General features: G+C 48.1%; 1 protein-coding gene across 2 annotated transcripts; it reads right to left on the reverse strand.

Annotated features, from left to right (window-relative positions):
- Positions 1-15,888: 15,888 nt before the first annotated feature.
- PRKX (protein kinase X-linked) lies at positions 15,889-75,396 on the reverse strand. 2 transcript variants are annotated; one of them, XM_027533630.1, is made up of 9 exons: positions 75,150-75,396; positions 53,195-53,363; positions 41,224-41,487; positions 33,054-33,173; positions 27,896-27,991; positions 26,041-26,098; positions 24,104-24,181; positions 22,107-22,255; positions 15,889-21,103 (listed from the first exon to the last, which is right to left on the reverse strand). In XM_027533630.1, exons 1-8 carry the CDS (start codon positions 75,280-75,282, stop codon positions 22,130-22,132), a joined length of 1,044 nt encoding a protein of 347 aa, XP_027389431.1. In that variant the 5' UTR covers positions 75,283-75,396; the 3' UTR covers positions 15,889-21,103; positions 22,107-22,129. The 2 variants fall into 2 exon arrangements, with proteins under 2 accessions (XP_027389431.1, XP_027389430.1); XM_027533629.1 differs by having other exon boundaries at positions 15,889-21,107.
- Positions 75,397-144,179: the final 68,783 nt, after the last annotated feature.

The raw sequence follows: 144,179 nt of genomic DNA on the forward strand, positions 1-144,179 counted from the left end.
CAGGAGGAGAAGGGGACGACAGAGGATGAGATGGCTGGATGGCATCACTGACTCGATGGACTTGAGTCTCAGTGAACTCCAGGAGTTGGTGATGGACAGGGAGGCCTGGCGTGCTTCGATTCATGGAGTCGCAAAGAGTCGGACACGACTGAGAGACTGATCTGATGCCTGGAAAGCCACTACATGGTTTTCTAAATGTGATCAGGATGTGGCAGATGGTGGGGACTGTGGAAAAATAAATGAGGAACGAAACTCGCAGAAGCCTTCCAGGAAACACTCTTGAGTTTGTTGAAAGCTTCGGAAACCAAACCAGAAGACCCAAGACCTTCCCTGTAAATTTAGCAGGCAGCTGCCTCCCATGGGCAGCTTTCAGGTCAACAGAAAACAGAAGAGTCAACTCGAGAACAGGAATAGTCTCAATATAGAACAGAATACACTGTGAGCTCCATTGTTCGGAACAATCGGCAGGAACAACGATACCATGTCTGAAAACATCTGCTAGCCGACCTTCACACGTTATAGAAATATCTTAGACCTACGTCTGCTCACGTGTATTCAAACGCTGCTCATGGACTGTAAAAAGCTTAAAGTGGGTGCTAGTAATAAAAAAAAATAATAAAATTAATACAAGTTTTATGTGGCATTAATAACCTAAAATAACAAGAAAGCCCCTTTCCATGGGATTATTTGCCAAGTTCAGAAGTTGAAGAAACAGGGAAAGGTGACTTTTAATGATTTCTGTAAAACATTTTTTGCCCCAACGGAGAAGGAAATGGCAACCCACTCCAGGATTCTTGCCTGTAGAATTCCATGGACAGAGGGACCTGGTGGGCTACACTCCATGGGATGGCAAATGATTGAACATGACTGAGGCACTTGCAGTTTCATTCATTAAACTGGTTTTACTATACTGACTTTCTTTTATGAATAACAGACTATCTCATGCTGCTGCTAAGTCGCTTCAGTCGTGTCCGACTCTGTGCGACCCCATAGACCGAAGCCCACCAGGCTCCCCCGTCCCTGGGATTCTCCAGGCAAGAACACTGGAGTGGGTTGCCATTTCTATCTCCAATGCAGGAAAGTGAAAAGTGAAAGTGAAGTCGCTCAGTTGTGTCTGACTCTTAAGTGACCCCATGGACTGCAGCCCACCAGGCTTCTCCGTCCATGGGATTTTCCAGGCAAGAGTACTGGAGTGGAGTGCCATTGCCTTCTCCATTACTATACTGACTTTCTTTTATCAATTACAGACTATCTCATCAGATCAGATCAGATGAGATCAGTTGCTCAGTCGTGTCCGACTCTTTGCGACCCCATGGACGACAGCACCCTAGGCCTCCCTGTCCATCACCAACTCTCAGAGTTCACTCAGACTCACGTCCATCGAGTCGGTGATGCCATCCAGCCATCTCATCCTCTGTCGTCCCCTTCTCCTCCTGCCCCCAATCCCTCCCAGCATCAGAGTCTTTTCCAATGAGTCAACTCTTCGCATGAGGTGGCCAAAGTACTGGTGTACCCTAAATTGGTCAATACACATTTTCTTTCCCCTTAAGGGAAAAAAAAAAAAGACATATACTTATATTCAACCATATGAAAACACGGTTTTGTGTGTGAAATGTAGGCTATCTTTAAACTGACAGCAACCTATGAATCTTATGTTGAATAAACTTAAATGTAATTTAAAAAAAAAATTTGCTTCAAAACAGGACTCCATTTGAGTGAAGAGAAATGAACTCTCAGATGTGTTAAGGGTACAGACTACAGACAGACTCATGGAAGCAAATACAGAGACTTAAATACTTTGGGAAGCTATAATGTGGAAAAAGTTGGTTCCTTACAACAAGGAAAAGATGCATTATTTAGTAAGTGGATTGGGAAAATCCATCCATCATAAAAAAAAAAAATCCCTACCATACTTCACCTATCAATGAATGACAAAGGCTTTAGCATTTTGATGTAAAAATAAATAAAACCAGAAAGCATGTTGAGCATAAAATAATTTGGATGAAACCCTAAGCAACGCCTGAGTGTGAGAAAAGATAAATTTGATGAAGTTAAATTTTTTAGAATTATATATGTTGTTACATGCATGCAGAGATACATAAAGATACATAAATATTTTGAGAAAAAGTATGTATATATATGTCATTGTTCAGTGGCTCAGTCGTGTCTGACTCTTTGAGATCCCATCAACTGTAGCCCGCCAGGTTCCTCTGTCCATGGGATTCTCCAGGCAAGAACACTGCAGTGGGTTGCCATGTCCTCCTCCAGGGGATCTTCCCCACCCAGGGATCGAACCCGCGACCCATGCATTGGCAGGTGGATTCTCTATCGCTTAGTACCACCTGAAGACAGAGAAGGCAATGGCACCCCACTCCAGTACTCTTGCCTGGAAAATCCCATGGACGGAGGACCCTGGTGGGCTGCAGTCCATGGGGTTGCAAAGAGTCAGACATGACTGAGCGACTTCACTTTCACTTTTCACTTTCACGCATTGGAGAAGGAAATGGCAACCCACTCCAGTGTTCTTGCCTGGAGAATCCCACGGATGGAGGAGCCTGGTGGGCTGCCGTCCATGGGGTCGCACAGAGTCGGACACGACTGAAGCGACTTAGCAGCAGCAGCAGCACCTGAAGAAGTGAAGTGAAAGTCGCTCAGTCATGTCCGACTCTTTGCAAGACTGTGGGCTATACAGCCCATGGAATTCTCCAGGCCAGAATACCGGAGTGGGTGGCCTTTCCCTTCTCCAGGGGACCTTCCTAACTCACAGATTGAACCCAGGTCTCCCTGCATTGCAGGCGGATTCTTTACCAGCTGAGCCACCAAGGAAGCCCAAGAAGACTGGAATGGGTAGCCTATCCCTTCTCCAGCGGATCTTCCCGACCCAGGAATCGAACCAGGGTCTCCTGCATTGCAGGCCGATTCTTTATGAACCGAGCTATCAGGGAAGCCTCGTACCACCTACTATGTATAAAATAAGTAAGTAATGAGAACCTACTGTTTAGCACAGAGAACTTGACTCAATGCTCTGTGATGACCTAAATGGGAAGGGAATCCAAAAAAAGAGAGGGAACATATGAATATGTACAGCTGACTTGCTCTGCCGCAGAGCAGACACTAACAAAGCGTCGTAAAGCCACTATATACTCCAGTAAAAATTAATTAAAAAAAAAAAAGAAAAGAGAACCCTCCCAGGCATGCAGCACTCCAAGGTCTGCACAGATCTTCAGTGAGAGCTGGAGACCTCTCCTGGAGGGGCTGGCTGCCCCTTGGCTGTCCCCGGCCGCCAAGAGCTGACAAAGACCTTCCACCACCGTAAGGAAGGCAAATCCATCCAACCAGTATCCCAGAGCGGGTCGTAAAACATTAACGGCCGCAGGCTGCGGCCCTGGCAATTTTGACCCAACGGTTGTAAAAGAAGGAAAAAAAAAAAAAACCAGAACTAACTCCCCCCACCAAAAAAAAGAAAAGAAAACCAACCCTGGACCAACTTTTGGTCAAAGTACAAATGTTGAGAGATTGTGAATACAGGCTGGAGAAAACCATGACTCCCCACAAAGACAGCGCGGTCATAAACATGCTCTAAAATGCACAGATGACTGGTGCGTGTCACGGTGAAGAATGGGAATGAAGAGAAGAAAAGGATCACGTTTTTAATGCACAGATGTGCTGGAAAAGAGACCCACGGTTGCCTTATGCACGCGTGCTAAGCTGCCAAAATCGTGTCTGACTCTTCAGCAGCTCCATGAACTGTAGCCCGCCAGGCTCCTCCATCCGTGGGACTCTCCAGGCAAGAAATACTGGAGTGGGTTGCCATGCCCTCCTCCAGGGGATGTTCCTGACCCAGGGATCGAACCCGCGTCTCCTGTACTGGCAGGCGGGGTCTTGACCACCAGTGCCACCCAGGAAGCCCGCAGCGTTCTTCGAGCCCCTCCCAACCATTCAGTCCCTGGTGAAGCTGGAAACTCAGAGCTTGGACTTTATGTGGGAAGAGAAAAAGATTTGGGGCAGTCACGTAGAGCGTTGCCACAACCGGCGGTTCTGCCAAATGTGCCAAAGCGGTCTTTCACCGGGACCACAGTGAGAGGTCTGGAAAGCACGAATTACGGGTTCTCTGATAAAGGGGACGACGGAAAGAGGACATGGTTGGATGGCATCACCGACTCGACGGACATGAGTCTGAGCAAGCTCCAGGAGTTGGTCATGGACAGGGAAGCCTGGTGTGCTGCAGTCCATGGGGTCACAAAGAGTCGGACACGACTGAGCGACTGAACTAACAGAGCCCTGATTCTCTTTAAAATGACATTCTGAAAAACAGCCTAAAAGTCTCACTATTAGGATACCAGAGGCCCCCGTCCTTCGGGGTAGCAGGAAAAGACAAGAAATTCCAAGGAAAAAAAAAAAAAGCCAAGGAGCTAAACATCTGGCCACTGGGAAGTGCAGAGCTCTTGGGTATCAGAATGTACTCTGCAAGAAGTGAATCCTACCCTCCTACCTTTCAGGCATCTGGGCCGAGATTCTCCACGTGGACAAAAATAAGCACAGTGCACAAGAAGTGCCAGAATTCAGAACTCATTGGGCCAAATTATTCTTTGTTCCTCCCTCACTTACTGGAATGACATCATTTAAAAAGCGCTGCCTTTTCTGGATTTCTTCCCCAACCCCCCACCCCCCCACACCTTCCTCTAAGACACTGGTGTTTTAACAGCCTGCACACAGACTCTGATTCATGAGGAAGAATGATTGTTCAGCCAGTGGCTTTCCAAGACACGGCCCTCCCGCCCCCCACCCCCACCCCAGGGGAACCGTAAATGCTGAATTTGCAGCCGGCTCCAAGCCAGACCTTTGTAACCCAGATACCAAAAGCTGGAGTCTATTCTCCACGATGTTCTTGAGAACTGAAAAAGGTTTCTGGGGAAATGTGAAACCCGGCCCCAGTGGTGGCTGCCAGGGTCAGCGGGTAGAGAGGAAAGGGGGGGGCGGGGGGGGGGAACCGGTCACTCATATAAGGTTTCAGTTCTGAGTACAATGGATCCTCAAGAGCTGCTGGCCAACACACCGGTCTATGTAACAGGGAAGAGGCAAATCTGATTCCATATTAAATCTGTTCTTTTTTAACTTTTGTGTTTCCTCTGCTTTCTCGGGCTGTCTCTGCACCATCTGTAAAAGAATTCTGTCTCTAGCCTGAAATATACATAGTAGCACATCCTCAAGGCTCTTGACTTTCAGAGTGTAACAGTGTTCCACTCCTAAAGAGATAAAACGTTGCAGAACAGACCATAACATTTGTCCCATTGGAGGTTTACAGGAACACGGGGCCCTGACCCACTGTGGACAGCCCCAAGAACAAAGGATTCCAACACCAAGACTTTTGCAACAAGTAAGCACACTCTCCCTTCCTCCTGCCTTTAAAACTGCTTTGCTGACACCATTCCAGGAGTTAGGGGGATTTTTTTGACCACAAGCTACTGGTCTTCTTGCTCAGCGCCACAATAAAACCCTTCTCAGCTCCAAAGTCTGACATTTTTTAGTTTGTTTCGCCTCACTACTTGTCGGGCACATAAACTTGTGTTCAGTAACATCTATACTTAATAACTGTCCATCGTAAAGGAAACCAAACCCTGAATACCCACTGGAAGGACTGATGCTGAAGCTCCAATACTTCGGCCACGTGATGTGAAGACCCAACTTGTTAGAAAACACCAAGATGGACACTGGGAAAGACTGAGGGCAGGAGAAGCAGCAGGTAACAGAGGATGAGATGCTTGGAAGGTATCACCAACTCAGCGGACGTGAGTTGAGTAAGCACCAGGAGATAGTGAAGGGCAGGGAAGCCTGGCTTGCTGCAGTCCATGGGGTCGCAAAGAGATGGTCACAAGCTACTGGCTGAACAACAAAATACGTAACACTCAACACTTTATTGAGGGTAGATCTCATGTGATGTGTTCCTTACTGATTCTTTCCTAAAATCGTAGGAACACTTCAGGTAATTTTAACTAGAAATAAGCAAAAATAAAAAACGAGGACATATTCAGACAGAGAAAGAGAAATATTGTAAACACTATGTGGAGTCTAAAAAGAAATTATACAAATGAACTTATTTACAAAACAGGAACAGACTCACAGACTTAGAGAAGAACTTATGCTTATCCGGGGGAAGAGACAGGGAGTCTGGGATGGACATGGACATACTGCTCTATTTAACATGAAGAACCAGCAAGGACCTGCTGGACAGCACAGGGGACTCTGCTCAGTGTCAGGTGGCAGCCTGGATGGGAGGGGAGTTTGGGGGAGCATGGATACATGTGTATGTCTGGCTGAGTCCCTTTGCTGTCCACTTAAACTATCATAATATACTTAATTGGCTACACCCCAATTCCAGTTGAGCTATTTCAAATCCTGGAAGATGATGCTGTGCAAGTGCTGCACTCAATATGCCAGCAAACTTGGAAAACTCAGCTGTGGCCACAGGACTGGAGAAGGGCAGTTTTCATGCCAATCCCAAACAAAGGTGATGCCAAAGAATGCTTAAACTACCACACAATTGCACTCATCTCACATGTTAGTAAAGTAATGCTCAAAATTCTCCAAACCAGGCTTCAGCAATGCATGAACCGTGAACTTCCAGATGTTCAAGCTGGTTCTATAAAAGGCAAAGGAACCAGAGATCAAATTGCCAACATCCTCTGGATCATCAGAAAAGCAAGAAAATTACAGAAAATCATCTATTTCTGCTGTATTGACTACGCCAAAGCCTTTGACTGTGTGGGAAATTCTAAAAGAGATGGGAATACCAGACCACCTGACCTGCCTCCTGAGAAACCTGTATGCAGGTCACGAAGCAACAGTTAGAACTGGACATGGAACAACAGACTGGTTCCAAATAGGCAAAGGAGTACGTCAAGGCTGTATATTGTCACCCTGCTTATTTAACTTCTATGCAGAGTACATCATGAGAAACGCTGGACTGGATGAAGCACAACCTGGAATCAAGATTGCTGGGAGAAATATCAATAACCTCAGATATGCAGATGACACCACCCTTATGGCAGAAAGTGAAGAGGAACTAAAGAGCCTCTTGATGAAGTGAAAGAGGAGAGTGAAAAAGTTGGCTTAAAGCTCAACATTCAGAAAACTAAGATCATGGCATCTGGTCCCATCACTTCATGGGAAATAGATGGGGAAACATTGACTTTATTTTTCTGGGCTCCAAAATCACTGCAGATGGTGACTGCAGCCATGAACTTAAAAGACGCTTATTATTTGGAAGCAAAGTTATGACCAACCTAGACAGCATATTAAAAAACAGAGACATTACTTTGTCAGCAAAGGTGCGTCTAGTCAGGGCTATGGTTTTTCCAGTGGTCATGTATGGATGTGAGAGTTGGACCCCAAAGAAAGCTTGAGAGGCAAAGAATTCATGCTTTTGAACTGTGGTGTTGGAGAAGACTCCTGAGAGTCCCTTGAACTGCAAGGAGATCCAACCAGTCCATTCTGAAGGAGATCAGCCCTGGGATTTCTTTGGAAGGAATGAGGCTAAAGCTGGAAACTCCAGTACTTTGGCCACCTCATGCCAAGAGCTGACTCACTGGAAAAGACCCTGATGCTGGGAGGGATTGGGGGCAGGAGGAGAAGGGGACGACAGAGGATGAGATGGCTGGATGGCATCACTGACTCGATGGACCTGAGTCTGAGTGAACTCCGGGAGTTGGTGATGGACAGGAAGGCCTGGCGTGCTGCGATTCATGGGGTTGTAAAGAGTCGGACACGACTGAGCGACTGAACTGAACAACATAAAAGAAGAAGCTTAATTTAAAAAGTTTAATCATATACACGTTACTGTACATAAAACAGGCAATCCGAGTCTACTGTATAGGCCAGGGAACTGTACTCAGTACTCTGTAATGGAAAAATAATTTTAAACAGTGGATATATGTTGAACAAAACATAAATCCTAAAGTGTGGCCTGATGGAAAAATTGTGGGTGGAACACAAAACCCTGTTTCTGTCCTTACCTCGCTCAATGACCCTCTTATTTTCACATCAAAAGCAGTATCCATTAAAGGCTGAAGTGTTAGGGAAGGGTTAAAACCATCATTGAAAATTTAAAGGAACAGGGGCTATTAATTCCCTCCAACAGTCCCTACAACACTCCTATTTGGGGTGTAAAAAAGTCAATTGATAAATGGAGACTTATTCAAGATTTACGAATAAGTAGGGTCTAATCTTTATACTTTATTGTCTGAAATTCCTGAACGAGCCAAATATTTTTCATTCGTTGATATGAAGCTTGCTTTCTAGAGTTGAACCTATACTAAATTACCCTGTACCTATGACTTTTAAGACAATTGAGAGGTTTCTTGGGCATTATAGGCTATTGCTTCAATCCCCATGGAAAAGAAATGTCAAAAAGCAAAATGGCTGTCTGGGGAGGCCTTACAAATAGCTGTGAAAAGAAGAGAAGTGAAAAGCAAAGGAGAAAAGGGAAGATATTCCCATTTGAATGCAGAGTTCCAAAGAATAGCAAGAAGAGATAAGCCTTCCTCAGCGAACAATGCAAAGAAATAGAGGAAAATAACAGAATGGGAAAGACTAGGGATCTCTTCAAGAAAATCAGAGATACCAAGGGAACATTTCATGCAAAGATGGGCTCGATAAAGGACAGAAATGGTATGGACCTAACAGAAGCAGAAGATATTAAGAAGAGGTGGCAAGAATACACAGAAGAACTATACAAAAAGATCTTCACGACCCAGATAATCACCATGGTGTGACCACTCACCTAGAGCCAGACATCCTGGAATGTGAAGTCAAGTGGGCCTTAGAAAGCATCACTACGAACAAAGCTAGTGGAGGTGACAGAATTGCAGTTGAGCTATTTCAAATCCTGCAAGATGATGCTGTGAAAGTGCTGCACTCAATATACCAGTAAATTTGGAAAACTCAGCAGTGGCCATAGGACTGGAAAAGGTCAGTTTTCTTTTTTATTTTTTTTAATTTAATTTTATTTTTTAACTTTACAATATTGTATTGGTTTTGCCATATATCGAAATGAATCCGCCACAGGTATACCTGTGTTCCCCATCCTGAACCCTCCTCCCTCCCCATACCATCCCTCTGGGTCGTCCCAGTGCACCAGCCCCAAGCATCCAGTATCGTGCATCGAACCTGGACTGGCAACTCGTTTCATATAATATACATATTTCAATGCCATTCTCCCAAATCATCCCACCCTCTCCCTCTCCCACAGAGTCCAAAAGACTGTTCTATACATCAGTGTCTCTTTTGCTGTCTTGTATACAGGGTTATTGTTACCATCTTTCTAAATTCCATATATATGTGTTAGTATACTGTATTGGTGTTTTTCTTTCTGGCTTACTTCACTCTGTATAATAGGCTCCAGTTTCATCCACCTCATTAGAACTGATTCATATGTATCCTTTTTAATAGCTGAGTAATATTCCATTGTGTATATATACCATAGCTTTCTTATCCATTCATCTGCTGATGGACATCTAGGTTGCTTCCATGTCCTGGCTATTATAAACAGTGCTGCGATGAACACTGGGGTACACGTGTCTCTTTCCCTTCTGGTTTCCTCAGTGTGTATGCCCAGCAGTGGGATTGCTGGATCATAAGGCAGTTCTATTTCCAGTTTTTTAAGGAATCTCCACACTGTTCTCCATAGTGGCTGTACTAGTTTGCATTCCCACCAACAGTGTAAGAGGGTTCCCTTGTCTCCACACCCTCTCCAGCATTTATTGCTTGTAGACTTTTGGATTGCAGCCATTCTGACTGGCATGAAATGGTACCTCATAGTGGTTTTGATTTGCATTTCTCTAATAGTGAGTGATGTTGAGCATCTTTTCATGTGTTTGTTAGCCATCTGTATGTCTTCTTTGGAGAAATGTCTGTTTAGTTCTTTGGCCCATTTTTTGATTGGGTCATTTATTTTTCTGGAATTGAGCTGTAGGAGTTGCTTGTATATTTTTGAGATTAGTTGTTTGTCAATTGCTTCATTTGCTATTATTTCCTCCTTTTCTGAAGGCTGTCTTTTCACCTTGCTAATAGTTTCCTTTGATGTGCAGAGGCTTTTAACGTTAATTAGGTCCCATTTGTTTATTTTTGCTTTTATTTCCAATACTCTGGGAGGTGGGTCATAGAGGATCCTGCTGTGATGTATGTCAGAGAGTGGTTTGCCTATGTTCTCCTCTAGGAGTTTTATAGTTTCTGGTCTTACGTTGAGATCTTTAATCCATTTTGAGTTTATTTTTGTGTATGGTGTTAGAAAGTGTTCTAGTTTCATTCTTTTACAAGTTGTTGACCAGTTTTCCCAGCATCACTTGTTAAAGAGATTGTCTTTAATCCATTGTATATTCTTGCCTCCTTTGTCAAAGATAAGGTGTCCATATGTGCGTGGACTTATCTCTGGGCTTTCTATTTTGTTCCATTGATCTATATTTCTGTCTTTGTGCCAGTACCATACTGTCTTGATGACTGTGGCTTTGTAGTAGAGCCTGAAGTCAGGCAGGTTGATTCCTCCAGTTCCATTCTTCTTTCTCAAGATAGCTTTGGCTATTCGAGGTTTCTTGTATTTTCATACAAATTGTGAAATTATTTGTTCTAGCTCTGTGAAGAATACCGTTGGTAGCTTGATAGGGATTGCATTGAATCTATAAGTTGCTTTGGGTAGTATACTCATTCTCACTATATTGATTCTTCCAATCCATGAACATGGTATATTTCCCCATCTATTAGTGTCCTCTTTGATTTCTTTCACCAGAAAAAGGTCAGTTTTCATTGCAATCCCAAACAGAGGCAATGCCGAAGAATGCTCAAACTACCGCACAATTGCACTCATCTCACACGCTAGCAAAGTAATGGTCAAAATTCTCCAAGCCAGGCTTCAGCAATATGTGAACTGTGAACTTCCAGTCATTCAAGCTGGTTTTAGAAAAGGCAGAGGAACCAGAGACCAAATTGCCAACATCCGGTGGATCATCGAAAAAACAAGAGTTCCAGAAAAATATCTATTTCTGCTTTATTGACTCTACCAAAGCCTTTGACTGTGTGGATCACAATAAATTGTGGGAAATTCTGAAAGAGATGGGAATACCAGACCACCTGACCTGCCTCTTGAGAAATCTGTATGCAGCTCAGGAAGCAACAGTTAGAACTGGACATGGAACAACAGACTGATTCCAAATAGGAAAAGGAATACGTCAAGGCTGTATATTGTCACCCTGCTTATTTAACTTATATGCAGAGTACATCATGAGAAATGCTGGGCTGGAAAAAGCACAAGCTGGAATCAAGATTGCCCAGAGAAATATCAATAACCTCAGATATGCAGATGACACCACCCTTATGGCAGAAAGTGAAGAGGAACTAAAAAGCGTCTTGATGAAGGTGAAAGAGGAGAATGAAAAAGTTGGCTTAAAATTCAATATTCAGAAAACGAAGATCATGGCATCCTGTCCCATCACTTCATGGGAAATAGATGGGGAAACAGTGGAAACAGTGTCAGACTTTATTTTTCTGGGCTCCAAAATCACTGCAGATGGTGACTGCAGCCATGAACTTAAAAGTCACTTACTCCTTGGAAGGAAAGTTATGACCAACCTAGACAGCATATTAAAAAGCAGAGATATTACTTTGTCAACAAAGGTCCATCTAGTCAGGGCTATGGTTCTTCCAGTGGTCATGTATGGATGTGAGAGTTGGACTATAAAGAAAGCTGAGCGCTGAAGAATTGATGCTTTTGAACTGTGGTGTTGGAGAAGACTCTTGAGAGTCCCTTGGACTGCAAGGAGATCCAACCAATCCATCCTAAAGGAGATCAGTCCTGGGTGTTCATTGGAAGGACTGATGTTGAAGCTGCAACTCCAATACTTTGGCCACCTGATGCAAGTAACTGACTCATGTCAAAAGACCCTGATGCTGGGAAAGATTGAGGGCAGGAGGAGAAGGGGACAACAGAGGATGAGATGGTTGGATGGCATCACCGACTCAATGGACATGGGTTTGGGTGGATGCCAGGAGTTGGTGATGGACGGGGAAGCCTGGCGTGCTGCGGTTCACGAGGTCACAAAGAGTCAGATACGACTGAGTAACTGAACTGAACTGAAAGTTCCTAAGTTTACTAATGGGCAAAATCTTACCATACTGACTTCTCAAGATGGAAGTGGGATCTTCAACTCTCAAGTTCAGAGCAACAATGTTCCACCGTTAAAGCTACTGTAACTCAAGGGGTGTGAAAACCTCTAGGAATAGAATATCATTTACACTGTTCCTGGAGACCCCAATCTTCAGGAAAAGCTAAAAAGGCTGATTACATGATTAAGAGGCATCTGCGTAAGCTAACTCGGGATACACAAGAAAGTTGCTTTCAAGTTTCACCAGTAGTTGTAATGAGGGCTCAAACTGTTCCTAAGAAGGGACTGTCTCTATGACACAACGCTTTCGTGAGCAGATATTGTCACAGATCCTGACGCCTTAAAATTAACTATGTGACTCAGCTTTCAGCTTTTCAACTGACCCATCAATTGAAGGCTTCCCATGGTGGGTTTCTGCACCTCAAGTAAAGGACTTTCCTCAACTCCAAGATGACATCTAACAATCCTAAGATATTGTACGTTAACTATGGATATAATGTAACTTTTCATTTTGATTATGTTTTAACTTGGCTTAATGACTACTTTGCCTTACATCTGTAACTGTATAATGTGGTTTGTTTGTAACTGAAAGCTTTGAAGTCACAAGTGCTTGTCCAGGCTCCTTTGAGTGCCACAACCTCCTTCAACTTATCATCTTGGGGTCCCTGGCTCAGAGACCCTCAACATGAGGGTCAGGAGAATATGTTGCCTCAACAATTTAGGGATGATGCCCCTCAACAGCAGGAAGCAGTTATGGAATGAAAACGACACCCGTTTCCCTTGGCAACATAATTCTCTTAAAAGAAAAGGGGGGATTGAGCGAGTCAATTCCTAGGCAGATTGATAAGTCTGGGGTCCCCAAGGAGGAGAAAGGTGTCAGGGGTCCCCAAGAAGGAGATGGGTCTGGGGCTTTCAAAGAGGAGACAGGGGGGGGCGGGGAAAAAAAAAAAAAAAGAGGAGACAGGGGTCTGGAATTCTCAGGGAGGAGGAAAGGACAAACGCCTTTTTTTTTTTTTTCCTACATTCCTTTGTCTTAGTCACATAAAACTAAGCTGGGAATTAATGGTTACACAACAAACAACTCAGTTTAATTCTGCTCTAAGGATTATATAAACCAGTGCATCCTGCTTGAGGACAGTTTCTCCTTCCTGAAAACCTTCTGACTAATCCTGATATCTCAGAATGTGTATGATGGGAGTGGGTCTGGTAAGATCTTCCTATTGATAAGTTCCAATCCTCCCATCTTAAAAGGTAAAGTGTGGGAGTGGGTCTGGTACAATTTTTTTACAACCTTGAGACATTCTTTTGCTTTATTGTAATAACCAATTAAAAAAGTGTATAACTCCCTTGCTAACAGGAGCAAGGGCGGGGGGCAACTCTCCATCCCCCTACTGATGTCTATGTCAGAAGCTTTCTCAGCTGCTTTTCATACTTTAATAAAACTCTGCTACGAACACACACAGAGAGTGGATACATGTATAACTGATTCAGTTCTCTGGAACTACTGCAACATTGTAACTCAACTATCAGATCAGATCAGATCAGATCAGTCGCTCAGTCCTGTCCGACTCTTTGCGACCCCATGAATCGCAGCACGCCAGGCCTCCCTGTCCATCACCAACTCCCGGAGTTCACTCAGACTCACACTATACTCCAATTAAAAAAATTTTTTTTTTTCTAAGTTTCTCTGAACTTGTAGCTTTACCAGGTTCTAAAACAGCCTCTGGTCTATATTTTTGGAAGGTAATTTGCCGGTAATAAATGTGACCTGGGTTGACGGACCCGGGTTCCAGCAGCTCAGGGCTTTCTGCCTTAAGGCAAACCAAAGCGTGCAATTCTCCGTATCAGTACAGTGACTGGGGGTCTTCGGCGTCCAATGCCGAATACTGAGAACCTACTTTCTCCTTTCTTCATGTAGTATTTTTATTACTGAGATGTCGTGCGGTACAATGGAATGAGTGCGGATCGGATGGGAGTTTGAATCTCAGCTCCAAGATCTATTAACTACGAGACTCTGCGTGACTAACTTAAGTCTTTCTCAGCCTCCATTTCACTACCTTTAAAGGAGACAGGGGGAGGAGAAAATAAGCATTTGTTAAATGTTAAATCATAGCGTCCGCCCAGGAGTGGAATTGCTGGATCTCATGGTAGTTCTTGATTCCCCTGGAGAAGGAAATGCCAATCCACTCCAGTGTTCTTGCCTGGAGACTCCCGGGGACAGAGGAGCCCAGCAGGCTACGGTCGGTGGGGTCACAGAGAGTCGGACGTGACTGCACACATCAACGATACTTCTACTTTTAATGTTTGAGGCCCCTCCGTGCCGTTTTGCACCGCTCTACATTCCCACCCATGGCGCACGAGAGCTCCCTCTCCTCCACACGGTCACCATCATTTGTCACGTCTCGTCTTGGTGATAAAAGCCATTCTGATGGGTGTGAGTTAACACCTCACAGTGGGTTTGAGTTCCATTTGGAAAGAGAGATCTGGAGCCATGTGTTCATGGCAGCATGACTCACGACAGCCAAGAGACGGAAACAATCTCAGTGTCTGTACACAGATGCATGGATGAAGAAGCGGTAGATACATGCCACGGAATATTACTCGGCCATAAAAAGGAAATCCTGCCATTTTTCCACTGTGGAAATGGACCTGGAGGGTATTATTAACTGAAGTAAATTAGACAGACAGACAAACACTGTATGATCTCATTTATACGTGCAATCTAAAAAGGCTAATTAAAAAAAAAAAGACTGAAATGGTGGTTATCAAGGGTTCTGTGCCTACTGAGTGCCTCAGTCACGTCCGACTCTTTGTGACCCCACGGACTGTAGCCCCACCAGACACCTCTGTCCATGGGCTTCTCCAGGCAAGAATACTAGAGTGGCATGCCATTCCCTTCTCCCAAAAGAGATAAAACCCAAGTTTCCTGCATCCCAGGCAGATTCTTTATGGTCTGAGCCATCAGAGAATCCCTGTGAAGTCTGATACTCAGCTGCAACAATGTGATTCAAGTGTTATAAATCACACACGGGTTTGACTTACAGTGAAAAAGGCAGGATTTTTTTTTTTTTTTTTCAAACCAAACTGCAAAGGTGACTTGGACAGCTGGGTGTCAAGCCACGCTATGTGAGTGAGTGAGGAGAAGGAAATTTTAAAATACTTTTGTAATTTTTGTAATTTTGTAAATTTTGTAAACGATGAAGGAACACTTTGAACAAGCTGCAAAGGTGACTTAGTAAAGACACCACAGGCCACCAGATGAGAGGCTGGCAAACCCGGCCCCCCAGCCTCCGTTTATAAATAAAACTTTATTTCAACACAGCCACACCCCTTCATTTTACACACTGCCTGAGGCTGGTTTTGCACACTGCACAGGGAATGCCAAAATTACTGGCCATCTGGCCCTCTGCAGAAGAAAATACAGTGCTGTATCATACCTACAGCTTGTTTTAAAGCAGTAGAAGGTGAACGATCTCAGCACAAGAAAAACATTTTGTAACTGTGTAAGGGGATGGATGCTACCAAGATGTACTAGAATCTTTTTTGTTTCTCTGTTTTGCTTTATATACACATGTAGAATGACGTATGTTGTAAACCAGAAACAAAGATAATTTTGTGGTCACTTACATCTCAGCAAAACATAAAAATTTTAAAAGAAAGATTGCCACTGGGGGCTAGATGAAAGCAGAGAAGCTATAGCTTTTCCCATGACCAAAGAAACAAACCAGAGTCAGACTTTTATCTGAAAAGATACAAAGTTTTATTAAACAAACCTGGAATCAATGGTATCATTCCATAAATTAGACAGCAGTAAAATCTTCCCAGGGTGTGTGTGTGTGTGTATATATACACACACATACATACACAAATCACAGTGATTTTTCATTGTGCAAGGAATGGAGAGGTGTAGAAACAGGCTTTTTTATTTTTCTTTCTTTTTTAAACCACGAGAAGCTGAGACGATCAGGGCGGGGCTCCCAGTATGACTCGAGCAGGAAGGTGGCACACCAGCCCTGGATGCTTCATCCCTTGAGAAAGAAGGAATTTCCGACCGCCCTGTAGAGCCGGAGAAAGCATCTCAGGGAGCCAGGAAAGGCAGCTGGTGAGCAGAAACGCTTCTGATCCCAGTTGCACAACAACACACGTGCCGTGAGTTTTATTTAAATAACACAGGAGTCCACCATGGAACAGCAAAGAGAATATCAACACAGAAGGTCTCCAGACACAATAACTTAGAGGGAACGGTTCCAGAATATTTCCTTTTTGATTATCAAGGATTGCATGTGTGGTGGTGACCACACGGGGTCAGCAGGAACAAGCTCGGTATGAAAACATGATGCTTGGTGGAAGCATCGGCCCACCACTCGACCTCCACCAAGACACAGACACACACACACACACAGACTCAAATATATTAATTAAGACAATCGTACACGTGCTTTTTCTCTTTGTTCTTGGTGAGTCAGCAATGCCCACGCGAGTTAAACCGATTAGTCAGAAACAGATAAGAAAGGGTACAGCGTACAAGATGTTTCAGGAGGTTTAGAACACACGCCAGGCAGATGGACCACCGGAAAAAAAAAGAACACGGGCACCTCACTTCAAATCTCCACTGGGAGCGATCAAGAGACTTGCATGATGCTGTCAATTTGTGATGCAAAATCAGAGGACTGGGGACAAAAAGAAAAATTTCCAATCTTTCCAGCACCTGAAGCTACAGCGAGGATTCTGTTGTTACGATGGGGAGCGAGTGCAGTCTGCAGGGTTCACCCAGGTGGGGTGGCCCTCAGTGCCTGCAGAGCACAGTGTCGGGGTCCTGCATGAACAGGATGGAGCCAAATCTCACAGCTAACAGTGGTTTCCCATCGAGAGGCAACGTGGGTCGTAGGCAGAAACAGCGAACGCAAGTCGAATGACTCAACTGCGTGGGGCTGCCGGTGACTCGGATGGGTGGCAGGCTGGTCCTCAAATGCAGATGCAGAGAAGGAAACCAAACGTCGCCGGAGATGGTGAAAAACAGGTGATGTCAGACCTGCCCGAGGAGCAAGAATGGGAGGAGTTTTAAAGTATCATGATGGTGTGACGTGCGTGCCGGTTATCGGGGTTTTTTCCTTTGCGTATTTTGACAAATCGACAGCAGAAATCATGGGTTTTTTTTTTTTTTTCTTCCCATTGCTGGCCAATGATACAGGTCTGCTGAGCAGGATATCCCAACGGCCACGACCATAAACAATATGCCGTTATGACCAGCTAGCATTTTATCTCCTTGAGAGTTTTACAGATGGCTCTCAAACCAGGCTGGCTTTATTCTTCCCTGAGGAAAACAAGACCCACCCCGATCCACCTCTTGAAATCAATGCATTTCCTAAAGACTTTACAAGATATTTTGGGGGGGAGGGTGGGTGGAATAAGGACCATTTTTAAAGTCTTTACTGAATTTGTGACATTGCTTCTGTTTCGTATTTTTGGCTTTCTGACAGTAAGGTTTGTGGCATCTCAGCTCCGCCAACCAGGGGTTAAACTCACATCACCTCCCCACCAACTCTTGAAGGTGAAGTCTTAACCACTAGGCCACCAGGGCGGGGGGTGGTGGGGGAGTCCCGAGACTTTTTAGAGTATTGTCACTTAAGGAGATATTGCCGACTTGTCAAACGGCAGCAAACAAAAAACAGATCTCTCCTTTTCCGGTTCGGAATGTTGTCACGGCGGCCGTGAACTGTCTTCTAAACCTTGCACACTCTGATTACTTTGGATCCGAGACTCGAACAACACAGAATGCCTCCAGGCAGTGAACGCTTTTCTGGTTGCATGCGGTGAGCCATCCATGTGTTCAAGACTCATTTTGATCGCGCCCAGCACTGCATGACGTCAGACCATTTAATCTACGGCCCAGCCACCAGCACATAATGCGTTCAATAACTAAATGGGTGGCAGGGGTGTGAAAGGTGAGGTAAAGCCCGCCTGGCAGTGTTGGAATTCCTCTTCCTTCACAATGTGCTTTGCATGGCGGATGGTCAACGACCATGCTTTTATAAAGAAGCGAGCCATCCGTGGTATTTGAACCTTTGTTTTCCCTGCATACGTCTTCAAAATTAAGGCAACACATGTGCGTCCTTGTGCTGTTTTCATCTCATAAATTACTAGAGAGGAAGAACGAAGCCAAAAAAATATGCATCAGGATCAACATGTGTATTTACAATTTTTTGTATTGTGTTCAAGAAAGGTGTTTCATTTATTTCGTGTTTTCTCAAGCATAAGGCTCCAAAGAATACTCATTTATTTTTATAGTCAGAGGACACAGGACTGAATGCGTTTCCCCGTGGAGGCTGTATCTCTGCGCAGGTTCGCGCTGCTCATTTAACCTTCTAACATTCAGTGATGTAACAGTTCAGAAACGGCATGATAAAACTTTAGTCCCAGTTGGCTCACCGTTTAATCCAAAGAGCATGTGGTGATTGAAAAGTTACAGACTCAAAATAACAGTTCTCTGGGAACGTTTATCCAAGTGCACCCTTTGAAAGTAAATTTTTAATGAGCTGCCCATTGTAAGGTCCGTTTTAGTTAATCCTGGACTCACTCTCACCTACGGAATGGACCGCTCTTTGAAGATGAGGTCATTTATGAGAAGGGGGTGATTTAGTGCCTTCAGCTCGAAGCTTTTATAGGTGTCATTTTTCTTCACATCTCCTTCAAGCACACACAGCCCTTGTCTTCTGATCCAGGAGTTGCTGTTGTTGTTCAGCTGCTCAGTTGTGTCTTTCTGTGACCCACAGACTGCAGCACGCCAGGCCTCCCTGTCCATCACCAACTCTCAGAGCTTGCTCAAACTCATATCCATTGAGTCGGTGATGCCATCCAACCATTTCATCCTCTGTCGTCCCCTTCTCCTCCCGCCTTCAATCTTTCCCAGCATCAGGGTCTTTTCCAATGAGTCCGCTCTTCACATCAGGTGGCCAAAGGATTGGAGCTTCACTTTCAGCATCAGTCCTTCCAATGAACACCTAGGAAATCCTTTAGATTGGACTGGTTGGATCTCCTTTAGAATGGACTGGTTGGATCTCCTTTAGAATGGACTGGTTGGATCTCCTTGCAGTCCAAGGGACTCTCAAGAGTCTTCTCCAACACCACAGTTCAAAAGTACCCATTCTTCAGGGTGCAAATGGTCAAATGTGATAAATACATGTATGTCCTTTGACATTTGTGCTACGTTTAAAGAAAAAAAAAACGGATACTTTTCCCAAACATCAGCTCTCCACACCCCTAGATGTGCCTGCAGAAGCGGGGGAAGCAAAAGCTGGGAAAGACACACTTTTCTGGCCCAGCACAGGAAGGAAACAGTGTCGGCAGCAAAGAACTCACCAGGTGACCCAAGAATACCTGAGTTGCAGAGACCTGAGAAGAGTTGAAAGCTGAGGGCGCACCCAAGCCTTTCTAGCAACATATCCCGAGGACACACTGCCTGGAGCCCTGAGGTCCAAGGAGCTGAACCTTTCTGGGCTGGAAAAGGGACGATGAAGGGCTTGGGGGGAGGGAGGGGCCTGGGAGGTCTACTGACTGATCCCCCGCAGCCACGGAAGGCTCTAGAACCGACTGCTTAAATGCACAGACCTGCGCCGGGAAAGGGCATGGCTGGACCCTACGACTGGATTTTACACAACGGGTTTGAGCCACTCTGGCCTTTCCAGCTGAGTCCCGTTTAGCTTTTTTCCCACAGCAAAGGTTAGAATCAGAAAGCAGAAGGGAAAGAGGGTAAAGAAGGCAGTGAAGGAGGATGCCCAGCACCTCTGACCACGTCCTGCTTCTGGGAAGATGCAAACTTCAACAGCAACACTTGCGCACGGCCACACGCTTGACACCTGGCTTTCGTGATCGACAGGGTTCACGGTCCTCACCCAACCCTCGGACCCAAAGGGAAAGCAAAGCTCAGCCCAGGCTTGTCCGGCACAGGCCTGGCAGGTCTGTGAAACCAGAAGCATAGCGAACACTGCTGAAGAGAAATAAAACCAAGCAGAAACAAGCAGGGTTCAAACGGTTCCATCGTGCCCCTTCCGTTCCTTGCTTTTCCCAAAACCAAAGGGGAAAAGAAAATCATGTGCGTTAAGTTCCTCGAGCCAATGCTGAAAAAAGACTCTTCTGTATTGGGAGATGCAATTTTGGTCTAGGGATTGAACCTGGAATATGAATAGCTAGCCATCTCCCTACAGAGTCTGAAATTTTTTTTAATGCCACAGACAAAATACCTTGAGAAAAGCATTTGCGGTCAGCGGCTAGTCTTGGACTAAAATTCAAACTCACATCTCCTTCCTTTGCCTTCTGGTTTCAAGACCTCAGGCTAGCAGACACAAAGCATTAAAAATCCTGCATACAGACTGTCGTAGGATATACCCATAAAATGCATAGAAGATGATAAAAAATGCATATATCATAACTTTTAAAATGTTGTCCAGCAAGAGAACAGATTCATAAAAAAAAAAAAGAAAAGAAAAATCTGAAACATAAATATAATCTCTGGAAAGTAGGAACATGTACATCACAATTTCTGTGCTCCAAGCATACCGCCTTTTTTTATACACAGACGCGAGCAAACGTACAGACACACACACCATTTGTGGTTATATCTGAACAAGTTGAGATTAAACTTAAAAAGTCAAGTCTATGAGGGAAGGAAAAAAAAAAACAACGAAACCCAAGATATTCCAGCAGGAACACACAAGGCTAGAAAGAAGAAAACCTGCAACCAAACGAATGTTCAAAGTGTCCTACTGTGCAGCCGATTTCCAGTAGGTTAAATAATTCCAGGGCCACGAAGGTCAACAGCTCTGCAGTCTCTTTACACACACCCAGGCGTATACACACGCGGAAGCATCCTTACTCCAAGAAGAAGACAGTTGCCTCCTCGGGTCGGCGTGGGGGCCACCGTGTATCCCAGGCAGGCTCAGATCACCCTGTGTCTGGCTTGAAATAAAACAGAGGATTCGGTTACTTTTCTAAATGTTTATTCTTTTTTATCTTTTGCTTGCACTGTGTGGCACACGAGATCTTAGTTCCCCAAGCAAGGATTGAACCTGCGTCATTGGAAGCATGGACTCTTACCCGCGGGACTGCAGGGAAGTCTGGGTTTTGTTAAGTTTTCAAAACACCTGGGCACCATTTGTCATCTTAACAGTAACAACAACAACCGCAGCAAAAAAGAAGCCCAAGATTCCTTTCACACTCTTATTGCAAAGACCCACAAGCCTGAATTCTGTGGAGCGAGAATGCCGCATAAAGTACATTGAAAGATTCATTTAAAAGGTGGTGGGTTCTCCATGTTCCACAGAACTAGCCCAACCTCGTCCACAATTTGAAAAGAGATTTAGCCCAGAAGCAAGAGTGGGTCCCCGTTTCCTTGTACTCTGCCATAGGACCTCACCATCAGACAAAACATTTTACGATGAAGAAAAAACTGCAGGGTCCAGACCCGCAATCTAACTCTGCTTCTGTTTGGTAAATCAGTTCAATCCACAAGGACCCACCGTATAGCACAGGGAACTCTGCTCACTACTCTCATAACCGATATGGGAAAAGAATTTGAAAAAGAAGAAATACACGTATATGAAAAAATATATATACATACAAGAAATTTAAAAATAAACAGAATTCAACTGATACAGGGCTTGCCAGGTGACTCAGATGGTAAGGAACCCGCCTGCCAATGCAGGAGGCCCGGGTTCCATTCCCTGGGTTGGGAAGGTTCCCCTGGGGAAGGGCAGGGCAACCCACTCCAGTAGTCTCGCCTGGAGAATCCCACGGACAGAGGAGCCTGGAGGGCTACAGTCCACGGGGTCACACAGAGTCAGACACGACGCAGCGACTAACACTTTCACTTTCGTATACTTTCAAGTGATATCATGAATGCATGAAATAAAGGGTGCCTTGATATGTCAAAAATCAATACATAAAATAAAGATATACCTTCCAGGCGGGGAGTCCCGAGCTCAGAAATTCTTGAAGACATCCAGCTCTTTCTGTGACACCGGCGGGGCAGAAGTCCAGTCGTTCTCAGGATAGGCTTCGAAGTTGGAGGTATCGTCCTCACTGCACAGCTTGGGGATAATTGGGGGCTGAGGAACCAGCAGAGATACAGCGCCGTGGTTACAGAGGAACAGTGTTCACCAGTAATCTTACCTTCAGCCACGCTTCAGCTTTCCCGCAATTTGCAGATACTGTGTTTTTTTAATAAATCAAAGCTTTGCAGAAACCTTGCCAGTCTGCACCAGGAAGTTGTTACATTCAGGCAAGCCCAGTTTTATCACACTTTTAACACTGTATTTGTTCTCTTTTTTTTTTTAAATCAAAGCTTTGCAGAAACCTTGGATGGAGCAAGTCTGTATCAGGAAGTTATTACATTCAGGTACGCCTAGTTTTGTTACACTATTCAGATAACTATGTTTTGTTTTGTTTTGTTGATAAATCAAAGCTTTGCAGAAACGTTGCAGGGAGCAAGTCTGCACCAGGAAATTGTTACATTCAGGCACGCCTAGTTTTATTGCAGTTTATAGCTCAGTTGGTAAAGAATCCACCTGCAATCCAGTTCCATTCCTGGGTTGGGAAGAACCCGTGGAGAAAGCATAGGTTATCCACTCTAGTGTTCTTGGGATTCCCTGGTGGCTCACACTGTAAAGAATCTGCCTGCAATGCAGGAGACCTGGGTTCCATCCCTAGGTTGGGAAGATCCCCTGGAGGAGAGCATGGCAACTCACCCCAGTATTCTCGCGTGGAGAATCCCCATGGACAGAGGAGCCTGGTGGGCTGCATCCATGGGACTGCAAAGAGTTGGACACGAAGACTCCGTGACTTAAGCGCACACACCGTACATACCCTTTTTTTTGTTGTTTTTTATGTAATCAAAGTTTTGCAGAAACCCTGCACGGAGCAAGTCTGACCCAGGAAGTCGTTCCATTTAGGCATGCCTCAACCAGTCCATTCTGAAGGAGATCAGCCCTGGGATTTCTTTGGAAGGAATGATGCTGAAGCGGAAACTCCAGTACTTTGGCCACCTCATGCAAAGAGTTGACTCATTGGAAAAGACCCTGAAGCTGGGAGGGATTGGGGCAGGAGGAAAAGGGGAGGACAGAGGATGAGATGGCTGGATGGCATCACCAACTCGATGGATGTGCGTCTGAGTGAACTCCAGGAGTTGGTGATGGACAGGGAGGCCTGGCGTGCTGCGATTCATGGGGTCGCGAAGAGTCGGACACGACTGAGCGACTGAACTGAACTGAACATTTAATTACACTTTGTACATACGGTGTTGTTTGCAAGCTGAAGCTTTGCAGAAACTGTACATTGAGCAAATCTATCTGCGTCCTGCCTCCAACGACACCGCCAGACTTCTTGCTCTGTGTCACCTTCTGATAATTCTCACATTTCAAACTTTATGATTATACTTGTTGGGTTGATCTGGGACCACTGATCTTTGATGTAACCACTGACATTGGTATGTTTTGTTTTGTAATTTTTCAATTAAGGTATAGATGTTCTTGAAGACTCTTTGCCACACCATGGACTGCAGCATGCCAGGCTCCTCTGTCCATGGGATTCTCCAGGCGAGAATACTGGAGTGGTTAACCAGTCCCTTCTCCAGGGGAATCTTCCTGACCCAGGGATCGAACCGGGGTGCCTGTATCGCAGGTCTCTTTACCAGCTGAGCCACCGGGGAAGCCCGACTCTTCAGCTCAGGTCTTCCCTCTCAACACTGTGAACTTCACTTATTCACGATCTGAACCACTTCATTAGGTACTCATCCTAAGGAACCGAGCCACAGACTCAGAGCCCGCGTCTATGTCTGAATCACTTCATTAGGTACTCATCCTAAGGAACCGAGCCACAGACTCAGAGCCCGCGTCTGTGTTCAGGACAGCTTGCGGCTGCCCCGGGTGCGAGCCGCCAGACTGGACGAACGGCCGTACCTTCAGCTTCCTTTCCGGGACCGCGCCCCAGTCCACGACCCGGAACCATCGGTGCTGTTTGACGTCCTCGGCTCCGTTCTGCAAAAAGGAACAGCCGTCGTCAGCGCAGAGAAGGCCGGCAGGACAGGAAAGTGCGTAGCCCAGAGAAGCTCTGGATGATTCCACACAGAGAGAAACAGTGATTCGCTCTGACTCGAGCCTTTGTCCCTGGACAAACCACCAAGGAAGGCATGGGAGCGGCATTATATGCTTTTGCTCATTATAGGAAGAAATGCAGTCGTGGTGTTCAGGCTTCCCTGGTGGCTCAGGGGTAAAAGAACCTGCCTGCCCAGGCAGGACACGTGGGTTCCATCCCTGGGTCGGGGAAGATCCCCTGCAGGAGGGCATGGCAACCCACTCCAGGGTTCCTGCCTGGAGAATCCCATGGACAGAGGAGCCTGGTGGCCTATACTCCATGGGGTTGCAGAGGGTCGGACACGACTCAGTGCCTAAATACCAAAAGCCTGCTGTTGATGTGTATACTGCTCTGCACCACAAAGACCAAAGGGTGATTATGGTTCAGGCCCTCCCCACATACAGTGGTATTTTCACCTCGACAATTTCCTGCAGCTGAAGCTTTCCTCATTGTGTGTGTGTGTGAGTGTGTTAGTCGCTCAGTCATGCCCAACTCTTTGCGACCCTATGCACTGTAGCCCCGCCAGGCTCTTCTGTCCATGGGGATTGTCCAGGCAAGAATACTGCAATGGGTTGCCATTTCCTTCTCCAGGGGGTCTGCCCGACCTAGGGATAGAACCCGGATCTCCTGCATTGCGGGCAGGAAGCTTTACCACCTGAGCCACTTTTACAAACGCATAGAAGGAGGTTCACAAAATGATGTCATTTGCTCACTGTGGGCCAGAGATTAAGTCACGTGACTACGATGCAACTCGAGGATGTCACACTTGAGACGTGGGTTTTGCTTTTTTTTAAAGACTTGGCAGCGAGTGGGATTTTAATTCCCCAAGCCGGGGTAAGAACCGAGTCGCCTGCAGTGGAAGCCTGGCCTCTTAAGCACTGGGCCACCAGGGAAGTCGGAAACTTCAGAGAAGTGGTAGCTACAGGTTACTGGTTCTTTTGGAAGGAACGAACCTGTTATTTAAAACTGTGGTGACGAGTTCATCATTTTGCAAACATATCGCAAGCCATCGACTGTCGGATTCAAAGGAGTAAACTGCATGGCGTGTGAATGACGAGAGGGAGGTTCAGGGGGAGGGGACATGGGTATCCCTATGGTGGATTCGGGCTGATTCATGGCAGAAACCAACATAATATCGTAAAGCAATTATCCATCAATGAAAATCTTAAAAAATATTCAGAAACAAAAAAAAATATGTAAGTAAATAAAGAAAGCGACGATTAGTTAACTTATAGATCGCTGCTGAGTCACTGACTTCTTTGGAGAGACGAGGAGACTCGACTCTGGGTGAATCAAATCTGAAGTTTGGCCAATGAAACGGTAAGACTGTTCTGCCATTGTTGACACGTCTGAAGTCAGATGAGAGGCATTTAAAGTGAGTACAACTTAATGCGTGCCGAGACACTCAGCCGTACCCGACTCTGCAACCCCTGTGGACTGTAGCCCTCCAGGCTCCTCTGTCCAGGGGGATTCTCCAGGCAAGAACACTGGAGTGGGTTGCCTTTCCCTTCTCCAGGGGATCTTCCCAACCCAGCGACTGAATTGAGGTCTCCCACATTGCAGGCGGATTCTTTACCAGCTGAGCCACCAGGGAAGCCCAAGAACACTGGATAGGGTTGCCATGCCCTCCTGCAGGGGATCTTCCCGACCCAGGGATCGAACTCCAGTCTCTTATGTCCCCTGCACTGGCGGGCGGGCTTTTTACCACGAACCTCACGTGGGAAGCCGCTACCGTTCCACACACAGGGATACAAACACTCACCTTCATATTTCCCAGTCTCCTTGTTCTGTCGGTAACAAGCAGTTTCCTGATGAGGTCTCTGTTTGGGCCGGGGGTGGGGCAAGGAGACAGAAACCAGACATGTTGATATGGACCCACGCAAACACAGCAGGTCAACAGCAATAAAACCCACACCACGCGACAAGGACACCCGCCCCGTGGTTCAGTCTTCACGATGACTGAGCGTCTTCTAGCCTTTCTCACCACTTTTGAGTGCTAAGTCACTCCAGTCCTGTCTGACTCTCTTCGACCCCATGGACTGCAGCCCGCCGGGCTCCTCCATCCATAGGATTCTCCAGGCAAGAATACTGGAGTGGGTTGCCCTCCTCCAGGGGAATCTTCCCCGACCCAAAGATGGAACCTGAGTGTCTTATGTCTCCTGAATTGACAGGCGGGTTCTTCACAACTAGCTTCACCTGGGAAGGCCCTTTCTCACCATTATCTGTTCCTATATAACCTAAACAATTTACGCGATGCAGAGTTGCAACCCAGCTAAGGCACAGAGGTTGGTCAGATCATCGTAGAGATGAACAGCCTTTGAACATCAACAGGAGAAACCCTGTCTGCCCTGGGGATGTCTGACCTTCATTTCAAATACACCAGCCAGGCCAACCCCAGCCAACTACACTATGTGTGATTCTATCAAAATCAGTCATCACACTTGGCACGGTGGGTCTGCTTATCTGTGGGATTCTTGTCTGGACTCCTTGCCTTCCCGGAAGCAAGGCAAGTATTTTTGTGTGTGCTGGGTCACTGAGATTTCCCTTCTAAATAGCAGACGGTATCAGAATACTGACTCACTGAACATCAACCCTGAATATTCATCAGAAGGACGGATGCTGAAGCTCCAAGACTTTGACCACCTGATGCAAAGAACTGACTCATTAGAAAAGACCCCGATGCTGGGAAAGATTGAAGGTGGGAGGAGAAGGGGACGACAGAGGATGAGATGGTTGGATGGCATCACTGACTCGATGCACATGAGTTTGAGTAAGCTCTGGGAGATAGTGATGGACAGGGAAGCCTGGCGTGCTGCAGTCCAGGGGGTCGCAAAGAGTCAGACATGACTGAGCGACTGAACAACAATAAAAAAATCACAACACAGAAAGAGAGAGAAGTCTGCGTTCACACAGCAGAGGAGGACTCGACACAATTACGTCAAAGCGTGTTTCAAGAAATCATTTCCTTTTATTTCCCACTTAAAAATTTTATTTAAGTAACATAATCGCTCACAGTACTTACAGATTATACAAGGGCTTCCCCGGTGGCTCAGCAGTATAGAATCTGCTTGCCAACGCAGGAGATGAAGGAGACCCTGGTTTGATCCCTGGGTCGGGAAGACCCCCTGGAGGAGGGCATGGCAACCCACTCCAGTATTCTCGCCTGGAGAATCCCACGGACTGAGGAGCCTGGCGGGCTACAGTCCATGGGGTCGCCGAGAGTCAGACACAATCGCAGTGACTTAGCATGCAAAGTCATCGATGCCCACACCACCCACCAAACTAGCAAGAACAAGGGCCTTCTTCTCGAATAACAAAGCTGCTTCCTTATTCAATATGATCACAAACAGCCTTTATTCGCTAATGATAAATACACAACTATATCAAAAGATGTAAAATACGGCTGCAAGTCACCAAGAGGTGAAGTGTCATCCCAGCCGAGTCATGAAAAGCTTTCCCCTTTTTGAGGGGAAAAGATGACCCAGCCAAAGAGCGTCAGTTCAGCTCAGAGGAACAAACCAGGATGGGACCTAGCTGGGCAGGACGCCTGCACTGGGGGTTTGTCACAGGCTTTAGAAATACACACCTCCGATGACCAGAGAAGACAGCTGACTTACTTGACACTGAACTCCAAGTGTCTGGGGAAGTCTATCTTGCCAGCAAGAATCTTCTGATAGATGCCAAAGGCGTTGTCATCGAAAAACGGAGGAAACCTGTTAGAAAGATAAACACGTCTATTTTTAGTGGCCAGTGTAGGGGAAAAAAAAAAACCACCCCCAGGCTTTATAAGGATGGCTTCCTTCCGCCTGCCATGGGCAGAAGAGAATTTTATTTTGCGGAGTGCGCTTTCTCCTCTCACCCTGGAGTCACGGATGACTCAGGACCAGCTATGGAAGCACGGTTCCAAGAAGCCAAGCATCAAGCACTTTGTCCCAACTACAGAGGACGGGCAAGTCTAGAAAAGGCCATGACCACGAGGCTATGTGACTAGCTAGACAACACACAGCCACTTGTGTGTTGTCTAGTCTGAGTCGTGCCCCACCCCCAGTCTCTGAGTCTTTGTGACCCCATGGACTGTAGCCCCACCAGGCTCCTCTGTCCATGGGATCCTCCAAGACCCGAATACCGGAGTGGGTTGCCATTTCCTCCTCCAGGGGAATCTTTCCAAACCCCGGGATCCAACCTGCGTCTCCTATCTTGGCTGGCAAGTTCTTTACCCCTGAGAGCACCTGAGAAGCCCATTACCGTCTCAGAACTACAACTAACCCGGCCAGCTGAACTTCTAGAGTAACCAGCTTCCATGGATCGTGAACCTGCCGCGGCCAAGAGACGCCCAGCCGTCGGCGAGTGTGAACGCCTTGGAGTGAATAAACCCCGAGTCGGCCCTCCGCCCCTGAGCCAGAAGCCAGTTCCAACAGCAGCCGGGGGTTCGTATCCCTGCCTTGGGCGGTGGCTGTGAATGAGGTTACGCGCGGGACGGTTTCCATTCAGAAACGGGCCCGGGAGAAAACGCATCATACATTCCTCCACGGGCTCCCGGAGAACACGGCATACGGAGCCCCGAGGAAGCTGGCGTGAGACGCCGCCGTCACGGGAAAGGTATGCCAGCAGTGGCTTTAACGAGCGGAAAAAAGTCATCACGAGGCAGCGCTCACAGATGGAGCCCGAGAGAAAAACCAGACGGAGCGCGCATCCGAGACGTCGGAGTGCGGAAAGCGGCCAAAGACGGCGCCCGGATCTCACGTCTGTGTTAGCCGCTCAGTCGTGTCCGACTCTTTGCCACCCCATGGACTATATATACAGTCCGCTATATATACAGTCCACGGGATTCCCCAGGCCAAGAATACTGGCGTGGGCAGCCTTTCCCTTCTCTAGGGGAATCTTCCCAACCCAGGCATCAAACCCAGGTCTCCCTCATTGCAGGTGGATTCTTTACCAACTGACCAATAGGGAAGCCCGCCCAGATTTGAAAGTTATCTTCAAGTGTCTATCTTTAATTCAATGGAAACCTTTGAATAATTTATTTATTGGCTGCATGGAACAGGATATGGGGTATTCCTTCCCTGACCAGGGACAAAAGGCACACTGCTCTCAGTGGAAGCTCAGAGTCTTAACCACTGGACTTCCAGGGAAGCCTCCCTCCTTCTAAGCCTTTTTTTTTTTTCTTTATTTGACTAATTTAACTGAAGGATGACCAACCTAGACAGCATGTTAAAAAGCAGAGGCATTACTTTGCCAACAAAGGTCCATCTAGTCAACGCTATGGTTTTTCCAGTAGTCATGTATGGATGTGAGAGTTGGACTATAAAGAAAGCTGAGCGCTGAAGAATTGATGCTTTTGAACTGTGGTGTTGGAGAAGACTCTTGAGAGTCCCTTGGACTGCAAGGAGATCCAACCAGTCCATCCTAAAGGAAATCAGTCCTGAATAACTGGAAGGACTGATGCTGAAGCTGAAACTCCAATCCTTTGGCCACCTGATGCGAAGAACTGACTCACTGGAACAGACCCTGATGCTGGGAAAGATTGAGGGCAGGAGGAGAAGGGGATGACAGAGGATTAGATGGTTGGATGGCATCACCAACTTGATGGGCATGAGTTTGAGCAAGCTCCAGGAGTCAGTGATGGACAGGGAAGCCTGGTGTGCTGCAGTCCACGGGGTCACAAAGTGTCGGATACCACTGAGCATCTGAACTGGAGGATAATTACTTGACAATATGGCGACGGTCTTAATAAAACAGGTAGTGAGTGCCATTCACGCATGTGGGCACGACTTGCATCTTGACATCAGCCGTGGTGAGCTGTAGACAGAAGGGATCACCTGTACTGCCCCACGAAGGCCAGCTCAAGAATGTCATCTTAGAAAATGCATGGCCGGGAACTTTTATGGTGGTCCAGTGGTTGAGAATCCGCCTTACAACACGGACGGCGCCAGTTCCATCTCTGGTCGAGGAACTAAGGCCCTGGAGCAAGTGAGCCCAATGTGCTGGATCCACGGAGTCCAAGCTACATAACCAGACTGTCTGCAGGCCGCCGTGAAAGAGCTGGCAGGCTACAACCGACAACCAACCCCCAACTCAGCCAAAGAAGTGTTCTTTTTAAAAAATGCACATCAGGGCCTCCCCCGGTGGGTCAGTGGTAGACAATCCGCCTGCCAATGCAGGAGACACGGGTTCAGTCCCTGACCCGGGAAGATCCCACATGCCTCAGAGTATCTAACCCGTGCCCACCCGCCACAAAATACATATATATGCCAATTTTGCAATTTTTTTTTCCCCCCATCACCTATCCGTGATCTTTTTTTTATAGACATCTTTGACCTACCTCAATGTTCCTGGTGGCTAAGAAGGTAAAGAATCTGCCTGTCAATGCAGAAGACCCGGGTTTGAACCCTGGGTCAGGAAGATCCCCTGCAGAAGGGCATGGCAACCCACTCCAGAATTCTTGCCTGGAGAATCCTGTGGACAGAGGAGACTTGCAGGCTGCGGTCCATGGGGTCGCAGACTCAGACACGACTGAAGGTATAACAGATAGCACACATCCTATTACGATACTCCCAGGATCAGTTCAGTTCAGTTGCTCAGTCGTGTCCGACCACTGGGATACAGTGTATTAAAATAATAGACTTCTAATAATCATCTTTACATAATAACTGCAATAATCATTCTAATATATCCTATATTGTATTCTAATTCTACTCTCTTGTATTTTAATAATTTCTATTGTAGTATATTTGAATACACTATAGAATATGTAGGTTCCCACAGTAAAAGAACATAGCTGCTCAGTCGTGTCCTTCGCTTTCTAACCCGGTGGACTGCAACCTGCCAGGCTGCTCTGTCCATGGGATTCTCCAGGCAAGAACACTGGAGTGGGTCGGCATGCCTTCCTCCGGGGGATCTTCCCGACCCAGGGATCCAACCCAGGTCTCCTGCATTGCAAGCGGATTCTTTACTGTCTGAGCCACCAGGGAAGCCCCATATGTCCTAATAATATGCCATTATCTTCCAACGACATATCTTCCAATCGTATACTATATTGCAGCGTTATCTCTGCTACATTATTCCATATTCTTGTATTCCGTGAAATTACATTTTTTCCCCCCGTAATAATACAGACAAAAAAAAAAAAACAGAAGACACAGGAAGTCCATTCTAGCAAAACGTCTTACGGGCAGCGGGATTCAATTCTCGGGCAATGCTACCCTCTGCTGGTCAGAAACGCTCAGGAAGGAACACAGCCACCCGTGGCTGGGACATGTTTGGAGCACTGATCAAACACAGGTGCAGAAACATGCACACTTCTTGCATTTCTTTTTACATCTTGCATTTCTGATACCGTAGGGAATGCATTTCAGTCTTGTGTTTCTGACCGGGAGTTCCTGGGCTGGGATGCACGGGAAGGGATTTTTTTTTTTTTTTTTGGTCTATGGGATTGACTACAGAGGGCAAAGAGACAGAGAGAACAGAAGAAGGGCAAGGGGACGGGGGAGGGGCAGGTGGGGGTGGGGAGGAGTCCTGGGCGGACACCGCTACCCCTCCCCTGCCTGCCGGCCAAGCACAGCACCCAACAGAAGAGCCCTGTGAGCACAGGACGGCCAGGAAGCAGCGGGTCCACGGACGGCTACGGGGAGGACGCTTGCTGTCTGCCCAGTGTGGGGAAACCTGGTGTGCGTGCGTGCTCAGTCATATCCGACTCTTTTGCGACCCTGTGGACTGTAGCCCACCAGGCTCCCCTGTCCGTGGGATTCTCCAGGCGAGGACACTGGAGTGGGCTGCCATTCCCCTTCTTCAGGGGAATCTTCCCGACCCAGGGACCGAACCCGCCTCTTTCCGCTCCTGCATTGCAGACAGATTCTTTACCGCCGCACGGAATTCCTAGCAACACCTCACGAAAATGCCAGACTTGAGTAGTTAATCATGCTGATACAGGGTGCATCTCTCTGGAATCTGGACCGGGGAGGTAAATGGAATTCCAAACATTCCCAGGCACGTCTGGGGTTTTCAGGAAAGAACGCACTCTTTCATTTCTGTAGCGCTGTTCCTTCCAAATGTCCAAAAGAGCATTTCTTTATCCAACATGCCCGCTACCCAGCTTGGGGTTCCCTGGTGGCTCAGATGGCAAAGAATTTGCCTGCAATGCAGGAGACTGGGTTCCACCCCTGGGTCGGGAAAATCCCCTAGGGGAGGGCATGGCAACCCACTCCAGTATTCTTGTCTGGGACAACTCCACGGACACAGAAGCCTGGTAGGCTACAGTCCACGGGGTCGCAAAGAGTTGGACACGTCTCAATCACTAACATATACACCCAGCTCTGGGAATCAGTCCGGAGTGATCGGTGTGTGATGAATCGTATATTCTTGGCAGACAGGGACACTCAGAGACAAAAGATCTCAAGAGACACACCCTGCTGGTCCTCCAAGCTTCTGCTGTTTCTTCTTTTGAAAGCAAGCCGAATGGTCAGTTCATACCATCATCACCCACAGTGGGAAACTTTCGAAGACTCCACTCCAAGTATGTCCATCCCCTGACAATCCCTGCACCAAATCCTGGGGGCTGCGCACCCTGGGGAACTGTGGGAGACCCCACTCCAAGCATGTCCATCCCGACCCCCCGCACCAAATCCTGGGGGCTGCGCACCCTGAGAACTGTGGGAGACCCCACTCCAAGCGTGTGCATCCCTGACCCCCTGCACCAAATCCTAGGGGCTGAGCACCCCAGAGCAAGCGAACAGGACAGGGAGCTGCAGGCATCTTCCTCACAGAAGCGGTACTCACCCTGAGAGCATCTCGAATATCAGGATGCCAAGTGCCCACCAGTCCACCGCTCGGCCGTGGCCCTTGCTCTGAATGACCTCAGGGGCCAGGTACTCGGGGGTCCCGCAGAGGGTCCACGTCCTGTGGGAAGAAAAGAAGGAGGTGGGGTCCACAGAACTCAGCTGTCATTGGCCGATGCATGCGCCTCAGGAGCGGGGAGGCTACATCACTGAATTAATCTACGTGGAGCCTTAGACCCCAACCCCATAGATAAACACGGCGATGCTGTCCTCTGTGATGCTGCTCCTTTTATAGACACTTTTTTTTCAATTTAAGGTTTTTAACTTTTACTCCGTATTAGCATATAGCCGACGAACGATGTTATGATGGTTTCAGGAGGACACCGAAGGACTCAGCCACGCATACACATGTACCCATTCTCCTTAACCCTAACCCTCCACCCAGGCTGCCACGCGACACTGAGCAGAGTTCCCTGTGCTGTCCAGCAGGTCCTTGCTGGTTCTCCATGTTAAATACAGCAGTGTGTCCATGTCCAGCCCAAACTCCCAAACTATCCCTTCCCCCATGCTTCCCCCTGGGAAACATAAGCTTATTACAGAGTACTGAGCAGAGTTCCCTGTGCTGGACAGCTGGTCCTTGTCTTTATCCTACCCCATACATAAAGACAATAACCTTGTCTCCCCTGAGTTTCTTCCTTTTATGACCATGACGAAATGATGAAAGTCACTCAGTCACGTCCAATTCTTTGCAACCCCATGGACTGTGGCCCACCAGGCTCCTCTGGGATTCTCCGAGTAAGGATTCTTGGAGTAATTCTTCTCCAAGTAAGATTCTCTAAGTAAGAATACCAGAGCGGGTTGCCATTTCCTCCTCCAGGGGATCTTCCTGACCCAGGGATCGAACCTGAGTCTCCTGCATGGCAGCTAGATTCTTTACAGTCTGAGCCACCAGGGAAGCCCTGCTGCCTTTTATAAACACCAATTAAGCAAAACAGACTCGAAGTAACAGTCCCGTTACCACGGCTGTGTGTTGTTCTTGGTGTTTCTCTTCGCTGCTCAGAAGCAAAACCCCCACAGTCCTGTTTTCCAATAAAACATTATGAAAACAGATTCAAGCCACTGACTCGTGAAGCCCGCTGTACCTGGGAGCGACTATCAGGAACCCATATGTCTGCTTTATAAATAAATGAACTGGTTCTCTTCTCCCAGAGGAAAAGCAAAACATCAGTGAAACATCTTTTCTGCCGTCTCTGCAAAAGGTCTGAAGTGTGTGCTGAGCTTTTGTGGGTTCACTGACACGTTAGTGTCAGCAGCGGCATTTAGACTCTTGAGGTTGAGGGGCTCTGGGATGTCTGGGGTAGAAACAGGGCTGAGAACTTTGGAACGGATTTTCTCCCCCAGATGAGCTGAGACCTGCAAAAAGTTAGCTTTTGGCCCCACCTAGAGGACAGCCAGGAAAAGACCCTGATGCTGGCAAAGACTGAAGGCAGGAGAAGGGGGCGACAGAGGATGAGATGCTTGGACGGCATCACCGACTCGATGGACATGACTTTGAGCAAGCTCTGGGGGTTGGTGATGGACAGGGAGGCCTGGCGTGCTGCAGTCCATGGGGTCGCAAAGAGTCGAACGTGACTGAGCGAGTGAACGACAACAGCACATCAGGCTGAAAGCCGGAGATCCAACCAGCAAAGACGGACCCAGCAGAGAAACTGTCTCCCCTTAAGTCTGCTGCAGCAGCAGGCAATTAAAAAAAAAAACCACTATCACCACCTCATTGCTTTGGCTCACGAAATTCTTTAGTTCTGCTGGCCGATCCCGTCAGAGGTGGGTTTCCAGCCTGGGGGCACATCCAAGGTTGCCTGAATACGGCTGGAAGCCTGGGCCTCAGCTGTGAGGTCCAGACCAGCTGGAGGCGGTAGCAGGTAACTATACCCTTTGCCAGGGGTGGTTTCTCCGCTTACGCGTGGAAAGTTGAGTCTGTCTGGCTGCAACCTCAGGTGAGGGGCCCACACATCAAAGGCTGTATGACTTAGCAGTTTTCCAAGAAGACTCAGGTAGCCTGACACCTTTTTCTTTTTTTAGCTCTACCAGTTTATTGCTACCAACCCATCTCCCTCCAACCTCAGGCACACGTGCTCAGTCATGTAACCCCACGGACTGCAGGCCACCAGGCTCCTCTGTCCATGGGTCTTTCCAGGCAAGAACAATGGAGTGGGTTGCCATGTCCTTCTCCATATCTTTTGAAGCAAAAGCTTTTTCCAAAAAGACTCCACGCTTCTTGGGAGCTAGAGAGGCATGAATTGCTAGAAAGAGCTTCAGAATAGAGCAAACCTTCTTAAAACTTTACTTCTCAAAGCGGAATTGCAGTTCCGTGAAATGTTGCAACAGAATTTCCATAAGCCCCGGAAATGTCAGTCCTCACTTAATATCCCCAAAGAAAACTGAAAGCTGGGAGCTGAACAGACTTGTGTACACCCCCGTTCATAGCAGACAGTTACTGAAAAGCGGGAACAGTTGTCTTCTTCTTTTAAGAGAATTCTCTTTATACTTAAAAAATTTTCCTAATCCTCTTGGGCACAGAGGCATACATTGTTAGAAACAAGCTTCTGATTGCAGGAACTATGGAAAGACACAGACAGACAGCTATCGATGCTGGTGGGAAAGTGCTGGTCCTGGCTGTGAATTATCAGTGCTCTGGTGTTCTCTTTTTCACTCACTCAGCTCATGGAGAGAAGGCAAGGGGATATCCACCGGTGTTACTTTTCTCAGTGTTATTATTTCCACTAAGACATGGGGCTTCCTGGGTGGCTCAGACAGTAAAGAATCCGCCTGCAGTGCGGAAGACCCGGGTTCAATCCCTGGGTCAGGAAGATCCCCTGGAGGAGGGCATGGCAACCCACTCCAGTATTCCTGCCTGGAGAATCCCCATGAACAGAGGAGCCTGGCGGGGCTACAGTCCTTTGGGTTGCAAAGAGTCGGACACGACTGAGCGACTAAGACTTTCAGCGGGTAGGAGAGAGAAGTTGGTCTGTAAAACAGACGTCCAGCTGGTGGTACATTCATGTTCCCAAGTGCCCACCATGGCATCCATATTGGGTTCAGCTGGGTTCCACCCAAAAGTCCTAACAAAAGGCTGAATGTGATCTTTCTTGGAACAGGGTCTTGCAAGATGTAATCAAGAGAAGACTGGGACTAACCCAGTGACTCGTGTCCCTGTAAGAAGAGGGAGGCGGGCAGAGATTTCTCTTTACCATAGGAGGACATGGTGAAAATGAGCCGGGAAGACACGGTCATCAGGAACTCAGGTCAGCCAGGAGGCTGATTGTGGACTTACAGAACCGGGGAGGGTAATAAACGGCTCACAGGGTCACACGTCCTGTAGTTCTAAGACCGCACTGCCATGACGTCACCTGACCTTAATTTCCCTTGCAACAAGACTATCTCCAAACAAAGTCACAACTGGGGGTAGAGCTTTAAGACATGGATTCTGGAGGAACATAAATGCAGTCCACAGCAAAGGAGGGTGATCACGATGCTGGTGATGATGGTGGTGGTGATGTTAATGGTGGTGGTGATAATGATATGGTGATGGTGGTGATGTTAATGTTGGTGGCGATGTTATGGTGATGGTGATGTTAACAATGGTGGTGATGTTGATGGTAATAATGATATGATGGTGGTGATACTGAAATGATTGTGATGTTGATGATGGTGGTGGTGTTCATGGTGATAACGATATAGGGATGGGGGTGACGTTAATGATGGTGGTGACGATAATGACGGCCGTGATGTTGATGGTGATGATGGTGCTGATGCCGATGACGCTGAAGTGGTGATGAAAGCGAAGGTGACCATTGTGGAGACGACGTTGGTGCCGTGAGAGTGGACGGGATAAACTCAGAAGCACTGACTCTCTACTCGAAATTCACTACCTGATCAGACTGTTTTTAGGAAACATTTTCCAATGAGCAGATCCAGCCATCCTTACCTGTCACCCCACAGGGTAGGAACAGCTCTCATTTCACAGATGAGATGAGCAACGCAAGGAACACAGGAGTGACCACAGCCTACGACACACTCAACCCGACCCTCTAGAAACGGGCAAACACACGAGTCCTACGCAGACAAGCAGTCCCCACAGCAAGCCTTCACTCCTCAGGCCCCTCCGAGGCGCTTCCACCAACAGAGCCTCTTGGTAAGGGAAATAAACTTAACCTGAAACTCATAAAGCACTCTCACTTGGCAACCGTGGGAACACGGGCAGACCGTCTCACCTCTTAGAACCACAGATTTCTCAGCTGAGAACTGGTGCTGGTCGGGCAAACTAATCACCCAGCGAATCTGTGAAGCATTTTACTGACCGTTTGTTGCAATCAGGCTTCCAAACAAAATGACTTTGGGAAAAAAAAAAAGAGGACTTTCATGTCAACACAATACTGGAGAGCCATTATCCTTCAACTAAAAATAAATAAATTTAAAACAATGAAATTCTGTAAAGCAATTATCCTTCAGTTAAAAAATAAATCATGGAGAAGGAAATGGCCACCCACTCCAGTATTCTTAGCTGGACAAGTCCATGGACAGAGGAGCCTGGCGGGCTGCAGCCCATGGGGTTACATGACTGAGCACGCATGCATGAGGGTTCAGGGAGATGGGTGGGGAAAAATAGACTGGTATAAGCAAAAATAAATAAATAAATACATTGTTACAAAATTAATTAACTAATTAAAAAACAAAAAGCTGGCCTCCCCTGGAAGTTCAGAGATTGGGACTCCACCGCTGGGGTGGTCACAGGTTCTCATCACCCCTGCTTCCTTGCTTTGTCCCCTGGGTCCCATCCCTGGTCCAGGAAGACTGCACATTACACAGGGCAGTGAAAAGCCCCCGTGCCCCCGTGAGTGAGCCTGCTCTAGAGCCCGTCCTCCGCAACAGGAGAAGCTACTGCAGTGAGAAGCCCGCGGATCACAGCCGGAGAGGGGCCCCCTGCTCGCCACAACTAGAGAAAAGCCTGTGTGCTCTGCTCAGTCGCTCAGTCGTCTCTGACTCTTTGTGACCCCATGGACGATAGCCTGCCAGGCTCCTCTGTCCATGGCGATTCTCCAGGAAAGAACACTGGAGTGGGTTTCCATGCCCTCCTCCAGGGGACCCACCTGATCCAGACATGGAACCCAGGTCTCCCAAATCGCAGGCAGATTCTTTACCATCTGAGCCACCAGGGAAGCCCAACAACACTGGACTGGGTAGCCTCTCCCTTCTCCAGGGGAAGTTCCTGACCCAGGAATTGAACCGGGGTCTCCTCCATTGCAGGCAGATTCTTTACCAGCTGAGCCACCTAAGTACAGCAATGAAGACCCAGTACAGCTTAGAACAATTTTTTTTTTTTTTTTTAAAAAGGGTGGACTTTATACCCAACACTGCCAATAGGTGGCAGCACCGCTATCATCGACTAAAACCGAGGTTTAAAGCTACCTGTACTCTTTGGGACAGCGGAGCCTGGTGGGCTGCCGGCTATGGGGTCGCACAGAGTCAGACACGACTGAAGCGACTTAGCAGCAGCAGCAGCAGCAGCAGTCTTTCTACATAAACTGAAAGTCACTCAGTTGTGTCCAACACTTTGTGACCCCACAGACTATACGGTCCATGCAATGCTCCAGGCCAGAATACTGGAGTGGGGAGCCTTTCCCTTCTCCAGGGAATCTTCCCAACCCAGGGATAGAACCCAGGTCTCCTGCACTCAGGCAGATTCTTTTCCAGCTAAGATACAAAGTACCCCATTTTATTCTTAGCCATGTAAGTGATGAAATTCTACAGGGGAAAAGGATACTGACTTTAACCGCATCAGAGAACGTAATCCCAGGATGGCCCCTGTCTAAAAGCCATCAGACATGAACTATTTAATGTTAAGTCAGTTCAGTTCAGCTGCTCAGTCGTGTCCGACTCTTTGCGACCCCATGAATCGCAGCACGCCAGGCCTCCCTTGTCCATCGATAACTCCCGGAGTTCACTCAGACTCATGTCCATTGAGTCGGTGATGCCATCCAACCATCTCATCCTCTGTCGTCCCCTTCTCCTCCTGCCCCCAATCCTTCCCAGCATCAGAGTCTTTTCCAATGAGTCAGCTCTTTGCATTAGGTGGCCAAAGGATTGGAGTTTCAGCTTTAGCATCAGTCCTTCCAATGAATACCCGGGACTGATTTCCAATGACTATTCAGGATTGATTTCCTCGAGGACTGACTTCCTTGAATGTAAAGCTGCTCCCCAATTGTTTGCCACAAACAGATGTTTCTGCAGCGTGAGGAACAGGACCCACGTGAACAAACCCCAGCTCGCCACAGGAATGGACACCATGGGCATGTGTTCCAGATCTAGCTTCTGATACGGGAGTCATCAGTTGCCCTTTCACTGCACAGAGTGAAATTCTAACCCGTTTTAATTTGAATTTAAATGTAACAACCCACACTCAATGCACGGACTGAAAAATGCACGTGAATCTGCTTTCTCTCCAACTGTTTCAAGCGTCACGGCCAATATACACACATTTAGTGTTTCATATGGGAAATCAGTTCCCTCCTTAAAGACTCAACAAAAGAGAAATGGTGTTTGGAATTTTAAAACCTGAGTACCAAAGATTCACGGAGGACTTCCCTGGAGGTCCAGTGGTTCAGACTCCACACTTCCAAAGCAAGGGAGCATGCAGGTTCCATCCTTGACTGGAGAACTAACATCCCACACGCCGTGTGGTGTGGACAAAAAGTATTCACGGAGAGTCTGTCAACGCCGATATGGACACTATGTTGAAATGGTCCCATCTGGGACATCCTAAATTAAATCAAGTTCTGAATGCAATCATTTATGCCTGGTTTGACTTTTTGAAACGAGGCTTGTTAAAAACGTGAAATAATACAGATCTGTGCTGAATTTGTTTTGGACAGCAATGCTCTCGAGAGCAACGTTAGGAAGTTAAATTAGTAAAATCGTGCAGAGGAAGGGAACACACATCTTTGTCCTGGGAAATATGGTACTGTATGCTCCTCTGTGTGCTAAGGTGGGACCGACTCTTCGTGACCCCAGGCGGTGTCAGAAGGACTGGGCCCTGGGGCTGTCTGTAAGATTGTACTGGGCTTGTGGGGGCAAAATCACACACCTGTACCTCTTAAAAGTTCATCATCCTTATTACAGACAATAGCCAAGGCATGGAGACAACCTCACTGTCCACCAGCAGAGGAAAGGATAAAGGAGATGGAGTACAGATGAGATGGAATATTACTCAGCCATGAAAAAGAATGAAGGCATGCCATTTGCAGCAACATGGATGCCCCTACAGACGGGCACATGACGTGAAGTCCGTCAGACAGAGACAAAAGCTACACAATGTCAGTTATAAGGGAGAGTGTTAGTTGCTCAGTCACGGCTAACTCTCTGCCATGAATTGTAGTCTGCCAGGCTACTCTGTCCATGGGATTCTCCAGGCAAGCATAGTGGAGTAGGTTGCCATTCCATTCTCCAGGGGATCTTCCCGACTCATGGATCGACCCTGTGTCTCCTGCTTGGCAGGCAGAATCTCTACCACGGAGCCACCATGGAAACCCCGTGTATATCTACATGTATATTGCTGTGTGTGCGTGCTCAGTCGTGTGCAACTCTTTGTGACCCCGTGGACTATAGCCCTCCAGGCTCCCCTGTCCATGGAATTCACCAGGCAAGAACACTGGAGTAGGTAGCATTTCCCTTCTCCAGGGGATCTTGCGGACCCAGGTCTCCCGCATTGGAGACAGATTTTTATTGTCTGAGCCACCAGGGAAGCCCAAGAATACTGGAGTGGGCAGCCTTTCCTTTCTCCATGGGGTCTTCCTGATACAGGGATCGAACCCAGGTCTCCCACATTGCAGGTGGATTCTTTACTATCTGAGCCACTAGGAAAGCACAAGAATACTAGAGTGGGTAGCCTTTCCCTTCTCCAGCGGATCTTCCTGACCCAGGGATCGAACCGAGGTCTCCCACATTATAGGCAGATTCTTTACTGTCTCAGCCACCAGGGAAGCCACCCATCACTTCTTCTGAGATGTGGAATCGCAACAGAAAGGAACTCCCAGCACAGAAGATGGAGTGGAGGCTGCCAGAGGCAGAGGGAGAGGAAAAGGAGAAACACGGGGAGAGCAATGGTCACTCACTTGTCCACCAGCTTCTTGGCGAACCCGAAGTCGGTGAGCTTGACATGGCCGTCTCTGTCCAGCAGGATGTTCTCTGGCTTCAGGTCCCTATAGACGATGTCCCGGGAGTGCAGGTACTCGATGGCACAGACGATCTCGGCCGCGTAGAACAGCCCGGTGTTGCTAGAGAAGCGGCCACGGTTCCGCAGGTAGCTGAAGAGCTCACCGCCCGGCACGAACTCCATCAGCATGTACAGGAAGCGGTCGTCATGGCCCGTCCAGAACCTGCACCAGGGAAGGGGGGTGGATCACAGAGAGACTGAGCGCTGTGCCTCGGCCGGACAGACAGAGGCTGAGGTGGGGAGAGGACTGAGTTCATGGTACACGAACAGGTCATGTGAAGAAACATCTATAGGGGCGGGCTAGCAGTCACGTGTGGATGTGAGAGCTGGACCAGACAGAAGGCTAAGAGTCTGAGAATTGATGCTTTCCAACTGTGGTGTTGGAGAAGACTCTTGAGAGTACCTTGGACTGCAAGGAAACCCAACCAGTCCATCCTAAAGGAGATCAGTCCTGAATATTCTTTGGAAGGACTGATGCTGAAGCTGAAGCTCCAATACTCTGGCCACCTGATGCGAAGAGCTGACTCAATGGAAAAAGACCCTGATGCTGTGAAAGATTGAGGGCGGGAGGAGAAGGGGTGACAGAGGATGAGATGGTCAGATGGCATCACGGACTCAATGGACATTGAGTTTGAGTAAGCTCCGGGAGTTGCTGAAGGACAGGGAAGCCTGGCGTGCTGCAGTCCATGGGGTCGCAAAGAGTCGGACACGACTGAGCAACTGAACAACTTCCTTGGTTCTGCAAGTGCTGTCTTCATTACATAGGAGGGTGACAGACTCTAAGCAGAGGTGAGAAAGGCGTTGGAGAAAGAGAGAGAAGAAAAGAACACACTGGTAGATTCAACAGCCAGCACAAGGCCCTCAGTCATGAGAAAACCAGGGACTGCAGTCCCTGGGTGCACAAAGCACTGGACACAACTGACCAGCTGAACGACACACACGGTCAGAGACAGGTATGTGTGTCTACATACACACGTCATGAAAAGTGAAGCCGCTCAGATGTGTCTGACTCTTTGCAACCCCATGGACTGTAGCCTGCCAGGCTCCTCCGTCCATGGGATTTTCCAGGCAATAGTACTGGAGTGGTTTGCCATTCCCTTCTCCATCTATTGGAATAAACACAATTGTATAAAATACGGCCCTGGAAAAGATACCCATAAGAAAGAGATGGTCATACTAAGTGAAGCCAGACAGAATCACAGAAATACTGTATGATGTTACTTATACGCAGAATCTAAAAAAGAATGACAAAGTCCCCTAAACAAAACTTTCATACGCACTGGGAAACCAAAAGCCTCTTGTGACTTGCTTTATGACACTCTATGCTTTACTGAGGTGCTCCGCCGCTGAATCCGCTCTCTCTGAGGTCTGCCTATATAGCAAACTGTTACCAATATATACACGAAGCACTGGAGGAGATCGCGTGCAATGACCCAAAACGTAACTGGAAGGGAAATCAGAAAGAAGAATTCAAGTGCAGTGGTCTGGAAAGTACATGTGCTTAGTCGCTCAATCGTGTCTGACTCTTTGTGACCCCGTGGACTGCAGCCCGCCAGGCTCCTCTGTCCATGGGATTCTCCAGGCAAGAATACTGGAGTGGGTTGCCATGCCCTCCTCCAGGAGATCTTCCCAGCCCAGGGATCAAACACAGGTCTCGCACTGCAAGCAGATTCTTTATCATGTGAGCAACAGGGAAGTTCCCAGGGAAGTATAACTTTATGCAATAAAAAAAGATGAGGGAATTCCCTGGTAGTCCAGCGGTGAGGGCACTGCGCTTTCAGTTGCTGAGGGCGTGGGTTTGATGCCTGCTGTGAGAACTAAGATCCCACAAGCTGCACAAGGTGGCCAAATTAAAAAAAGAAAAAAGACGGGCTGCAGAGACGAAAAACTTTTCTATGTCCAAGGAAAGCCTTTCAAAAAGAAAAAACAACATACTGTTCTGATGTTCAAATGAATGTCTGTTTCACTCATCACTGCGGTTATCAGTTAGAGAAAAGTATGGGTCCTGCATACAAGAGGCTTTCTCTAAGTGTGCATTTAAATGTGAAGACTCTCCGAGGCTAGCCTCAGACGCATACTTAGTCACTCACTCCTGTCTTACTCTTGGCAACCCTATGACTGTAGCCCTCTAGCTCCTCTCTCTCCATGGGACTTCCCAGGCAAGGAGACTGGACTGCATTGCAATTCCCTTCTGCAAGTGGATCTTCCCAATCCAGGGATTGAACCTGTGTATCCTGCATCAGCAAGCAGCATTCCTTACCGTCTGGGCCACCTGGGGAGCCCGCTACGCTCAGACAGAGCTGCTGTTACCATAAACGCAAGCCCATCTGCCTGACATCCAGTGAGACCAACAATACTAGAATACTGGAATTTGGAACACAGAAAAGTTTGTTACAGGGACACACAAGGAGATGGGTGCATCAAGCCTTAAGAAACCCAAAGTTACTGGAAGCTTTCAGCAAAACCCTTTTGTACTGAAGGTGAGGGATGGGCGTGGTTAGCTGCTGACAACTTCTTGGCTTTCCAGGTGGCTCAGGGGTGAAGAATCCCCCTACAATGCAGGAGACCTGGGTTCGATCCCCAGGTTGGGAAGATACCCTGGAGAAGGAAACGGCAACCGACTCCAGTGTTCTCACCTGAAGAATCCCACGGACAGAGGAGCCTGGCAGGGTTACAGTCCACGGGGCCGCCAAGAGTCAGACACGACTGAGCACATTCACACGCACACACATCCTTTGCTCTTGAGGTCCCGTCACGGTCAGTGGACAAGGTTGCGCTAAATCTCTACCAGACACGTGTTATATTTTCTGTTCTGAAAACAAAGGGCCAGGTCACCAGGCACAGGTTTCACCCTTCAGGGTCCCAGGCCTGGCTCAGAAGGGACAGAGCTCAGCGGGCAGCTCCCTGAGGGCCAGGTCCCCAGACCCCGCCCAGCTGTCATCACTGAACTGACCCTCGGGCTTCTTAGGGTGCCCAGGTCAGGGGAGACGGGGTCCCTTAGGGATCCCTGACTGCATGGTAGCTAAGACAGACGCCCACTGTAGTTAGATCGCAGACCCAAGGATGGGGGAGACCCCCAGGCTTCTCAGTGTGTCCAGACGGGGGAGACGAGGTCCCATGGGGGTCCCTGACGGCAGGGTAGCCAGGACAGACGCCCGCTCTAGTTAGATCACAGAACCCAGGACGGGGGGAGACGGTCACCGTGGCCTGAAGCCCCGGGTCCAGACAGTGGGTGGCCCTGGCAAGCACCCTGGAGCCCCCCAAGCCATAATCCCGAGCTTGTTCCCGGGGCCCTCCGGGCTCTCCCACTGGACCAAGGCTGGGTGAGCTGGAGGGCCCCTGGGGGTAAGGCCAGGGCACGTATCTGGACTCTGCGTCCACCTGATGACCATCAGTTCACACACCTTTGGATGAAAGCCCTAAGGGGCATTGAATGACAGCTGCTGGCCTGTGGGCGGGGCCCGCTGCAGTGCCGTCCAATGGCTGAGCAGCATCACTAAGCGCTGTTCATTGACGCTTCCTTGCCAGTGGGTGGGGCCCACTCGGTGCCGTCCAATGGCTGAGCAGAACCACTAAGGGTCGCTCATTGGCAGTTGGCTGCTTGTGGGCGGTGTCCACTGCAGAGCCGACCAATGGCTGAGTGGAGACACGAAAGGTTGTTCACTGACAGTAGCTTGTGGGTGGGGCCCACTGAGGTGCTATCCAATGGCTGAGCAGGACCACTAAGGGTCGCTCATTGGAAGTTTGCTTCTGGGCGGGTCCCATTGCAGAGATGACCAATGGTTGAGTGGCACCAAGAATGTTACTCATTGACAGTTGGTCCCACTGTGGCACTGCCCAACGGCTGAGCAGGACCATCACCAGGACTTCACTGGGAGTTGGTTGCTTGTGGGCGGGGCCCACTGAGGTGCTGGCCACTGGGTGAGCAGGACCACTAAGCGTCGCTCACTGGCAGTTGGTTGCTTGTGGGCGGGGCCTTCTGAGGTGCCAACCAATGGAGGTGCGGTACCACTTAGGGTCTCTCATTCATAGTTGTTTGCCAGTGGGCGGAGCTCACTGAGGCATCAACCAATGGCTAGGCACGACCACTAAGGGTCACTTATTGACGACTGTTTCTGGGCTGGTCCTTCTGCAGCACTGACCAATGGCTGAGTGGGACCACTCATGGGCGCTCATTCATAGTTGGTTGCGGGTGGGCTGAGCCCACTGAGGCCTCAACCCATGCCTGAGCAGGACCACTCAGGGTCTCTTACGACAGTTGGTTGCTTGTAGGCGGGACCCGCTGCAGAGCTGACCAATGGCTGAGCAGGACCTGTTGCCTAGTAACGGTGCAGGGTAATGATGTACATTGAGGGCTGCATGCTAAGTGATGTATTCTCCTCACTTTGTTACACTCCTATAAATGCCTTTCTTTCTGCATTGCTAGATTTCTGCCTCTTGCGGCCAGAGCTGCCCAGGGACCCCATCTTTAGGAGGCACAGTGGCAGCCTCTTCTAGGGGTTTCTCTTTCCCCAGTTCCCATTCCCAGTCTCAAGGCTCGAGATCTGCAGTGTTGAGATGTGACAGAAGATAGGAGGCAGGAAGAGGGCTTGGGGTGAGGTGGGGGTGGTTTGTGGCTGTTGTTACTGGAAAAGGAACAAAACCTGCCCTCCCCCAGTATCTCTCTGGCATGCAGATTATCTCCAGCTGAAATCAAACAAGGTCCAGCAGACGCAAGGGAAAACTTGGACCGTCTCCCTGAACTGCCTAAAAGAACATAGAGGAGCTGCTCCTGGACTCCCTAGTTTCAGCAGAGATGTCTGCATAGGATATGGGCCCCTCTGTGGTGGGGCAAACAAAGCCTGGAGACCAGAGTTCACAGAGTCTATCTGTCTCCTGGACCAGCAAACATTTATTTATAAAACTTTTGTTTTTTCTCCGTCTCTATGTCAACTGCCCTTCCTCCTCTTTGTTATCTCAAACCACTACCCCCAACATCCTGTTTTTGTCTTCAGCTGGAGACGGTATTTAAGGGGAGTGTTAGGGCCATTTGGGGAGTCCCAGTTGGCTCAGGGGTAAAGAGTTCGCCTGCCGAAGCAGGAGACGCAGGAGTTCTATCCCTGGGTTGGGGAGATCCCCTGGAGGAGGACATGGCAATCCATTCCAGTATTCTGGCCTGGAGAATCCCATGGATAGAGGAGCCTGGCAGGGCTACAGTCCATGGGGGTCATGAAGAGCTGGGACACAAGTGAGCATGCAGGCTACACATTGGGCCATTTTCAGGAGTGACTCCATTTTTGTAGCTCTCTCCCATGTATACGTGAGATTAAATTTTTGTGTGCTTTTTCTTCTGGTTCATCTGTCTCAGGTCCATTTCATTCTTAGACCAGCCAGAAGAGCCTGGAAGGATCAGGAACATGTCTTCCTCCCCGGCATCACTGTCTAGAGAAACCAGGTGACCAGACGCCCGTCTTTTTTCCATCATTTATAATCGAGACAAGTCTCTTTCTCTGGGCTGCACGCACTCCTTCTCTGGGTCACATCATGACATGTCTGGGTCTAGCTAGCCTGTTTCTTGCCGTGATGCTCAAAGAGAAGCACACAGAATCCCAAAGGTATGACAGCCTCACTGTTCTTTCTTGGGAGAGCTTAGCACCCAGTGACCGCTTTTCTGATGGGGAAATTTCTTCTAGGGTCCCAATGACACCTGACTGATGACCCTTCACAATGAACCTCTACAGAAACTCATGAGAAATGGAATCATTTCCAGCCATATCAGTAAACCAAGGATGTCACAGTCATGAGTGATTGCAACCACGATGGAGTGAGTCCATTAGCCCTGAAGGAACTCAGGAAACAACACTTGCCTTCTAGCAGCCACTCCCCATGGTGAGCCCTGAGGAAACTCACAAGGTGAACACACGGGACGCTGGCCCCAGGTAGCTGAGATGCAGAATAAAGGAATGACTTCAGTGAGTCCAGATTCTTGCATCTTCCTATACATCAGTTCAGTTCAGTTGCTCAGTCGTGTCCAACTCTGCAACCCCATGGACTGCAGCATGCCAGGCCTCCCTTTCCATCACCAACTCTTGGAGCTTGTTCAGACTCATGTCCATAGAGTCAGTGATGCCATCCAACCATCTCATCCTCTGTTGTCCCCTTCTCCTCCCACCCTCAATCTTTCCCAGCATCAGGCTCTTTTCCAATGTGTCAGCTCTTCGCATGAGGTGCCCAAAGTATTGGGAGTTTCAGCTTCAACATCAGTCCCTCCAATGAACACCCAGGACCGATTTCCTTTAGAATGGACTGGTTGGATCTCCTTGCAGTCCAAGGGACTCTCAAGGGTCTTCTCCAACACCACAGTTCAAAAGCATCAACTCTTCAGCACTCAGCTTTCTTTATGGTTCAACACTCACATCCATACATAGAAAAGCACTAAATTCCTTATATTCGGATATCTGATTTCCTTCATTAACAATCATCTTCTGATGTTCACACTACCTGCTCTCTGTTGCAAAACGTCTGTATAACTTGGCTCCCTGCACCCCATCCTGCTTCCTCAGAGCAATTCTCAGGGTTAATAGAGATGCTGCCTCCTGGGCTTAAGTCCTAAAAATGTCAGCGGTGCTGAGAACACCTGTCATGGTGCCACTCTCAAAAGAACAGATAAGTGTTAGCCACTCAGCCGTGTCTGACTCTTTGTGACCCCATGGACTGTAGCCCACCAGGCTCCTCTGACTATTGGGATTCTCCAGGCAAGGATACTGCAGTGGGTTGCCATTCCCTTCTCCAGGTCCCACTCTTGCTGCTGCTGCTGCTAAGTCACTTCAGTCGTGTCCGACTCTGTGTGACCCCATAGACGGCAGCCCACCACGCTTCCCCACCCTTGGGATTCTCCAGGCAAAAACACTGGAGTGGGTTGCCATTTCCTTCTCCAATGCAGGAAAGTGAAAAGTGAAAGTGAAGCCCCTCAGCCGTGTCTGACTCTTTGCGACCCCATGGACTGTAGCCCACCAGGCTCCTCTGACCATGGGATTCTCCAGGCAAGGATTCTGGAATGGGTTGCCATTCCCTTCTCCAATGCATGGAAGTGAAAGTGAAGTCGCTCAGTCATGTCCAACTCTTCGCAACCCCATGGACTGCAGCCTTCCAGGCTCCTCCGTCCATGGGATTTTCCAGGCAAGAGTACTGGAGTGGGGTGCCACCGCCTTCTCTGGGTCCCACTCTTAGATGCCAGCAATTTCTATACAGCAGAAAGGACAGGGAGCAGACACTGGGTAGCCTTCTTCAGACAGGACCGAAGCCATCCTCCCCTGGGAAATCTTGACTGTGTCACAATCCTTCAACACCCTGGACGCTGAGTTACTCAGCTCTTCTAAAATTATCTCTCCGCTGGCTGCACTGACCTTCGGAATGGCTTTATTGCAGAACAGAAAAGTTCTGTCCTCTATCTATGTAGTGAACCTCCTGGCTGGCTTTCAGAAAAATGCAACCAGTAGCACTTCAAATCCCGAACTTGCTGATAACACCCTGGGCGAACGTGCCAAACCCGTTCAAGCAGAAGTTCAGACTGGAGTCTTCCTTCGGCATGATCTTCCGTGCTCCACACAGCTTCATGTAAATACAAGGAAAACCCACTCGGGGTTTCTGGACAGTGTTTCAAAAGGCAGATATTAGGAGAAGTGACTCACTTCCAAGAGAAAACTGCACAGCTGGGAGGATTCAACAGCTGCTCACCTCCTGGTTTTCTTCCCACTCAACTGCATGCTTCACCCCGTGGCCGCGGGCGTCCCCTGCCGTCTGTTCCCAGGGCTGGTCACACAGATCCCTCTCCCCACTGCTCTTTGTATGGGGACACATCCAAAGCCTGCTGGCCCTGGATCAACGCAATCCCAGTTTTCAAACACAACCTGGTCTCTGAAGTGATAATGCACGGAAAAACATCCCAAACCTCAAGGACCTTATAATAACACCCTCATGGGCTCAAAGACCTGCACTGAGCAAATTAGTAAGTAGGTATTCTGGGCTGGATGGTCAAAGTGTCAGTGACTCGGTCATGTCCTGAGCTTTGTGAGCCCACGGACCATAGCCCGCTGGGCTCCTCTGTCCATGGGATTCTCCAGGCAAGAATACTGGGCTGGGTTGCCATTTCCTCCTCCAGGGGATCTTTCCGACCCAGGGACTAAACCCGTGTCTCCTGCCATTTCAGGCAGATTTATATATATATATACCATCTGCATCACCCCAAATCCATAAATTGAACTGCTAACCCCCCAGGACCTAGGAATATGACTGTATTAGGAGATGGATCTTCAAAGAGAGGATAAAGGTGAAATGACGTCACTAGGGCAGGTCCTGATCCCAAAGGACTGGGGTCCATACAGAAAGAGGAGGTCAGGAGACAGCACACAGAGAGGCACAGCTGTGTAGACTAAATTACAAGGGAAAACCCCCATCTCCTTCTCCTGGGATTCTTCCCAACCTAGGCCTCTTGGTATAAGGCCACCCACCAAATCGGATGACCAACACATTTCTACCTCAACAACTTAATTCTACCTGCAATGCCCCAATTTCCAAACAAGGTCACTTTCACAGGTACTTATGGTATATTTCTGGGCTTGGATGCTAGTTGCTCAGTCATGTGTGACTGACTCTTTGCGACCCCATGGACTGTAGCCTACCAGGCTCCTGTGTCCATGAGGTTCTCCAGGCAAGAACATTGGAGTGGGTTGCTATTTCCTTCTCCAGGGGATCTTCCCGTCCCAGGGATCGAACCCAGGTCTTCTGCATTGCAGACAGATTCTTTACCGTCTGAGCCACCAGGGAAGACCCATCTTTTGGGGAGGCAAACACAATTAAACCCAGAACGAGGTGGGATATCCAGAGCTGGAAGCCCCCGCAGCGCAAGACTCACAAGAGCATCACCCCAATGTTTCCTGAGTCCAGAGCACAAGCAACGAGGTCAACTCAGCATCTCCACTCTGCCACTCCCAGCCCTGAAAAGAGCTTCTCCCACCGGCTTCTTGCCTCTTTTCCAAACTCTTGTCTTCTCAGCAACAACATCTCGGACTTTTCCTATTCACCATCAAGTCTATCTGCTTCTCTTCCATGTGTTAGTCACTCAGTCGTATCCAACTCTTTGCGACCACACAGACCATAGCCCACCGGGCTCCTCTGTCCATGGGATTGTCCAGGCAAGAACACTGGAGTGGGCTGCCTTTCCTTCTCTTGCTCCCAGCCCAGGGACTGAACCCGAGTCTCCTGCATTGCAGGCAGATTCTCTAACCATCACATAAGCTAGCACAGCAGCTCAACAGACCACGAGGTCTCCAGAACAAACAGGAATCCGGCCACCAGGAGGCCTGTCTTCCTGGGAAAACTGGGCCACGAAGCACCCTCGGGGACACACCCTGGGGTTCTGGTTTGAGGACTTCCTGTATTTGGTTTAAAAGAAAAAAAAAAAGGCTCAAGCCAGTTCTCCTAAATCACGTGAGAATGCCTTGGCCACAGACAGAGCAGTCCACATCTCCTTTATAAAAGATTCATCGAAAACCGCTGGGCAACAGGAGTGCCTTCCCAGAATCTCTGAGTTCACAGGAGAGACACCGTTAAGAAGCAGCTTTGTTTTGTTGCAGAGGAAGACACACACGCATTCCATTGTCTACAAGTCTTCCCGTCAGCCACCTGGAGGCTCAGACTTGACTGGGGTCAGGGGGTTGACTCCGATGCACCAATGACTTCTGTTCTGATGACTCAAAAGCACGAGGCTCTAGTGACCTGTCCACACGGGCCCCACACTGCCCTTCGGCTCCGTAAAAAGAAAGTCAGACACACGCACAAAAAAGCCAGCTGCTCCCTTCTGTCCCCCATCAAACATGCCTCTACTCGTCTGGAGACATTGCTCCGGTGGTTTTGAGTTTACGGGTGTTTTCGTCTGTGCGTGGGGGCGGAGGGGGGGACACGCAAGATGCTCCGAGACCATAGTAAACGGTCCTGTGTCTGCTTGCCTGGGCGAGTGGATCGCAGAAGGCAGGTGTGGATGGCTGAGTTGGGAGGTGGTGAGGGGCAGGGCAAGGCAGAGGAGGCGAGCATCGCAGTGGAGGCGTGATCCTGGGCTGACCACGTGGCTGGCACCCCCACCTTCCACTGCGGTCACTGTGCTGGGATGATGGAGGGAAGGGCATCTCAAAAGGGTCACCGTGCCCGCGTGCTCAGTCGCTTCTGTCGTGTCCGACTCTCTGCAACCCCGTGGACTGTAGCCGCCCGCAGGCTCCTCTGTCCGTGGGGATTCTCCAGGCAACAACACCGGAGCGGGTTGCCATGCCCTCCTCCAGGGGATCTCTGCAGAGCCGGGGATGGAACCCACGTCTCCTACACTGGCGGCTGGGTTGTTTACCCACTGAGCCAGGTGTTAAGCCCGAAAAACAGTCAAAGCCAGGGACAAAGCCAGAGCCCGTGACCAGCCGTCTCGAGGACACCACTAAATAAAGCCCCTGGGATCATTCTCTCCGGACCTGCAAACACAGACGCAGATGGCTGGCGAGGCGCGGCGTGGGGTGGGTGGACCCCGATGACTGCAGGGAAGCGAAGGGTGCCTTGTAAGCAGTCAGGTCAGGGAAGCCAGAACAGCTGTTAACTCCGAGCACAGGCTGGGCTGGGGGACAAGGGGGATTGAGAGGAATACAGTGGAGGCAGGAGCTGGGAGCCAGGAAAGAAGCTTCCCCCCCACCTCCCCCCAGGGATGGGGACAGACAGCCTGCTGTGGACGCCTACACGTCTGGGCCATGGGCCAGGGTCGTACCTTTCAGTAGCAAAGGGCGTAGGAGAGCCACTTTCCTGGTGGCTCAGTGGGAAAGACTCCACCAGCCCGTGCAGGGCAGTGAGTGAAAGTCACTCCATCGTGTCCGACTCTTTGCGACCCCGTGGACTGTAAACCATCCAGGCTCCTCTGTCCGTGGGATTCTCCAGGCAAGAATACTGGAGTGGGTCACCATGCCCTTCTCCAGGGGACCGTCCCAACCCAGGGACTGAATCCGGGTCTCCCGCATTGCAGGCAGATTCGGTACCCAATGAGCCACCAGGGAAACCCCAGAATACCGGAGTGGATTGCCATTTCCTTCTCCCTGGACTGTAGCCCACCAGGCTCCTCTGTCCATGGGATTCTCCAGGCAAGAATACTGGAGTGGGTTGCCATGCACTTCTCCAGGGGACCTTCCCAACCCAGGAATTGGACCCGGGACTCCTGCACTGCAGGCAGATTCTGTACCCTATGAGCCAACAGGGAAACCCAAGAACACTGGAGTGGGTTGCCATGCCCTCCTCAAGGGGATCTTCCCCACCCAGAGATCGAACCCATGTCTCTCGGATCTCCTGCATTGGCAGGTGGGTTCTTCACCACCAGCAACACCTGGGTAGCCCAATAATCATGCACCTCAGCCCCCAAATCATAAATCAACCAATAAAGCAAACTTCAAAGAGTGTGGAAGACAGAGGCATGTATGCGCTGCATGCCGGGCACCATCAACTGGACAACGCCAGGATACATCCATGTGACGATACTCGAGACTCCACGAGACACCCCAGAGAGGATGGGAGTGGGCAGAGGGGAGCGGGTGACTGAGGTCCCAGGAAAACCCAGGAGATGAGAGCTCTGGCGATGGGAGGCGGGGAGCCCACGTGGATGTCTTGCTGGGGCGGACAGGCACCCCTTCTCCCCACCGACCCTGGGCAGGCACTCGGTGGGAACAGCATCCTCTCTTGTGTTAAGATGGGGAGCCTGAGATGTGTCAGGACCCAGCGGGAACACGCTCCGTCCCCAGCACACATAGGAGACTCCCACGTTGGGGGGTGCGGGCGAGCAGGCAGGCAGGGACCCAGAGCCAAGGACTTACAGTTTGACCAGGAAAGGGTGGTTGACTTCCTTCAGCACCGACTTCTCATTGTGGACGTGCTGCTCCTGCTTCAGGCGGATGATGTCGGGGATGGTCATCACCTTCAGGGCGAAGAAATGCTTGCTTGTCTTCTCCTGGACGAGCTGCACGCGGCCGAACGTCCCTGTACCTGCATGCGGAGGGCAGAGTGGGGGAGAGGCGTGCTCAGTGACCATGGCTCCCCCCACCAGCAATGTCAGACAACCTGGCAGGTCAGACGACTCCATTCCCTACGAGACACCAGGCGACAGACACTCCTCTGCAACAGTCAAGTTAAATTCGTGCACACACAGCATCACTTGACTACGACGAAGCTACCAAGAGTCACAGCTGTGGTTCTCCCAGGAGCGACGCACAGACGTGCGAGCTGCACCATAAGGAAGGCTGAGTGCACTTAAGCATTGATGCTTTTGAACTGTGGGGCTGGAAAACACTTGAGAGTCCCTTGCAAGGAGATCCAACCACTCCATCCTAAAGGATCAGCCCTGGGTGTTCATTGGAAGGACTGATGCTGAAGCTGAAACTCCAATCCTTTGGCCATCTAATGGGAAGAGCTGACTCATTGGAAAAGACCCTGCTGCTGGGAAAGATCGAAGGCAGGAGGAGAAGAGGACAACAGAGGATTAGACGGTTGGATGGCATCACTGACTCGATGGACATGAGTTTGGATAAAGTCTGGCAGTCGCTGATGAACAGGGAGGCCTGGCGAGCTGCAGTCCATGGGGTCGCAGAGAGATGGACACGAATCAGCAGCTGAAGGACAAGAAGCGTAACTTGCCCCTGAATTGTCCTTTGATGAGAGTGACTGACTATCGTTTCTGGAAATGAGTCATCCCAGAGAAAACACACACGTAGGTAAAGGCAGAATGGGAAAGCACACCAAATACATTCCTTTGACGTGTCTTTTTCTTGACACTTTTCTAAATCAGGACGAGACACAGAAAACAAACTTACGGCAACTGAAGGGGAAAGGGTTGGGGGAGCGTTAAATGCGGAGTTTGGGATGAACAGACACACACGACTACGTGGAAAACGGACAAGCAAGAAGCTCCTACTGGACAGCACAGGGAATTCTCCTCCACATCTCGTATGACCGTGTATGGAAAGAGAATGTAAAAAAAGCACAGATACGTAACTGACTCACTGTGCTGTACACCTGAAACGAACCCAACACTGTAATTAACTCTCGCTGCCGAACTGACTCTTTGCAACCACGTGGACTGTGACCCGCCAGGCTCCTCTGTTCATGGGGATACTCCAGGCAAGAACACTGGAGTGGGTTGCCATGCCCTCCTCCAGGGAACTTTCCCGACTCAGGGACTGAACCCCGGTCTCCTGCATTGCAGGCAGACTCTTTACTGTCTGAGTCACCAGGGGTGGTCGTAAACCCAAGGACAGGGTCCTCATAAGACACAGGACAGGAGAGACAGACCCAGAGGAGAAGCCACATGGAGACGGAGGCATAGACGGGAGGGAGGCGGCCACCAGCCCAGGGACGGACGCCTGGAGACCCCAGAAGCTGGAAGAGGTGGGAAGGACCCTCCCCTGGAGCCTCTGCAGGGAGCTCAGCCCTGGGACACCCTGACCTCAGACGTCTGGTCCCCAGGGTTCAGAGAAGATGAATGTCTACAGTTTCAAGCTTCCCAGTTTGGTGGAAATTTGTTATGGCCGCACCAGGCGGTATGAATTCAACCAAACAATGCTCAGGAATTGTCCGAGCATCCTTGTTGTTTAATCACTTAATACCACACGTTCATGTCTTTGCGGATAGAACCTAACACAACTTTAATCTTCCTCCTGTTTGAGAACAGGTCTGGACATGGAAATGTACATGTTTCAAGTGCCCCAACGGAGCTCCGCTCAGGTCTCTGGATACGCTGACGTGGTCTGGGAAAATCTGGGGAAATTAAAGGCCAGTGGTGAGGACACCACACTCAATTGTCTTTGTCCAGATTAACGCTGATGAGGACAAATTTGCAAGAAAGACAATGAGAAATCATAAAAAGAGAAGCCAGCCTGTTCTGGAAAAGTGATGAAGTTTGCAAAAGCTTATCAAAAGAAGTATGCACAAACAGTGTGTCTGCTTCTGGCTAATAATAACATTTTCTTGGCAAAGGAAACGCTGCTGAGTTTCTGCTACCCGTGGGGTAAGCCCCTGGGCAGTCCTTACTGGGAACACACCCTGGCTAGAAAGGGGAATTACTCTCAGACTTCCTAAAAGAAGTTTCTCCCAAAAGACTGCTACAGTCCACGTTCCTTTTTATGAACTTCACTTGCACTGTACATTTTAATTAGTGGAAGGGAAAGGATTCCTCATGTTATAAGAAAATGTTTCTAACTGTACCTATGCATGGTATCTCATGCAGAAAATGGACACAGTAACACTTCTCTTAAGACATAAAGTCTTGCTTCCCAATAACTGTATTTTTTATCCTTGAGACTGCAGGAATCAAATATGTGATGACACTGTATCTTTCTTTTATTTTTAGATACCTCTGACACAATTTGGAAGAAATCGCATTGGTTTTAATGGTTCACATCATGGAGACCACCAGTAGCATTTTCTTACATATTTCTCTCTTGTGTTTATGAACGAAAAGACCCCGTCCTGAAGGACATATTCACTCTTTCATGATCAAAGTATAATGAGACTAATGGAAGTGTTACTCGATCAGTCGTGTCCAGGTCTTTACCACCCCCACGGACCGTAGCTCACCAGGCTCCTCTGTCCATGGGATTCTCCAGGCAAGAATTGTGGAGTGGGCTGTCATGACCTTGATGATGAAAAGATTAGAAACAAACCATCTGAAGACACATTTAAAAAGAAACATTATTTCACACATAAAGGAAAAGACGTGGTCAAACAACAGGATGATGGTAACAACCGGTGAATTGAGAGTCCACATGGAAATCCCACCAAGGCAGAGGTTTACCAAAGCCTGGCTAAACGTACAAGAAGATCCTACATGGATGAATTTAATCTCCTGTGTTCTGCTGAAAAACAGGGAACTGGACTATGTCTTTCGCCTGATGAGAAATTACCTTTTCTTCCTGTTTCAGACATTCATAAGCACTGGGTGGACCAGAAAGTTCATCCTGTTTTGAGTAAAAGTGAAAAACATTTTTCATTTTCACCAAGAATTTTATAGAACAATCGGTTTGCTAGGCAAACGAACTTTTTTTGGCCAACCCCGATAGCCCTGGTTCCTTGAAAATGCCCTAGTTTGTGCTTTAAACGGGCTTCTCTGGTGGTTCAGAGAGTCAAGAATGTGTCTTCAATGCTGGAGACCCAGGTTTGATCCCCAAGTTGGGAAGATCCCCCTGGAGAAGGAAATGGCACCCCACTCCAGTCTTCTTGGCTGGAGAATCCCATGGACAGAGGAGCCTGGTGGGCTACAGTCCATGGGGTCGCAAAGAGTCAGACAGGACTGAATGACGGAGCACGCCCACACACCCACACACACACCCACACACACACACACACACGATGCAGAAAACAGATAATGAACAAGGCTGTACTATATAGCGCAGGGAACTCTATTCAATACTCTGTACTGACCTATATGTGAAAGAATCTTTAAAAATAGAGGAGATATATGTATAACTGACTCACTTTGCTATATACCTGAAGCTAGCACACCACTGCATGTCAACAGGAGAAAAATGAACATAACAAAACAGAGACGCACGAGACTTAGAAAACAAACTCATGATTGCCAGGGGGAAGAGATAAGTTAGGGAGTGTGGGATGGACATGGACACACTGCTGTGTTTAACATGGAGAACCAGCAAGGACCTGCTGGACAGCACAGGGAACTGTGCTCAGTGTCACGTGGCGGCCTGGATGGAGGGGAGTTGGGGGAGAACGGGTACATGTGTGTGGATGGCTGAGTCCCTTTGCTGTCCACCTGAAGCCATCACAACATTGTTAATCGGCTATACTCCAGCATAAAATAAAAAAGATTAAGAAACACAGAATAAAAGTTGGCTTTTGGAAATTATGGCTGCAAACCAGTACCAACTCCTGTTTCACTGGGGGCGGGGGAACCTTCAGGAGTTCTGTAAAGAATGTGTGCTAACTTTGATTAAACTTAAAACCATGGAACTGGACCCTTCCAACAGGTGAATTTTATTGATTTGGGAATTCTCTCTTAATAAGCAAAATCTACCCTCAAAAAAATGTGTGCTTTGGATAAAGTCATGAAGGTTTTTTGTGTTTTTTTTTTAAGCTTGGAATCTTCAGCTTCAAAGATCAGCTGAATAAGCTGGACACAGTTCAGCTGGGCGCTGGGTGGGGCAGACCGCCCTTGTGAGTCCACTCGTCTAGACAGGCTTTCAAAAACAAAAACCAGTCATTCCCTCAAAATGCTGCGGAGTCAAGCCGCATTCCATTGCACAGTCACCTCCTTCATTCTGTAAGATACTTATTTTTAAAAGATAAAAATAGAACAGATACTTCACAGCACCCTCCCAATTCTTCTAGTCACGGGCTATTTAAGTTACGCTGTCTCCTATCAAAGATACAAAGTGTGCAATCACAAAAGAAAACCAGGAACAAGGGAAGTTGCCAGCCCAACTCCCACTGCTAACAAATGTTACACAAGGAGATGCCTTGAATTCCTGCTCTTGCACTGGGCTCCCTGAGAGAAGATATGAGCTGCTCTGAACCTCGCCTGGTAACTCTTGACCCAGAGGCAAAGGTTGGTCTCTGTAATTTGATAACACGAGCTGGCCACTTTAAAAGTCGAAGCTGCATCCAGGGTGGGACGTGACAATGTCACGTGGTCCGTGCTTTGTCGTGTCCGACTCTTTACAACCCCATGGACTGCAGCCCACCAGGCTCCTCTGTCCATGGGATTCTCCAGCCAAGAAGACTGGAGTCAGTTGCCATTTCCTCCTCCAGAGGAGCTCCCCGACCCAGGGATCAAACCCAGGTCTCTCGCATTGCAGGCGGATTCTTTATCGACTGAGTCACCAGGGAAGCCCTCTCGGAGGCTAGACTTACATTTGGCTGTACTGTGCCTCAGTTTGAACACACAGTATATTTAGTCATGGCGTGTGGGATGTAGTTAGCTGACCAGGGATGGAACCTGTGTCCCCCTGCACTGGGAGCGTGGAGTCTTTAACACTGAACCACCCGGGAACTCCCAAGACACTGTCTTTGGAGGAAGCCAATCCTAAAGGAAATGAGTCCTGAATATTCATTGGAAGGGCTGACGCTGAAACTCCAATCCTTTGGCTGCCTGATGCAAAGAACGGACTCATTAGAAAAGACCCTGATGCCGGGAAAGATTGAAGGCGGGAGGAGAAGGGGACGAGATGGCTGGATGGCATCACCGACTAGATGGACATGAGTAAACTCCGGGAGCTGATGATGGACAGGGAGGCCTGGTATTCTGCAGTCCATGGGGTCGCAAAGAGTCGGACACAACTGAGCAACTGAAGTTTGCAGTGGAAACTGGGGAGGAGGGAGGAGACTGGAGCTTGCGGTCTAGTTGAAATGAGCGTTGGTGACAGCCACAGACAAGAGCTGAGATTCAAGGGGGCGGAGGAAACGCGGGCAGAGAAGGGCCGGCCTTTCGAAAGCCTTCCACCAAGTTCTTTGGGAGAGGCAGTTCCAGGAAGTCACGGGGCAGACACAGGGGAAGTGGCCTGGCTGATCTGAGCTCTAGTGTGTTTTCTGTTTGTTTCAGAGATTTCCCTGTGGCCACAGAAGGCAGCGAGAAGAACCGAAAAAGAGGAGCTTGCAAACTCAAAGAGAAAATGCTGCTTGGGAATCGGCGGGGATGGGGCTGGCAGAGGGAGCCAGGGCAGGGAGGACGACAGGGGGTGGGTAAAGCATCTGAGAAGGTCCTGATGGTCCCCTCGCAGATAGGGGAACCCTGGTGGGTGTCCAGAGGGGTCTGCGGAGTTGCTTTGTTTTGGGGAGAAGCTGGCGACAAGTTCCATGCTGGAGCCTCCGGACAAGCGGAAGGTGTGGGATATGGTGGCTGGAAGGTTGTCTGGGCCCGAAACAAGATTCCCGTCTGCCTGCAACACCCCCCTTTTTTTAAAAAATATTTATTTATTTTAATTTGGCTCAGCTGGTAAAGAATCCGCCTGCCATGCGGGAGACCCAGGTTCAGTCCCTGGGTGGGGAAGATCCCCTGGAGGAGGGAAGGGCAACCCACTCCAGTATTCTAGCCTGGAGACTCCCATGGACAGAGGAGCCTGGTCGGGCTACAGCCCATGCGATCCAGAGAGTCGGACGTGATTGAGCGACTAACACACACTCTTTTAATTTACTTGGCTGAAACTTGGTCACAGCTGCTGCATGTGGCAACTACTTCCCTGACCATGGATCAAACCTAGGCCCCCGGCGCTGGGAGCACGGAGTCTTAGCCACTGGACCTCCAGGAAGTTTCCCCCCTCCCCCGCCGCCAAACTTTAGAATGGGGAGTTACTTGGAAAGAAGGTATTTGCAGACATGATGGAGTGAAGGGTCTGAGATGAGGTTCCTCTTGGATGGGGGTGGCCCTAAACCCAAGAACAGGCTCCTTATAAGACAGAAGAGGAGAGACACGGACACAGGAGAAGCCACATGGACACAGAGGCGGAGACGGGAGGGAGGCGGCCACCGGCCCAGGGACAGACACCCGGAGCCCCCAGAAGACAGAAGAGGCGGGAAGGACTCTCCCCTGGAGCCTCTGCAGGGAGCCCAGCCCTGGGACACCCTGACCTCAGACGTCTGGTCCCCAGGACTCAGGGTTTCTGGTCCCCGGGACTCAGGGTACAGGGGGGATGGATGTCTGTAGTTTCAAACCCCAGGTTTCATCTGTTACTATAGACTATGGAAGGTCACGAAGGTTGCAACAGCCCCAGGGACAGACGCCTGGAGCCCCCAGAAGCTGGAAGAGGCGGGAAGGACCCTCCCCTGGAGACTCTGCAGGGAGCTCAGTTCTGGGACACCTTGACCTCGGACATCTGGTCTCCAGGGCTGGGGGAGGATGGATGGGTGTGGTTTTAAGCCACCTGGTTACTAATGGTTTGTAACAACAGCTCCAGGAAGCCAACACAAGGGGACCCCTGGATGTTCACGGAGAGAGACGGACCCCCAGCAAGCACCGCCTTGCGGATACCCCCCCAAGCCCACAAGAGAAAGCTGTAGATGAAAGCGGTGCCTTTGGGAGCCCCCAGCTCCAGAACGAGAACAAAATTCACCATAATGAGTAAGACCCTCCTCCTTTGTCATGTCCATCCAGCCTGCCAAAAACTGACTGTGGCTTACTGCCACCTCCTGCTTTTGTTCAACATAGTATCTTGTCAAACTGCTCTGAAAATGGGACTCAAAGTGAGACTTGTTAAAAAAAAAAAAATTCCTCTCAGGTTCCCCTCTTGGTTTTTATCGTCTCTTAGGTTCCCTGAATTCTTCGTCTGTTCTGGGATCCCAAGCCTTCTGCTATCTTGATGTCTCGGACAGTTGTCAACGTACCGATCACAGTTAGGTTGCTTGTCTTCTCCTTTTAAGGAGGCAAGAAAAAGGACTTCCCTGGTGTTTCAGTGGTTGAGATATCGCCTTCTAACACGCAGGTTTGATCCCTGGTCAGGGAACTAAGAGTGAAAAAGCTGGCTTAAAAGCCAACATTCAAAAAACTAAGATCACGGATTCCGGTCCCTTCACTTCATGGCAAATAGATGGGGAAACAATGCAAATAGCAGCTGATTTTATTTTCCTGAGGCCTGAAACCACTGTGGACGCTGACTGCACCCATGAAATTGAAAGACGCTTGCTCCTTGGAAGAAGAGCTAGGACCAACCTAGACAGCGTATGAAAAAGCAGAGACATTATTTTGCCAACAAAGGTCTGTCTAGTCAGAGCTGTGGTTTTTTCAGTGGTCATGTATGGATGTGAGAGCTGGACTATAAAGAAGGCTGAGAACCAAAGAATTGACGCTTCTGAACTGTGGTGTTGGAGAAGACTCTTGAGATTCCCGTGGACTGCAATGAGATCCAACCAGTCCATCCTAAAGGAAATCAGTCCTGGGTGTTCATTGGAAGGACTGACGCTGAAGCTGAAACTCCAATGCTTTGGCCACCTCATGCGAAGAGTTGACTAACTGGAAAACACCCTGATGCTGGGAGGGATTGAGGGCAGGAGGAGAAGGGGATAACAGAGGACAAAATGGTTGGGTGGCATCACCGACTCAATGGACACAAGTTTGAGCAAACTCTGGGAGATGCTGATGGACAGGGAAGCCTGGCGTGCTGCAGTCCATGGGGTCGCAAAGTGTCAGACACTGGTTAGCAACTAAAACAAGAACAGCAGAGAACCAGATGCCACGTGACTAGGAGCTCGCATGCCAGAGGTAAGACCTGGTGCAGTCAGATAAATACATAAATGAGTAATTTTTTTTTAAAGATGCTGAAGCACATTAAACAAAAAAGTCCCCCATGACCCCGGATAGGGTAAGCACCCAGCCTTCATTTTTGCCCGACGCATGCTAACCGTGTTCTGGGCAAGCCCATGGGATCCGTACATCTATGAGGCAAAACAAACAGCAATGTGTCTCCAAACGCCCCTGGCCGGAGCCAAAGAGCGCAGTCATCACCAGGACACACACACTGTTCTGCAAGCCCAGGCACGGCGTTGGTGCAGAGTCTGGACACGCCAGAGGTCTGTTTTCAAAGGGCGATGCCACGCCAAGCCACTTGGGAAAGTTAAGTTCAACACCGGCAACTAATAAAAAGCCACTGAAAGACGACATCTCCATTCCTCAAGTTTACCGAAAATGTGTGCTGGTTTGCTCAGTCGTGTCTGACTCTCTGCGACCCTGTGGACTGTAGCCCACCAGGCTCCTCTGTCCGTGGTATTCTCCAAGCAAGAATCCTGGAGTGGGTTGCCATGCCCTTCTCCAGGGGATCTTCCGAACCCAGGGATTGAGCCCAGGTCTCCTGCGTGGCAGGTTGGATATGTTACCCCTAGAACCACCCCAGTCATTCCTCAAGAGTCCTAATAAAACCTGGTCACTCCATCTTCAAAGCCCGCCTGTCAATCTGCCTTCCTATAAGAATCCACCTGCTCTCAGTGTGGCTGGGTGGTTCGTGGGCTGGGCTGACATCCTGCCACTGCCGCTAAGTCGCTTCAGTTGTGTCCGACTCTGTGCGACCCCATAGACGGCAGCCCACCAGGCTCCCCCGTCCCTGGGATTCTCCAGGCAAGAACACCGGAGTGGGTTGCCATTTCCTTCTGCAATACATGAAAGAGAAAAGTCAAAGTGAAGTCGCTCAGTCTTGTCCGACTCTTAGCGACCCCATGGACTGCAGCCTACCGGGCTCCTCTGTCCAGGGATTTTCCAGGCAAGAGTACTGGACTGGGGTGCCATCGCCTTCTCCGGGGCTGATATCCTAATTTTACACTAATGCAGTCTTCTGTTCTCATATCACTGCGAGATGTTTGAAACCATTCACTGGCGTCTTTTCTGGGCTGCGAACGCATTTGAAACCATTCACTGGCGTCTTTTCTGGGCTGCGAACGCAGAAGCCTGGAACCCCGACTCTCAGAGGTCACACTGCTTCCAAACTAAGACGTTCTAAAGAGACAAATAACAACCCACCTTCCGGGGCAGGTTTGGGACTGTCTACCTGGGAACTTGCCTGGTGGCTTAGGTGGTAAAGAATTCGCCTGCAATACGGGAGACCTGGATTTGATCCCTGGGTTGGAAAGATCCCCCTGGAGAAGGGAAAGGCTACCCACTCCAGTATTATGGCCTGGAGAATTCCATGGACTGTACAGTCCATGGGGCTGCAAAGAGTCAGACATGACGGGGTGACTTTCACATACACACACACAAACACACCTGGGAACTACCTGCCCAGGTAGGAACTACCTTCGAGCTGACTCAACAGTCAAGCCAGGCACTGAGTCCCAGAGCAGAGGATGGGTTTCCCATCCTAAGAGGCAGCGGGCTTCAGGTTTCGTCCAGAGTTATTTGTCAACATGCAAAGAACCGTTAGGGAAGTTGGGGACTGTTCTGCACGCCACCCCCACCCCACCTTGGCCAGAAACCTTCCTACGTATACGGGTGTGTGCTCCAACTCGTGTGGGCAGAAAGAAAAGCCCACGAAATCGCTGGACAATGAAAAGCAGCCGCTTTCTTCCTGCACAAAGGCAGACCTTACCCAGGAGGTCGAGAGCCAAGTCCACCCGACCACACAGCCAGCCGTGAACAGCATCCCAGGTGCCAGACGGCGATCCTAAGGGTCGTCGAAAGCAGTCGTCCCGGGCAGTTTTACTTTTGCTTTTAAAGGAAGCCGTGCCAACTGTCCCGAAATGGACACCTCTTAGAAACAGGCTTCTGGGAGAACACTAAGAAGAGCCCTTAAAAAAAAAAAAAACTAGGAATACAACGAGTCAACACAACAAATACCCCAAAATCTGTTACCCAAAAAAAAAAGCTAACTAATCTTTTTGAGGATCAAGTAAATGAACGTCTTTGTGACTAAAATCACATCCCAACAGTAACTATTTACATTCAAGCATCCACGTAATCCTCTGACTCCTTGGTGGTTTGTTTTTTTTTTTAATAACAAACGGTAAATTTGCTTTTTTTTTTATGAAGGTGTTAAGGATAAATGGAAACTGTCACTCAAGTAGACTTTCCAAAAAATGAAACCGCAGTTTCCCATGTTAAACACAGCAGTGTGTCCATGTCCATCCCAGACTCCCTGACTATCCCTTCCCCCATCCTTCCCCCCGGGAACCATAAGGTTATTACAGAGTATTGAGCAGAGTTCCCTGAGGTGTCCAGAAGGTCCTTGCTGGTTCTCCACGTTAAATATAGCAGTGTGTCCATGTCCATCCCAAACTCCCTAACTATCCCTTCCCCCATCCTTCCCCCTGGCAACCATAAGGTTATTACACAGTATTGAGCAGAGTTCCCTGTGTTATACAATAGGTCCTGAGGCAAAGAGCTGACTCACTGGAAAACACCCTGATGCTGGGAAAGATTGAGGGCAGGAGGAGAAGGGGACGACAGAGGATGAGATGGCTGGATAGCATCACCGACTCGATGCACATGAGTTTAAGCAAGCTGCAGGAGTTGGTGAAGGACACGGAGGCCTGGCGTGCTGCAGTCCATAGGGCTGCACAGAGTTGGACACGACTAAGCGAGTAACACTTTAGTTTACTTTAGACTCCAAGCTTGAGTTTTCAACCTGAACTAAATAATTTTGTTTTTTTGAGACGGGGGAAGGAATTGCTCCCAAACATAAGCCAGTTCCCTGTCCACCTCTTCCCTGCTTCCTGCAAGCCTCAGGGCTAAGCATGCGCGCGCGCGCACACACACACACACACACACACACACACACACACACACCGCTCAGGAACACAGAGCCCTGCTTCCATCTGTCCCTCCACACTCAGACTCCGGGCGCCCTCACCACTACAAAGGCCGGCTTTCTCTGCAGCCGGAGACCCACTGGCCACACCCAGCCTCAGATGCGCTGGCTCCTTTGTTCTGCGAAGAGGCTCCCCAGAGAAGGAACCAGCAGGGTGAAGCCATCCGTTCAAGTCATCGTCCGCCTTTTCACAGGAACCCCAGGGAGGCTTCCCTCCAAACTCCTCCCCTTCGATGAACTGCTTCATCAAGCAAGTGTCCACATGAACCATAAGGAGAGAATTCAGAGACCAGCAGAAACCCAACTACATTCAGCAACACGGAACTGAACCCCATTTCTCATACAAGGTTAAAAAGCACACTGTATTTCCTTCCTGACCACATGCCCAGTCCCCGGCTCTTGGAAAGAGACACGCTTGAACTGAATTATTTCATCTGATGGATGACTCACAATTATGACTTTATTGCTACTTCTCTCTCGGGTATTCCTTCAGAAAAGGGGTGTCGACTCACGTATTCTAATGTATTGTTTACAGATTGTAAGATAAAGTCAAGCATAGTGTACCTGCTGATCATTCCTCACCTCATACTTAGAAATGTCTCCTCAGTTCAGTTCACTCACTCAAGTCGTGTCGGACTCTGCGACCCCACGGACTGCAGCACGCCAGGCCTCCCTGTCCATCACCAACTCCCGCAGCTTACTCAAAGTCATGTCCATCGAGTCAGTGATGCCATCCAACCATCTCATCCTCTGTCTTCCCCTTCTCCTCCAGCCTTCAATTTTTCTCAGCATCAGGGTCTTTTCCAATGAGTCAGCTCTTCACATCAGGTGGCTCAAGTGTTGGCACTTCAGCCTCAGGAATTTAGCAAAAGATGCCGCATTCTGTCCACCCAATCCACCATAGCATCGGAGATCCCAGCCCTGAAATGTGGGGAAGACTATTTCTGCAATTAAGAGTAGCTTACAAGCATTCATTAATCTCCCTTGTGGCTCAGACCATAAAGAATCCGCCTGCAAAGGCAGGAGACTGGGGTTCGATCCTTGGGTCGGGAAGATCCCCTGGAGAAGGGAATGCCTGGAGAATCTCATGGACAGGGGAGCCTGGTGGGATACACTCCATGAGGTCGCAAAGAGTGAAACACGACTGAGCCACTGACACAGAAGCACAAGAGTATCTGTAGTGTTGGTTTGGTTATTCTTCAAAGGGTAGCCTCAGAAAAATAAAAACAGCCTGAGTTTGCCGATGGACATGAGTTTAAGTAAACTCGAGGAGACAGTCAAGGACCGGGAAGCCTGGAGTGCTTCAGTCCACGGGGTAATAAAGAGTCAGACAGGACTTCCCGACTGAACAAAGCTTACCAAAAAAAAAAGGGAAGTAAATGGACTCGTGATGTTCAATCAAGCGACACTCTAAAGGCTCCTTGCGAACAAGCCTCCCCTCCATCAGCCGCGTCTCTGCCGCCCGGCTGATACGGATACGAGCGTGGTTTCCGGGATTCCACGCAGCAGCCTGCCCAACGTCCCCACTCCAAGACCCATGGCTCAGAGCTGCGTGTCTAAAGGCGCATCCCAGAGCCAGAAGCTCCTCCTCAAAGGGAAGGTTTTGCGTCTCGTCCAGGAGCAGTCCTGGGGCTGGGGCCCTCCTGTAACATTCAGAACTGGTTCTATTTGTCCAGCACCAGCGAGGGGCCTTACTGGTGGAGGTGGCAGTTAGTGGACAGTCCAGTACAGCCCGACAGCCTCAAGTGGTCATGAATACCGTCCCCACTGCGCACACACGCACACCTCCAGCCCCATCTTTTGGTCATCGTGTTTCCCATTTGTCGTAAGGAAGAGCTTTTTTTTTTTTAAGTATTTATTTATTTAGCTGCGACGGGTCTTAAATTGTCCCAAGGCTTTCCCCGGTGGCTCAGATGGTAAAAAAATCTGCCTGCAATGCAGGAGACTCAGGTTCCATTTCTGGGTCAGGGAGATCCCCTGGAGGAGGGCATGGCAACCCACTCTGGGATTCTTGCCTGGAGAATCCCACGGACAGAGGAGCCTGGTGGGCTACAGTCCCTGGGGTCGCAAGAGAGTTGGACACGACTCATCATCCTGGTGGGATGGTAAACGGAGATGAAATCTCTAAGGAGTAAGGATGTCCTTAGGGTGGAGCCCTAATCCAGGAGGGCCCGTCTACATGTCCTCAGAAGAGGAGACCCCAGAGATGACACTTCCTTCTCTCTGTAGACACAGCACGAACACAACTGTCTGCCAAACCAGGAGCCACATGCTCTCATCGCAAACCCCAATCAGCTCACATCCTGAGCGTCTGGGGAGGACACCCCGAAACGCCCTGGTCGCCTCCCTTTCCTCCCAGAGACTCCCATGAAAATCCAGGGAGATGCCTGTGGCCTTCCCTGGGACCGGAGCTCTCAAAGAGTGAACCTTGCTTTTTCCCGGTATTGACTGGTTCTTCCCGGCAAGAAAAAGCACTTGCAGTTTCAGCGAAAAGAGGACAAAGGGAAACATTTTCGAATGCTCTGAGGGTGGTGACATGTGGGTGTCTAAAAAAAAAAAAAACTTGGGGAAAATACCAGGAAAGCCCCACAGCGCGATGCCCAAAGCGAATGAGGAAGGTTTCCTGAGAATTGTGAATGCGGCTGTTTTTTTTCTGTTCTCTCCCCAACAGGAAGGACAAGGTGGTTACAAGGCTCAAGTGACCCAGGGAGGGGATGGTCACGCCTGTGCCACATACTCTTCTGGCCCTTTCCTTAGAGACAGACGCGACCTCCTTGGTGGTACCCATCCCAGGAGCAAGGCTGACATCAGCATCACCCACCGTGTCCTGATGTACCGGATGACCCGGGAGGGCGTCAAGGAGGCTTTGTCCCCAGCCCCAGGGGGACAGGTGTTCTCCTGGGAGGATTCTAGGATGTGGCAACATGAAGGTGCTGCTAGAGACAGCCACCTGTAGCCCCAAAGGCAGGTCAACCTTCGACCTCAAGGGAAGGTAGGTCAACATGCCAGGAGACGTCAACCCCGGTCTTATGGACTGAATGTGCATGTCCGCTCAAGATGCTCAGGTGGAAGTCCAAACACCACCCACACACACACCCACACACCCACGGACACGTGATGGTGTCTTGAAGTGGCTCTCTGGGAGGGGATGAGGCTGACAAGAATTTACGAGGATGGGACTACCATCCTTAGAAGAGCTTCCTGCTACCCAGCACCCTTGAGGACGCTGCTGGAAGCCAACCCAGGAGACATCTCAGAGCAAAATCCAACCACCCTGACTTTGAACTCCCAGCCCCCAGAACCGTGAGAAGCTGATCTGTGTTGCTGATAAGATACCCCATGGATGGTGTTCCTGGTGGGCCCATGCCCCACCAAGACACCAAGGTCGGCACGGATTCAAGATGGTACCCGTGGGCCTGACCACACAGGAAGCTGGTGGAGACTCTGCCCCATGGAGCTCTGCCAAACAGTGAATGAGGGACGCCTCATCCTCTGAAGGGGCTTCCCCAGGTGGCACTAGTAGTAAAGAATCCACCTGCCCATGCAGGAGACGTCCGGGACGCGGGTTCCACCCCTGGGTCGGGAGATCCCCCTGGAGAAGGAAACAGCAACCCACTCCAGTGTTCTGGCCATGCAAAGAGGTCACCTGGCGGGCTACGGTCCACGGGGTCCCAAAGAGTCGGACATGACTAAGTGACTGAGCATGCACGCACAGTCCTCTGAAATGAACACGTGGCTTTCTGGCTTCAGACACCTTCTGCGTGGGATAAGAATAACCTTGGAAAACACTCGTCTGACATGGAACCGGGGGTCCTCGACCTCCAAGGATTTAGCCTAACCCATTTTTCACGGACCGAGCTCCAAAGTCACGTAGAAAGCTACTCTGCAGTCCTTTCCGGTAGTTGTATGAGCTTCCTGGAGCTCCTACAACGTGGGGGCTTAGCAACCACACACATCCACCCAGCCCCAGCCCTGGGGACCAGACGTCTGAGGTCAAGGGGTCCCAGGGCTGAGTTCCCTGCAGAGGCTGCAGGGGAGGGTCCTCCCCGCCTCTTCCAGCTTCTGGGGGCTCCGAGTGTCCATCCCTGGGCTGGTGGCCGCTTCCCTCCCGTCTCTGCCTCCGTCTCCATGTGGCTTCTCCTCTGCGTCCGTGTCTCTCCTCTTGTGTGTCTTATAAGAATCCTGTCACTGGGGTTTAGGGCCACCCCCATCCAGGAGGACCTCATCTCAGACCCTTCACTCCACCACGTCTGCAGAGACCCTGTTTCAAAGTAAGGTCCCACTGTGAGGGGACATGATTTGTGTGTGTGTCCGTGGCCGAGGGTCCAGACTACCCAGGAGCACAGGCTTTGTGTGGACATACCTGTGGGTTGTTAATTCATTCCTGTCCCCCTCTTTCCCCGAGTGAGAACGAGAATGCAACTGTTTTTCATTGCACATTTCTACTCCTGGATGGTCCTCCCACCCCGGTATTTTTGTTTCCTCGGGCTAGTGTTCCTTTTCTTTCTCCCAAACAGGGAACCATCGCCTCTGCACCTCCCAAGCTTCTCTTGAAGCAAAGTGTCAGTCGCTCAGTCATGTCTGACTCTCGGCAATCCCATGGACCGTAGCCCACTGGGCTCCTCCATCCATGGGATTCTCCAGGCAGGAATACTGGAGTGGGTTGCCATTTCCTTCTCCAGGGGAATCTTCCCGACCCAGGGGTCGAACCCGGGTCTCCTGCATCGGCAGGTGGCTTCTTTATCCGCTGACCTACAACCCTTGGAGATGAAAAGTTTACAAAGGCCCCGCCCCGCAGACATGGAACCTGACGAAACAGAGTCTGTGTGAAGATGACAACACGCAACAGGCAAAACCATGGAGACAGACAGCAGACAGGGGGTTCTCAGCGGCTGGAAGAGCAAGAAATGGCTGGGGTGCGGGGCGGGGATGACTGGGAGAGAGTCTCCTCTGCGGGGGACAAAAATGTTCTGCAACCTCACAGAGGCGAGGGCCACGCACTCTGAATATGCAAAAGGCCAGTGGACAGTTCTCTTGAAAACAGTTCCTTTTATGTCACATCAATGTCACTGCAGTCTTTAAAAAAAATGAGAAGAAACAGAGACTTCCCTGGTGGTCTAGGGGTCAAAACGCCATGCTTCCGACACAGGGGGTACAGGTTCGATCCCTGGTCAGGGAACTAAGATCCCACAAGCCACACAGCATGGCCAAAGGGTAAAAAAAAATTAATAAATCAACTTTTTTTTTTTAATGAGGACAAAGAGCCTGCAGGACTTCTGTAAGAAGCAATATTTTTTTTCTGGTCTGTTACCTAGCTTGCGAAGTTGCCGTGATGCTCTCAGGATGAAACTATCATCCGCACCCACGCAAGGTGAGTTAAGATTAAAAGGGGCACACGAACATTATCGTGGGACAAGAAACCACAATCCCTCCTAATGGCAGCTCCTGTCAACACCTCCCGGACAAGGAGTCATTCACCAGCATGGGAGATCTCGCCCGGCAGGATTCCACCGGCCACGGAGGTTATGTTTGTGTTGTGGTTTGGGAGCAGGAGCTCGTCCATGTGGGAGGGAGAAAGAGTACGGTTGATTCTGGGGAACCAAGAGGCGTAGCAGTTGAGAGGAAAACAATCGTAAGAGAGAAGAGTACGGGTTTAATTATTCACTACGGAAGGACTCCCAGATCGTAAGAACACACGGCTTTCTGACAGTGTGATGCTACGCTAAAACGAAAAAAATAAAAAAAAAGTCAGGTGTGAGCACACTCCTGTGGTCAGGGAATGAGTTTTGTGCCTTGATCTCGATCTCAGACATGTGAGGGGGCTGCCCAGACGGACGCACAGGATAAAACTGCAGAGAACTACACACACACACACGCACACACACACCCTCCTCACACACTCAAAAGAGCTTCCATGAAAAGTGGGCACAGTGATTGGGGCTATGCTCTCTCAACACAATATGGAACCCATTCCAACATCCTGGTTCATTTTCTAAAAAAAATAAAAGATAAAAAGCTTTATATTTTAAACTGGAATATAGCTGATCAACAACATAGACAGCAAAGGGACTCAGGCATACATATACAAGCATCCATTCTCCCCCAAACTCCCCTCCCATCCAGGCTGCCACATGACATTGAGCAGAGAGTTCCCTGTGCTGGACAGCAGGCCCTTGTTGCTTATCTACTTTAAATATAGCCGTATGTACAGCCAACATCCTGGTTTTAATATCGTATGATAGCTAAAGAAGATGCCACAGGAGGCAAAGCTTTGTGATTGATACACGAGCCTAGGTGTGGGTTTTGGGAATCCCCTGCGCACCTGCTGTTATTCCAAAACACTTCTTTTTAATAGAACCACTGTTTGTGCTCATGGCAAGAAATCAAGCGTGGCTGCAAACCATTCCTGCTGTACCTGAGCCTGAGTTTCCCAATCCAGGAAATCAGTTTAGCCAAGATGGTACCCCACCCCCACCACTCCAAGCCCTTTAAAAAATGCCCTTCATGGACTTCCGTGGTGGTCCAGTGGGTAAGACACCACACTCCCAATGCAGGGGGCCCAGGTTCACTCCTCGGTCGGGGGACTAGATCCCACGAGCCACAGCTAAAACCTGGTACCGCCAAATAAACATTTTTAAAATAAATAAAGAAAAATGCCCTTCGTGAGATTTTTCACCAATACAAGCTGAGCTTTCTTCCAAGCTGTTTGAATTCGTGGAGAACTCGTCAACAATTCTGGACAGTTTCCCAGAGAGGGTTTATCCAGGAGCCCAGAACAAGAGCATCTGATCACTGACTGTCCTCCTTAGTCAAGCTCTCCAAGATGTTGTGGACTCCCCAAGAACTGGGCCGTCTGCTGCCAGCTGGCTTCTGAGGTCACGGTCCCTCCGCCCAACACCGGGGAGGCTGGGGGGTCAAGGAGGGTGTCCCACCATCTGAGAAGCCCTGGCCCCCCCCTTTTTTTTTTTGCTAAATCAGGATGAAGCACACCTGTGCCCACCTGCCATGTTCCACCTGCGCTGAGAGATCAAACGTCAGCACAACCATCCTTGGGGGATGGTGAGTCAGAAATTCAGTCCCACAGGTCACTCCCCCGGGGCTCAGCCCACAGGCGAAACGAAAAGATGGAAAAAAAAAAAGTGTGTTGGTAAGAAAACAGAAGAGCTGACCCACTGGAGTGGACACGAGACCAGTTGAAAATGCCTCCCTATGCGAAGCCTGGGCGCTAATACACCCTTCAGGGTGGTGGCTCAGTTGGTAACGAATGTGCCTGCCAATGCAGGAGAGCCGGGTTCAACCCCTGGGTCGGGAAGATCCCCCTGAAGAAGGGAGTGGCAACTCACTGCAGTATCCTTGCCTGGAGAATCCCCCTGGACAGAGGAGCCGGGTGGGCTACAGTCCAGGAGCTTGCAGAGAGTCGGACACAACACAGCGAGCGACACATTCAGGCTGGGGAACAGGTCTGGCCACCCTGACTCATTCTGGAAGTTTCCGAGGGGGTGGGGCCCGTGATAAAGGCTGAGACGCTTGTGGGAGCGGTTAGTTTGTGTTTTGTGTGTGGGTTCCTTTCATGGCATGCAGAAAGGCCTTCCTCAGCTGGAAGAGTGCGCACAGACAGTTCATAGACACCAGGGGAGCCAGTTTGTGATGGGGGCTGGTGAGGCATGGGTCCGTGACCACTGAAAAGGGAAACTGTACTTTCCCCAAGTGGAAACTTGGGATGAAGAGACAGCAGGCTAGTCTGGGCTGCATTCTAACAGCAGGCAGCCTCTCACTTTTGTCCCAGACACCGTATGATATCAAGTTACTGGAAACTGTGACACCTCCGGAGGATTTAGGACTTTTTCAAGCTCATTCTGACTTTCTTAGCATCTCAGACAGTGCGTCTGCCTGACTTTTCTTTAATGTTAAAAGATTCTCAAAAAAAAAAAAGATTCTCTCACACGAATCTTTTTTAACATTAAAGAAAAAGGTCTTGGCAAAAGGTGATTTCAAAACAAAAAGTCAGCAATATACCAATAATGGCTGATTCAAGTTGAGGTTTGACAGAAAACAACAAAATTCTGTCAAGCAATTATCCTTCAATAAAAAAATAAATTAAAAAAAAGTCAGCAAAGCTCCAAAGCGACACACACACACACACACACACACACCCTGGTTCCACACCTGAGCTAGTCCAACATCCTGAATATGGATGACCTGGCTCTCCCTTCATACCCTTGGAGCCCACAGGAAGTTATCCTTGAAGCATAAGCATCTTCTTCATTAAGAAAGGCAAAGAGAGCTCGTCTTACCCTACCTGGCCCCACTCCGTCCCCAGAAGCGGTGGCGCTCTATTTTGAAGGACCAGATGACTCACCGGGGCTCCCCATGCCCACCAGGCAAGCGCCAGAGTGTCCCCAGGGGGCTGCAGACACCAGGCTACGTCACGGCCCGCAGTCCACCCACCTGCCCGCAGGGGGCCCCGCCGGACGCCCTGGCATCTTTCACGAGAGACTGGCTTCAGTGCCCCAAACAGATCCAATTGCCAGAGCTGTGTGCCAAGGGGCCGGCGGGGCCTCCACTAACTTTCCATTGCTGGTGTGTGTTTTAGCTAGAGGGGGCGGCGGGGGTGGGGGGATGGCTGCCCCTTGATCTGGGGTTTCTCACCTCCTCTGCTGCCTGCAAAAAAAAAAAATAACATGGGCAGCTTCTTAAATCAGCCCAGTGGAGTGCCCCAGAGAGAGGAAGAGAGAGAGAGAGAAGACAGAGAAGGTGAGAGACACAGAGAGTGAAAACGGGAGAGAGATGAAATTGAGGAGGGACAGAGACAGGAAAGGGAAGAGACAGATGGAGACAGAGAAGAAGGAAGGAGCAAGAGAAGAACCGGGCAGACAGGGAGAGGAGGTGAACGGCAGGACAGACGGAGGGTGCCATCGATTCACTCTATCCCAAACCAGGCTTCCTGGGGACCCTTTCCTCACTGCTGACTACACATGGCCAAGAGGTTTCAGATAAAAGGGGAAGTTTCAAGGCCACTCTGGCTGTGCCCTTTGGTCTTATGAAGCCTCAAGCGTGACCCTGAACTCAGTGCTTCCTCCCTTGAAAATGAGGGTGGAGATAGTGGTGGGTGTCGAGTTGCTAAGTCATGTCTGACTCTTTGGGGGTGACCCCATGGACTGCAGCACACCAGGCTCCCCTGTCCTTCACTGGCCAACCACTCCACTATTCTTGTCTCTCCACAACGCCACAACAATATGAAAAAAAGGCAAAAGAGGGACAGGTTGGCACAAGGCCCTTAGCAACAAAGAGTTGTCAAGAAGTCACAGGCTGGCTTGAGCCCCCGGGGCTGAATGAAGCACCCTTGTGGGGTTGGGACATTCTAACCACTCGGGGGCGGACTCCAGAAACCAACATGTCTGGGGACCGAGGCGCAACCTATTCAGTTGCGTGGGAGTGGTCAGGTACAGAGGTGGAGGTGGAAAGTTAGTGTTGCATTTAAAAAAAAAAAAAAAGAAATGCCAAGTTTCAAAGGTACACAGGAAAAGTACCACGGCTGTCATCTACTTCCAGTGCCGTCCAATGCCCCCCCAACTTCACGGGCCACCCCAGATGTTCAAATGCACACAGGAAAAGAACTGCGATGTAAAGAACTTCCCCCCAGAACGCCAGGGAGGCACCCCAGAATTCTAAAGTCCAAGCGGGAGCATCCTGCTGCTGGACAGGGGAAGAGGAGACTAACCAAAGTGAGGTCGGCAGGTGTCTCCACAGAAGCTGCCTGTGTGCCCAAGAGTCCCGACCCGGGTGGGCGGCGGGGTGGGGAGGGCCCGCGCGAGACCACCAGTGTGAACTGATCCCCGGCAGGCTTTGTGACGTCGGGATGGGGGGGCGGGTGAGAGCGGCCAGACAAGGAGATGGTTGCTGGGGGGGCACCGCGCGGTGCTGGGGCGGGGGTGGGGGTGGGGTGCCGGAAATCTCAATAAAGAGACTTTGAAAGATCGAGAGAGTGCGCCCGCAGGTGGGGAGACGAGATCTCAAGGGGCGGGGTTGGGGGGGAGCCTTCTAAATCTATGAGTGCTGGGGAGACAGTCCAGAGAAAGGAATGGTTGCTGGGGAGGTTGGGGGGACGGGTGTACCGGGCGGGAAATCGCAATAAAGAGACTTTGAAAGATCCTGAGAGAGTGCCCGCAGGTGGAGTGGCTCTTAAGGGCCAAGGTGGGTAGGTCTTCTAAACAGAGGAGCGCTCGGGAGGTAGGGGGGCAGTCCAGACAGCGGCAAGGCTGCTGGGAGGTGGGGGGCTCTGGGGGGTGGGGAGAGATGTAAATAAAGAGAGTTTGGACGATCGGGAGAGAGGGAAGGCTCTCCAGGACCGGGGGGTAGGGGGGGCGGGGAGAAGCTCTCCAAGTGTAGGGGCGCTCGGGGACCCCCACGTAGGCAGACGGGGAGGGACCGCGCCAGAAGGGCGCGCCCGGGGAGGCGGCGCTAGAGGGGCGAGCGCACGCGACCCTTTTGTGTGCCGGCCCGAGTCCCCCCGGGGGCGGCGGCGGCGCACAGAACTCACCCACGGTAGCCCGCATGTGGAAGTCGTCCGGCCGGTAGGCGAGCGGCTCGGGCTCCGGCGCGCCCGCGGTGGGCTCCGCGGGTCCTTCTCGGGGGCCGGCGGCGTCCGCCTCGGCCAGCGCGCGCGCCTCCATGTGGGGCGCGCAGAGATCCCGGGGGTCGCGGGGCGCGGGGAGGGGTCCGCGCGGGGCCGGGCTCCTGCGGACGCAGCCTCGGAGGGCGGCGCGGAGGCGGCGGCATCAGCCGGGCCCCCCCATGCGCGTCCCGGGGGGCGGCCGAGCGCGCCGGGGACAAAGGCGCGGCGCGGCGCGGCGCTCAGTGCAGGGGCGGCTGGAGGGAGCAGCCCCCGGCCTCCAGGGGCGGCGGGGGCGCGGCCGGGGCGCGCGGCGGCGGCGGCGGCGGCGGCGGCGGCGAGGCGGGGTCCCGGAGGCCTCGGGAGCCGGGCTGCGAGTGCATTCCTCGGGGCACGCGAGCGCCGCCCCTAACGCCGGCCGCTGCGAGCGCGCTACTCGGAGGGAGGGAAGAGCCGGCGGAAGAGGGCTGGGCGGGGCCGCGACCGCGCTCCCTGAGCCCGCCCCGGGCGCCGGCCCCGACCCTGCTCGCGCGGCTCGGGCGTAGGCCCGCCTCGGCTGGCCGCGCCTCCGTTAGCCACGCCCCTTCCTACCCTATGTTGGCCTGTGGCCCGGCTCCGCCACGCCCCGACTCCGCTAAGCCACACCCCTTCCTACTCTACGTTCGCCTATGGCCCGCCTCCGCTGGTCCCGCCTCCGGTGACAACGCCTCCGCTAGTCCCACCTCCCCTGGCAACGCCCTGCTAAGCCCCGCCCCCTCTGCGCTCGGTTTCGGCCGGTCTCTGCTAGCCCTGTCTCCGACGGCCACGCCTCCGCTGGCCACGCCTCCTATAAGCCCCGCCCCTTCGTACTGTACGCTCGGCTATGGCCCGCCTCCTGTAGCACCGACTCCACGGGCTCCACCTCCGCTAAGCCACGCCTCTGCTAAATTACGGCCCCTCTGCCTACGGCTACGCCCCGTCACCCTCCCCCCGACTACGTCGATCCGACCCTGCGCGCGCGGCTCGGGCGTAGCCCGCCTCCGCTAGCCACGCCCCTTCCTACTGTACGTTCGACTACGGCTCGCCTCCGCCCCGCCCCACCGCCGCTGGCCACGCCTCTGCTAGCCACGCCCTCCAGCGCCGCCCTCCTCTGCGCTCGGTTACGGCCTGTCTCTGCTAGCCACGCCTCCGCTAGCCTCGTCCCGTCCTATTCTACGTTCGTCTGTAGCCTGCCTCCGCCCCGTCCCACCTCGGCTAGCCCCGCCTTCGCTAGCCCCTGTCCCCTGTCTGCGCTCGCCTATGGCCCGTCTCCGCCACGCCTCCGCTAAGCCACGCCTCTGCCTCGCTATGTCCCCCCCCTCTGCGCTCTGCTATGCTCCGCCTCGACCACGCCACGCCCCCGACAGGCCCCGCCTCCGCTAAGCCCCGCCTCCCCTGCGCATCCACGACTCTCCGCCACCGACAAGTCTCCCCTAAACCCCGCCTCCGCCTCGCCCCTCTTCCTCCACGCCGGGTCCCCGGCGCTCTGCTAAGCCCCGCCTCCGCCGCTGCTCGCCTCAACTAAGCCCCGCCTCTTCTACACCCCGCCTCCGCCCCGCCCAGACGCTGGATACCACTCCCTCCCCCGCTGCCCAGGCGACCCTCCACAGCAGTGGAAAGGCCGCTTACGTCCATGTACCTATGTTAGTCTCTCAGTCATGTCCGACTCTTTGCGACCCCGTGGACTGCAGCCAGGCCTCACCAACTCCAGCAGTTTGCTCAAACTCATGTCCATCGAGTTGGTGATGCCATCCAAGCATCTCATCCTCTGTCGCCCCCTTCTCCTCCCGCATTCAGTCTTTCCCAGCATCAGGGTCTTTTCCAGTGATTCAGTTCTTCACATCAGGTGGCCAAAGCATTGGAGTTTCAGCTTCAGCATCAGTCCTTCCAATGTATATTCAGGACTGATTTCCTTTAGGATGGACTGGTTGTATGTCCTTGCAGTCCAAGGGACTCTCAGGAGTCTTCTCCAGCACCACAACTCCAAAGCATGAATTGTTTGGTGCTCAGCCCTTTTTTATCGTCCAGCTCTCGCATCTGTACATGACTATTGGAAACACCATAGCTTTGACTGTACGGACCTTTCCAGACAAAGTAATGTCTCTGCTTTTGTCTACAAGTCTGTTTTGTCATTGCTTTCTTTCCAAGGAGCAAGCGAGAGCAGGTGTTCATAGGGGGAGGTGTGTACTTGGCCTCCACATCCCGGGGGACCCCAAGGGTGGAGTCCCTGCCAAGCTCCTCTGGGAGACTCGTGGGCGTGAGAGGTGTCACCGGCCCAGGAGTCTGAGGGTGTGGTTCAAAGTTTAAAAAAAATAACTTTTTTGAAGAGCTTTCCTGGTGGCTCCCTTGGCGTTCCCTTATAGCTCAGTTGGTAAAGAATCTGTCTGCAAGGCAGGAGACAATGGGTTTGATTCCTGCATGGAAAAGATCCCCTGGAGAAGGGAATAGCAACCCACTCCAGTATTCTTGCCTGGAGAAGTCCATGGACACAGAAGCCTAGTGGGCTACAGTCCACAGGTTCGAAAAGAGTTGGACACGACTGAGCGACTATCACTTTACACTAAAAAATAAAACTGGAGTTGACTGAGTGCTCAGCTGACTACGCCATGCCCATTAGTCCACAACAGGCAGTAGACAGATCCAGCGAGTAATCAGCGGGACTGGGGTGAGTTCAGCCCAGCCTTGCCAGACAAAAGTGATGTTATAAAGATGTGCACAGTGGGGGAAGAGCGGAGCTGCACAGGGACCTCTCTTGAGGGTTTCTTGGCAGCTTCAGATAAATCTTTGTTTTTTTTAAATTTATTAGGCTGCTCCAGGTCCTTGTTGCAGCATATGGGATCTAGTTTCCTGACCAGGGGTCAAACCCTGGTCCCCTGCATTGGGAGCACAGCGTCTTAACCACTGGACCACCAGGGAAATCCCTGATAAATCTTTAATTATTTCAAAAGAACTATTTTTAAAAATACTAAGAGGCAGATAATAGAACAAGCAAGAGCAGTGCATGGGAGCTGATGGGCTGCTGGTTTAAACACACCTGAGATGATTTGGGGAAAGACATGCAAGATGATCAGATACATTAAAATTTCAGACACACAAGGATAGTTTTTGTTCTCTTTTCTTTTTCCCTAGTGGAAGTCTGTCTCAGGCCATCTGTGATTATAGCTATACCACTTGCACCAGCCAGCCAGTTTCTCTGGTTGTTATTCAGTCGCTCAGTCCTGTCCAACTCTTTGCAATCCCGTGGAGTGCAGCACACCAGGCCTCCCTGTCCATCACCAACTCCTGGAGTTTACTCAAACTCAAGTCCGTTGAGTCAGTGATACTATCTAACCACCTCACTTCGCCCTCTGCCGTCCCCTTCTCCTCCCACCTTCAATCTCTCCCAGCATCAGGGTCTTTTCCGATAAGTCAGCTCTTCGTGTCAGGTGGCCAAAGGATTGGAGTTTCAGCTTCAGCATCAGTCCTTCCAATGAACATCCAGGACTGATTTCCTTTAGGATGGACTGGTTGGATCTCCTTGCAGTCCAAGGGACTCTGAGGAGTCTTCTCCAGCTGCAGCTCGGCTGGCCCAACTAGAAACGCCTCGAATGAACCTTTCTGAGCCGTCCCCGCCGCACCCTCACCCCCAGGCTTCCGCCAACCCGGCTCAGCCGGCCGCAAATCCGCGGCCCACAATCTGAGCACCGTGCCAGTGTATAGTTTGGCGCAGTTCCAGCCCTTCCGCCCTAGGAAGGGAGTGTCCTGCCCCTGCGTCCTGGGGGTTGGGGTGGGGACCGCCTATCGCAGGGGTCGGGATGGGGACCGCCCATCGCCGCGGCAAGAACTTCAGAAAGGAGGCGTGGGCCCGCTGGGAGCGCGAGGCAGGAAATCAGAACAGACTCTGGGTGTGGCTTTTCTGCCGGCCTCACCTCAGCCCTGTTGTTCCTTTTGTGGGTGGCTTTTACCTCCGGGCGTGACTCTGGTCAGGTTGCCAGACCTTGGGCTGTAATGCAAAGAATGCGCTCCGGGAGCGGGCGGGGCGAGGGGAAGGGCTGCTCGCCCCCGCGGCTGGTTTAGACAAAAGCCGGTGCCCCGGAGCTCAGACCACCCGCCAGGTTCTGTCCCGCAGAGGGATCGCCTGGGGGTCTGACTGGCTGATGAAGGTCGGTGGTCAAGGCTGGGGTTTTACACCCAGGGAAAGGCACGCCTTCCCCTTCTGAGTCCAAGCTTTCTCTGCTTAACGGCTGCTGCTGCCAAGTCGCTTCAGTCGTGTCGGACTCTATTCGACCCCATAGAAGGCAGCCCGCCAGGTTCCTCTGTCCCTGGGATTCTCCAGGCAAGAATACTGGAGTGGGTTGCCATCTCCTTCTCCAGCTCAACGGCAGGACAGGCCAGTGAATCCGAGCGAGGAGGTGTTGAGGCAAGAAGCGACTTTAAATCTGGGAGCCGGGAGATCGAGAGGAGGGCAGGCTAGCGCCTCCAAATAAGCATCTTATTGGGGTCTGGATGCCAGGTTCTTTTATAGATCCGAGAGAAGAAAGCAATCAGGAGCTAAAGTAAGAAGGCAGCGTGGAGGGAGAGGCACTGGGGAAGTCAAGAGAAAGGGTCTTCAGTCTTGCAAAAACATCTCCAAGGGAGGGGTGTGTTCATCTCATCTATTGAGAGAGTCCCCGGGACTGTGAGGAGATCCAACCAGTCCATCCTAAAGGAAATCAGTCCTGAATATTCTCTGGAAGGACTGATGCTGAAGCTGAAACTCCAATCCTTTGGCCACCTGATGTGAACAACTGACTCCTTGGAAAAGACCCTAATGCTGGGAAAGACTGAAGGCGGGAGGAGAAGGAGATGACAGAGGATGCAATGGTTGGATGCCATCACTGACTCAATGGACATGAGTTTGAGTGAACTCCGGGAGTTGGTGATGGACAGGGAGGCCTTGGCGTGCTGCAGTTCATGGGATCACAAAGAGTCAGACACGACTGAGTGACTGAACTGACCTGAACTGAATCTCATGTATTCACAGGTGGGCAGAGACAAACCATGTCTCGCTGAGCTGAACAAAAGCACTTTACTTTCCAGTCCAGCAGAGGGGCAGGGTCCTCCAGGCAAGCTCCTGGGTATGATTATAATAATTAAAGCAAGTTAGACAAACAGGTTTCCAACCTGGAGTCAGAGTTGGCTTTCTCCCTGCAGCAGTGATATCCCAGGAGGAAAACTGTTAACAGAGACACTTTGAGGATTAAAGTCTGGGTTGCGGGTTGGATCTGACCCTTGCTCTCCGGTCCAGGGGAGTGATCACGGACCTACCTGTTGCTATAAATATCCTGGGCGGGTCTCATCACACCCTGAAAACAAAGCAGCTTTCATCTGCACGGTTCATAAAAATTCAGCAACCACAGCAAAAAGAGAGGGGGTAGGGGGGAAGCCTTTTAAGCAAGGCATTATACAGTCATAACCACCTTTGTGATGAGCTTGAGGTTGTGATCAGGGACAAGGAGTTACTGAGCTTTGTAATCAAGAAGGAATGACAGCCACCTCTAGCAAGGATGAGGTGTCAATTCAACACCATAACAGGTGTAGGCAGTGTTGAAGAGAGGAGAGAGACAACGGGTGGTCTGGGAGTGCAGCTGGACACTTCTCTCAGGATGGCCTGCATGCTAAGTTGCTCAGTCTTGTCTGACACTTGGCAGCCCCATGAACTGCAGCCCTGAGACTGAGTGAGCTTCCCCGATGGCTCAAATGGTAAAGAATCTGCCTGCAGTGACCTGGGTTCGATCCCTGCCTTGGAAAGACCCCCTAGAGGAGGCAATGGCAACCCCGTCCAGTAGTCTTGCCTCGAGAATCCCATGGACAGAGGAGCCTGGTCCATGGGGTCACAAAGAGTCGGATACGACTGAAGCAACTTGGCAAGGACTGCAGCCCACCTGGCTCCTCTGTCTGTGGGATTCTCCAGGCAAGAATACTGGCATGGGTTCCCATTGCCTTCTCCGGGAGATCTTCCCAACCCAGGGATTGAACCCAGGTCTCCCACATTGCAGGCAGATTCTTTACTGTCTGAGCCACCAGGGAAGCTCATGAAGTATTATAGTCATCCACATTTTCTAACAGACTCTGATCTTCATTGTATAACAAGAAGACTCACCCACCCAAAAAGTAGGAAAATATCCAAAAAGTTTTATCTGGATTAGAAAAACCTTTACAGTAAATTTTCTATTGTGCAGATTATCTGATTCTGAGGACACAGGTTTTGGAATACACAAGATTTCACAGGAGATACAGATGGAAAACGCTTGGAAACCTGCTTTTTTATATATTTTTTTAAATAGTGATGGATTAGAGTTATCTTCAGGTCTTTTTCAGAAACTGTGGTTCTGTAGTTTATCTTAACTTCCAGGAGGGACATCAAGAACATTTATTAATCCTTATCTGAGAAAGATTGTTGTCACTGGTCATCAGTATTTAATGGGTACAAAGAGGAAACTTGAAAACTCCTAAAGGATGTGAGGAAGATATGACTAAGTAGAAACAGTCCCCAGACCTTGGAGGAAGGCATCTGTGGCTAGAATTCTCCCTTCATGCATGATTCAGGCCAATGCCACAGACCACCACAGTAATTCCCTCAGAGGTTTGGTGGTTAAATGAAAATGAAGAGTCAGTTACTCATTCGTGTCCAACTCTTGCAGACCCTGTGGACTGTAGCCCACCAGGCTCCTCAGTCCATGGGATTCTCCCGGCAAGAAGGCTGGAGTGGGTTGCCATTCTCTCTTCTCCAGGGGATCTTCCTGACCCAGGGATCAAACCCAGATCTCCTGCATTGCAGGCAGATTCTTCCCCAAATGAGTCACCGGGGAAGTCCATGAAATGAAACTATTTCTTGCTGTATTGGTGAGCAAGAAAGCTCACAGCCATGAGTGATTCCTGGCCTCCAAACATGAATGAGGGCTCCCAAAACGCTACACAATGCCTTCGACCAAACGAATGCTGTCCCCTAGCCCTGCCCTCCCCAAAGTGATTGCTGATGACCAGGGGGCAGGAGGGAGGGTAAGATGGAAGAAGCAGTCATCTGCCATCTCTGCCACTCCTTCAGGTGAACTAGAGGCTTCCTACTTGGTGCTAGTGGTAAAGAACCTGCCCGCCAATGCAGGAGACATAAGAGACTCCGGTTTCATCCCTGGGTTGGGAACATCCCCTGGAGCAGGAAATGGCAACCCACTCCAGTATTCTTGCCTGGAGAATCCCATGGACAGAGGAGCTTCGCAGGCTGCGGTCCATGGGGTCACAAAAAATCAAACATGACTGAGGTGACTGAACACACATAACATATATAAAATATACAACTGATGCCTAGACATATTATATGTTATACATACATTGCACGTGTATAACTGAATCACAGATTCAGAAATACAACATTCTAAATCAATACACTTCAATTTAAAAAATAAAATATGAAGAAAGTTTTCATATTTCATATTTGAAATATAATATGTTCAAATTGCAGAGAAGGCAATGGCACCCCACTCCAGTACTCTTGCCTGGAAAATCCCATGGACAGAGGAGCCTGGTGGGCTGCAGTCCATGGGTCGAGAAGAGTCGGACACGACTGAGCGACTTCACTTTCACTTTTCACTTTCATGCATTGGAGAAGGAAATGGCAACCCAGTCCGGCGTTCTTGCCTGGACAATCCCAGGGACGGGAGAGCCTGGTGGGCTGCCGTCTATGGGGTCACACAGAGTTGGCCAAGACTGACGAGACTCAGCAGCAGCAGCAGCATGTTCAAATCGTGGTGCTGGAGAAGACTCTTGAGAGTCCCTTGGACTGCAAGGAGATCAATCCAGTCCATCCTAATGGAAATCAGTCCTGAAGAATTGATGCTGAAGCTGAAGCTCCAAGACTTTGGCCACCTGATGGGAAGAACTGACTCACTGGAAAAGACCCAGATGCTGGGAAAGATTGAAGGCAGGAGGAGAAGGGGACGACAGAGGATGAGATGGTTGGATGGCATCACCGACTCAATGGACATGAGTTTGAGCAAACTCTGGGTGATGGTGAAGGACAGGGAAGCCTGGCGTGCTGCTGTCCATGGGGTCACAAAGAGCTGAACAGGACTTAGCGACTGAAGAAGAACAAGAAAACTACACCCAGACCCATAATTAGGACAATTTGTGTTGTTCCTATGATTTGGTCTGTATGTATGAATTAGATGGAGGCAAAAAAAAAAAAACACCTGAAATAAAGACAGGGTATAAAACCACCTAGTCCATACTGGATGCATTTAATGATCTTGTGGCTCTAATTTTGTATTTTTTATGATTTCTCCTGTATAATTTGGCCAACCCACTTGAGACCCAAAATGATGGGCTATAAAAAATCATGCCACTAATTGCTGTTTATTTATTTTTTTAATTTATAAGCACAGCACATAAGATGCCTTGAGATGGAGGATGGGAGAGAAGACACTCACAGAGAAATACATAAACTGGGGGCTCTTCATGTCTTTCTAAGGAATATATGTGGCTGGTTTTTAAGGTAATACCCAGCTCTGCACTTGGGAAAGAGAGTCAAGAACTGAACCCTTTGTGCCATTTCTGGAATGTGGAACTGAACCAAGAAGATATGGGAAACTTTTGAAAGTATCCAACGGTTGTTCCATTAGAACAGGACTTTGCTGATTTCTGGAAGCTGCCAGATAAGAGATGTGTGTGTTAGTCACTCAGTCGTGTCCAGCTCTTTTCGACCCCCTGGACTGTAGCCCCCCAGGCTGCTCTGTCCATGGGATTCTCCAGGCAAGAAGACTGGAGTGGGTTGCCATTTCCTTCCCCAAGGCATCTTCCCTACTCAGGGATCGAACCTGGGTCTCCTGCATTGTAGACAGATTCTTTCCCTTCTGAGCCACCAGGGAAGCCAGATAAGAGACAGGAATGGGATTCTGGAACTCTCTGTGAAAGGAGAAGTCTTGGCTTTTGTTTCTGGTTGGTTGGTGGTTTTTTGGCCGCACTGCAAACAAAGCACATGGGATCTTAGTTCTCAGACCAGGAATTGAACCCATGTACTCTGCATTGCAATGGTAAGTCAGTAAGTCACGTCTGACTCTTTGCGACCCCATGGACTGTAGCCCGCCAGGCTCCTCTGTCCATGGGATTCTCCAGGCAAGAATACCAGAGTGAGTTGCCATGCCCTCCTCCAGGGGAATCTTCCCGACTCAGGGATCGAACCGAGGTCTCCCGCACTGCATGTGGATTCTTTACCATCTGACCCACCAGAGAAGCCCAGAAAATGTGCATACACTTGAATAAAAACAGGTAATGTACTCCAAAAGAAACATTCAGACATCATATCCCATAATGCGGAGGAACAGAGTCTTCGATCAGTTCAGTTCAGTCACTCAGTCCTGTCTGACTCTATGTCACCCCATGGCCTGCAGCACGCCAGGCTTCCCTGTCCATTACCAACTCCTGGAGCTTGCTCCAACTCATGTCCACTGAGTCAGTGGTGCCATCCAACCATCTCATCCTCTGTTGTCCCCTTCTCCTCCTGCCTTCGATCTTTTCCAGCATCAGGGCGTTTTGCAATGAGTCAGCTCATCGCATCAGGTGGCCAAAGGATTGGAGCTTCAGCTTCAGCATCAGTCCTTCCAATGAATAATCAGGACTGATTCTACATGTCTCCAGAAATCAAGAATGCCAGCAACACCTGATGCCTGGAGTTAACATGAAAGATCTGTGCGCAGGATAAAAGACACCCCAGGTCATATCCATCACGCACAGATGGGGTCTGTCTGGGGCCACCGTCCCCAGCACAACCACTTCACGACAAAGTGTATAATGAACCATGGAACTTTATGACAAAACAACAGTTTGTTTTCCAGTGTTTAGAATTTTGCTCAATTGATGGCTGCCCTCTCAGAGAAGACTCTTGGATAGCAAGGAGAAAAAACCAGTCCATCCTAAAGGAAATCAGTCCTGAATATTCATTGCAAGGATGGATGCTGAAGCTGATGCGAAGAGCTGCCTCATTTGAAAAGACCCCGATGCTGGGAAAAATTGAAGGCGGGAGGAGAAGGGGACGACAGAGGAGGAGATGGTTGGATGGCATCACCGACTCAATGGACATGAGTTTGAATAAATGGACAGGGAGGCCTGGCTTGCTGTGCTCATGGGAAGGACTGAGGCTGAAGCTGAAGCTCCAATACTCTGGCCACCTGATGCAAAGAGTCGACTCATTGGAAAAAAACCCTGATGCTGGGAAAGATTGAAGGCAGGAGGAGAAGGGGACGACAGAGGAGGAGATGCTTGGATGGCATCACCCACTGCATGGACATGAGTTTGAGCAAGCTCCGGGACTTGGTGAAGAACAGGGAAGCCTGACATGCTGCGGTCAATGGGGTTGCAAAGAGTCGGACACGACTGAGCGACTGAACCTGAACTCTCAGTGGACCACAGAGATGATGCAAATGTGGCTGATAAGCCTGAGGGTAAATACAGAGAGAAAACGACCTTCGTGGGATAGGGACCTCGAGTGGTGTGGAAGCTTTGAGAGACACAGAACCGACAACAAGTTAGAAATGAATCTGATGTGCTGTGTTGACTTAGGCTGACCTGGAGTTCACTGAATTTCAGACATAGCGCTTTAGTTTTATATATATATATATATATATATTTATATATATATATATTAGTTTAAGGATAATCACTTTGCAGAATTTTGCTGTTTTCTGTCAAACATCAACATGCATCAGCCATGGGTATACATATGTCCCCTCCGTCTTGAATCTCCCTCCCTTTTGAACCTCCTTCCCAAGCTCTTTAAGTTTTAAAAGTGAGGACTAGATGTGTGGGCTTGTCCAGAGGTGGAGCAAAGAGTTTCACATTTCCAAAAGAAACTATATCCTATGGCCTGGGATAAGCCGTAACCAGAAAGAACACATATATACATTCTGGGCTATACATATGTGTATATAGGCCTTCCCTGGTGGCTCACATGGTAAAGCATCCATCTGCAATGCTGGGGACCTGGGTTTGATCCCTGGGTCGGGAAGACCCCCTGGAGGAGGGCATGGCAACCCACTCTCGTATCCTTGCCTGGAGAATCCCATGGACAGAGGAAACCTGTGGGCTATAGTCCACGGGGTCGCAAGGAGTTGGACACCACTGAGCGACTAAGCGTTTCACTTTTTTCTTGGAGGCGTGGGGAGATAAAAACAGGAGCACAGGAGGTGTCGGGTCACCTCTGGAGCACGCAACCCACTGCAGACCTCAATCATGGGTGTTTCTCAGGGACCGTGGAGAAAGATGAGGTCGTCCGTTGGAAGGAGTCCACTGAGATGCATCGTGTCGACCAGGACATACCAGGGAAGCCACGGCGGGCATCTGATACTCTTTGCTTCTTCATAGCGACATCCTCACCTGTCAGACCACTCGGACCACCCACACCCAGCCCCGCCCCTGACATTCCCTGCTTTGGTTTGCAATCAAAAGCTATCGGGATGTGTTTCTAAATCTGGATGTGTCAACAGTGTGTGCTCTGAAGTTGGAGGGGTTCGGGGAGGGGCTTTTGAAAAAAAATGTTTTGTTGCCATTAAAAAAAAAAGGAAGAGCAACATTTTGCCATTTGCAACAATAGGGACAGACCTGGAGGGGATGAGGCTGAGAGAAAGAGACCAGAGAAAGACCGAGGGTATCCCTCAGGGGATACTTGAGGGTATCCCCTACATGTGGAATCTAAAAAAATACCGCAAACTAGTGACCACAAGAAAAGAAGCTGAGTCACAGGGGATGTTCCCGACCCCGGGATCAAACCTGGGTCTCCTGCATGGTAGGGAGATTCTTTACCACTGAGCCGCCAGGGAAGCCCAAGAAACGAAGAACAAAGTAGTGGAGACCAGTGGGGAGAGGGGAGGCGGAAGAGGCCCCTGTGGGAGGGGAGGAAGACGTACAAAGTGTTATCTTTGTAACAAATAAGCTACAAGGATGTGTGGTGCGGCACAGGAAGTATAGCCAATATTTTATAGTAACTATAAATGGAGTATCAGTTTTAAAAACCTGTGAATCACCATGTTGTACAGCTGAAACTAATGCAGTATTGTACAGCAGCTATACCTCAATTTTGGTGTTGTTGTTCAGTTGCTCTTTGCATGTCTGACTCTTTGCGACCCCGTGGACTGCAGCACGCCAGGCCTCCCTGTCCATCACCATCTCCAGGAGCTTGCTCAAACTCATGCCCATTGAGTCGGTGATGTCATCCAACCATCTCACCCTCTGTCGCCCCCTTCTCCTCCCGCCTTCAATCTTTCCCAGCATCTGGGTCTTTTCCAGTGACTCAGTGCTTCCCATCAGGTGGCCAGAGTATTGGAGTTTCAGCTTCAGCATCAGTCCTTCCAGTGAATATTCAGGACTGATTTTCTTTAGGATGGACTGGTTGGATCTCCTTGCAGTCCAAGGGACTCTCAAGAGTCTTCTCCAACGCCACAGTTCAAAAGTATCAATTCTTCGGCACTCAGCTTTCTTTGTGGTCTAATTCTCACATCCATATGTGACTAGTGGAAAAACCACAGATTTAACTGTACGGACCTTTGTTGGCAAAGTGATAGCTTTTTAATACACTATCTAGGTTTGTCACAGCTTTCCCTCCAAGGAGCAAGTATTTTTTGTATGTTTTTTGTAGTTTCTGTATGTGCCCGTGTTAAATAGGCTTTGACAGATAGGTAGATTGATAGGTGAATAGATAGATGATAGATGGAAGGTTCTTGCGTGTGCTAAGTCCCTTCAGTCGTGTCCAACTCTTTGCGACCCCATGGACTGTAGCCGGCCAGGCTCCTCTGTCCATGAGACTCTCCAGGCAAGAATACTGGAGTGGGTTACCATGCCCTCCTCCAGGGGATCTTCCAGCCCCAGGGATCAAATCCACATCTCCTGCATTGGCAGGTGGGTTCTTTACACTAGCACGATCTGGGAAGGTGGATAGATAGAAATTATGTTCAGACATTTATTGTATAATAATAAGACAAATTAGATAGGTAGATAGATGGAGTGACGGGGGGAGGGTGGGTGGGGAGCCCAAAGTTGTCTTTTTAAATTTGGCTGCAGTGTTCTCTCTGTTAATTTTTTTTTTTTTTTTTAATTTATTTCCTGGGTTTCACCTGCTCTTTGTTGTGGTTTCGGGACCTAATTCCCCGACCAGGGCTCAAAACCAGGCCCCCTGCATTGGAAGCATGGAGTCTTAACCACTGGACCTCCAGGGAAGTGCCTTGCAATTGGCATTTTGGGGGAAAAAAAAAACTGTAAAATTTATTTGTCTCCATTTATTCTTAAATAATGATTCTACTGACTTAGCTTGTAGCCCCGTGTCTGCCCTCAGACAATAAAAACTCAATGAAATATTTTATTCAGGGTGTTTTAGGCAGGCGGGCAGACTTCTCATGCTCTGAGAGACTCTCCAGTTTGAAAGAGGCTCCATGTAGGGAAGCTGAAATATTTCCATAGAAGACAGTACAGCTAGAAATCCAGTCGGAAATCACAGTGACCAAAACCAACAAACACAAGCACTTAATCCATCCATTTTTTTCCTCTTTATGGTGGGATACCAAGGGTTCGATCCCTGTGTTGGGAAGATCCCCTGGAGAAGGAAATGGCAACCCACTCCGGTATTCCTGCCTGGAGAATCCCATGGACAGAAGGGCCGGGCGGGGTACAGTCCATGGGGTCACAAAGAGTGGGACACAACTGAGCAACTAACGCTCTCACTTTGCCTTCACGTGAACAGCTTAAAATGAGTTTGAAGCCAGATAACGATGACTGTTACGAAATACTTAGACACTGGTACTCACTTTTGAGGCATTTTAAAATGTTTCCGGGACTTCCCTGCAAGGTCAGTGGTCAGAACTTCACCTTCCAAGGCAGTGAGTGCAGGTTCGATTCCCAGGTAGGGCAGCTAAGACTCCCCCGTGTCTCGAGGCCTAAATGCGAAAACTTAAAATGTTGGAGCTGAGCACCCCTAAGGCATCTGTAGATACGCCCATATTCTTTTGGTTCGTGGTGTTTGGTTTAAATGGAGCCACCGGGACTTAGAGGGAAAAGGGTGCTCGTCTATGGAATTCTAATCTTATCTGTCTGACGAGTCTCTGCCTCTCCTGGGGGTTGAGAGGGTTTATGTCAGCTGATCTTACTGTTCCTGACATTAGGGCTAAACTCACAGTGACTCAGAAGGGAAAATCTAGGATCAGGAGTCTGACTCACAGGTTGTTGATTGACCTGGAGGTCCTTTTAACAATGGAAAAAAATTTAAAAAAATGGAGAAAGTCCAGTTGTATGAACAGAGAGATGCTGCCGTATTCATTTAATATGAATGCATTTAATCTGTTATTAAGAGTAAATATTCTAATGAATATTACATTAATTTAATATTCATTTAACTTAAATGTTCATTAAAGATCCGCTGGAGAAGGGTTAGGCTACCCACTCCAGCTTTCTTGGGCTTCCCTGGTGGCTCAGCTGGTAAAGAATCTGCCTGCAATGCGGGAGACCTGGGTTCGATCCCTGGGTTGGGAAGATCCCCTGGAGAAGGGAAAGGTTACCCACTCCAGTATTCTGGCCTGGAGAATTCCATGGACTGTATCATCTTTCTGACTCTTTGCACTCTATCTGACTCTATGGACTGTAGCCCTGCCAGGCTCCTCTGTCCATGGGGATTCTTTAGGCAAGAATACTGCAGTGGGTTGCCATGCCCTCCTCCAGGGGATCTTCTCAAAACAGGGATCGAACTGGGGTCTCCTGAATTGAAGGTGGAATCTTTACTGTCTGAGCCACAAGGGAAAAATGCCACTGGCTTTCTCTTTTATACACTGTGATGTGTATAGTTTTTAAAAGGAAGAGGAATCAGCTATGTTACGTTGATTGTTTTCATAAAGGGTTTTTAAAAACATGAGACAACGTGTCAGTACATTTGTACTATTTAAGTGGAATTTTATGAAGACACAGGTGAGCTGGATGTTTTCCTAACCATTGTCCTTAGTGTTGTTTAGTTGCTCAGTCGTGTCCGACTCTTTGCGACCCCATGGACTGCAGCACACCAGGCTTCCTTGTCCATCACCAACTCCCGGAGCTTGCTCAGACTCATGTCCAGGGAGTCGGTGATGCCATCCAACCATCTTATCCTCTGTCGTCCCCTTCTCCTCCTGCCTTCAACCTTTCCCAGCATCAGGGTCTTTTGCACTGAGTCAGTTCTTTGCATCAGGTGGCCAAAGTAGAATTAGCAGCTAAAATGAAACCTCCTTTATTGATTTAAGTTGGAATTGAAATATGCTGTCATTTCAGTGCTGAGCTTAGCTTTCATCCTCTCAATTTTCCTGAGATACCTGAGACTGCTGTGTTTATTCCGTAGTGTCGAATAGCCTCTGATTCTCCTAAGGGGTCTGATCTGCTATTTTTACCTAGAGAAATACACTCATGAGCTCTACTCCCGAGGCACTTACCTGTATTACAAAAACACACTGGCAAACCCAAATGCATTTCCTAAAATACTGTGGTGTTGGAGAAGACTCTTGAGAGTCCCTTGGACTGCAAGGAGATCCAACCAGTCCATTCTGAAGGAGATCAGCCCTGGGATTTCTTTGGAAGGAATCATGCTAAAGCTGAAACTCCAATACTTTGGGCACCTCATGTGAAGAGTTGACTCATTGGAAAAGACTCTGATGCTGGTAGGAGGAGAAGGGGACGACAGAGGATGCGATGGCTGGATGGCATTGACTCAATGGACGTGAGTCTGAGTGAACTCCGGGAGTTGGTGATGGATAGGGAGGCCTGGCATGCTGCGATTCATGGGGTCGCAAAGAGTCGGACATGACTGAGAGACTGAACTGAACTGAACTGAAAATATAGTTTGGATATTGGAGTGGAATAAAATGCTTCAAACAAATGAAGCCAAAAATAATTTTAAAAGGTCTAAAGTGTAAAGGACAGGGAAGCCTGGAGTCCACGGGGTCGCAAAGAGTCAGACGCGACTGAGTGACTGAACTGAACTGAACTGAACTGAACTGGAAGGATACATCCTTAAGAACTGAAATGTGAAGTATGCTTGTATGGTCCATTTGAAAGGTGTTTTAGGATTCCGTGTTTGTTCTCTGGCAAGCGATAGAGAAAATTTCGCAAACGTTTTATTTCTGGACAAGAAGATCTAAAACAGAGTGCTTGCTTAAGAGATGAGACGTGAGCCCAGAGAAACTGCCTGTGGCTCATTCCCCCTGCCCCCAAACCAAAATACACTGATGTGACCGCGTGTGAAATCACTCTTCCCTAACCTCAGCCTGTCTGACGTCTGGGGCTGGATGAGTCTCTGCTGTGGGGCGTCCGTGGGCCCTGTGGGGTGTGGAAAGCGTCCATGGCCTCCACTCGCCACGTGTCAGGAAGCCCTGACACTCGCCACGTGTCACCCCCTCCCCCAGTTTTGGAAGCTAAAAATGCCTCCGGATATTGTCATATGTCCCCTCAGGGCAAAGTCGTCCCTGGTTGAGAACCACATCCATAGCAGATAAATGGATGGGTGGATGGATGGATACATAGATGGATGGATATATATAGACAGATAGACGGATAGATAGACTCAGTGGATAGATAACCAGACAGTCTCTTATGCTAGTTCAGGACTTCTCAACCTCACTGTGATGGATGGATGGATGGATGGATGGATAAATGGATGGGTAGAATAAGTAGATAGATAATGAGACAGTCTCTTATGCTAACTCCAGATTTCTCAACTTCATCCTAGTGGATGGATGGATAGATAGATGGATGGGTGGATGAATGGGTGGATGGATAGATGGATAGATGGATGGATGGGTGGATGGATAGATGGATAGATGGATGGATGGGTGGATGGATAGATGGATGGATAAATGGATGGATGGATGGATGCAGGTATGGATGGATGGATAGATAGATAGATGGATAGATGGATGGATAGAATAAATGCTGTGCTTACTTGCTCAGTCATGTTTGATTCTTTGCAACCCCATGGACAGTAGCCCGCCAGGCTCCTCTGTCCAGGGGATTCTCCAGGCTTGAATACTGGAGTGGATGTCCATGCACTTCTCCAGGGGATGTTCCCAACCCAGGGATCGAACCCAGGTCTCCCACATTGCAGGTGGATTCTTTACTATCTGAGTCACCAGAATAACTAGATAGACAATTCGACAGTCTCTCATGCTATGTTGGGGTTTTTCAGCCTTACTCTGAAGGATGGATGGATAAATGGATGGAAGGATATGGATAAATGGAGTTGGGTGTGACTTAGTGACGGAACAACAACATGCTTTACCAAGAAAGGGAACTCTGAGCTACATTTCAATTCTTTTTAAATAGCTGTTTTTTTGTTTTTTTCAGAAACAACCACGCTTGAAAAGGACTTTTTAAGGACATGGGGGAGAATTGATTTAACATCTATGTTTTTCAAGGAACATCGGCTCTGTGTTGTATCACTCAGCCCCACCAAGCAATTACATGGTTTTGATACAGACTGAACCGGTTGTTGTAATTATGCTAACCATCTAATCCAGTGCATAATAAAAGTGCCATTACAAGCCTAATTACTATATAGTTAAGTATAATCTGAAGGTTTCCAGCTAATGGGACCACATTCTTTGCAAGGAAAGGAATGTGTGTGTGTATGTGTGTGTGTGTCTGTGTGTGTGTTTGCATTAGTAATTATAGTGCTATTACAGTGGTTTGGAAAAAAGAAGGTGGGTTTTGTTGTACTTTGCGTGTGTGCTAAGTTGCTTCAGCTGTGTCCAACTCTTTGTGACCCTGTGGACTGTAGCCCGCCAGGCTCCTCTGTCTGTGGGAGTCTCCAGGCAAGAATACTGGAGTGGGTTGCCATGCCCTCCTCCAGGGGATTTTCCTGACCCAGGGACCAAACTTGTGTCTCTTATGTCTCGTAGTAAAGAACTTGACTGCCAGTGCAGGAGACATAAGAGATGTGGGTTAGCTCCCTGGGTCGGGAAGATCCCCTGGAGGAGGGCACGGCAATCCGCTCCAGTATTCTTGCCTAGAGCATCTCATGGACAGAGGAGCCTGGCAAGCTAGAGCCCAGGGGGTTACAAAAGACTTGGACACAACTTTGCAACTTTCTCGTCACTTCATATTGTACGTCTGAGGGTTAGATTGTACATGAATATTTTGTTGTTGTTGCTCAGTCACTCAGTTGCGTCCGATTCTTTGCGACCCCATGGACTGCAGCACGCCAGGCTTCTCTGTCCTTCACCATCTCCCTGAGTTTGCCCAAGCTCGTGTCCATTGAATCCGCCATCCAACATTAACTATACCTCAATTAAAAAAAAAAAAAAATATATATATATATCTAAAGACAAGGGGGCTTGCGCAGGGAGGGACACTGTCTCAATCACCCTCCGTCTTCAAAATCAGCACAAACAAGCCGCCATCTCTTCCACGCAGAAGATTCTCAGAAGCTTGTAGCGTCTTTCATGAATCATGCCATCTACGTGCAAAGACACAGGCGTGAAAACGAATTCCCTTCCGTGCTTTCCCTCTGGGTCTTGTTTGTGCTATTTTGGGTCACCTAGTCACACGGTCACAGATGCTTTTAGCAACGGCAAAAGGAAGGGAGATCTGCCTGCCTGCTTCTTTTGTTCACAAAATACAGGTCTCCCCTAAGGGGCTCCGGGAATGTTGTCGATTCAAAGTGTGGTGCTGGAGAAGACTCTTGAGAGTCCCTTGGACTGCAAGGAGATCAAGCCAGTCAATCCGAAAGGAAATCAGTCCTGAATGCTCATGGGAAGGACTGAGGCTGAAGCTGAAGCTCCAATACTCTGACCACCTGATGCAAAGAGTCGACTCATTGGAAAAGAGCCTGATGCTGGGAAAGATTGAAGGCAGGAGGAGAAGGGGACGACAGAGGATGAGATGGTTGGATGGCATCACCGACTCAACGGACATGAGTTTGAGCAAACTCTGGGAGATAGTGAATGACCAGGAAGCCTGGTGTGCTGCAGTCCACGGGGTCGCAGAGTCGGAACAAGACTGAGCAACGGAACAACCACACGTCTCTTATAGTGATGCCTTTCTATTATAGAAATGAAAAAAAGTATCTGTTCTTTCCAAACTTACCGCCGAGAAGAGAGAAGAGAGTGACCTTCACATGGGGCAAATGTTTGTCCTTGGAACTCAACTGCGCCCATCTCTTTCCTGGGACAATCTCGTTTTCCTGAGAAAACATCTGGGAGTTCCATTTTTGGCTACTTGGTGCCCACGTGAACGGTTTAGAAGCCGTGGGACGCACACAGGTCCCGTGGAAAGGTCCAGGCTTTGTGTCAGGAAGGGAGAACTGGCGTCAGAAAGAAGAAAAGAGAAGAGTCTGACCTGTGAGGTTGCAAGGAGTACAACAGAAAACACATCCTGGGAACAGAAAGGAAAGTGAACAGCAGTGTACATTATGTTAAATAATAATAAAATAAGACCAAAGGGAGGAAGCAGAGGGCGGGACTGAAGGAGAGAGGAACTTGAAAGCATATACTCTCCCACAGGTGAAACGGATAACCAATGGGAATTTGCTGTTTGACACAGGGATCTCAAGCAGGAGCTCTGTAACCACCTAGAGGGTGGGATGGGGTGGGAGGTGGGAGGCAGGTTCAAGAGACAGAAGACACACGTATAGCTGTGGCTGACTCATCCCGACGTATGTCAGAGGCCAACAGAACATTGGGGAGCAATTATTCTTCAATAAAGAATAAGTAAATTTAAAAAATAATCAAATGATCCTCGTGGTCAACATTAAAAGCCTTTAAAATTTTTTACTAAAATCCACTGAAAGTGAACATTGAATTTTGCTAAAATTACTGTTATTTAAGAATGCACTTGTAACACATTCGTTTAGAGTTTTATCTGTTTACATATTATTTTGGTGGCACCATAGGACTTGCAAGATCTCAGTTCACCAAAAAAGGATTCAACCCGAGACCCCTGCATTGGAAGCACACAGTCCTAACCATTGGGCTACGAGAGAAGTCCCTCCAATAAAATTAGAAAATAATAATAGTAAAGGCAATGTCAGATGATGCAGATCAATAAATGAAACAGGCACACGTATCTTAAAGTCAGCATGATCTGTTCTTTCTTATTACTTCCTTGTAGAAGACTGGGGCCTAGAGTAAGGATCACAAAAATAACAAGTGAATTCATTTCTACCGCACGCCCGCACCATTCAAGCTGGTAGTTCCCTTTTCTCAATATTAAAAAAAAAAAAAAGCACATTTCCGTTCAATCCTGCCGGGTCCTAAAGGGGACGTTATCTGTGCCTTTGTTCTCTTTTTTCTGAACGCGGGTCATCGCCACATCCTGTTGACTGTGGTCTTATCAGGTCCTTCAGATGGAAACCTTTCTCCCCTAATCTCCGCCATCAGCCTCCCAGCTGGGACTGTGAGGGGCCCATACCTGTGTGCCGGCCACAGCCATCCTCTGGGGTTCTCTTTGGACTGTCACACGCCCTGATGAAACAGACTGAATGATTTTTCTTAGATAGTGCTATTCCATCCATGGATGGATAGATGCTCATCCATCCATCCACCATCCCATGCATCCATCCGTCCACCAACTCATCCATCCACCTATCCATCCATCCATCCGTCATCCATCCATCCATCCATCCATCCGTCCATTCATCCATCCATCCACCCATTCATCCAACCACCTGTCCATCCTTCCACCAACTCATCCATCCATCTATCCATTCATCCACCAACCCATCCATCTATCCACCCACCTATCCACTCATCCACCCATCCATGCATCCATCTATCCATTCATCCACCAACCCATCCATCATCCATCCATTCATCCACCAACCCATCCATCTATCCACCCACCTATCCACTCATCCACCCATCCATGCATCCATCTATCCATTCATCCACCAACCCATCCATCATCCATCCATTGATTCATCCACCCTTCCATCCATCTACTCATCCATCCATCCATCATCCATCCATTCATTCATCCATCCATCCTCCCACCTATCCATTTAGCAACCCATCCATTGATCCATCCACCTATCCATCCATCTACCAACCTATCCATCCATCCACCTATCCATCCATCCACCCATCCATCCACCTATCCATCCATCCATCCACCATCCATCCATCCATCCATCCATCCATGCATGCATCCATCCACCTATCCATCCATCCATCCATCCATCCATCCACCAACTCATCCATCCATCTATGCATTCATCCACCAGCCCATCCATCCATCCATCCACCTATCCACTCATCCACCCATCCATGCATCCATCCACCCATCCATCCAGCCATATACCCCTCCATTTATCCACCCATCCATCCATCCATCCACCAACCCACCCATCATCCATCCATCCATCCATCCATCTACTCATCCATTCATCCATCCATTATCCATCCATCCATCCACTCACCCATCCATACATCCACCACCCATCCACCCATCCATCATCCATCCATCCATCCATCATCCATCCATCCATCCACTCACCCATCCATACATCCACCAACCCATCCATCCATCCATCCATCACTCATTCACCCACCCATCCATCCATCCATCCATTCATCTATCCATCTTTTATTCTCTGTTTGTCTTTGTGTATATTGAAGCCAAAACTGAATTTAATGCTCCTTTCTTTTCTGCTGACCAGGGAAGGTGGAGATAGTTTACGATGGAGAAATGCAAACACTTTTTCTCCCAGGTGAAAGTTCCTGTTTGTAAACATATCCTCTGGCTTCCTGAAAGTTCTTCTCCTTTTCCACTGATTCTGCAAATTTACACTGCTCTCCCCAAGGCACATATCAAATCCCTCATAAGACCCAGAATAACATCAAGATTTCTGTTCAGGGAGAGTCCCTTTTCTTTGACCACCTGACGCGAAGAGCTGACTCATTAGAAAAGACCCTGATGCTGGGAAACATTGAAGGTGGGAGGAGAAGGGGACGGCAGAGGGTGAGATGGTTGGATGGCATCACCAACTCAGTGCACATGAGTTTGGGTAAACTCTGTGAGTTGCTGATGGACAAGGGAGCCTGGCGTGCTGCAGTCCATGGGGTCACAAAGAGTCAGACATGACTGAGCGACTGAACAACAACAACCTCTTAAAATAGGTGTAGTTATAAATGCATACGTGTGTGTCCGACTCTTCGCAACCCCATGGACTGTAGCCCGCCAGGCTCCTCTGTCCATGGGATTCTCCAGACAAGATACCGAAGTGGGTTGCCATTTCCTTCTCCAGTGGATCTTCTTGACGCAGGGGTCGAACTCAGGATAAATAGCATTTTTTTTTTTTAATCTTTTGACATGCAGGATCTTAGTTTCCTGAGCAGAGATCGAACCTGTGGCCCCTGTATTGACAGCTCAGAGTCTAAACCATTGGACTCAGAGAAGTCCCAAATAGCAGCATGTTTTACATTGAATGTGTATGTTTTTATCAGACTGTCAAGGCTAAGAAAACTGGCCTTCAAGCCCAACCAGCCTGACGTTGCTTCCTGGCTACAAACCCATGTGATGCAAACAGAAAAAGATATTTCCTGTAAAGAGCTTATGATAACGTCTGATGTGTAGTGAGTAACCAGAAATAAACATTGCTTAACAATAACGATAATAATCTGTTTTGTGGTACTTTGCACACTGAATAATAATAACAATACTTACAAATTTCATGTTTCATACACTGCTTGATGGGCTTCCCTGGTGGCTCAGTGGAAAAGAATCCGGCTGCCAATGCAGGAGAGGTGGGTTTGACCCCTGAGTTCGGGAAGACTCCCCTGGAGGAGGAAATGACAAGCCACTCCAGTATTCTTGCCCGGAGAATCCCATGGACAGAGGAGCCTGGCGGGCTAGAGTCCACGGGGTCAAAAAAGAGTCGGACACAACAGAGCGACTGAACAACATCATGGGGTTAAAGAAGCCTGGCAAAGAGGCTTATCTGCTCGGGGTGATCGTCGTAGAAAGGGAACAGGCAGTGGCTCGTTTGGTTCTGCAGACCTTGATGGTTAAGGTCCAAGGTTCTAGAACGCAGGGCTGTAAGAGCAGCCAAGAGATGGTGCAGGGAAGAGTCGCCCTGGTTTGCAGAGTGACGAAGTTCAAGGAGAGAGAGAGGGGGTTTCATCTGGAGGGTTCTGACCCGCTGGCAGAACCAGGCAGTGGGGGTGGGGCTGGGCTGATGACTTGCTTTCAGCACAAGCCAGAAAGAAGGGCATCACGGATGATTCCTTAAAGAGAGCTAAGATGAGTTGTTCATTTGTGCATTTGAAATTTGTTCCTCTTACCCTGGCTTTAAAGCTCTGTCTGGAATCCAAAACTGATTTTTTCCTTTTTTTTTTTTAAGACATCCTTCCATAGTGGCTTTGTTATAGGAAAAAAAAAAAGAGGGGGGAGAAAGAGAGAGACTGAGGCAAATCAGACTGGAAGAATCAAACAGTTTTATCTGGGAGTTTCCTAGAGGCTGTTTAGCTGAGACCTCTGTGTTGGTTCCCTGGTGGCTTAGACAGTAAAGAATCTCTCTGCAGTGCAGGAGATGCGGGTTCCATCCCTGGGTCAGGAAGATCCGATGGAGGAGGAAATGGCAACCCACTCCAGTGTTCTTGCCTGGAGAATCCCATGGACAGAGGAGCCTGGAGGGCTGCAGTCCACGGGGTCACAAGGTCTTGGATACGACTGAGCAGCTAAGCTCACACACACACTGCATTGGTCCAGACTGTGTATGCATTTTTTTAGCTTAATTTTTATTTCATATTGGAGCAGAGTTTGATGTACAGTGTTTTGTCAGTTTCAGCTGTACAACAAAGTGAATCGGTTATACATATACCTATATTCATTCTTCCTGTATGGATTTTAAGAAGCAGAGTCCCAGGCAGTCTTCCCAGGAGGTCCAGTGGTTAAGACTGCTCATTCCAAAGCAGGTGGGTGGGGGTTTGATCCCTGGTCTGGGAATAAGATCCCGCAGGCATTGCAGTCAAAAAAAAACATCAAAACCTAAAAGAGAAGCAATATTGTAACAAATGCAGTAAGTGGTGATGGTTTAGTCGCTAAGTCCTGTCGGACTCTTGCAGCTCCCTGGACTGTAGCCCTCCAGGCTCCTCTGTCCATGGGATTTCCCAGGCAAGGATACTGGAGTGGGTTGCCATTCCCTTCTCTAGTGCATCTTTCCAACCCAGGGATTGAACCCAGATCTCTTGTATTGCAGGCAGATTCTTTACCATCTGAGCCACCTGGGAAGCCCCAAGAAATTCAATAAAGATTAAAAAAAAAAAACACTCCACATCTTAAACAAAAAAAAAATATTGGAAGCATACCTGAGCACAGGCAAGTTCCCTTCGACAGGTTTTACTTTAATTGCTCAGTACGAAAAGCTTAGAGCTGGAAAGTTTAGTTGCTGGTGATGATCAGGGCATTGTCTTGGAAGGCTTCTGTGGTCAGTAATGCAGAAGGCAAAGAGAACAGCAAAGTGCTTCCTTGAGAATCTCCAGACTTTTCCATATTAAGAATTTAAATGGATTTGTGATCAAGCTCTGGTGTGAGGCAGAGATTCGTACTTTGAAAATAAAATGGAAAATGTAACTGAGTGGGAAATAGATGATCTACATGAAGTTCACATATCAGCTGTAAGCTCTCAGTAAACTCTTAGGAGTGGTTGCATTACTCTAGGTCAAGCGTCTGCAGGCTATGAACTGTGGGCCAAGTCCGGCCCTCGGTCTGCTTTTATAAATAAAGTTTTATTGGGACACAGCTGCATACATTCATTTGTAGATGGGTATGCAATAACCTGTGGCTATTTCCTGTTACAATGACTGAGTTGGATATTTTTTGAAGGAGATGGTATGGTCCACAAAGCCCAAAGTGTTTATTCCCCCCCCCTTTTTTTTTTTTTTTTGCTGTTCATTTTGTTGTTGCAGAAAACATCTGCTGGCACTTCCTTGGGGGTCTACTAGCTGAGAACTCACCTTCTAAAGTAGGGGGTATGGGTTTGATCCCCGGTCAGGGAACTAAGATCCCACCTTCCTCACTGCCCAAAAAACCAGAACATAAACAACAGAAGCAATATTGTAACAAGCTCAAAAAAGACTTAAAAGAACAACAACAACAACAAAAAGAAAACATTTCTCTATTTGATCTAACTTCACTGCCTTTCAGACAGAACCCTCTGTGTCCACGGCTTTGGAGGCAAAAATGAGCACTTGGGAAATCTTCCCTTTCTGTGTGTAAAGCTTGGACAGGTATATTCACCTTCCCCACTCCACTCCCAATATTTCCCACACCTACTTGGCTGCAATGAGACGCTGTTATAATGCAATGGTTAAATGCCATGAAACATGGAAAGTGCAACTGAAGGACTGAGTCGTTTTAGTGGTTCATTCCAGATGGAAATACCTGAAATAGCCATTAATTTTTGCCAACATGCAAGGCTTCCTTTCCCAAATCGGCCTCTTTACATAGCAGCTTTCCTACTAAAGGACGTTAAGGAGTCGACATCCTTGGGATGCTTCAGTTTGCACTAATTTCTCCAGTCTGAAATATCTCATGATACAGCAAGAGTTCTCCTAGGTACCCTCAGCTTAGTTCAAAAATTTCCAGTCCTGGGACTTCCCTGGAGGTCCCATAGCTAAGACTTTGCTTTCCAATGCAGTGGGGTGTGGGTTTGATCCCTGGTCAGGGAGCTAAGATTCCACATTCTTTGCTGCCAAAAAAACCAAAACATAGCCTTGAAGCAATGTTGCAACAAATTCAATAGACTTTAAAAATGATCCACATAAAAAAAAATCTTAAAAAAAAAAAAAGAAAGTTGCGACTCCCTGCCTGTGACCCATTGGTCTTAAAAACCAAACTAAATTACAAGAGCATGACTGTAGAAATTACTCTTTATTCCCTGCAGTGAGCATTGTACTATCAAGTCCATTCGTAATGACAGGTTTCACACAGCATGTAAATAAGGCACGGGGCTGTCCGAGTCCATCAGACATTAAGTCCTTTTCTCGTCGAGAGTCTCCCGTCAGTCATTTGAAATCCACTCTTCAAACATCATCTCAAATCACCTAACGGCGTTTCTGTGGTCGTTGAGATAGTCAGAAAGAAACCGCGGTCAACAGGCTCACCCGCAAACGGGGCAGAAAATGAACATGTTGACAGTGGGCGGGTTTCATATTTCGGGGTTACGGTCACGTAGAGCAGTCGACGTCTGAGCACGGAAGCCAGCCAGCAAGTTTGCTTCCAAACGTGGGGGACGCTTAAGCGGGTGGGCCGTGTTGGAATACACAGGAGCCTTGAGTTTTGCGATCTGAGGATGACTTGTAAACAGGAAATTCATTTGAAAAGTCTGGGAAAGACACGGGCAAGAACGCACGAGACTTACCTGCTGGTCCTGCGGTTACGAGTCTGCCTTGCAACGCAGCGGACGCGAGTTCAATCCCCGGTCGGAGAGCTAAGATCCTACATACTCCGGAACAGCGAAGCCTGTGTACCACAGCTAGAGGGCTACGTGCCACAAGCAAAGATTCCCGCCTGTGATGAATGAAGGCTCCACGAGGTGCAAATAAGACCCAGAAAGCGAAATACATTTTAAAAAAAGGAGTCACAGTAAAAGGAAGGAGTGGCGTAGATGATCCAATCTGAATGTAGCTTTGAAATGAGTTATGAGACCTGTCGTGGACTTCGCTGGTGGCTCAGATGGTAAAGCGTCTGCCTACAATGTGAGAGGCCCGGGTTCAATCCCTGGGTCAGGAGGATCCCCTGGAAAAGGAAATGGCAACCCACTCCAGTGTTCTTGCCTGGAGAATCCCATGGATTGAGGAGCCTGGTGGGCTGCAGTTCATGGGGTCCTAAAGAGTTGGGCAGGACTGAGCGACTTCACTTTCACTTTCATGAGACCTGGCAAAGAAAAAGGTAAATGTATATCAGGGAATAACCAACTATTAAAAAAAAAAAAGAATGCCAAATTAGCATCATTAAGGACTATGTCTTCCTGGGAGGAAGAAGGGTTCCCAGAACCTGGAGGCTTACAGGGCTGTGTGGTCAACACCCACCACCCCCCACAATCTGCTCTCACCTTCCTCTCTGCTGCTGGGAAACCCCTCCTTTCTGACTCACTGGAAACCAGAGGGCAGGAAATCGCTCCAAGCTATCCACCCAGGTCACTCTCTGTTGTTGCTGTTCAGTGGCTCAGTCCTGTCCCACTCTCTGGAACCCCATGGACCGCCAGGCCTCCCTGTCCATCACCAACTCCCGGAGTCCACCCAAACCCATGTCCATTGAGTCGGTGATGCCATCCAACCATCTGATCCTCTGTTGTCCCCTTCTCCTCCTGCCCTCAATCTTTCCCAGCATCAGAGTCTTTTCAAATGAGTCATCTCTTCGCATGAGGTGGCCAAAGGATTGGAGTTTCAGCTTCAGCATCAGTCCTTCCAATGAACACCCAGGACTGATCCCCTTTAGGATGGACTGGTTGGATCTCCTTGCAATCCAAGGGACTCTCAAGAGTCTTCTCCAACACCACAGTTCAAAAGCATCAATTCTTCGGTGCTCAGCTTTCTTTATAGTCCAACTCTCACATCCATACATGACTAGTGGAAAAGCCATAGCTTTGACTAGATGGACCTTTGTCGGCAAAGTAATGTCTCTGCTTTTTCATATGCTGTGTGAGTTGGTCATAAGTTGACTTCATGTAGCATACTGTCCTCCAGGTTCATTCTAGTTGTTGGAAATGTCTGAACTTTCTCCTTTTTTAAGGCTGAATAATACTGCATTGCATATATGCACATACATACATACACCAAAATTTCTTTATTGATTCATCCATCAGTGGACACTCAGACTGTTCCATGTGTTAATGACTCATGTTAATAATGCAATGGGGACTTCCCTGCTGGGACAGTGGATAAGAATCTGCCCGACAATGCAGGGGACACAAGTTCGATCCCTGGTCCGGGAAGATTCCACCTGCCACGGAACAGCTAAGCCTTAGAGCCACAACTCATGCCCTAGAGGCTGTGATCTGCAGCAAGAGAAGCCTCTGCAAGAAAAAGCTAGAGAAACTAGAAAACTAGAGACAGCCCAAGGGCAGCAAGGAAGACCCAGAGCAGCCAAAAATAAACAAAGAAATTATGCTGAAGCGGATATCAGAATGCAGAAATCTCTTTGAGACACACGTTTCATTTTCCCTGGGGATGTTCGGGTGTGTGTTAGGCACCCAGTCGTGTCCGACTCTTTGCGACCCCGTGGACTGCAGCCCGCCAGGCTCCTCTGTGCTCGGAATTCTCCTGGCAAGAAGACTGGAGTGGGTTGCCATTTCCATGTCCAGGGGATCTTCCTGACCCAGGTATGGAACCCAGGTCTCCTGTATTAGCAGAGATTCTTTACCGCCCGAGCCACCAGGGAAGCCCTTCCTTGGGGACACATGCATTTTATTCATTTAAAATGAGGGACGGTCACCCACGTCAAGTTAGGATAACCACACCAGCTGAGGTCTGACGGTTAGCACCCAGGGAGAAAATGGCATACAGGAGGTCATATCCATGACCGTACCTGATAACCCTCCACCCTCCAAATCCCCTCATAGGCAAGTTCAAGGCAAACATGTCATGTTCAAGATGATGCTCCGTACCAGAAAGGCAATTTCTCTTGTCTCAGGATTAGAGACAAGCTCATCCATCTTTGCCTAAACACGCTGGCTCCCTGCTGGCAGTCTGGGTTTTGTTTTGTTGTTTTTTTTTTCCTTCATCTCATTAGACACACAGACGTCTGAGCCATTATCTCCAGAATGGTTTCTGCTCATTGTGGTTTTGACTGTATTGGAACAGTAATGTGATTCCGGAAACCAGACCCCAAAACGTGATATGAACCTACTTACGAGAAAGGGACGCCTGACGCGGTGGTTCTTGAACGTCAGGATGGTTCAGAAAGACGCGGGATGTGTGAAAAGCTTTTTTTTTTTTTAAGTCATTTTAATTACTTATTTCTGGATGTTTACTTGTTTGTTTGGTTTTGGCTGCGCTGTGCCTTGATTGCTGGGTACAAGCTTTCCTCTAGTTGCGATGAGCCGGGGTTCATTGTTGTGGGTTCATTGCTCATAGCTGTGGTTCCTCATCGCAGTGGCTTCTGTTGCTGCAGAGCACAGACTCTAGGCCACACCAGAGTCACCAGTTGTGACTCCCAGGCTCTACAGCACAGGCTCAATAACTGTGGCCTACGGGCTGAGTTACTCCAAGGCATGTGGGATCTTTCCGGCCCAGGGATGGAACCTGTGTCTCCTGCGTTGCTAGGCAGATTCTTTACCACTGAGCCACCAGGGAAGCCCTGACAACAGGTTTTGTTTCAGTGGGTCTTGTGGGGTGGTTTGTATTTGGCTTGAAGACTTGAATTTGGATCAAGTTCCTTGGTTGCGTTGATGCTGTTGATACAAGAACCGGCTTTGAAAACTACGGTCTTAGACGCATTTGTGAGTCTTATTTAAGCACTCTGATGGGATTGTTCAGTGAGCTCATGATTGGGTGGGTTTTGTTGTTGCTGTTTCTTGGCTCAGTCGAGTCTGACTCTGAGACCTAATGGACTGCAGCACGTCAGGCCTCCCTGTCCATCACCATCTCCCAGAGCTTGCTCAAACTCACGTCCATCGAGTCAGTGATTCCATCCAGCCATCTCACCCTCTGTCGTCCCCTTCTCCTCCCGCCTTCAATCTTTCCCAGCATCAGGGTCGTATCCAATGAGTCAGCTCTCCACATCAGGTGGCCAAAGGAATGGAGCTTCAGTTTTAGCATCAGTCCTTCCAGTGAATATTCAGGGTTGATTTCCTTTAGGATGGACTGTGGTGGGTTTTGATTCTCACCGATAATGAAAATACACCCAATCTGTGACAGCAAGGTTTCCCAAACGACAGTGTTTGATGGTACTGATATTGTGTTTCCCTTCTGGTCTGTTCTATACAGCGTTGGGTACAACAAACTCACATTTAGAATCTGAGCTTTTATTTCTTTAACTTTTTATTTTATATTGGGGTATAGCTGATTAACAATGTTGTGATAGTTTCAGGTGAACAGCAAAGGGACTCAGGCATACATTCACATGTATCCCTTCTCCCCCAAACTCCCCTCGCTTCCAGGCTGCCACACGACATTGAGCAGAGTTCCCTGTGCTGTCCAGCAGGTCCTTGCTGGTTCTCCATGTTAAACACAGCAGTGTGTCCCTGTCCATCCCAAACTCCCTGACTATCCCTTCCCCTATCCTTTCCCCCAGCAACCCTAAGTTCCTCCTCTAGGTCTGTGAATCTCTTTCTGCTTTGTAAATCAGTTCATTGGTATGATTTTGGATGGAAGCTTCATCCTGTGACCTGCACAGCTGGGAGTATGTAAGACCCCAGACTGTGCGAGAACGTAACTGCTTCCTTGGAGGGGTCAGTCACTGAGTTTCCTCCACGTTTATGTTTCAGCGGGGGAAGCAGCTTATGAGCTGTTGCCGTGCGTTCAGACAACGTGTTTTCGGCCGTGTCATCTATTTCCCAGAGGTCAGAGGAGGAGGAATGATGAACGGATGACAGCAGCTGGAGGAAGTACCGGAATCTGATCCTGCATAAACCTGTCTTCTCATTTATCTTTATCAATAATATTTCAATGTTTTTTTCATAGACATCTTATGTATCTGTTTGTAATTATTCCCATTGATGTAATTTTTTTGGTGCTATTTTTTTTTTTTTTTTAATTTATCTGGCCATACTGCACAGCATGTGGGATCTTAGTTCCCTGGCAAGGGATTGAACCCACTGCAGCCTCCATTCGAAACACAAAGCTCTAACCACTGGGCCACCAAGGGAGTTCCGCTGATGCTCTTTTAAACTGCAATGTTTTTTCTTTTTGTAATTATTATTATTTTGCTAAATAGATACCGGGTCTTCTGTTGGCTTTATTCGGAGAAGCTCAGCGCTGCCAACTCTGGTGACGCTTAGAAAACGTTTCTCCTTTTATGCAGTCTTTTTTCACTTTTAACACTTTTTCTTTATGGGAGTGTATGTGACTCAGTGTTCCTCTGTGAACATTTGGGTGAAGTAAAAAGATTTCTCAGGGACTTTCCTTGCTGGTCAGGGGGTTAGACTCTGTGCTTCCAATGCAGGAGGTGTGGAGTCCATCCCTTGTCAGGGAGCTAAGATCAAACTTGGCCTGCCGCTAAAAAGCCAAAAATGTAACAGAGAAGCAATATCGTAACAAATTCAGTGAACACTTTGCAGATGGTCCACGTAAAAAAAAAAAATTCTTAAAAAAAAAAGAGATTTTTCAACAACTCATACTGGTGTGTAGACACCAAGGAAGGTAGATATCACATGTTTCCCTGTGAACTTGTGGGTGAGTTAAAATGGTTTTGGAGGGACTTGCCTCATGGTCCAGTGGTTAAGACTTTACCTTTTAATGCCAGGGGTGTGGGTCCGACCCCTGGTCAGGGACCTAAGATCCCACAGGCCTTGAGAACAAAGAACCAAAACATAAAACGGAATCAGTATTGTTACAAATTCAATAAAGACTTTAGAAATGGTCCACATTAAAAAAAAAAAATCTTAAAAAAAAAAAAGAACAAATTTCTCAGCAACTCATACTGGTGTGTAGATATCAAAGAACGCAAAACAGAGAATGCCCCCTGTGGGCATGTTTCATTCAGGAGCTGATCGCTGCTTGAGGACGTTCTTGTCGTAAGCAGTCGAAAGCTTGCCTGAACCGACAAATGACTTGCCTCGAAGAGATGAAAGAAGACTTGGAGAGGACTTCCCTGGCTGTCCAGGGGTTAAGATTCTGATTTCCGCTGCAGAAAGAGCGTGAAGAAGACCAATTTGAAAGAAGCTTTCGAATTGTGGTGTTGGAGAAGACTCTTGAGAGTCCCTTGGGCTGCAAGGAGATCCAACCACTCAGTCCTAAAGGAAATGATTCCTAAAGATTCCTAAAGGAATCTTACCTCTGGTCTGGAAGGTAAGACGGCAATGCCTCGTTTGGTGTTTTTCAGTCGCTCAGTCGTGCTCAACTCTTGGTGACCTCATGGACTGCAGCACACCAGGCTTCCCTGTCCTTCATTATTTACCAGAGCTTGCTCAAAGTCCTGTCCATCAAGTCGGTGATGCCATCCAACCATCTCATCCTCTGTCATCCCCTTCTCCTCCTGCCTTCAATCTTTCCCAGCATCAGGGTCTTTTCCAATGAGTCGGCTCTTCCTATCAGGTGGCCAGAGTACTGGAGGTTCAACTTCAGCATCAGTCCTTCCAATGAATATCCAGGACTGATTTCCTTTACGACTAAGTGGTTGGATCTCCTTGCAATCCAAGGGACTCTCAAGAGTCTTCTCCAACACCACAGTTCAAAAGTATCAATTCTTTGGTGCCCAGTCTTCTTTATGGTCCAACGCTCACATCCATACATGACTACTGGAAAAACCACAGCTTTGACTAGACAGACCTTTGTTGGCAAAGTACTGTGTCTGCTTCTTAATACAGTCTGCTGCTGCTGCTAAGTCGCTTCAGTCGTGTCCCACTCTGTGCGACCCCATAGACGGCAGCCCACCAGGCTCCGCCGTCCCTGGGATTCTCCAGGCAAGAACACTGGAGTGAGTTGCCATTTCCTTCTCCAATGCATGAAAGTGAAAAGTGAAAATGAAGTCGCTCAGTCGTGTCCAACTCTTCACGACCCCATGGACTGCAGCCCATCAGGCTCCTCCATCCATGTTATTTTCCAGGCAAGAGTACTGGAGTGGGGTGCCACTGCCTTCTCTTAATACAGTCAAGGTTTATCATAAAAAAGAAAAGAAAAGAAAAAAATCTACTGATTAAAAAAAGGAAGAGTAGCAACATCGTGTAAAGAAGACATGAAGGGTGCTTTAATCTCTCAGTCATGATTCTCCAAGGTTACAATTCTCAGTAGGAAAAAGGCAGAACCGCCCAGGGAGCATTTATGAAACGATGTTTGCCACAAACCTCTTCCTCTTCCATTTGGTTCAGAGTATGTTCCCCCACAGCACAATACATAGAAAAATCAATAAAGTGCTCCTGTGAAGGAAATCTTAATTATCATCTACTTCCTGTGGAGGACCCTCCTTGCCTCCACAATTCTTCCCTGGTGCCCAGGGTGGCTGGACTCTACTAAAGGGATGAAAGAGAATTTCTCTTGACGTGCGCTCTGAAAAACACAGGAGAAATTAAATTTCTCTCTAGAAGCAGCAGCGATAGATCAAACCGGCCCTCAACTCGATGCATCTCTGTAATTGCCAGGAAAGAGCTGTCGCTATTAAAGTGTATTATGAGTAAGTAATCATCTGGGTTTCTTCACTGTTCCAGTTATAAACAGAGCGGCATTTGTACCAACCGGAAGGTATGCCGTAGACATAGATTTTCAATGAAATTTTGAAAATGTGCGTTGTTCTCATTTAGGATTTCTCACCAAGGTAATTGGTCCTGATTCTCTGTGTCTCCTTTCCTTGACTACAAGAAGCCAAGCAACGGTCCCAGGGACAGAGAGACCTTCATTTGGGGTTTGGGTTTCGATGAAAACAAGAGGGAAACAACGAAATAGATTCAAGTTACACCTGAGGCTGGGCTTCCCAGGTGGCACTCATGATAAGGACTTGCCTGCCAATGCAGGAGACACAAGAGATGTGGGTTCAATCCCTGGGTCAGGAAGATCCCTTGGAGGAGGGCATGGCAACCCACTCCAGTATTCTTCCTGGGGAATCCCATGGACAGAGGAGCCTGGCAGGCTACAGTCCATGGGGTCACAAAGAGTCGGACACGACTGAGCGACTGAGCACATACACACAGGGAACTGTATCTGATATCCTATGATAAAGCATCACGGGAAAGAATGTGAAGAAGCAAATGTGCATATAAAAGTGAATCACTCAGCTGTAAATCAGCCAGACGTCAATAAAGTAAATAAAAACTTAGAGCAAACGAGCAAACAAACAAAACCGGAAAAAAACGAGGCACTGGAGACGGAAGACCAATGGGACTCTAGGCTCAGAAGGTTTCATGGACCAGTCTCCCCACAAATTCTGTTCACACACCATCAGAGACCCTGCCGTACAGCGAGAGACCACGGGTCTTAGTCTATAAGCAAGGGAGATGGCCACCTAAGGTATATTTAGGCTTCAGATAATAAAATATTCATTGGAAGGACTGAAACTATGAAGCTAAAGCTTCAGTACTCTGGCTACCTGATGAGAAGAACCCACTCATCGGAAAAGACCCTGATGCTGCGAAAGATTGAAGGCAGGAGGAGAAGGGGACGACAGAGGATGGGACGGTTGGATGGCATCACCGATGCAATGGACATCAATTTGAGCAAATTCCAGGACATAGTGAAGGACCCTGTCTTGTTTGGGGTCGCAAAGAGTCAGATACGACTGAGCGACCGAACACAAAGTCTCCACTAGCCTCCTCCAGCATGTCCTGGGTTGGTTAGGTCTTCCAGGGCCATGAAGTGAATTCAACATTGTTCTGTCCCCAGAGAGACAAGATGCTCAATCCGTGACCACTGTCACTCAAGGACTGCTTCAAATGCCATTGTTTTGAGGCTTGCTAATTTTTTTTTTTTAAAGCTACCATTTAACCCACAGTGATTATATTTTGAATAAGGGAGGGAGTCAGGGTGCTTATCCATTTGGGGATCTTGTTTCCTGCTCTTGGGGGTGGGTGTTTCAGCTCTTAACAGTTTTCTGAGATCTTTTTTTTTTTCTTCTTCAGTTCTTAGAAATGATCTGGGGCAGAGATATCAGGGCTTATCTCTGGACAAAGAATGACTTAGGGACTGCATGGGTCTGCTTTTAACATCTGGGCAAAATGACAGGAAAAAAGCTGGTTTCTGTTGAATTGCAATTAGTTTAAGAGTTTGCATTTAACGTACACACAGTGAGTCAGTTCAGTCGCTCAGTTGTGTCGGACTCTTTGCGACCCCATGGACCACAGCACGCCAGGCTTCCCTGTCCATCAGCAGCATGCTGAAAGTCATGTCCATTGAGTCAGTGATGCCATCCAACCATCTCATCCTCTGTCGTCCCCTTCTCCTCCTGCCCTCAGTCTCTCCCAACATCAGGGTCTTTTCCAATGAGTCAGTTTTTCCCATCAGGAGGCCAAAATATTGGAGAGTCAGTTTTAGCGTAAGTCCTTCCAGTGAATATTCAGGGTTGATTTCCTTTAGGATAGTGTGGTATGATCTCCTTGGTAGTCCAAGGGAGTCTCAAGAGTCTTCTCCAATACCACAGTTTGACTGCATCAATTCTTTGGCACTCAGCCTTCCTTATGGTCCAACTCTAACATCTATACATGACTTCTGAAAAAAAACCTTGACTTCTTTGTACGGACCTCTGTTGGCAAAGTGATGTCTCTGCTTTTTAATACGCTGTCTAGATACGGCAGGAAATGTTCCATTTCTCAAATCCCATTTCAAGCTTAACATGAAACAAAACCTTTTATGCAGGATTGATGTCCCGTGACAAAGCCAATTTTAAATATGGGAGCCATTTGAAAGACACTTTAGAACCGGCCAGGAAAGCACTTTCTGGTGTGCGCAATTGACGATGAGCTTGACTTTTTTTCTCCCCCACTCCTCCCCTCTGGCCATGTCCTTAAGTGTGTTCTCTACATCTGTTTCTCCATTGCTGCCCTGCAAATAAATTCTTCAGTCCCATTATAAACGGAATCTAGAAAAACGGTACTGAACTTGACTCTGACGTTACCAGTAGGAAGGGTGAGTGAGCAGAAGAGGAAGCATCAGGGACCAGAGTAGCTTCGTCCCCTTGGCGACGAATCCTTGTACGCTGGAAAGCTTACTTAATTCGCAAAGAGGGACGTGGGTGTGAATCGCGCCCGGAATGACCCCTGGGCGAGCTGAGTGCTTCGCTGGAGGAATTTTCCACACGCGTTGGCCTGTTTCCCCTCGTAGGAGATAAACAGATATGAGAAAGGAACCTCAGGGTTAGCTCAGATCTCAGGTCTGATGCTCGGAGCAGCTCAGGAGTGAGCGGGGCGAATCACTCGGGGGGCCGCGGGGGGGGGGGGGGGCGTGGCTGGTTTTGCCTTTCGTTTCCGTCGCGTTTCACGAGATGAAAGGGGAAGACACAACAGCCTGAGCTCCTGTTTTCCCTTAAGTGTTTTTTCACCTTCTCTTTCTCGCTAGCGCTCTGTAAATTGATGCCACAGTGGCGCCTCCCTTAGAGACCACTCCAAAGGCCTGAAAAAAAAAAAAAAGAGAGAGACGGGAGGGACTGTGGGAGAGACCTGGTTTCTCTGAGCCCCTTAGGAGTTCTCTCAACAAAGCTGGGGCGCCCTGGATGGAATCCAACCCCACAGGGGTCCTGAAAAAGAGGACCTGTGACCCCCACCCCTCCCCATCCCCGCTGCCAACCTTTCCGGCTGATCCTTTTGAAGCCTGACTCCAGTGCATCTGTCTGCTAAAGGCTCTGCCCCAGATGGAGCCACAGGAGGTTTGCAGACAGACGTCCTCCCACCGCCCCCATCCCTGCCCCCCAGGGCTGTGAAGAGAACAATGACCCCCCTCTGGCAGGGGGTGGGGGCGGGGCCAGCTCCCCTCCCCACCTCCGCCCGCCCCCGCAGCGCCTGTAAGGAGAGTTTTCTTTGGCTCTGAGCCGTGGCTGTAAGGGGTTCTTTTTTTCAGTTGGATTTTCTTGTAGTGGAGAAAAGGGGCAGTTTGGGGGCAATTTGGGCTTCCCTGGTGGCTCAGCGGTACAGAACCTGCCTGCCAATTCAGGAGACACAGTAGACACGGGGTCGATCCCTGGGTCGGGGAGATGCCCTGGAGGAGGAAGTGGCAACCCACTCCAGTATTCTTGCCTGGAGACTTCTATGGACAGAGGAGCCTGGTGGGCTACAGTCCATGGGGCTGCAAAGAGTCAGACAGGACTGAGCAGCTGAGCATGGGGTTGGGGGAAGCATAAGGCAGGGAGCTGTGGACTGAAAAAGTGTTCTCAACCTAAAAGCTGAGAGTTATGTGTGTTTGTGTATAAACTCAAAAATTTTCAAAAATTCATGTATTACGCACACTATTTATATGGGCTTTCCAGCCAAAAAAAAAAAAAAAAATGTCTGTGGAATCTCCAAGTGTCCCCATGGGGGCAGAGCCACTTCTGGTTGAGAACAGGCACTAGGCCACAGAGTTTGAGCAGATTTACGAAATGCCCTATAAGTTAAGGCTTTCGCAATCATTAACCTGCAAAGGGATCACTTGCAGATTGTATTCAAGGGCAGAGGCTGAGTTCAGAAGTCTGGGTGGGAGGTTTCTTGTCCTAACCAGCTCGTGGGTGATGCTGGCAGCTTCAGAAGCTTGGCCCGCGGTCAGATTTCATGCTGTGTGAAATGTGATAAACAGAGAGGTAGGTTAGAGGCAGGGCCGAGGTAGAATCACAGGCTGTTTCCCTTCCCCCTCCTTTAGAAAGAGGACATCAAATGCCTGCTTGTTCCCAAATGTCATATTCTTTGGGGCAAGGGAATTCCTTGGCTGCTCAATGCAAGTCCTTGGGTGACTTCATATTTTTATCAGGAACCCCTCTCTCCAGTACAGCACAGCTAAGTTCATGTTCTTCTCCAAAAGGCAGTTTTCTTGCTGAAAGAAAGGTGAGGGGTGAAAGTGTTTGCCGCTCAGTCGTGTCCCGACTCTCTGCATGGACTGCAGCCCGCCAGGCTTCCCTGCCTATGGAAGTCTCAAGGCAAGAACACCGGAATGGGTTGCCGTGTCCTTCCCCAGGGGCTTTTCCTTTTCCGACCCAGGGATCGAACCCGAATCTCCTGTATTGCAGGCAGCTTCCTTACCGTTTGAGCCACCAGGAAAGAAAGGGAGGCCCCAAGGGTTGAACTTGCATCAGCCCTTCTTAGCTTGTTTCCAGCATCATCCAGACTGCCTTTCTCTGGACAAGCTAGAAGAAGAGAATGAAAATTTCCTTACGTCAAATGGGTGCATTCTAAAAATCTAATCGTTTAACCCTTGAAGTGTTGGTTTGTTAAGTGGCTTCTGGTCACTTTTGAAAAGTACTGGGGTGCCAAGTTTTCAGTGTCTCCATGCGGACATGTGTCTCTGATCACCCTTGAAGCATTAGTTCCTGCTCAGTCGCTCAGTCGTGTCTGACTCTTTGCAACCCCATGGACTGTAGCACGCCAGGCTCTTCTGTCCTTCACCGTCTCCCGGAGTTTGCTCAGATTCATGTCCATTGAGTCGGTGATGCCATCCAACCATGCCATTGACCTCTGTCACCCCCTTCTTCTCCTGCCTTCAATCTTTCCCAGCATCAAGGTCTTTTCCAATGAGTTGGCTTTTCACCTGGAAGGCCATATTTTAAAGCTTTCTGCACAGTGGTTGGTTTCTGATCACCCTTGAGGTATTGGACTGACATATTTTAAATCTTCCCACATGGTCACAGGTCTCTGATCACTCTTGAAATATCGTGGTGCCGTTTTTTAAAGCTCTCTGCATGGAGACAGGTTCTGATATGGGAACTGTGTTTATTTCATATGTAGAGTCGTACACGACTGAAGCGACTTAGCAGCAGCAGCAGCAGCAGCTGCTGCAGGCTAATCGAGAGGTTCGCCTGGGAGCCCTGAGGGATTAAGAAGGAAAATCACACCTGTTTCATCGTCCTGGTGGTGAGAGAGCATCCCCGCTCCCAGGAGAGACCCTCTCCTTGGAGACTCAATTATCAGACCGACCGATGACGTAGTATCAGCCGTCTGAGTCCTGGGGTTTTGCCAGTATTAGAGCTGCTAGATACCAGCTCCTTTTAGCCTAAGAAGGCTTTCCACCCAGTTTCAGATAGAAGCAGTTCCTTCCAGTCACCAGAGAAATGGACTTGTATGGTCTTGCTCCAGAAGACGGCTTCCTGGTTAACAAGAAGGGATGGTTGAGGCAAAAAAAATAATTATTTAAGGGGTTTGGGGGAAGAAGCCAAATAACATGAAGGAGGCGTGTATCACGCAGCTTGTGATGGGATAGGGGCATTGCAGTGGGGGGAGGTGATAAGACAAGACAATTTCCCGGGAATGCCTGAAATCAGAGGTCAAGGATAAATCCAGCTCTGCGAGTATGTGTGTTTTAATTGAGTTAAGATACACTTGACAAAAACTTCCACGTAAGCCCTTTTTTGGTGCACAGTTTCGGAGGAGGCATTAAGCATATTTACATGGTGGTGGAACCATCAGCACCATCATCTCCAGAACTTTCTCACCTTCACAACTAAAAGAGCTGTGTGCTCAGTTGCTCAGTCGTGTCCGACTCTTTGCGATCCCGTGGACTGTAGCCCGCCAGGCTCCTCCGTCCATGGGATTCTGCAGGCAAGAACATTGGAGTGGGTTGCCATGTCCTTCTCCACGGGCTTTTGCCGACACAGGGATCCAACCCACGTGTTCTCCACTGGCAGGCGGGTTCATTACCACTGTGCTACCTGGGAAGCCAACTCTGTCTACATCAAATACCAACTCCCCATCCCCTCTCCGCCCCCGCTGCCCCCAGCCTCTGGGAACCAGAATTCTACTTTCTAAGTCTATGAAGTTGCCTATTCCAGGAACCTCCTGAGTTGATTTACTTTAGACCTGTTGTTTGCAAATACGATGCTGACATCTGCCGGGCATTTATCATGATGATGGTGCTGGTGGGGATGATGATGAAGTGGTGGGGATGGTGGTGCTGGTGATGGTGGCGATCATGACGGTGGCGATCATGAGATGATGGTGGCAACCATGATAATTGTAACAACGATGATGGTGATGATGGTGGTGATGACGGTATTGATGAGGTGATTATGAGCACAGTGATGGTGCTGATGACAGAAGCTGCTTCTCTGCTCTCTGCTCTGGGACCTGTGTGTGTGCACACAGCAGAGTCTGCATTTGCCTGAGGCACCATTTGGCTGCTGTGTGGGAGAGGAACACTGTTGGGCTTTCTGCTTTTCCCGTGTAGGATTCATCACGCTCTCTTTACATTCATAAAAATCCTTCAGTCATCTCATCTCAAACATTGGCTTCATTCTCCTTTCTCTCTGAGAAAACAATAAGGGTTTTGACTACCAAAGAAGTCCTAAGACTGCAAGAAAACAAAGTCTTTAATCAGCTGCCCTCTCCGCAATCGAGGAGAAAGCAATATTGCGACAACAATACCCCTTGGATCCCCCTCCACAGGACCACTTTGCTTGGTAAACATGTTTTAACTACAGAAGCATAATTAACACAAAAGCAACAGATTTTCCCAAGGAGGGCTTCCTGGGTAGCTCAGACAGTAAAGAATCTCTTTGCAAGGCAGGAGATCCGGGTTCAATCCTTGGATCTGGAAGATCCCCTGGAGAAGTGAACGGCTACCCACTCCAGTATGCTTGCCTGGAGAATCCCATGGACAGAGGAGCCTGGCAGGCTACAGTCCATGGGGTCACAAAGAATTGGACACAACTGAGTGACTAACCCTTCACTTCCTTCTTTACACTTTCCCAAGGAGAAAGATCCAAATGTTTTGTCTGTATGCAAGAAAGGTTGCATCCCACCTGTATGCAAGGAGATCCGACCAGTCCATCCTAAAGGAAATCAGTCCTGAATATTCACTGGAAGGTGTGATGCTGAAGCTGAAAATCCAATCCTTTGGCCACCTGATGCGAAGAACTGATTCATTTAAAAAGCCCCTGATGCTGGGAAAGATTGAAGGTGGGAGGAGAAGGGGATGACAGAGGATGAGATGGTTGGACGGCATCACTGACTCAAAGGACATGAGTTTGAATAAACTCCGGGAGTTGGCGATGTACAGGGAGGCCTGGCTTGCTGCGGTTCATGGGGTCACAAAGAATTGGACATGACTGAGTGACTGAACTGAACTGAATTGATTGAAGAAAGGTCCATCCACTTGAGGACATGGAAGGGAATGCAACTTGGCAGAATTAATTTGGTGCTGTGCTTAGTCACTCAGTCACTTAGCCTCTCTGAGACCCCATGGACCGTAGCCCGCCAGGCTTCTCAGTCCATGAGATTCTCTAGGCAAGAACACTGGAGTGGGTTGCCATGCCCTCCTGGGATCTTCCCAACCCAGGAATCCAGCCCAGGTCTTCTGCTTTGCTGGCAGATTCTTTATTGACTGAGCTACAAGGGAAGCCCATACTGTCTCTAAATGCCCCCATTTCCACAATTGCCCTCACAATGAAATTTCTAAGGAATTTCTAAGGTTTTGATGTTTACCGATTGATTCTGAATGCTCTTTCACTTTGTAATTTTTTTTTCTATCCCTGATTTGGTATTGTCTATGCAGAGGCTGCTGATGACAAAGACTCTCCTGAAACTCAGGAAGCTCTGGTTCATCTCAGTAGGGGTGTTGCTGCCAATCAGAATTCAACGTTAGTTAATGGAAACACAGAGCGAAATGCTATCAACACAATTGAATTTGTGAACTCCTCACAGCGTCAGGGGCTGTTTAAGAACAATGACATCACCAGCCCACGTAGCCGTCAATTTCCTGAAGGGCCAGGGGAGATAAATCTATGACAAAGCGGATGTTCAGGGTCTGACACTGCTAATAAGGAAAGGACTGACTGAAAGGTGTCATGTCCTTGTAGGCTGAGAAGGATGCTCACGGAGATCCGTGCTCATCTATAGGGCGCTCTCTCGAGACCATCAGTGTAAAGAGTCCTTTGCTGTTCAGTCGTGTCCGACTCTTTGCAACCCCATGGATTGCAGCACCACAGGCCTCCCTGTCCATCGCCAACTCCAGGAGTTTACTCAAACTCATGTCCATCGAGTCAGTGATGCCATCCAACCACGTCATCCTTGTCGTCCACTTCTCCTCCTGCCCTCAGTCTTTCTAAGCATCACGGCCTTTTCCAGTGAGTTGGCTCTTCACATCAGGTGACCAGAGTATTGGAGCTTCAGTATTAGTCCTTCCAATGAATATTCAAGACTGATTTCCTTTAGGATGGACTGGTTGGATCTCCTTGCCGTCTAAGGGGCTCTCGAGACTCTTCTCCAACACCACAGTTCAAAATCATCAATTCTTTCGGCGCTCAGCCTTCTTTATGGTCCAACTCTCACATCCATATGTGACTATTGGAGACTAGCTGTGATTTCAGTTAAAAAAAAAAAAAAAGACCAATCTGAGTTGTTGTTCAGTCTCTTAAGTCGTGTCTGACTCTTTGCAATCCCATGGACTGTAGCACTCCAGGCCTCCCTGTCTATCCTTCACTGTCTCCTGGAGTTTGCTCAGACTCATGTCCATTGAGTTGGTGATGCCATTCAGCCATCTCACCCTGTGAATTACTGAGTTACTCAGTTTCGATTCTTTTCTGCATGGACTACCATACCTGGAACATAGCTCTGCAGAGTGGTTATAGTTCCGTGACTGTCACTGCCCTGCATTGTGGGTGCTCTTGCTCTGGTTAGAGAAGTTTTACCCAGAATTGTTTTGGTCCACAGTCCAGGGATTCCTTTTGAAACTGTCGACCTCAGATTGCAATGACATGAGATAGTTAGCATCACCGACTCAACAGACATGAGTTTGGGTAAACTCCAGGAGTTGGTGATGGACAGGGGAGCCTGGCATGGTGCAGTCCATGGGGTTGCAAGAGTGGGACACACCTGAGTGACTGGAGTGAACTGAAGCAAAGGATGTTGCAACTAGCAGCCCCTTAAGTCACATTCAAACGTGCACCCTTAGGGCTCTCTGGACGACAAAGAACAGGAAACTGGTCCCAGACAGCTGAAGTGCATATCAAAGGAACAAATTCAGTGAGCAAAGACTTCCCATCTTTCCAAACGTGTTCAGTGGCTCAGTCCTTTCTGTCTCTTTGCAACCCCATGGACTGTAGCACATTAGGCTTCTTTGTCTCTCACCATCTCCCGGAATTTGCTCAAAGGCACATGATACTATCCAGCCATCTCATCCTCTGCCGCCCCCTTTTCCTCCTGCCTTCAGTCTTTCGCAGCATCAAGGTCTTTTCCAATGAGCCAGCTCTTCGAATCAGGTGGCCAAAGGATTGGAGTTTCAGCTTCAACATCAGTCCTTCCGATGAATACTCAGGACTGCTCTTTTTTAGGATGGACTGGTTGGATCTCCTTGCAGTCCAAGGGATTCTCAAGTGTCTTCTCCAACACCACAGTTCAAAAGCATCAATTCTTCTGCAGTCAGTTTTCTATACATGACCACTGGAAAAACCATACCCTTGACTAGACAGACCTTTGTCGGCAGAGTAATGTCTCTGCTTTTTAATATCCTGTCCAGGTTTGTCATAGCTCTTCTTCTCAAACTTTGAAAAGCACTCAGTTCATTAACGTGAGATGCCTGGTTTCCTTTAAGTAACAATAATCTGTTGATGTTCCGACTACTTGTTTGATGTTGCAAAAACTGCTGTTCATCCTGTCTCCTCCCTTTCCTGTTAGGAGGGGTCCCTCAGAGCTCTCTGAGAGGCTGCCTCCTGGGCTTGAGTTTGAGTCGTCAGAACGCTCGCAGAATAAAGCAGAATTCTCCGTGCACTTTTCTCAGTGGACACCATTAAACCAGATATTATTTTAATCAGAAAAAATGCTAGTGTCCACATTTCGAGCGCGTGTTCCACGATCATTTCTGGAAAAAAAAAAAACGATTTTGTGTTTCACTGATTTTGAAACGGTTCCCTACAGCTCCCCTGGTGGTCAAGTGGTTAAGACTTTGCCTTCTGCTGCGGGGGTTCTGGTTTTGATGCCTCCTCTCGGAGTTAAGATCCCACATGCCTCGAGGCCAAAAAAACCCCAAAAACGTAAAACAGAAGCAATATTGCAATAAGTTCAATGAAGATTTTTAAAAATGGTCCACGTCAGGAAAAAAAAAAAAAGCCTTAAAATTTTTTTTTCTTGCTTTCCTTCTGAGAATATAGAAGTGGCGTCATTGCAAAACTCTCCCGCTAGGTGGCGTCAAACACCACCATAATTTTTTTTTTTTTCTTTCTATTTCACTCAGAAACATTATTTTAGACACGTCTTAAAGAGTTTTAAAAAGCTCGTTGGAGACAGCAGGTAGGTGCAGACGTGAACTGGTAATAGTTTGGAATGGGAAGCTCCACCTGGTTCATGGACCCCCAGCTACGGCATGTTTATCCTGTCCCCCAGCTGTGTTTAGAATATGAGAATAAACAGCCTTAACACCTCCAAGTGAGGTCAAGCAAAGGGTGAGTAAAGGCTTTATTATCGCCTGCGGGGGCGATTCTGTGCAGGAAAGACAGGAGGCAGGTGGAAAGCTGGAAGGCATAGCTGTACCGGGACTTCCCAGGTAAACACTCGAGGTAGAGAACCCGTCTGCCAATGCCGGAGACGTAGAGACCTGGGTTCGATCCCTGGGTGGGGAAGATCCCCTGGAGAAGGGAGTGGCAACCCACTCCAGTACTCTTGCCTGGAGAATCCCATGCACAGAGGAGCCTGACGGGCCACAGTCCTTGTGATCACCGAGTCGGACACAAGAATGAGTTAGCACGCATGCACAGCTGTAATCAGAATGTATTTCTTTTTTTTTGGCGGGGGGGGGGACTTCCATGGTAGTCCAGTGGCTAAGACTTTGCCTTCCAATGCAGCGGTTCAATCCCTGGTTGGGGAGCTAAGATCTCAGGTGCCGTGCTTAAAAAAAAAAAAAAGTAAAACTTCAAACAGAAGCAATATTGTCATAAACTTAATAAAGACTCTAAAACAGCCAACAAACAAAAAAAAAAAAATTTTTTTTTGGTGATGCTTGTGCTGACCATAGTTTGTATAACCAATTTATCTGTTTGGGTATTATGCATGAAAGTGAAAGTGTTGGTTGTTCAGTCATGTCCTGAATCTTTGTGACCCTCTGGACTGTAGCCCACCAGGCTCCTCTGTCCATGGGATGCTCCATGCAAGAATACTGGAGTGGGTTGCCATGCCCTCCTCCAGGGGATCTTCCTGACCCAGGGACTGAGCATGAAACTGCAATAACATTAATATGAAATCTTTTTTTTCTTTTAATATTAAAAAAATGCCTTTTTTTCCCTCCAGCCATTTTTTTTCTTGGTTCCATACTTTTGAGTGAAATTTCTGGTTCATAGGCCAGACTGCTATTTTTCATAAGTAGTATCATTTAATATCCCACCCAGGAAGGCATGAGAATTCCACCGGGCCCACACGCATTGCTCATTATTGTCAGGCTTTTAAATTTTGTCTATTCTACTGTTTGGGTGGTGGTATCTCACTGTCATTTTGTCTTACTTATTTTTTATTTTATTTTATTTTTTTTTCCGGGGTCATGTCATGCCTTCTGACAACTCCGCCAATATCCTACCATTCAGTTTTCCATTTCTTGAGCATGTTCATCTTTATACCTCTTTAGTGCAATTGCCTGTAAAGTTTCCTATGACAGAAAAATATCCTTTCTCAATTGGTCAACCTTTGAGACATCTTGGGATTCACTCTTCGGGCATAGCTTGACAGATAACCTCAAGCAGAATTAGACATCCTTTTACTAAGCTCCTTTAATCATGTTTTGCTATAATTTTGTTATGGTTTGTTTGAACTTTTAACATGCTTGTTTCCCTATTTAGGTGGCAAATTTATTGAAGACAAATTCTCTATTTTATTCATTTTTTTAAAACTCCATTACCTTTTGCAGTACCTTGAACATAGAAAGTACTTATTAAATACTCGTTAAATTAAAATTTGAATTTCACATAAATCTAAAACAACCGAAGAAATTTTCTGCTATCATTATAATGCCGAGGTCCTGTGTGAATTGTATAACTTACTGTCAATCTTTTCTTTTTTTTGAAAACATTGTATCTTTATTTTTTTTTTTCAAGGTCTATCTATGTGGTAATCTGTGTTAGAATTTGCTTCCTTTTTATTTTATTTTATTTTTTTTTATGTTAATAAACTTCTGTTTGATTTTGTCCTGCTATTCTGTCATTTCTTACAGAGATCCTCAGCTAAGAACTCAGAAGGGTAAAGGGAAATAAGCCTCTATGTCACCCTAAGTCAGCTTCAATAATTGCCATAGTGAGCAGTCTTTTTTTTTTTGGATGAAATGTCCTATAGCTATCAATTAGGTCTAACTGGTCTATTGTATCGTTTAAAGTTTGTGTTTCCTTGTTAATTTTCTGTTTAGTTGATCTATCCATAGGTGTGAGTGGGGTATTAAAGTCTCCCACTATTATTGTGTTATTGTTAATTTCTCCTTTCATACTTGTTAGCATTTGTCTTTTTATTTTATTTTAAATTGAAGTAATATTATGTCCAATACCACAAAAGATACCAGAGTATGATACAGTGATTCACAAGTTGTAAAGGTTATATTTCATCTGTAGTTATTTGAAAATACTGGCTACATTTCCTGTGCTGTACAAGATATCCCTGTAGCGATTCTACGGGCTTCCCAGGTGGCTTAGTGGTAAAGAATTTGTCTGCCAATGCAGCACATACGAGAGACTCGGTTCCCATCGCTGGGTTGAGCCTTGGAGGAGGAAATGGCGACTCACTCCAGTATTCTTGCCTGGAGAATCCCAGGGACAGAGGAGCCTGGCAGGCTGCGGTCCATGGAGTCACAGAGAGTTAGACACGACTGAGTGACTCAGCACACAAAGCACAGCTGTCTTATAGCTGAAAATTGTATATCTCACTTTCATTTTAATTTTCTTCAGTCCAATGACTAACGATGTCGAGAATCTTTGTATGTCTATTGGCTCCATGTATACAAGTAAGCTCCAATCCTTTGGCCACCTGATGCAAAGAGCCGACTCTTTGGAAAAGACCCCGACGCTGGGAAAGACTGAGGGCGGGAGGAGAAGGGGGCGACAGAGGATGAGATGCTTGGGTGGCATCACCAACTTGATGGACATGAGTTCGAGTAAACTCCGGGAGTTAGTGATGGACAGGGAGGCCTGGTGTGCTGCAGTCCATGGGGTCGCAGAGAGTCGGACACGAATGAAGCGACTTAGCACGCATGCAGGAGCTTACTGTACAGACATCTCCAGAAGCAAATTAATTCGGAGCTCTTAGACAACGCAAGGCGTTCAATGAACCCAGCTACGTGTGAGCTCTTAAAGATCCCACGGCGGCAAAACAGAATTTAAAAAAAAAAAAAAAAAGTTCAGTTCCCAGGCAATCATCACGGGAACGCGTGACTAGATCTTGAGACTGCGAGATGCGAAGTAGGAAATGAGATGTTCTCAACACGGAACGCTTGTCGCTCAGAGAGAAGCTTTCATGGACAGCATTTGGTTTGTGATGAAGCCAGGTCAGCACTCTGAGCAGATGTTCAGGGACCTTCCGCGTTCACAGAAGGTGACCTGAGACCCAAGATTAGGGCTCCCAGCTGTGCTTCCCCGCCCCCCTGCTGTCTACACTGTATCTGTCTCCTTCCTTCCTCTCTCCCTCTTTCTCTCTCTCTCTTCTTCCATCCCTCCCTCCCTCTCTCTGTCTCCCTCTTTCTTCCTCCTTTCTTGTTTCTTACTGACCCATTCCCCTCTGTCCCCATCGAACCCCACCCCATCACCTCTTTCTGGGAACCACCAATTTCTTTCTGTGTCTATGTATTTGGTGGTTGCTTCTAGATTCCACACACAAGTGGTACCAACTCAGTTCAGTTCAGTTCAGTCGCTCAGTCGTGTCTGACTCTTTGCGACCCCATGGACTGCGGCACGCCGGGCCTCCCTGTCCATCACCAACTCCCAGAGTTTACTCAAACTCATGTCTGTCGAGTCAGTGATGCCATCCAACCATCTCATCCTCTGTCGTCCCCTTCACGTCCTGCCCTCAGTCCTTCCCAGCATCAGGCTCTTTCCCAATGAGTCAGCTCTTCATATCAGATGGCCAAAGTATTGGAGCTTCAGCTTCAGCATCAGTCCTTCCAATGAATATTCAGGGTTGACCTCCTTTAGGATTGACTCATTTGATCCCCTTGCAGTCTAAGGCACTCTCAAGAGTCTTCTCCAACACCACAGTTCAAAAGCATTGATTCTTCAGCGCTCAGCTTTCTTTATAGTCCAACTCTCACGTCCGTACATGACTCTGGAAAAACCATAGCTTTCTATTTGTCTTTCTCTGTCTACCTCACAGCTCTTGGCTTAAGCCCCTCAAGTGCACCCGTGTTTTTGCAAATGCAGGATGTCCTTCTGGTTATGGCTCAATGATATTCCATTACACACACACACACACACACACCTCTCAGGCAACGTCAGGGCCCTCTTCATAAGGCCGCACCTGATTAGACCAGGCCCACCCTAGTTCGTGTCTCTGTTTCATTAGCTCCCAGTGAGCAGATCAGTGACCTTAATTAAAATTGTTAAGATTTCCTTTCCCCTTGGCATATGCTGGCTAGGCACGCTCGGTCATATACGACTCTGCAACTCCATGGACTGCAGTCCAGCCAGCCTCTTTGGTCTGTGAGATTCTCCAGGCAAGAATACTGGAGTGGGTTGCCATGCTCTCCTCCAGGGGACCTTCCCGACCCAGGGATCAAACTCGAGTCTCCTGCATTGGCAGGTGGTTTCTTTACAACTGAGCCACCAGGGCTCACCCCCCTCCCCTCCTACCCTGGCATATAATGTAACCCAGTTAAGAGACTAACTCATTAAATATGCAAAGGGCATTCATATTATACATCAAAATTATAAAGATCATCTTAAAAAGCCTGTTTCTAGGGACTTGCCTGGTGGTCCAGTGGCTGAGGTGGTCCAGCTCCCAGTGTAGGGGGCTTGGGTTCAATTCCTGATCTGGGAACTAGACTCCACATGACTCAACCAAAGAGCCTGCGTGCTGCAATGAAGACTGAAAATGCTGGATGCTGCAGCTGAACCCAATGCAACCAAATAAGTAACTAAATAAATACTAAAGTGGTAATATATAATGGAAAAATAAATATTAGAAAATAAACATTAGATAAATAAATATCAGAAAAAAAGGCTCTCAGGAGGCAGAATAAATAATAGCACAAGGAGTGTCATTTAAACCAAGTTCTCAATAATGCAGAAACGATGAAATTGTTTTGTCTTAGGATATGATACTATTTTAATAGATGCTAATAAAATTATAATATATTCAACATATCAAGGAGAAGGAAAGCTGCCATTTGAGACTGGATATTCTTGAAGCATCAGAAATGTCAGGACTGAGACAGTCTCCAGGTTGCTCATTGGTTAAGAATCCTCCTGCAATGTGGGAGCCCCAGGTTCAATCCCTGGGTCAGGAAGATGCCCTGGAGGAGGAAATGGCAACCCACTCCAGTATTCTCGCCTGGAGAATCCCACAGATGGAGGAGCCTGGCGGGCTACAGTCCAAGGGGCTAGAGAGTCGGACGCAACTTAGCAACTAGACAACTACAACATAAGAAAATGCAGGCTGAACAACTTAGCAACCACATAAGAACAACATAAGAAAATGCAGTTTCAATATCTCTTGGGCTGGGGGCATGAAAATCTTTGATACAGGAGAAAATGCTACAGAGGGCGTGAGATTGAAACTCACTCACCCTCTCTGCAGCCTGGCCCATCGGATCGGATTTGTCTGTGCCTTTTCAAGGTCCCAAGAAGCAAGCGAAGCTGTCCTTGGAGAGGTTGGGTACCATTCCTTCTCTTTCCTTCACGTGGAAAAACATCGCAACGGTAGGGGGAGCTGTGTTTCCATGGATCTCGGACAGCTCTCCTTTCTCATTTGAACAAAGAAATGCAAGCGAAAAGCAAGCAGGACCTGAAGCCAGAAAGAGACTGTTCTCGGATACGTGATGAGCAGGTTCTGCGATGCTGGCCGTCGGGAGGGTTCCGAGGCTCTACCGCCCTGAAGGCACACCCTGCTTGTAAATGTCGAAGACGGAACTGCTCCGGGAGAGTCTCACAGGCTTGCCGTGTGTAGCTTCCAGCTCATTCATTAACTGCCAAGGGAAATTCAAACTCCTTTCTTGCTGAGGCCACAGCGTGCGCGGAGGGCTTCCCTGGGGGCGGGGGGTGTCTAGTAAAGAACCCGCCCGACGGGACAGGAGTTGCAGGTTCGATCCCCGGTCCGGGAAGATCGCACATATCTTGGAGCAATGAAGCTCCGGCCGCCACAACGACCGAGCCTGTCCTCTCGAGCCTGGGGGCCGCAACGACTGAGCCCGTGGGCTGCAGCTCCTGAAACCCCAGCACCCTAGAGCCCGTGCTCTGCGACAAGAGAAGCCACTGCAATCAGAAGCCTGCGTAGCAAAGCTCGAGAGTATCCCCTGCTTGCTGCAGCCAGACAAAGCTCATACAGCAATGAAGACCCAGCACAGCCAAAAATCAATTAAAAAAATATTAAAAAAGAAATAAACGTCCTGGCTAGCTACAGGGTCCCAGGCTGGCACCAGTAAGGATGTGCTGGTTTTGTGTAGCAGCTCAACAAAAACAGAGCATCTAAGAGAGTTTTTTTTTTTTTTTTTTCTCCTTCATGGCTCCTTTGCCATTCCAGCTGCGTAGATTCAGAACTCAAAAGACTTTTTGTCTCCCCACGAGGCATTTATCTTCCTTTTAAGACGTTTCGTGACCTCGGATGGGGAGAGGGCTGTCGAAGGCATGGGTGGATGCTGTCGGCTTTCAAACAAAGTGGCTTTCGGTTTGTTGGAGACGTGGTGTTGACGTGTGTCCTTCGGTATCAAAGAAACCCAGGGTAGCATTCAAAGCACGATAGCAGGGCTCCTTTATCTACTGTAGAAAGCTAGACCCCACAGCTTGAGCAAAGATGATTCAGGAGAAAAATAGGAATTTGAGGCACCCCAGGTGAACATAAGGGTGGGACCCGTCCGTTTCTTTATATTTTTCAAATAGGAAAAGCCCTTTATCCATTGAAGATATTGAATCTAATTTAAAGTGTTACCAAGGACAGCTGGCTTTCTGTTGTTGCTGTTCAGTCACGAAGTGATGTTTCACTGTTTGTGACCCCGCGGACTGCAGCACACCAGGCCTCCCTGTCCATCACCAACTCCCAGAGCTTGCTCAAACTCATATCCATTGAGTCGCTGATGCCATCCAACCACCTCATTCTCTGTCGTCCCCTTCTCCTCCTGCCCTCAATCCTTCCCAGCATCAGGGTCTTTTCAAATGAGCCAGCTCTTCGCATCAGGTGGCCAAAGGATTGGAGTCTCAGCTTCAGCACCTGTCCTTCCAATGAACATTCAAGACTGACATTTACCAGTGGGTTTTACAAAACCATTAGGAAGAAGAAGTAACGTCAAACTTACACACTTTCTCAGAAAACAGAAATAGTGAGGACATTTTTCCAACTCATTATATGAAGGCAGTGTACATGCTTAATAATAATCTGAGAAAGACCTTATAAGAATAAAATTACAGGCTAATTGTTATCATGAACACTGGAGCAAATTTCTAAAGGTTGCATTATCAGATTAAACTATTATGAGTTTGGTTGGGGGAGAATGGATACATGTTTATGTATGGCTGAGTCCCATTGATGTTTACCTGAAACTATCATGATATTATTAATTGGCTATACCCCACTACAAAACAACAAGTTTAAAAAAATTATGAATTGGAGAAAAGGAAATTTTGTTCATAATTGACATGTATGTATATACATAAAAATTGAAATAATTTGTAAACCCTTAAAACTTATAAGTGAAAGAAGCATAGTTACTGACGACAAGGACTAGGTAAAAATCTGTTTCTTTTTTAAATTTTTACTTATTTATTTATCTATTCTTTTTGTTGAACTACATTTAACATTATATTCATTTCAAGTGTGCAACCTCAGTGATTCAACATTTGTATACATAAAAATCTTAATATAGATTTGCATATCAATAGAAAATGCAACGAAAATACCAACTGCAATAGCATCAACAAAGTTGGTTTAAAATTTTAGCAAAAAATGGCAAAAGGATTCTACACCGGAGACTATAAAACACTGAGAAAAATAAAGGACGATTTCAAAAAATAGAAGAATATAAATGTGTTCATAATTGAAATTTTCATAATTTAAAGATGTCATTTTTGCTTACCTTTGTCTTTAATTGATAATCATGTGGTTCTATTCATAGTCATAAAAGAAAAATAAACAAGAAATGCAGATTTATCATATGAATCCAAGCAAGGTCAGGTGTAGCGTATTTCCATAAGAAACATCCCGTTAATTTTTTCTGACACTGTGTATATGAAAAAAAAGTGGTTCCTTACGCACAAGAGACCATGAAAAGTGAAACTGTCAGTCACTCAGTCATGTCTGACTCTTTGCGACCCCATGGACTGTAGCCCCCAGGCTCCTCTGGCCATGGGATTCTCCAGGCAAGAATCCTGGAGTGGGTTGCCATGCCCTCTTCCAGGAAATCTTCCCGAGCCAGAGATCAAAGCCAGGTCTCCTGCACTGGAAACAAATTCTTTACCATCTGAGCCACCAGGAAAGCCCCTCTTCCCTCTTTATGGGTTTAAGAATTGTCAGCATAGACACTTGTCGTTTAACCAAAAAAGGTCTGGCAGAGTGTTTAGCAAATTTTCATCACCTAAAGTGGGTGATCCCTCTAAGCAACACCTTGCTCATACTGAGTAGACCTCCTCTCTTCTTGCTGACATACTTTCTTGTTCCTTTTTTGGAACCGTGATAGAAAATCTCGGCCAGGCAGTGACAAGGTAGAACATCTTTGTCGGAGAAGGGTGTACAGGATGTGTGTTTGAGTCCCAGGCAGGGCAGGGTATCTGCCTTAAAATTCTGATTGCAGAGTTCAGGAAGCATTTTAATCCCCACATGACGAGTCACAGAACTTCTCACATACACGAGAAGGGGCTTGAAAAAGATGGTATCAGAGAGAGCTCTTCCAAAACTTTGCTTTGCATTATTTCACATAGCTCAGTTGGTAAAGAATCTGCTTGCAATGCAGGAGACCCTGGTTCGATTCCTGGATTTGGGAAGATCCCCTGGAAAAGGGATAGGCTACCCACTCCAATATTCTTGGGCTTCCCTGGTGGCTCTGCTGCTAAAGAATCCGCCTGCAGTGTGCGAGACCTGGGTTCAATTCCTGGATTTGGGAAGATCCCCTGGAGAAGGGAAAGGCTACCCAGTCTAGTATTCTGGTCTGGAGAGTTCCATGGACTGTATAGTCAATCGGGTCAAAAAGAGTTGGACATGACTGAGCGACTTTCACTTTTCATCAACGCGTGGTCCTCAGAACTTCATTATGGCTACGATGAATATTCCCCTTTCAAGTTGGGGAATATTCTGGGCTGCTTCCCCACCTGGTCTGTATGAGGGGGTTGGGGCTGCCAGCACCTGCTGTCAGGGTGACTGGCTGGAAGATGATTCCCCCAACTTTGTTCTTGGCCTTATCAGTGTCTAAGGAGGGATAGACGTCTCTTCCCCAAGGTGTCAAAAAGGACAGATGTTCAGGACTTTCTGCTGTCTTTAATCAGTCGCGTCTGATGCCCCTTTAATCAAATGCATGATCTCAAGCATATTTTTCTTGGCTTGGTACTCCCTACACAGGTGGGCTCTCGCAGCACAAAATAAAGTAATTAACGTTTCTCACTGAAAACGTTCAAACTCCCTATTCCACACAGGAATGCAAATCAGATAGAGTGTCTGCTCCGTGGAGTTGAAAACCCCAAACGACGGCTACAAAAGTGACTGGTGAGTGAGACGTCATCACGTTGAGTGAAGGTCTAAGGTGGAAAGACCACAGAGTCGTGACATTCAGTGATGAACACAGAATGATATGTATACACCATGGCTGATTCATGTTGATGTTTGGCGGAAACCAGCACGATTCTGTAAAGCAATTGTCCTTCAATTAAAAAAGATTAAACAAAGAAAAAAGAAACCAAAATCATATTCATCGTCTATAAGTTGATGGATACGACCACACCGTCCGCCATCCAGCACACATGTTGGCTGCTGTGTTACTTAAGATGACCCTTGGCAACTGGTTTTACAATGAGCGTTCTGGGGCAATCAATTTTTTTTTTTCAAGGGCAGGTTTTCCAGGTTCTGGGCCTCGACTGTTGTCAATAGCTTCAAAGGCGAGCATATTCAATGGGATATTATTCGAGAGAAGGGACAAGACGTGGGACCCCACCCATGAGAAAGAGAGCTTTGAGTCTCTTACGGACTGAGCGTGCGTGCGTGGTGATGCTCGCGCATGCGCCCGGGGAGGCGCCTCTACACCTACATCCCGGAACCTGGCTGGACCACTCTCGGGGTGGGATGCTTCCAGAGTGCACGCCCCTCTTTGCTGCTCTTGTTGGAACTGACTTTGCTTTCTGGTGTTTAAAGTTCTTGTGTGACTCGCATAAGGACGGAAGAGTCGGGGAGGTCCCTATTGTTGAGTGAGTGTGTGTGTGTATGTCGTTCAATAATGTGTGACTCTTTGCAACCTGGTGGACTGTAACCCACCAGGTTCCTCTGTCCATGGGATTCTCCAGGCAAGAATAGTGGAGCGGGTTGCCATTCCCTTCTCCAGGGGATCTTCCAGATCCGGAGATCGAACCCAGGTCTCCCCCACTGCAGGCAGAGTCTTCACCGTCTGAGCCACCAGGGAAGCCCTTGGCTATTTCCAAAACTCTCATTTCAGAAGGGCAGGGTGTGCACATGGCCCCCCACCTCCTTTATGAGAAAAGGGGTCTTGAATGCATCTCTGGGCTGCAGTGTGAGAAGGCAGAAAGAAAGGCATTGTTGGGGGAATTTGATTGCTTGATACTACGTGTTCTTGTAGGTAAAAATACATATTAAAATATTCTAACTTATGTATTCGTCACTCTAAGTATATTACTTATGTAGTAAGTATGATTTATGGAAACTGCATGCTTGGGTGCTAACTCGCTTCAGTTGTGTCAGACTCTTTGCGACCCGCTGATCTGCAGCCCGCCAGGTGCCTCTGTCCATGGGATGCTCCGGGCAAGAATACTGGAGAGGGTTGCCATGCCCTTCTCATGTAGATTACATTTGCATTTTATTATATATATTTATATAAGTAAAACATTTACTATTGCTGTATTTATAGAGTACTATATGGGAGAAGGCAATGGCACCCCACTCCAGTACTCTTGCCTGGAAAATCCCATGGACAGCAGAGCCTAGTAGGGTGCAGTCCATGGGATCGAAAAGAGTCGGACACGACTGAGCGACTTCATTTTAACTTTTCACTTTCTTACATTGGAGAAGGAAATGGCAACCCATTCCAGTAGTCTTGCCTGAAGAATCCCAGGGACGGGGGAGCCTGGTGGGCTGCCGTCTATGGGGTCCCACAGAGTTGGACACGACTGAAGCGACTTAGCAGCAGCAGCAGCCGCGTACTATATATATATACTACTCTATCAGATCAGATCAGATCAGTCGCTAAGTCGTGTCCGACTCTTTGCAACCCCATGAATTGCAGCACGCCAGGCCTCCCTGTCCATCACCAACTCCCAGAGTTCACTGAGACTCAAGTCCATCGAGTCAGTGATGCCATCCAGCCATCTCATCCTCTGTCATCCCCTTCTCCTCCTGCCCCCAATCCCTCCCAGCATCAGAGTCTTTTCCAATGAGTCAACTCTTCGCATGAGGTGGCCAAAGTACTGGAGTTTCAGCTTTAGCATCATTCCTTCCAAAGAAATCCCAGGGCTGATCTCCTTCAGAATGAACTGGTTGGATCTCCTTGCAGTCCAAGGGACTCTCAAGAGTCTTCTCCAGCACCACAGTTCAAAAGCATCAATTCTTCGGTGCTCAGCCTTCTTCACAGTCCAACTCTCACATCCATACATGACCACTGGAAAAATCATAGCCTTGACTAGACGGACCTTTCTGGCAAAGTAATGTCTCTGCTTTTGAATATGCTATCTAGGTTGGTCATAACTTTCCTTCCAAGGAGCAAGCGTCTTTTAATTTCATGGCTGCAGTCACCATCTGCAGTGATTTTGGAGCCCCCAAAAATAAAGTCTGACACTGTTTCCACTGTTTCCCCATCTATTTCCCATGAAGTGATGGGATAAGATGCCATGATCTTCGTTTTCTGAATGTTGAGTTTTAAGCCAACTTTTTCATTCTCCTCTTTCACCTTCATCAAGATGCTTTTTAGTTCCTCTTCACTTTCGGCTCTAAGAGTGGTGTCATCTGCATATCTGAGGTTATTGATATTTCTCCCAGCAATTTTGATTCCAGCTTGTGCTTCTTCCAGTCCAGCGTTTCTCATGATGTACTCTGCATAGAAGTTAAATAAGCAGAGTGACAATATACAGCCTTGACGTCCTCCTTTTCCTATTTGGAACCAGTCTGTTGTTCCATGTCCAGTTCTAACTGTTGCTTCCTGACCTGCATACAGGTTTCTCAGGAGGCAGATCAGGTGGTCTGGTATTCCCATCTCTTTCAGAATTTTCCACAGTTGATTGTGATCCACACAGTCAAAGGCTTTGGCATAGTCAATGAAGCAGAAATAGATGTTTTTCTGGAACTCTCTTGCTTTTTCCATGATCCAGCGGATGTTGGCAATTTGATCTCTGGTTATTCTGCCTTTTCTAAAACCAGCTTGAACATCAGGAAGTTCACGGTTCACATATTGCTGAAGCCTGGCTTGGAGAATTTTGAGCATTACTTTACTAGCGTGTGAGATGAGTGCAATTGTGCGGTAGTTTGAGCATTCTTTGGCATTGCCTTTCTTTGGGATTGGAATGAAAACTGACCTTTTCCAGTCCTGTGGCCACTGCTGAGTTTTCCAAATTTGCTGGCATATTGAGTGTAGCACTTTCACAGCATCATGTTTCAGGATTTGAAATAGCTCAGCTGGAATTCCATCACCTCCACTAGCTTTGTTCGTAGTGACGCTTTCTAAGGCCCACTTGACTTCACATTCCAGGATGTCTGGCTCTAGGTGAGTGATCACTCCATCGTGATTATCTGGGTCTGAAGATCTTTTTCTGTACAGTTCTTCTGTGTATTCTTACCACCTCTTCTTAATATCTTCTGCTTCTGTTAGGGCCATATCATTTCTGTCCTGTATCGAGCTCATCTTTGCATAAAATGTTCCCTTGGTATGTCTAATTTTCTTGAAGAGAAATGTGTAATTACACATTACACACAATATAGTACAATTTAAGTTATAGTTGTATCAATGTTTGTATTAATATTAATATAGTTTTGAATAGATGAATATCGCATTGTGTCACATACGTGGAAACTAAAAATATGATACAAGTGAACTTACTCCTAAAACAGAAACAGGTTCATAGACATAGAAAGCTAACTTACGGTTACTAAAGAGGAAAGGTGAGGAGGGATGCATTAAGAGTTTGGGATTAGCATACACACACTTCTCTGTATAAAATAGATTAGAAAAAGGTCCTACTATATAGCAGAAGGAACCGTATTCGACATCTTTTAATATATACAGTGGAAAAGAATATAAAAGATGGGTGGACCTCGAGATTGTCATACTGACTGACAGTAAGTCAAACACAGAAATGCAAATATCATATAATGTCCCTGACACCTGAAATCTCAAAGATGATGCTAGTGAACTTATCTACAAAGTAGAAATAAACTCACAGACGGAGAGCAGGCTTGTTGCCAAGGGGAGGCGGGGTGGGGAGGGAAGGCATGGGAGTTGGGGATGAGAAAGTGTAGACCATGACATATAAGACCGATAAACAACAATAGCCTGTGATAAACCATGACGGAAAAGAATATGAAAAAGAATAATGTATATATACATATGTATATGGATAACTGAGACACTTTGCTGTACAGCAGAGATGAACATAACATGGTAAATCAACTACATTTCAGCAAAAAAAAAAAAAAAAAGGGAAAAGATCACATCATACTTAAGGGGGGAAATCTGGCTTCAAGTTCTTTTGTCTGAAGGATTTCAATAGCGGATGTTATTTTTTTTTGAAGATTTTCAAATACAGATGTTGAAGCGACTGAAAGTAACTAAGCCACACATGCTTCAGGACATGTGGCACTGAAAGGGATTCATGATACACAACAGGCTTTCTGTTTCAATGAGATTGAAGAGAAATGCAAGAGTGAGTCCTCAGCGCTGCATTTGTTAAACAAAATGCCTTAAAGAGGCTCCAGTTGTTTTTTTTTAACCGATAGTTCCCTGAATTAACCCTTCATCCTTCTGTAGGTGAGATTTGACTCCATGAGCAGTATTTAATGAATCACAATGGGACAAGAGAGTGGAACAAATTGATTGCATAACAATCTCGTGTTACCTGGTTGTAAACATCTTACAGAAACAAAGGAGCACGATCACAAACGCAGGAGTGTAATTCTGAAAACAGTTTTTGTGAATGACGTTTATAACTTGGCTTGCTCCTACGCAAACTCATTCATTTGGGCGATACTCATGCACAAGGACTGAGTTGATTTTTATAAATGAAATTGAAAATGTTAGTCGCTCAGTTGTGTCCAAGTCTTTGCGACCCGATGGACTATAGCCAGCCAGGCTTCTCTGTCTGTGGGATTATCCAGGCAAGAGTAGTGGAGTGGGTTGCCATTCCCTTCTCCAGGGGATCTTCCTAACCCAGGGATGGAACCTGGACCTCCTGCACTGCAGGCAGATTCTTTACTATCTGAGCCACCAGGGAGCCCAAAGCAATCAAACACAGTTACTCTAGGATTTCCCTGATGGTCCAGTGGCTAAGACTCCTTGCTCCCAATACGGGGGACCCAGCTTTGATCCCTGGTCAAGTGGCTAGACCCCATATGCCGAAACTTAAGGGTTTACATACCTCTACTGAGACCCGATGCAGCCAAATAAGTAGAGAAATATTTAAACACACACACGCACAATAAGTCCTGTTGTGAACACAGAAATACAACACCTAGGTTCCTCCTCATAAAAGAACTCGCTGTCCAGGGTCCTGATTTTCTTCCCGGAGGCAGTCCGTGTCCAGTGATGGAATCTAGGCTCTAAAGGATTGGCCACTATGGCTCGGCTCGGATGTGGGGGGCTTGCTGTAGAAATCAGTGCTATCCTGGCAAAGCTAGGTTGCACCTGCCCCATCATTCTTGCTCTCACGGACACCTTGCACTATCCCTCCCTCCCCACCAAATACATCTCAGTGTCCAGTTTTGCAGAGGTCCAGCTGGAAAAATTGGTACCTGGAGAGGTCTGAGAGAAGATGCTCTTAGGAAGCTAGTGTTTAGGAAGGGAGGTTCAAGAGGGAGGAGACAAACATATACCTATGGCTGACTCATGTCGATGGATGGCAGAAACCAACATCATATCGGAAAGAAATTATTCTCTAATTAAAAATAAATTAAGTTAAAAGATAAATATATATATATACATAGTTTAATTAATGAATTACACCTCAGTAAAGCTGGGGGGAAAATGTTGAGGATCCTAAAGAACTTTTGTTTACTTAAATTGTGTCTATCAATGTTTCAGTTTAGTTCAGTCGTTCAGTCGTGTCCAGCTCTTTGCGACCCTATGAACCGCAGCATGCCAGGCCTCCCTGTCCATCACCAGCTCCTGGAGTTTACCCAAACTCATGTCCATTGAGTCGGTGATGCCATCTAACCATCTCATTCTCTGTCATCCCCTTCTCCTCCTGACCTCAATCTTTCCCAGTATCAGGGTCTTTTTAAATGAGTCAGGTTTTTGCATCAGGTGGCCAAAATATTGGAGCTTAAGCTTCAACATCATTCCTTCCAATGAACACCCAGGACTGATTTCCTTTAGGATGGACTGGTTGGATCTCCTTGCAGTCCAAGGGACTCTCAAGAGTCTTCTCCAACACCACAGTTCAAAAGCATCAATTCTTCTGTGCTCAGCTATTAATGTTTACCAGGGAAGAAATGGAAATGGATATATGTTTCAGTATTTATATGCTGCATGAATGATGATTTCCTTCAGTCGTGACCAACTCTTTGTGACCCTATGGACCATAGCCCAATGGGCTCATGTCTCCTTGGGATTCTCTAGGAAAGAAGACTGGAGTAGGTTGCCATGCCCTCTTCCAGAGGATCTTCCCGACCCAGGGATTGAACTCACATCACTTACATCTCCTGCATTGGTAGGTGGATTCTTGACCACTGAGCCACCTGGGAAGTGCATTTATGTGTTAATTCATCTTAAAATAACAATAAAATTATTACATGTTAATATAGATAATGCTATGTTATAATATTGTCTGTCTATACATAGATGATTTTATGAAAAACAACTCTATTTCCCAGAATAAAAGAATTCATGAGAAGTAAAAAAAAAGAAGATACTGTTTAGACGGTGAACTGCCCACCACCTGTGAGCATGGTGGGTGGCCATGTCCTTCTCAGTCTCCAGAAAAGAGGCTCAGGTGAAATCTGAGCCAATAATAGATATTTGTTCCAGGATGGATTTACAAATTGCTGTGTATGGCATACATGGCAGAAGGGAGGGGTTAAAAAGTTTTGTTCATCCAGTAGAAATTTTTTAATTGATAGAAAGTGCCACTCTTTTAAAAATGTATATATATTATTTTTTCTATGTATTCATTTGTTTGGCTGTGCCAGATCTTAACTGCGGCAAGCCAAATCTTCAGTCTCCCTTGGAGCATGCAAACTCTTAATTGTGTTGTGTGGGATATAGTTCACCGACCAGGTATGGAACCCAGACCCCCTGCCTTGGGAGCTCGGCCTCTTAGCCACTGGACACCGGGGAAGTCTGTCATCTGGTAGCAATTTGTGTCACTTCATGAATTCTGTGTGTTGGGTAGATAGAAGGGCTTCCCATGTGGGGCTAGTGGGAAGCAACCTGCCTGTCAGTGCAGGAGACACAGGAGAGGTGGGTTCGATCCCTGGGTCGGGAAGATCCCCTGGAGGAAGGCATGGCCACCCACTGCAGTGTTCTTGCCTGGAGAATCCCATGGACAGAGGAGCCTGGCAGGCTGCAGTCCGTAGGGTTGCAATGACTCCAGCAAGACTGGAGTGACTTAGCACTCACAACACAGTGTAGATACAGGGTTCTATCTTTCACTCTCAACAGCAATGGAGAGGCACGTTTGCTTCATTCAACACTCTCCTGTTCTCTATTCTGTCCTTCCAGGGCAGGAATCTGTCTTCAGCTTTTATTTCGCATTATCTACACCCTTCAGCCTTTTTTATTGATGACCGCTGAGACCATTAGGCTCCAGTGACATCCATCGGGGGCTGTCAGGACCAATCCTCTGCCTTTTCTGCCTCACTTATTCTCCGAGGCGCTTCTCAGCAGATTAATGGATCCGAACCCTCGTTTCAATTATTTTTATTATGCCCGGCTACTGCTCGCTCCTATTAAAAATGAGAGTGTACAGTTCATTTAAGGATTCAATATTCCTGTGAAGCGGTAACTCAACGTCCATTTCTCCATTACCCCGACACCCACTCGAGGGACCAGATTTATAGAAGTGGCTCCCTTGTTGGAAGAACCTCGATGCCGTCCACTGAACACGGTTCGTATCAAGGGAAGTTTACCTCGAAAGGCTTAAATAATTACTAATGAAGTTCTCTGCAAGTTTATTCAGCTGCATCCACCGTGGTGATCAGAGCGAACTCAAGGCAAAACTATAAAGCTTTCTGCATTTCTAGGAGATGGGGTGATTTTGTGCTGAAAACAAACAGGGTTACCAAAGGTTGGGAAGGATAAATCAGGAATTTGGGATTCACAGGTACACATTACAAGATATAAAAAGTGGGAAAGTGGTGGAAAGAACCTAGTCGCCAATGCAGGAGATGCAGGTTTGATCCCTGGGTCCCGAAGATCCCCTAGAGGAGGAAATGGCAACCCACTCCAGTATTCTTGCCTGGAGAATTCCATGGACAGAGGAGCCTGTGGGATTCTCCGGGCAAGAATACTGCAGTGGGTTGCCATTTCCTCCTCCTCCAGGGGATCGTCACACAACCCAGGGGTCAAACCTGCATCTCCTGCATTGGCAGGTGGATTTTTTTTCCTGAGCCACCTGGGGAAGCCCCATATTTACATATATATATATATATATATATTTATATGTATACTTGAATAGCTTTGTTCCATACCTGAAACTAACTCAGCATTGTAAATTGAATATATTCCAATAAAAAGATAATGTACATTTTTGTGTGTGTTTTTGTTTTGAGTTTTTGTGTTTTTTTTTTTTTTGCGTGTGTGTTTTATATGTTTCTTTTACGAACAAGCCACTTGCAATGAAAATATTTGGAAGGCATCAATTAATATGCAGAGGGTATTGTAATTAATAATCCATTAGCATGAAATTGTGTGACACAGTTGGAGGTCTGGAGCAGAGACCAGAGCCGCTGTTTATTTTGAATTAACATTTTGATGGTGTCTCCCTGTTTCTTTGTAAATTATGCGCCAAACAGGGTTGCAAATATTCTGCTACCAAGAAAGTACTGTGAAAAAGCATAAATTTCCAGGAGGCTTTGCTAATGTTATTTTTGCCTCTTGAAATTTTTTTTTTTTTTTTTGCCAGATTGAATAATGGGGGCTATCATATCTCACCACCGTGTTCCACTAGAGTTAGGACTTTGGTGAGCTATAAAAATAGAGGAAATTATTATTACATCATGCAGATATTGTCCCTAAGGCATTCAGCCATCTATCAATGAAATGTTCTTGAGTTGTGATGGTAAAGTTTATCACTATCAGTGACAGGAATTAAAGGGAAGTCTGTGAAAAATTGGCTAATAACAACCATGAGATAAGATCTCTTTTGTATTCTGCCCTTTTCTACATTCTTCCTTCCTTCCTTCCATCCATCCAACCTTTCTCCCTGCCTCCTTCTCCCCTTCCTTCATTTTGCGTTTCCAACACTCACTGTGCAATGACCTTGGCTTGACACCAAGGACAAAGCAAGATGAATAAAAAACCATTCCTAGCTTTAAGGAAGAGACAAAAATGTACTCTGACAATGCAAAGTAGAGACAGAAACTTTGTTAGCCTGACTGCAATATTAGTATGCATAAAGCTAATACTTTACTGGTATAAACAAAGCTTGTACTTTAATAGTATAAATAAAGCTGAGCATGGAAGAAGTGATGCTTTTGAACTGTGGTGTTGGAGAAGACTCTTGAGAGTCCCCTGGACTGCAAGGAAATTCAACCAGTCCATCCTAAAGGAAATTGGTCCTGAATATTCATTGGAAGGACTAATGCTGAAGCTGAAACTCCAATGCTTTGGCCACCTGATGCAAAGAACCGACTCATTGGAAAAGACTCTGATGCTGGGAAAGATTGAGGGCAGGAGGAGAAGGGGACAGCAAAGGATGAGATGGTTGGATGGCATCACCGACTCAATGGACAGGACTTTGAGCAAGCTCTGGGAGATGGTGATGGACAGAGAAGCCTGGCATGCTGCCCCGTCCATGGGGTCGCAAAGAGATGGACACAACTGAGTGACTGAACTGAACTGAATATTTTTTTGGTTGTTGCCGTTGTATAGTCTGTCTGTCACGTCCGACTCTTTGCGACCCCATGGACTGTAACGCCCCAGGCTCCTCTGTCCATGGGATTCTCTAGGCAAGAACACTGGAGTGGGCTGCCATTGCCTTCTCCAGGGCATCTTCCTGACCCAGGGATCAAACCCCAGAGTCTGCTGCTTGGCAAGCAGATTCTTCACAGCTGAGGCACCAATACTGGATCATAGACTTGCAAGTTGCCAAGACAGTACCTCTTAAATGTCACCACAGCAAGAGAACGGTAACTATGGGAGCTTAGGGCATTAACCTTAGGTGGGTGATTAGTTTGCAACATATCCACGTATCGAATCATCACAGATGCACAGCCTTAAATGTACAGAATCTTACATGTCAGTTACCTCTCGATAAAATCCGGAAGAATGATGGTTGATCTCATCAAACTTTCATCTTTTGGACCGTGGTCCCCAGGCTTCAGGATCTAATGTGTGATTTGAATTTGGAGCTGATAATAGAAACACACTGCACCATCTCCCCGAGTGACTCAGTGGGAAAGAACCCTCCTGCCAGTGCAGGAGACGCAGGAGACATGGGTTCGATCCCTGGGTTGGGAAGATTCCCCTGGAGGAGGAAATGGCAACTCGCTCCGCTATTCTTGCCTGGAGAATCCCATGGACAGAGGAGCCTTGTCGGCTTCCATCCACTGGGTGGCAAAGAGTCGGACACGACCGAGGGCCTGAGGAGGCAGGCAGGCGGTGAACAACCATTCCGGAAACCATCCCCCCAACCCCTGCCCTCGATCCATGCAAGACCTGTCTTCCAAGACACGGGTTTCGTGTGCCGAAAAGGTCGGGGAACGCTGCTCTTCGACATTAAGGTGAGAGGGTGTGTTTTATAGGGTGGGAAATTTAGTTGAATAGAAGCTCCTGTATCATTCTGCAAGTAGAATGATATTCAAATACTGGGGTGGGGGGCACGTTCCAATGTTGATGGTTTCCGATACAGACCAGGGGTCCAGATGAACACAGAGCTCAGAAGCGTGAATTTCTGCCGGCCGTTATGTCTTCTCTCAGGAGCATGAGCTCTGCCTTCTCTGGGTTTAAATAACCGTGCTCCGCAGGCGACCCCTCCACTATTTCATCTCTGAGCTACTCGAGCAGTATTCTGAGAGGTGAAGAGTAAGGGATGACCCGGTCTTTGAGATGACAACTCCAAGAAAGGTCAGAGCAAAAACAACTCTGTGTGAAAAACAATTTGCATAGCAAATGATGCATTAAATGATGATTCGGCTTCGCCGTGATCGTAATTACGATGCTAACAGGGACACTCTCCACAAGGGTGATTGCTGGGAGCATGGAGGTAACACACTCGTAGCTCAAGACCTCACACAATACTTGTAGGAATCATCCCTTTAGATTCATTTAGAGGTCTATTTGGGGGCTTTTCCTGGTGGCTCACATGGTAAAGAATCTGCCTGCAATGCAGGAGACCTCTGGGTCAGGAAGATCCTCTGGAGGAGGGCATGGCAACCCACTCCAGTATTCTTGCTTGGAGAATCCCACAGACAGAGGAGCCTGTCGGGGCTATAGTCCACGGGGGTCACAAAAGAACTGACTGAGCAACTAAACCATATTCTGTTGTGTGCAAGGGCCACACTGCATTTATCCATTTTATTCGCTGAGGGACTCTTGAATGGCTTTCATCTTTCAGTAAGTGTCTGCTGTGAATATGGCTATACAAACGTTAGAGTCCCTTCTGTCCATTCTTTGGGGGTATTAACCAAGGACTGACATTTCTGGGACGGGTGATAACTCTGTTTAACTTTTTAGGGGACTGTAATACTGTTTTAAATTTAAGGTGTTTTTTTTTCTTTTTAAACTTTCTATTTTGTATGGTGGTGTATATATATATATATGCATATGTGGGCTTCCCTGGTGGCTCAGCTGGTAAAGAATCCTCCTGCAACGCAGGAGACTTGGGTTCGATCCCTGGGTGGGGAGGATCCCCTGCAGAAGGGAATGGCATCCCACTCCAGTGTTCTTGCCTGGAGAATCCTGTGGACAGAGGAGGCTGGTGGGCTACATTGCATTGGGGTCGCAAAGAGTTGGACGGGACTGAAGAATAGACTATGCTGCTGCTGCTAAGTCGCTTCAGTTGTGTCCGACTCTGTGTGACCCCATAGACCTCAGCCCACCAGGTCCCCCGTCCCTGGGATTCTCCAGGCAAGAACACTGGAGTGGGTTGCCATTTTCTTCTCCAGTGCATGAAAGTGAAAAGTGAAAGTGAAGTCGCTCAGTCGTCTCCGACTCTTCTCGACCCTGTGGACTGCAGCCCACCAGGCTCCTCCATCCATGGGATCCTCCAGGCAAGAGTACTGGAGTGGGGTGCCATTGCCTTCAAGATGTGTATATATAGAATAGATATATATGAGTATCTAGTTTATAGATATATTCTATGTAGTATATAAATTATATTTTTATATCTCCTTCCATTATAGGTTATTACAAGATACTGAGTAGAGTCCCCTGTGCTGAAGAGTAGGTTTGTGTTGCTGTGTTCTTACACGCTGAGGTTTGTGCTCTTCTTTTGTGACCCCATGGACTGTAGCCCGCCAGGCTCCTCTATCCATGGGATTCTCCAGGCCAGAATACTGGAGTGGGTTGTTATTGCCTTCTGCAGGGGATCTTCCCGACCCAGAGATCAAACCTGTGTCTCCTGTGTTGGCAGGCGGATTCCTGACTATCTGAGCCACCAGGGAAGCCCATATTGGTTATATATTTAATATATAGTTGTTTGAGTCTGCTAATCCTGAGGTCATCATTTATCTCTCCCTCTCTTTTCCTTTGGTAACCATCAGTCTGTTTTCTATGTCTGTGAGTCGATCTCTGTTCGGCCAATGAAGTCATTCATTCTCCAAGATTTCATACATAAGTGATATCGCACGGTATTTGTCTTTCTGTGTCTGACTTACTCCGCTTAGTTTGATAGCCTCTAGGACCATCTATGTTGCTGCAATGAATGCGTCCATGGGGTCGCAAAGAGTCAGACACGACTGAGAGACTGAACTGAATCTTTAATAATCATGGGAAGAGAATGAACATATGTATAACTGAGACAGCTTGCTACACTCCTGAAACTAACACAGCATTGTAAATCAACTCTCCTGCAATTTAAAATAAAAACTAATTTTTTTAAAAAAGAAAAGTAACATAAAACTCATTATGAAAAAGCTTCCTAAAATCATGAAGACGCCCATCAACATTTCCTGTGTGTAGGGAGCCCCCTGCTGGTCCAGTGGTTAAGACTTCGACTGCAGGGGATGTAGGTTTGATCCTTGGCTAGGGAACTAAGATCGTACGTGCTATCTATGTTGTGTGGCAGAAGAATAAGAAACAAAGAAACAATACATTTCCTATTATCTAGATACACCCACCATTCTGTTGGTTATTCTCTATTAGGCGACCATTTAGCATCTGTTATGGTTATTGTTAGTGACTCTAAGTGACTCATGTCCGACTCTTTGCCACCTCGTGGACCGCAGCATGCCAGGCCTCCCTGTCCATCACCAACTCCCACAGCTTGCTCAAACTCATGTCCATAGGTCTGTGATGCCATCCAACCATCTCATCCTCTGTTGTCCCCTTCTCCTCCCGCCTTCAATCTTTCCCAGCATCAGGCTCTTTTCCAACGAGTCAGTTCTCATCAGGAGGCCAAAGTATTGAAGCTTCAGCTTCCGCATCAGTCCTTCCAATGAATATTCAGGGTTGATTTCCTTTCGGATGGACTGGTTTGATCTCCTTGCAGTCCAAGGGACTCTCAAGAGTCTTCACCAGCACTACAGTTCGAAAGCATCAATTCTTCAGCGCCCAGCCTTCTTTCCCGTCTGTCTGAGCATTAAAAACCCGGATTAACTCAACCGGCTTTGTTCTGAGGCTCAAGGCTGCGTCTGTTAACAAAGATTGGACTTTCCCCACTGAGAGCCTGCCTGAAAAAATAGTCTATCCAGTGGAGACTTCACGAAGCCGGGCCTGAAACAATACCCTCACTCTATTTGCTGACATCTCAAGCATTAAATTAATGTTCTTGAGGCCGATTCATCAGCCTCCTAACCAGTCATTGGGATTCAATGCATGCGGATGGTTGCAGCGCAGAGCAGCCGGTCCGTGGAAAAAAGCGACTTTTCATTTTGCATCCAATCACGGAAACGAACAGCATCACGCAGCCGCCCGGAGGCTGGTGGGGGCTGAGACTCTAACGATGGAAGCAGGGAGCAGCAGAATTTTGTAACAAATACCGAAGAGGCCTTTGTAACCTGTGAACCCCCTTCATACCTCATGTTTTCAAATTTATCTTTTATTTTATTACCATCCTTAATTTTTTATAGACCACACATAGACCCCTCAAATTTATCTCTAATCTTTTAACCATCCTTAATGTTTATCACACGGGCTTACCTGGTGAAGGTAGCTCAGTTGTGTCCGACTCTTTTTGACCCCATGGACTGTAGCCCCGCCAGGCTCCTCTGTGCGTGGAATTCTCCAGGCAAGAATACTGGAGTGGGTTGCCATGCCCTCCTCCAGGAAATCTTCCTGACCCAGGGATTAAACCTGGGTCTCCTACATTGCAGGCAAAAATCTTAACCACCAGGCAAGTCCAAGAACACTGGAGTTGGTTACCATTTCCTTCTCCAGGGGATCTTCCCGACCCAGGGATCGAACCCACATCTGTTGCATTGCAGGCGAATTCCTTCCCACATGAGCTACCAAGAAGGCATCCTAAATGTTTATCATATGGGCTTCCCTGGTGACTTCGTGGTAAAGAATCCGCCTGCAATGCAGGAGACGCAGGTTCGATCCCTGGGTGAGGAAGATCCCCTGAAGAAAGGAATGGCAATCCACTCCAGTATTCTTGCCTGGAAAATCCCACGGACAGAAGCCTGGCGGGGCTACAGTCCATGGGGTCACAAAAGAGTCGGAGACAACCGAGCAACTAAATAGCAACAATTCAGGCAAAGCGATGCAAAGCAGGCGGTCTTTGTTTCCAGCCTGGAGGCACGCAGAAAATGACAGCTAGCCTGTTACAGAGTTGACACTGAAGATTCCAGAAAGGCTAGACGCTTGTTACAATATTTGAGATCGCTGACGCCTCTGTTCAGGTGTATCAACAAGCTCATGCTCAAGAAAGCCTAGAGTTGGAGAGACTTCCTTGAGGTCATTATGTAAGAGAGAGCTGCAAAACAAGGTCCTGCAGGAGGGAGGCAAAATTTACTCCAGAAAGCGTGGTAGAGCTTTATGAAAATCACAGAGGATGATCTAGTCCAGAGTATTAATGCAGTCCAACTATTCTTCCCCACTGGCTGATGTGTGTGTGTGTGTGTGTCAATCGCCCAAAACCACAGAGCTTCATTAATGGGCTCTTTTTCTTTTTTTGGCTGCTGCATGCAGAATCTTACCTCCCCAACCAGGGATTGAACTCTTCTCCCTCTGTGGAGTCTTAACCACTGGACCATCAGGGACATCCTTGGCTCTATTTTTTTTGCTCAAATAAAAGTATAGTTGATTTACAATATCATGATAGTTTAGGGTGTGCAGCAAAATTATAACTTCAGCAAAGTTATTCAGCAGCAAGCCTGGGGTGCTGCAGTCCATG

Source organism: Bos indicus x Bos taurus, chromosome X (assembly GCF_003369695.1).
Source record: "Bos indicus x Bos taurus breed Angus x Brahman F1 hybrid chromosome X, Bos_hybrid_MaternalHap_v2.0, whole genome shotgun sequence".
In the NCBI taxonomy this organism is placed as follows: domain Eukaryota; kingdom Metazoa; phylum Chordata; class Mammalia; order Artiodactyla; family Bovidae; genus Bos; species Bos indicus x Bos taurus.

Coding starts and splice junctions, on each gene's coding strand:
- PRKX (XM_027533630.1), bottom strand. CDS start 75,282: ATGGAGGCGCGCGCGCTGGCCGAGGCGGACGCCGCCGGCCCCCGAGAA. Junction 53,364..75,149: donor CCACATGCGGGCTACCGTGG/GTGAGTTCTGTG, acceptor CTCCGCATGCAG/GTACAGGGACGTTCGGCCGC. Junction 26,099..27,895: donor CACTTGGAGTTCAGTGTCAA/GTAAGTCAGCTG, acceptor CGGCCCAAACAG/AGACCTCATCAGGAAACTGC.